This window comes from Centroberyx gerrardi, chromosome 24, assembly GCF_048128805.1.
Source record: "Centroberyx gerrardi isolate f3 chromosome 24, fCenGer3.hap1.cur.20231027, whole genome shotgun sequence".
Lineage (NCBI taxonomy): Eukaryota > Metazoa > Chordata > Actinopteri > Beryciformes > Berycidae > Centroberyx > Centroberyx gerrardi.
Window position 1 is genome coordinate 6,655,653 of NC_136020.1, and position 129,538 is coordinate 6,785,190.

The 129,538-nt window shown below is 44.9% G+C and overlaps 9 protein-coding genes across 12 annotated transcripts in view; 5 read left to right on the forward strand and 4 right to left on the reverse strand.

Annotated features, from left to right (window-relative positions):
• The window catches only part of ntn4 (netrin 4), a 19,590-nt gene extending 12,473 nt beyond the window's left edge, over window positions 1-7,117 (reverse strand). Inside the window, exons 1-3 of the mRNA XM_071920582.2 lie at window positions 6,738-7,117; window positions 4,742-5,286; window positions 1-76 (exon numbers count right to left, since the gene is read on the reverse strand). The exon at window positions 1-76 is cut by the window's left edge and continues 206 nt beyond it. Coding sequence (XP_071776683.1) covers window positions 1-76; window positions 4,742-5,286; window positions 6,738-6,786 — 670 coding nt within the window. The 5' untranslated portion in view covers window positions 6,787-7,117. The remainder of the gene's footprint in view (window positions 77-4,741; window positions 5,287-6,737) is intronic.
• Window positions 7,118-10,370: 3,253 nt separating this feature from the next.
• On the forward strand, window positions 10,371-13,017 carry snrpf (small nuclear ribonucleoprotein polypeptide F). Its single transcript, XM_071920619.2, has 4 exons — window positions 10,371-10,485; window positions 11,221-11,346; window positions 11,802-11,866; window positions 12,501-13,017. Exons 1-4 carry the CDS (start codon window positions 10,483-10,485, stop codon window positions 12,565-12,567), a joined length of 261 nt encoding a protein of 86 aa, XP_071776720.1. The 5' UTR covers window positions 10,371-10,482; the 3' UTR covers window positions 12,568-13,017.
• A 659-nt stretch (window positions 13,018-13,676) lies between these two features.
• amdhd1 (amidohydrolase domain containing 1) lies at window positions 13,677-17,376 on the forward strand. Its single transcript, XM_071920561.2, has 9 exons — window positions 13,677-13,813; window positions 13,985-14,091; window positions 14,187-14,251; window positions 14,349-14,626; window positions 15,400-15,625; window positions 15,778-15,902; window positions 15,985-16,078; window positions 16,294-16,454; window positions 17,122-17,376. Exons 1-9 carry the CDS (start codon window positions 13,677-13,679, stop codon window positions 17,225-17,227), a joined length of 1,299 nt encoding a protein of 432 aa, XP_071776662.2. The 3' UTR covers window positions 17,228-17,376.
• Window positions 17,377-18,012: 636 nt separating this feature from the next.
• LOC139928148 (tetraspanin-9) lies at window positions 18,013-22,793 on the reverse strand. Of its 2 annotated transcripts, none has more exons than XM_071920562.2 (9): window positions 22,592-22,793; window positions 21,340-21,381; window positions 20,709-20,788; window positions 20,379-20,570; window positions 19,792-19,866; window positions 19,593-19,694; window positions 19,374-19,505; window positions 18,661-18,744; window positions 18,013-18,582 (listed from the first exon to the last, which is right to left on the reverse strand). In XM_071920562.2, exons 3-9 carry the CDS (start codon window positions 20,769-20,771, stop codon window positions 18,511-18,513), a joined length of 720 nt encoding a protein of 239 aa, XP_071776663.1. In that variant the 5' UTR covers window positions 20,772-20,788; window positions 21,340-21,381; window positions 22,592-22,793; the 3' UTR covers window positions 18,013-18,510. The 2 variants fall into 2 exon arrangements, with proteins under 2 accessions (XP_071776663.1, XP_078138209.1); XM_078282083.1 differs by having other exon boundaries at window positions 21,340-21,380; window positions 22,587-22,793.
• A 1,309-nt stretch (window positions 22,794-24,102) lies between these two features.
• Window positions 24,103-40,023, reverse strand: elapor2b (endosome-lysosome associated apoptosis and autophagy regulator family member 2b). 3 transcript variants are annotated; one of them, XM_071920559.2, is made up of 22 exons: window positions 39,824-40,023; window positions 36,274-36,394; window positions 35,980-36,169; window positions 35,524-35,671; window positions 34,806-34,895; window positions 34,608-34,713; window positions 33,811-33,960; window positions 33,579-33,667; window positions 32,250-32,430; window positions 31,891-32,019; window positions 31,700-31,790; window positions 31,243-31,345; window positions 30,727-30,864; window positions 30,035-30,307; window positions 28,342-28,515; window positions 28,023-28,212; window positions 27,785-27,881; window positions 27,604-27,705; window positions 26,596-26,722; window positions 26,239-26,417; window positions 25,328-25,490; window positions 24,103-24,568 (listed from the first exon to the last, which is right to left on the reverse strand). In XM_071920559.2, the coding sequence occupies exons 1-22, from the start codon at window positions 39,926-39,928 to the stop codon at window positions 24,503-24,505; spliced, it is 3,012 nt and encodes a 1,003-aa protein (XP_071776660.1). In that variant the 5' UTR covers window positions 39,929-40,023; the 3' UTR covers window positions 24,103-24,502. The 3 variants fall into 3 exon arrangements, with proteins under 3 accessions (XP_071776660.1, XP_071776659.1, XP_071776661.1); XM_071920558.2 differs by having other exon boundaries at window positions 24,103-24,571; XM_071920560.2 differs by having other exon boundaries at window positions 24,103-24,571; window positions 36,274-36,390; window positions 39,824-39,841.
• Window positions 40,024-42,687: 2,664 nt separating this feature from the next.
• Window positions 42,688-46,469, forward strand: klhl42 (kelch-like family, member 42). The gene is made up of 3 exons (XM_071920617.2): window positions 42,688-43,855; window positions 43,962-44,155; window positions 45,197-46,469. Exons 1-3 carry the CDS (start codon window positions 43,092-43,094, stop codon window positions 45,643-45,645), a joined length of 1,407 nt encoding a protein of 468 aa, XP_071776718.1. The 5' UTR covers window positions 42,688-43,091; the 3' UTR covers window positions 45,646-46,469.
• Window positions 46,470-49,071: 2,602 nt separating this feature from the next.
• nrip2 (nuclear receptor interacting protein 2) lies at window positions 49,072-69,742 on the forward strand. The gene is made up of 6 exons (XM_071920618.2): window positions 49,072-49,776; window positions 60,094-60,408; window positions 64,495-64,577; window positions 65,123-65,229; window positions 66,592-66,644; window positions 67,947-69,742. The coding sequence occupies exons 1-6, from the start codon at window positions 49,621-49,623 to the stop codon at window positions 68,061-68,063; spliced, it is 831 nt and encodes a 276-aa protein (XP_071776719.2). The 5' UTR covers window positions 49,072-49,620; the 3' UTR covers window positions 68,064-69,742.
• Window positions 69,743-76,677: 6,935 nt separating this feature from the next.
• itfg2 (integrin alpha FG-GAP repeat containing 2) lies at window positions 76,678-83,974 on the reverse strand. Its single transcript, XM_071920620.2, has 12 exons — window positions 83,601-83,974; window positions 82,997-83,092; window positions 82,860-82,901; window positions 82,588-82,765; window positions 82,366-82,505; window positions 81,883-82,037; window positions 81,679-81,773; window positions 81,453-81,506; window positions 80,421-80,512; window positions 80,218-80,335; window positions 79,375-79,548; window positions 76,678-76,846 (listed from the first exon to the last, which is right to left on the reverse strand). Exons 1-12 carry the CDS (start codon window positions 83,694-83,696, stop codon window positions 76,761-76,763), a joined length of 1,326 nt encoding a protein of 441 aa, XP_071776721.1. The 5' UTR covers window positions 83,697-83,974; the 3' UTR covers window positions 76,678-76,760.
• Window positions 83,975-87,391: 3,417 nt separating this feature from the next.
• Window positions 87,392-89,165, forward strand: ascl1a (achaete-scute family bHLH transcription factor 1a). The gene is made up of 2 exons (XM_071920623.2): window positions 87,392-88,155; window positions 88,270-89,165. Exon 1 carries the CDS (start codon window positions 87,542-87,544, stop codon window positions 88,142-88,144), a length of 603 nt encoding a protein of 200 aa, XP_071776724.1. The 5' UTR covers window positions 87,392-87,541; the 3' UTR covers window positions 88,145-88,155; window positions 88,270-89,165.
• The last annotated feature ends 40,373 nt before the right edge of the window (window positions 89,166-129,538 follow it).

A 129,538-nucleotide genomic window follows, 5' to 3' on the forward strand; every position in this document is an offset into this window, starting at 1 on the left:
TCACCCTCAGCTGCTCCTGGGCCTCCACGCCGAACGGGTCCAGGGACTCCCACTGGGGGAGGGCGCGGTAGATCACCTGTCAGTCAGAGGGAGAGAGAGAGAGAGAGAGAGAGATTTGTGATCACATTTCATAACTCATCAGCTGTGCCGCTTGATTCACCTTCCCTAATGATATGTTTTTTTTCCAAAGAGCTCACAAGACACCCATATTCATGATTGATGTTGCTGTTTTATTGGGGCGCAGAACGTGAAAATAAGGCATGAATTCCTGCTGAATGGGTGAAGTTACAGCCTCCACTAAACTAACAATGGTAGGCTAAATTCAACTACATTCATTGGCAGTGATGCTGCTCTTGTCACTCCATCTATCATGTTTTATGGGGGGTTTGTTTGGCCAGTATTAGCCGCCTTACACCCCGCCCACCGGTGTCCGCGAGGGTACCAGACACCCTTAAAACGAGCGCGCCCTCCCTCTCTCCCTCCCTCCCTCTCTCTTTACCCTGGCTGGACTCTGGACATCCTTCAAATCGAAGATCCCTTTATATCCCTCCCCTTGCCACTGCCATCGCCATGGCTACCGCTGCCACTGGCAACCAACATACACCACTGCTGTTGTCAGGGCGAAAAAAGTTGGTTTCTGCCCCGACCCTCGCTGTGAAAGAAGTGTGTGTTTTCGCACTGTGTCTCTTCGCCAAAGTGTGTGCGATTGTAGGGAGTGTGCGTCACTGACTGGCTGTCATTGATATCATTGGGCGAGTGGTGTGTGTGTGTGAGTGAATGTGCATGTGTGTTTTTGGGGATGGGGTGGGGGGGGGTGTCGTGCAAGCCGAGCCCCCATGCTGCTCCCTCATTGGCTAGATGACCGGCCGGGAGTGTGATGGGAGGAGCACTATTAATTTCCCTGTTGTTGGAAAAGGTCACGGGGTCACGGCATTGTGGTCCGCAATTAAGAGAACACGACAAATAGGACGAGGGGGCGCCGGTCTGCGGGAGAGCACGGAGAGCAGGGCCAGACAAAGAGCGGGACGGAGATGCAGCTCCACATAACTCAGGCCCGGACAAAAGGCCTGCGACAGCCCGGCGACACCACAGCAACACCAGCGCACACAGACACACACCCACGCTGGCATGCACGCAAGCATACGCAGATACACACACACGCACAAACACACACCAACAAAAATTCCACAAGAGGCCTTCCTGGTGCTCGCACTACAGACTGATCTCTAATCGTTTTCCTGGTATGAGGAGGCATAATATTCATTAAATACGCTGATGACACCCATCTTTATGTTTCTTTGTCACCCGGAAACAGCGGTTCTCAATGCTGGGTTCAGGGACGCCCAAGGGTCCTTGAGGGGTTCCAGGCAGTCCCCAGCAAAATAAGGAATAATTTCATTTCATTATAATTTACTTCACTAGAAATGATCACAATTAGGGAATATTCTAATCTATGTTTCATTCTCACCGCTATTATCTGCTCACATAGAGTGCAGACAGTAAAACTATTGAAAATCTTCCCATATTGGAGTCCCAGGGCCAAAGTCTTATCAAATGCGAGTCTACGAGCTAATATATAACTAATTTAGGGGTGTGAGAATCCCTGCTCTATGGCGGATATTAATCCTTATTATCATTATGGATGTCCCACAACTTTATAGACAAACAGAGCACTAGTCTTGGAAGCAATGGCACATAAATAAGAGATTTTGTCTTATTTTTTCTAAACATGTTGCATGTTGCAGGCCAAAGAAGCCACATGTTATGTTCCTCTCTCAGAGCCGCGAGGCAGCGGGTTCAGCGTTGGGCATTTGTCCACCGTAATCTCTCTTCCTGTTTCGGGCTGAAAAATAATGTAAGTCTGGCTTTAACAGCCCTAATTCCATCAAAGCACTGTGGACTGTAATCTGGTAAACAGGCACAATGGGCATTGATGGAAGGAGAAAGAGAGAGAGGGAGAGAGAGAGAGAGAGAGAGAGAGAGAGAGGGAGAGAGGGGGGGGGGGTGTCTAGCCAACAGTACCAACATCCATCAGAGCAACAGCACTTCCTTCCCAGCAGACAGACGGAGAACCGACTGTATGTGTTTATCTGAAAGAGCATGGACGTGTGTGCATGCTTGAGGAACTGTGCAAAAGAGAAGTGTGTGTGTGTGTGTGTGTGTGTGTGTGTGAGAGCATGCAGGGCTCCTTGCCTTATTTATGAGGTCAGCTGGGCTGGAAGAATGCGAATGTTTGTTGTAGAGACTGACCTCCTTAGGGAAGGGAGCGAGGCAGACTGGCCTACACACCCACACACACACACATACACACACACACACACAGACACGCACTCTACCTTTTCCCCACATTACAGGTGAACACGCAAAGCTTTCAGCGCAAGAGATGACATGCTTTCATGTTTGCTGGAGAAAGACGAGAGGCAGAAAGCTGAGAAGACCTGCTCCCTGTAATCGCTCCGAGCTACGAAATCCCCCGCCACCCCCCCCCCCCACCCCCCTCTCCTCCCCTCCTCCTTCCCGCCATCCATCATGGCTCACGCTTATCTGATCGCGGAAGCTCAAACGCTCCACACACGCATGCAATCCAACATGCTTTGATACACTGAAAAAACACACACGAAACACACACACACATTCTCAATTCCACACATTCATGAGACACACATGCAGGCCGGTCCCACCCAAACTCAGTTTACCCAGCTTTTTATTAAACTTTATCGCCTTTTACAGCTGACATAAATCTTTATGAGGTGAATTCGCAGTGCACATCATTGTAAGTGCTATCAAACTGATCAAAGTTAGATATGGGGATAATTTATGATTTTAATACAGTATAATTTTGAAAATGTTATTGATTTTCATTTATATTGATGGTTGCTTGCGTCATGATGATCACCAATTATATGTCAGACTGTAGTTAACCTGTTTATTTGGCATTGCATCAGCGGTTTTATATCTTCATATCTTTTTTTATAGCTTTATATCTTATTCATATGTGACAACCCAATTTCCCTACAAGGATCATTAAAGTCTTATCTAATCCAATCCGATCTAATCTAATCCATATGCACCACACACACACACACACACACACACACTGTACAGTATATGACATGCCTCGCTGTCATCGCCTTGCGCGGGCCACAGACAGTTTAACTGTCAGCATTAAGGGCGACGTACAATCACAAGATAAATATACAGTAGCGAGGGGAACAAAGCGCGAGCGGCCGAGCGGCAGCAGCTGCACCGGGTCTGTCAGAGAGCTGCTTGACCTCTGTTGACTTCGGGGTCATCGGTTGAGGGGTCAGAGGTCAAAGGTCACGCTCCTAGCACAGGTGGCTGAGTGGAACGGAAGCCAACATGCAGAGCGCAGACGCAGAGAGAGTCAAAGATGAAAAACAAGCTGACATTTTCATACCTAAAGTGAGGAAATTATGTAAGAAATGCATAAAAAGCACCATCTTTCTCTCTGTCTCCGTCTCACACACGCAAAGGCACACAAACACACATGCACACACACATACCTGGGGTTTTCCCTGCATACTTGAGTCTTAGTAAAACACACACACACACCTGGAGTATAGAGTGAGGTTTGCGATGCAGAATCAGGCCATAAAATGCCGTCAGGGTGACTTGGAGGGAATCATAGCACCGTCAAGGAGAGCATAAAGTAAACACGCATTACACATGAGATCACTGCTGGGAGCGCGGAGCGGCGCTACGCTCGGCATGCGCCTCCACACACACATCTGCGCCGCAGCTCCCGACACACACTGCTTCAATTAAACATCAATGGGCTGCAGGAAGCCCTCTCGTGCTACAGTCAAAGTGCCCCTACACACACACACACATGCACACACACACACACACACACACACACATAGAGCAACCCCCACCTGGTTGCTCTCCGCTTCCATTCTGCTCAGTGTGTTTAGCGTGTTGCATGACTTTACAAAGCCAGAACAAGATTTGTTGCAATAAGAAGGGGGTGGGTGGGTGGGGGGGGTTGGGGTAATGTTACAGAAGGTCCACTTTAAATCATGTATTTAAGGCAAAGCATGAAGGCAAAGCATCTCCATCCTCCATCCTGTTTCAATGCAGATGTGTATCCTTCTATACTGACACTGAGCCTGGGTTTGTAAACTCATGCTGCCATGCCATGCACACACACACACACACACACACACACACACACACACACACACAGGCACTCCTTTCCACCTGGCATTAACATGCTTTCTGGGTGATCCCACTGTATTTGGATTGAGCAAAAACACGTCAAACCCAGATGTAAATGCAACCAATAGGGATTGTTGGTTAGATTGAAGATCAGATCACCCAAACCAGCTTTGGCTGCATTTGGCCACATTGAGTGTAAATGAAAATGCGTCTTCAGTCCACATATAACAACTATGCAAATGGAAATAAACTTAAGTGCATGGATCCAACCAGGAAGTGCATGCAGACAAACAGGTGGCAGGCAGCTCATTCTTGTCATAAATGGATTGTGAGGATGCTTTTGAATGGGGAACAAGTGAGACAAAGTGTTTATCAGTTTTAAAGGATGTAAATGAGAGGGAAAGAGAAATCTGATTTCAGTGTGTTCACCTGAGACTAACTTTAATGTCAGGTGTAAATGCAACCCAGCTACATCACACACACGGACACAGCCTAGACAGGAGACACATGTTAATGCCAGGTGGAAAGAAGGCCAGAAACACACACACCGCTCCCCCCTCACCTCTCCGCGGGTGCAGGGATAAGCCCCGGAGTATTTGGAGGTGCAGGAGGCTCCGTCCCGGCCCGCGCCCGCCTTCCCCTCCTCCAGGCCGAAGGCGGCGCTGCAGTTGGCGGCGTAGTACTGCAGCGTCCTCCACGACCGGCCGAAGTCCTGCGAGCGCTCCAGCGTCATGGCGGCGGGCCGGGGCGAGCGGAACACCACGATGAGGTGCGTGAAGTAGAACTGGGCCTCCAGGTCCAGCTGCACCGTCTCGGACTCCGCCCCCTCGGCCGACTGCCACCAGGTGTTGGGGTGGCGGAAGGACGAGTCGGCCATGGCGGCGGCCAGGTGGGCCAGCAGCGGCAGGGCGGCGTTGCACTTGCCGCACTTGGCGCCGCTGCAGGCCTGTGGGTCGGGGTGGGAGCAGTAGAGCTCGGTGCCGTTGTTGCCGCACACGGTCTGGGTGAGGATGCGGCGGCCCAGGGCCAGGTTGCCCATGCGGGGGTTACAGGCCCGGCTCTCACAGCGGGGGGCCACTCCGGCACGAAACACCTCCATAGACGGGCCTGCAGAGAGAGAGAGAGAGGGAGGGAGAGAGAGGGAGAGAGAGAGAGAGAGAGAAGTTTATACATGCACTGGGCAAGCAAATATGGGCTGAGGTGACATAACAGCTTTCTAAGAAAACAAGAAAGAAAGAGTGAAAGCATGGGTGTCAGTTGGGTTTGGCAAGGTGTGGCACCCTCCATGCCTTTGCTCAACTGAGGCCAAATCTGACCTGGAGTTCAAAGTTCTTGTACTTTTTTATCATTTTTTATCATTTCAAATTGCCAGAAATGTATTTGGAAGCGTATCTCAAAAAGGAACATTCTGAACCAATGTCCCCTTTAATCTGATAGTTTGGTGACCTATACCTCTAATAACCTACCACATTCACCACATAACAATACCTTGTCAGTAATCAGCCATCGCGCCATTATGTCCCCAGGAATTTAATCTCTTTATATGAGCAGGTTTGGACGTTTTGGTAGCAAATGATCCTATTGGGACTTTGCCCATAATGAACTGACACCTCTAAGTGTAACTAACAGTGCCAGAGAGAGAGAGAGAGAGATAGAGACAGAGAGAGAGAGAGCGTGTGAGTGAGGCGGGCGAGGGAGGGAGGACACGAGTGACTCAGTGTGTGTACACAAGTCAAGTGATTTACCTCGATCGGAAATGTTATGCAAAAGGGATAATAGAGGCATTGTGCACCTGCCCGCCACAGACCGCTGGGAGCGTGGACTCTGACACAGATAAAGTTTGGCAGCTCCGGGAGGATGAGCAGCTTGCAGACGCCTTTCCAGACGCTTTACAGCCCTCCAGGGCCGCACCGAGACCTTCTAACGGCCCAGATAGAGGGTTTATCAACTAAAACCAGGGGCTCCCGAACCTTTTCATCTCAGGAGGCCTCCAAAATAGACACATATTTGACCTAAGACCCCTGATTTGATGAGATTTTTCCCATCTGAGAATTTCTTTTTTTTGTTACATTTGAGTTCATGCAGAATTACATAACTGCCTATACTGCAGGTGGGGAGGTCACAGAGGGGAAGAGTGAAACCTCTCATAGTCCTTCCCATTAATTCTCATTGTTTTTCTATTTCTATTTCTTGTTTTTTTTTGTTGCTTTTTTTACAGCAAACCTGCATCCAAGTCAGTGGCAATGAACCACAATGAGGCTCAGACACATCGCCTATTGTTCTGATCCTCTTAGGGTTTAATATGGAACCGAACCTAATGATTGAGTTTATTATTCTAAGATCAACTTTTATTATAATATGCGTAGTCTCGCGTGTGTGGAACCCGAAGAGACAACGCTTTCAGCCAAACGAATGTACTTTTCTGCGCTGCTGCACTTGTCTCCGACATCGGGAACGCTACATTGTCGCAGCAGTGACAATAACTGTGACAATAGGATGTTTACGCATGATCGCGTGTGAGTTAATGGGGGGGGGGGGGGGGGGGGAACCCTACTAACCTGCATCTGACAGCACGGCCGTAGCGATCACAGCTAAAATCAAAAGCATGGTTCCTTATTGCGATGTCTAGTGATTCAGAGAAATGAATCGGAGTTTCTTCAATTGGATCCAGTAGATGCGAGAGCTCATCCGCGATGGCAAAGAAAGACAAGTGCGCAGGTTCCAATCCCGTGTGGACTTTCTCTTTCGCTCAAGCTGCGATCCAAAGGCAGTAACTCAATCCGTGGCGGGGAGGAAAGGGATCCCGCATAGTGTGCGATCTCACACAGCCACACACAAAAAAAACACCAACGACAACAATCCTGAGAAGTGAAGCTCTGTCCGGCTCGCCTCCGTCCGTCGGGACCTGCAGCCTGTTTTATTCCCCTGCAGTGGCTCTGCTTGCTTTGCCCCGCGGATCTATTTCTAAGGAGAGAGCAGAGGGAGAGAGGGAGAGAGAGAGAGAGAGTGACAGCGCTCCGCAGCTCCGCCTCTCCTCCGCATTTTTCTCTGACTTAAAGGAACATTCCAGTTCGTCCGGAGCTGGCATGGAGCTCGCAGCCTCGCTGCACCGAGCGGGGGGCTTCCCAACCTGGGGCCCGCGGACCTCTATGAGGCCGGTGTGGAGGGGTGTCAGGGGGTCCGCAGGAGAATGAGGCGTAGTTTGGCTTCATTGTCGTTTAATTCACTAGAAATGATGCCAGTAAGAGAAGCAAGGCTATAAGAAGTGATCAGAAATTTCACTCTCCACACCTACAGTAGAGACAAACCACAAAAATATTCCTAGTTGGGGGTCTCAGAGACAAAAACCTTTATCAGATTGAGGTTTGTGGTCTAAACCAAATCAATCCTCATCATGAAAAAGTTTGGGAATTCCTGCCACAGAGCGCTGGAGTCTGATGAAAAGCTGGTATGAAAAAGCTTTGTGTCCAACACAGGCTGTAAATGAGCGCCGGTATCCAAATTTTTGACTAATTGGCTTTGGATTGGAGCGGACAAAGTGAGTCTGGATGAGCTGCTGACGCACTTCAAATTACACAGTTTGGTCGCTTGGCTGAACCCGGCGCAGGTCATTGTTGACAACATTGTCGGTGTCCATACAAAAAGCGGTGAAATATGCAAGCCAATAAAGGGTTTTTAATTCCAGTTCTGCTTTCCACATGACCGTCTATGCCCAACAATGGCTGCCTAATAGCCCAGAAAAAGACTCGAGGGCAGCAGGATGGAGGGATTTATGACAGGAATATGAACTCAGCAGCACTTTTATGCTTTGCAACACACCGCAGCTTGTCACATTTGACTCAAAGAGTGATAGTGATGAGCCTCAGCAGCTTCTGTCTTAGTAGGAACAACACGGGCCTAAATGTCCAAAGACAACAATGTGAGCAGTGTGCCTCCCTGTGTTCAGTAATGGTACACAAACAGGGACAATAATAGGTGAAAACGTGATGCTGGAAATCTGCTCTCTTCTCTCCAGTCCACCACTCCCCTGCCTGTTTGTCTTAAGCTCCACTGGACTCAGCATGGCTTGGGCTTTTCTCTGTCTGCAGTGTATCAGACCGTGACCTGCTGACTGTGTATCTGACCCGCGTCCAGCAAGCACTGAGCGTACTGAAGCTGTCTGGTCCACTGTGTTGGAAAGAGGGATGTAGTGGAGGGTATACACTGCAAAAAAAAACGTCCGTCTTAACAAGTCAAATTAGTCTCATTTTCAGCCTTCAAGTCTTATTTTTGTGAAACCAGGAGAAAAATTCTGCCAATCAGGTGAGATAACTCACTTGTTTCAGGATTTTTCTAGAAATGAGTGTTGATATCTTGAAATAGGTCATAAAAAGGCAGATCAAATGACACTTGATTCTACAAAATTCTTGAAACAAGTTGATTTGCATTGGAAACAAGTGAAAGTTTTTCACTTATGTTAAGAAAATTGCAATTTTAGGACTCAATAATTGACTAAATATCTTGTTAAGATGGAGATTTTTTTCAGTGTAAACCCACTGAACCTCAGTTTACCCACCTTTTTATTTGTGGGAGTTTACCCACCTGTTTTTAGGCTGACATAAGTCTCCATGATGTAAAGTCATAGTAGATATCATGGTAAGTGGTATCAAATTGATGTAAGTTATATGAGGATATAGGGTTTTTAAGGGGAAAAGGGCATAAATTCATGCTTTTCTAGTTAATTTATGTTTCTACTGGTGGATATTTGCCTTATAACCTCAGACTGGAGGTCATAATTTATTTGTATTTACCACTACATCACTGGCTTTAGTCCCAGGTAGAGAGACTAGATTTCTCATTTAGGTCCCAGGCTGGGAGAAGTGAAAAACCCATTCACCTCTGACTGAGTCTTTGATTCATACTCCGTCCAACTGTGGACTTTCGCACACGGTCAGGGGTTGAGGAGTCTCGTGCTTCACACTTCCTGCGGCTCACCCTCTCCACAGGCCCAGTCGGCTTTAACTTGTGTCTGTCAGCTACACCGGGCAGCGCTCTAGACATCAAAGGGCCGCGTGGCATCGGACTGGAATGATCTGACTGGAACTGACCTCTGCAACCGGGCTGTCCTCCTCCCAACGATGATATCTAACTGTTTAGGCTGCAACACTTACAGAGAGACACACGTTCAAATGCATGTACACACACATACTTTGCACCCCCCCCCCCCCCCCCCCCCCCGCCCCCTGCCCCCATCTCAACACACTCCCACACACACATTGTCATCATGCCATAACTGACACGGTGACTGACTGACTGATTGGTTAATTACAAAGAGGGCGATTCAAAACAAGGCGAAGAAAAACAGGCTAAGTGATGTAAGGGCATCAGTATGTCAGACATGCATTAGAAGGCTCTAGTGCAATTTCAGAGGAATTTCTGCCAGAGCCCAGCCCCTCACTGCAGGAAGTTAGATGTTAGTTTTATTCAAAATATCAGGTTTGGACTTGTCAAATGTTTTAGTAGCAGTTGAATGCTTCAAGAGAGAAAAAATGAGCAAAATCTCCAGACGGTTGGTGCCTGGAGAGAAAGAGCTGCCCAGACAGAGAGCCAGAGCGACCCAGATATTACGGTCAATTCACTTTGTTTTTTTTTGCTCCTAAAACAGGTCATAGTTTTCAATTAATGTGACTATACGTTTAAATAATTATTTGGCAAGTTTCATGTTGAACTGCAGATAATGTATAGAAACATTAATTCATATGCCTAAATGGCCATGTCTGGAATGCAAGTCTGAAATGTTTCATGAAACAGCAAAATATTGTAGCAAACAGATTTGTGTAAGAAATAGGCCAATGTATACTTACCCTTAGGAAAAAGAACTATAGTAATTCCTATAAGATCTTTTTAGAAGAATGCTATAGTCCTTAAATAAACATAGTGATATAGGAGATAATGAATACCATAAAGTAGGATACAGTCAATATAAATTCACTATTGAGACATACTATAAGACACACAGACACACTATAAGACCTCATTTATTATTTTATTATAGGAATATTATGGTGTTTTTGCATAATATAATAGAATAGAATAGAATAAAAATTTTAAAACTTTTGTCGTTGCATGGTGGACCTCGGGCCGCTAGGTGGCAGTATGTAAAAACCTGAAGACTGCTCACTTCTATTTGGGTCAAAGTTTAAAGAGTTGCACTTCCTGCTCGGCGGCAAAGCGTGCTGGTTGTATCGGTGCAGACGTTATTGTGACGAAAATAGAGCAAACAACAAAATTATAAGTTTCTAGACAACATAAACTTTAGGAGAGATGGTGAGTACAAGTTGTACATGGTTTTTATCAACGCAAAAGATGTTTGGGGGAATTGTTTTTGTTATCAGCGCGCAATGATATTAGCGTTCTAGCTAGTTAGCATTAGCTACGTTAGCTGCTCATTCATAAGTTAGACTGAATGAGTGAGTCCGTTACACCTTCAGTGCTCACTTGATTTATACCAGCCGTGTTATGTGATATGTCAATGTATAACTTGTACTATGTCTTCTGTTATATTGATAAGTGATGTTCGACTGCCCTTAGCCTCGATACGTTCCCTTTTTCGTGTATGGAGAGAACGACACGCCACAACTCTATTCAAAAAATGTGTTCATCAGTTTATTGTGGCCTTGCTTATCAGCAAATGATACATACCTCGCAGAACATGAATTATACTGATTGCTAGGAGCCACTCTTCAATTCGGCATGCACCCAACCCATCAAGCAGCGCTTATTTCAATTAAATATCAACCTTTAGAAAGGCTTTGCCTGTTACCCCACAGTCGTCTTCCACCAAAATACACCTAACGTTACTGGACTGTAGCGAGCAGTGAGAACTCTAAAAGTTTAAACTTTTACTGAAATAAGAGCTGGCTGGTGAATTTACCAGTGGAACTAAACGATTCAGAAAATGTCTTAAATTATGTTCTCCATGGTATGCTATTGTTTGTTTAGGGGTAGTGATAAAGTGCATAAAGTAATACATATTTACTGCTTCATTCTCTCTCCCCATAGAGTTTACCTCTTAACCCAAAGCCGTTCCTGAACGGCCTGACAGGCAAGCCAGTGATGGTGAAGCTGAAGTGGGGGATGGAGTACAAGGGCTACCTGGTGTCTGTGGACGGCTACATGAACATGCAGGTGAGAGGGTCGAATCTCTTACTTTAGAGAGCATACCGTGGGCATGTTCCAGAACAAGTCATATTTACTAGCCCCGGTAAATCTTGAAAATAAAGACAAATAAAGACTCTGCTGCTCTACTGTGGCATTTTTGATCCTTTAATTTTTGATCCTACGAGCTGTTTAGTAGATCACTTGAATGCCTGTGAATCCTATTCAGAAAAGGTTTTGAGTTATATTACATATTGTCAATTTAAAAAGGCAGTCTTAGATGGAGTTTAGCTCTCCATATAGCTCTCTGTGTATTATCACTAGCTGTACATCTTAACTCAGTGTAAACTTGTGTATCCACCTTCACTCTTTGTTGGACCTCTCTGTTGCCAGCTGGGATTGAACCGTGCAAGCAAGCCCTCACTGTGGCCTTTTGACCTTTTATATTACCTATATTTACCTACATTTATTTTTCTCCCCGGCAGCTGGCGAACACAGAAGAGTATGTGGATGGAGCATTGGCAGGTCATCTTGGTGAAGTGCTTATCAGGTAATATAAGCTTTGATATAGATGATTGTTCTACTTGCTCCCAGCCTCCCACCACAGCCAGGACTGAAGAGTCGTTCCCCATCGGACAACACAGACTGAAAACCCATCTCTTCATACTTCCCCTCTTTCCAACCTTTCTCCACTGCTAAAAAATCTTTTCATCCTTATTCAATAAATAGTCCAGTATTTATTTTTATTTACTCTCATACAATCAGGTAGTCCAATTGAGATTTAACATCATTTTCATGAGAGACTTGGTAAAGAAAGCATCATCGTCACAAACATAAAAGTTGTGGACATAGCAACAATACAATCAAATTCTAATAAACGTAAGTGTGAAGACAAAATGTAATATATGGCTGCTCAAAAGCCAGTAATACAGTAGCACGTCAACAGTATTAGGGGCCAAGCCTAAACAAAGCATAGACAGGTTCTTTTTAAGTGCCTCAAGATCCCTAACTGCCTTAACTAACCGTTATTAATAATTAACTCCTGTCATTTTTCTAAGAGATCAGTGATGGAAGAAAGAGAGAATTTCATTTGTCTCATAGTGCCGCTCTGTTCTCCTGTTTCACACAGCCAGTACTCTAGTATTCTAGTATTGTGTACTAAAAGATCTGTTTAACGCCCACAGGTGCAATAACGTCCTGTATATCAGAGGAGTAGAAGAAGAGGAAGAGGACGGAGAAATGAGAGAGTGATGCTAATGAAGAGAGAAGACTCAGCCTGATGCTCTGTATGAGTGTGTTTGTACCTTTTTAGTTGGATTAATCTGTGTTTTTGTGTTTTCACCATGTGAAACAAATGGATGTTTGGGGTTAGGTTATTTTTCAAACTGTTTTGAAAATGAAATTCTCTTTTTTTTTGTACTGTATGTGAGACCAATATTATGTTATGACATTGTAATACAGACAATAAAAAAATATTGTACCGTTTCTTAAACCTGTCTGCTGTGGTATTATATTTACATGTGATGTCTAACAGTCAGATGTTGGCCCTATTAAGAAATAACTCTGTGGCATATTGATATGTGCAAATTCCTCTTTAATTATTTGATACAACTCAACCAAAGAAATGGACCCACTAGTGAAGTGGTTGTTTATATGTATTGCGCAATGTCAATAACGGAGTGTGTAAATTCCATGCTGAGAGGCAGCCTCTGTGTGATTTATTATGTCTGTCATGTGGAGGGACAGAAAACGGAAATGGAACAATACCCTCACCACTTCTTTGCTTTTCATCAATCCATGTGTTTGTGTATGTCTGCAGTTTGAATAAAATAGATGTTAGGTAAGAGTAGAATCACTTAAATTTGCAGGTAGTTTTGCATTTTTTTTTCGCAATGAGTCAAGAACATATTCAACATTTTGTTTGTGTTTTATACTCTTAATTCATTCATCAGAATTATGGGAAATCCAAATCAATAAGTTGTCTGGCTGTTAAACCAGCTAATGTTAACAGTGCCAGATCTTTGAATGAATATTGTTGGTGCCCATACCACATTTGAAACTTTCCTCACTGCTGAATAGTGCCAGCCCTTTTGTGTATGAGTGCAGCTGTTACATGCTTGTGCTTGTGTGGTTGGCCTCCAGACATGAGGAGGAGGAGGGAACTTAAAACACAAATGAGATTCAGCCAATGCATGCTTATGGCAACAGCTCTGCCTCTCTGTGTGCACTTTGAACTCTGCTCTCCTGCTCAAATATTTGCTTATCCCCAAACTGCTAATTCCACCACAGTCACTCTGAGGTAACACTGGTAGCGGCGACTCCAAGTTTGGCCTAACTTACTGCTTTGGATTAATCACAGAATGCCCGGCACTCACAGACTGTTGGTGAAGAATGCCAAGCAGGTGGTTCTTATCTGCAACGGAGGGGAAAAGTACCTGATGAAGAATGGCATGCAGAACCTTTGCGTAATTGAAAATGGCAGCATAGTAATTGGGAGGTAAGCTTTGTAAATTACAGCTTGACTCAAATTACAGTTAAGGGAAAGTTTTGTCACTACATATAGAGACTTTACACTCACATCCAAGTTTACAGTACACCATAAACATTAACAATCAGAAATATGGTACAGTAGGCTTACTCTCTGGTAATAAGTTATTTGTTCATGCAGTGATGGGCTGATTAAAGCCGTGGGGCCTGCAGACACCATCAAGGCCCAATATTCAGAAGCGTCTTTTGATAAAGTGATTGATGCAGCAGGGATGTGTGTCATACCTGGTGAGTATTTTCAATGTCTACATGCAAGTGGTATTAGTGAACTCTCCAAATCAGTAATGGACATGCTGAGTGTATGAAAAACCTTCTTGTTTTAGGGTTGGTTGATGCCCACACCCATCCAGTTTGGGCTGGTGACAGGGTGCATGAATTTGCCATGAAGGTAAATCACACCAACCAATATGCCTCCACTTTTTGACCTCGGCCCCACAGCTGCATCACCTGGACTCATTTGTGGTAATGCAATGTGTCTTCCGCAGCTGGCGGGTGCCACCTACATGGACGTGCACCGGGCCGGCGGAGGGATCCACTTCACGGTGGAGCACACCCGGGCGGCGCCGGCCTCCCAGCTGCTGGCCTCGCTGACCGGCAGGCTGGGCCGGATGCAGCGGGCCGGCACCACGCTGGTGGAGTGCAAGAGCGGCTACGGCCTGGAGCTGCAGACCGAGCTCAAGATGCTGGAGGTGATAGAGGCGGCCAGGAGCACCCTGCCCATCAACATCTCCTCCACATACTGCGGAGCCCACGCAGTGCCCAAGTACTGGACTCCACCGTTTACTGAAAATCCATCTACACTATAGCTTTGGCTCTGAAACTCTCATTAAATTATATTATTATATGGTTCATGTATGGATGACATTCAAGTCCGGTTCTTGAGGTCTCAGAGGAAAATGTAAATCATCACCTTCCCATCACAGTTTGTTAAAATACAGAATTTCCTGTCCAATTTCTCCATTGACTTCCTTAGTAAAAATGGACTGAAAAAACCCGCTTCTGCACTTTCTGAAACTGCTGAAATGACTGTATTTTCAATTACAGTCATTGGAAAGAGATGATTTCTATTTTCCTTTAAACCTCAAGAACTGGACTTGATTGGAGAGTCCAGGCTACACCCTAAAATCCCACTGAGTCCTGTTAAGACCTAGTGAAGCTTTATTAGCAAGAAAAACACATTTTTCAAAAATGTTTGAAAGGAAAACATTGTTCAGAACAGCTAAATACAATCTAAATATGACATCTGAATAACAGATGATAAGAAACATTGAGCAATATACTGTATATTGCTAGTGTGGCCCAAACAAAGCAAAGGGGTTGAATAGTTATGCAAAATATGTAGATTTCTCTGTTATTTTAATTTTATACTTCCATATACATTTCTATAAATTTGTTTTCCCTTTAATAGGATAGAGTGCTTTGCATAGAACATAAATGCATTTTGAAATAACTTAATAGCACAACAAAATGTGCAAATTGTTGAGGGGTCTGAATACAAGCAGAAAGTTGCTAGAAAAGTCTCTGTCTCTTATTCAGAGGTAAAACGGTTGCGGAGGCCACAGCGGACGTCCTGCAGGTTCAGCTGCCCCGGCTGAGAGAGCGGATGTCTGCTGGGACGCTGAGGGTGGACAACATCGACGTGTTCTGCGAGCAGGGGGTGTTCGACCTCGGCTCCACGCGCTCCATCCTGCAGGCCGGCAAGGACATGGGCCTCAACATCAACTTCCATGGAGATGAGCTCCATCCCATGAACTCTGCTCAGGTATCACTTACTTTTAATGTCACTACCACACACACAAAACAGGCTGTAAGTTGTGTCATTTTAATAGAACACGGTAGAGAAGAGATGCTGCAAGTGCAATAAAGTTGCTCACTTATTTTGTCAACTTGTGTGTGTGTGTGTGTGTGTGTTAGTTGGGGGCAGAGCTTGGAGCCTTGGCCATCAGTCACCTGGAGGAGGTCACAGATGAGGGCATCGCTGCCATGGCTAAGGCAAAAACCGCTGCTGTCCTTCTGCCAACTACAGCCTATATTCTGCGGTATTGTAACACACAGACACACACACACACATGCACACACACACACTTTATGGCTTAACTAATAACCGCTGTGTGTGTCCAGGCTGCCCCAGCCCCGGGCCAGGGACATGTTGGAAGCTGGAGTCATTGTTGCCCTGGGGAGCGACTTCAACCCTAACGCCTACTGCTGCTCCATGGTGAGTGCAACAGGAGGGGTGTGAAGTGTCAGGGACGGAGGAGGGCAAGGTGAGAGGGGGGGTGGAGGGGTGTTGTTATGATTTATGATGCGAGGGGGAGAGAGCAGTGAAAGCACTTGGTTAAAATGAGTAGTTTAGTTAGTGCTTAGACAAATACAGTCCCTATCTTCATGTCTTTCTCTCCTCTTCCCTCCCCATCCTCTGTCCCTCCTCAGCCGGTGGTCATGCACCTGGCCTGCGTCAACATGAGGATGTCCATGCCTGAGGCTTTGGCTGCGGCCACCATCAACGCAGCGTATGCCCTCGGGTGCTCCCACACGCACGGCTCCCTGGAGGCCAACAAACATGGAGACCTGCTGGTCCTCAACACCACACAGTAAATCGTCCGGGCAGAAAAAGAGCTCAGTGGCCAGATTTAAACATGCATATAAAAAAAATTATATTTTCTGTGCCATATATGTTCCTATGTATATAGTTGTGGACTCAGCCCTGTGGAACTTCAATGGTAGTTATTGAGGGAGAGGAGAGTGTTATTCATTCACTTCCAACACCCAGACAAATCTGATTAAGTACTGATTCATCACACTAAATCAATCACTGTGTCACTCAAGGCAGTTGAACAAGCAGCTAGTTTCAGGCACTTGGTTCCCCATAGACTCAGTGTTAGAGCTAGATCTGCTAACTGGGTCTATCCTATTGTTGCATTAGATCAAATTTATCTGGATGGGTCTGAAGCAATCAGGAAGCAATAGTGAATGGCACACCACCTGACATTTATTTGATGTTCTGATTGGCTGTTGTTTTGGCGTGAAGTGTTTGGAGCCCTCATCTGGATATTTAATGAAGTGCACTCAGTATAGTTTGACTGTCTTAACTTTTGTAAATCAGTACATTGGATAATCCTGTGTGTCCCAGGACCTTATTCTTACAAATGAGTGTGACACACCAGTAGTATTTATTTATTATTTGGTAACTGCATGCAGCATGTGTGTGTATGAAGTGTTACTGTGTGAAACAGACTTTTCCCCTGTGTTTTCCTGCAGATGGGAACACCTGATCTACCAGCTGGGAGGACACCAGGAGCTCATCCGCTATGTCGTCATCAAAGGCAATGTTGTCTATGACAATGACAAAACCATGGACTTCTAACCAGAGAAATGTAGCTTTCTATTGCCTGCTTCCAACTTCATGTGATAGTAAATATGCATTAACTTTAGATTAGTCAGTGTCTTTCCATTAACATTGATTAACAACTCAGAAGGACGTGTGTTCAGTCTGGTTCAGTCTTAGAGATGTAAAGTTAGTCTCATGAATCAATAATATGTTGCAGTATTAATGAATCCTCCAGTAACCAATGCTTTTTTTTTTATTAGATAAATATGTTCATATGTTGTTCTCACTTTCCACTCTTTATAAGTTGGTATATGTTTCTATGCTATGCTGTCTATGTGTGAGAATTTCCCTATGGGGTTCAATGAAGCATTGCATTAAATATATATACATTTATCATTTGTCTCTGTATTGGATCTCGACCATTCTCTACTCTAAACTCCTCTCTTCATCTGTTTGTCTCTCTCTGCCCTCTCCATGCTTCAATGACTCAGTAAAGCACATTACAAGTCAGCTCATCAGTTATTCAATGACTAGCAAGCAGAGGCATTTCATTATCACCTCAGAAATATCTCAAATGTTTGCCATCTCAGGGGATCAAAGAGTTTATTGATTCAACTGATCTGACCTGTGTTTCATTTTGCTTACTCTGCCTTTATCAGTGTAGGGCGCAGGGCCGGCGTTTGACAGCTGGGGTGAAAGCAGATAAACTACAGAGTAAAGATTGAAGGAGCAAAAGAAAGCAAAACTAACTGCTCAATCAGTCAATAATCACTTGTTAGGCCTCGGTGCTATCAGCTGAGACAAAACAATATCTTTACACATTCTCACATTTGAGAGAGGGTAATCTCTGCTTTTATTGAACATGTCTTAGTACACAATGCTTGTTGTAACTAAATGGATCCACACAATATATTATTACAAAGGCATGGCTTTTAACAACCGACTACCGTTCCCTTTATTCTTCTTCTCAGATGTCTTTTCTCTCTATTCTGAATGGCAGAGCCCAATCCTCAATTACCTTTTAAATAAAAACACTGGTTATAGTGTGATAAAATGGCTAGCCATAAGAAATACTAGTTCAAATACTATTCACAACAATACATGGGTGCATAGATGAGGAATGCGAGATAAAAGGCTGTTGTGGCATGCACTACAAGTATGTCTGTGGCTTATTTGTGCTATAAACATAAGGTGAAGGTTAACGCCAAGACGACAAAAGAAAAGTTGGGTTGTAGGATCTGGAGAGAAGGTGACGTAGTTTGTGTAATGGAGATGAAACGAAGCGGGCGAGTGTGTGTGAGAGAAAGAGATGAATCCCGTCAGGCTTCATACTTCTTCCCCGCCCGGTGGATCTGTTGGTAAAGCGTCATTGAGAAAGCCATACCAAGGAGCTGGAAGAACAAAGAGACACCGAGTTAAGAGAAATCCTCACAAGAGAATCTATAACTGTCACATGAACAGCTGCTTACCTGTATGACCAACACACACATAGCGATGGTTCCCAGTAGGTGTTTGTTGTCGTCCAGCCACTCCTCTACCTTCTCATAGCAACCCTGAAAACACACAGCAACAGCAACAATAATAAGGGAAGGAGAAGGAAGTGCACACTCCAGGTATTCAGTCAGAGGCCTAAGTATGAACATAGTGAGCCAACACCGGTCATAAAAAAGAGCTACGGGTGTTTAGAACAGCAAATATAAAAGCTTTCATGAACTGGGTATAGGTTGAATCACTGCTGTGTTATCAATCAGTGACAGAGAGTAGCAAAAGGCCAATTTCATCCCAAAAATGACAGTGAAGATGAAAAAAAACACAGCACTGAATGCATCTGTGCAACGTTGGACACGATTTCTGATTAGAAAAGTAATGCACTGAGAAAGCTACATTTTTAAGACCCTTGAAACTTGAAATATAAGACTTGAGTGCAACATTTAACCAAATTTAAGACCTTTCAAGGCCTTGAATTTAGATAATACAATTTAAAACATTAAGACTCTTTAAAGACCTGCTGACACCCTGTATTCACCCTTTCATATCACATAAGTCAACACCAAAAAAGACTAACTTTTGCCTGATGCCCCAATACGTTTTGATTGTATATGGTTTCTTCACACACACACACACACACACACACACACACACACACACACACACACACACACACACACACACACACACTGACCCGCGTCCAGAAGACATTGGAGGCGTTGCGTCCACAGCCCTGGTAAAGGTCCTGGCAGCAGCGGTCAGGAACCACCTTCTCCTGCAGGGCGGTGTGCCAGTCAGTGTGGCTCATCACCCCACAACACCGCCACTGGGCGAGGACACAGTCAGTTAGAATAACAATAAGAAACTTTATATATATCGTACTTGTCTAAAGGTGTTTGTGTGTGTCATATACCTCTGTCTGTATGGTGTTCCATGCGTTCCTCAGGCCGGCGTTGTCCTCTGTGTTGTACAGCACCAGCCCTTCTTTCAGGTCCCGCCTGGCGTTGTCGCTCACCTGAGCAGACAGAGGAGGATCATGGGATATGTAGGCACACTCATCTACGTCAAGCGCCTTCATAAATGAACGTGATTTTTTTCTGACACAGTCCTACCTTGTCTGTGTAGACGAAGAACAGGATGAGGAGAATGAGTTCGGCCAAGAGGATGATCAAGAGAACGATGAAAAACTGTGAATAAATGACAAGGAGGGAGAGAGCTGGATGATTTGGAGATATAGTAGGTTACTTATATTACTAGAATGCAAGATACACTAATGCTGCATTCGTGTCATATGGGCTTCCTACATATGGCATATATATATATATTCATTGCAAATAAAATGAACAAAATAAACAATTTTGTGACTACAACTCTTAAAATACTGTGGCAAGACACAACTACTTGCTGGATATTCCATTTGTTGTTGACAGTAGCATGTTTGGTTTGCTGTAAAACATGAACTCAAATGTATTAGTCACTGTATGTATGTGTGTTAAATGTGATGCAGGTGATATAGGAGCAACCAGAGTCTACAGAAAACTTCAGCGTATCAACAGCTTCAATCGATTTCAACACTTCCAAGTCGTTGATTTGAATGGTTAGAATTCCCACACAACCTGAATGCAGCATAAGTGAAGAATTCCCCACACTAAAACAAACACTACAGCGATGCATCATTGGGTTTTGTAAGTATACGCACACTCAACAGCAGGCACTTGTTCTCCTTGATGGCGCCCAGGCAACCCAGGAAACCCGTCACCATGACGACGGTGCCGAGGGTGATGATGAGGTTGGCGGCGGACAGCGACGGGAACGAGGGCGACAGGGTGGCAAAGCTGCCCTGGGACACCGACAGCCACACCCCGACACCCAGCAAACCACACCCACCCAGCTGAAACACACACAGGACACTCAGACATTTAACAATAACTAAATGCCTTGGCTGGTTTACTGATCTTAGTATACTGATTTACGGTGTAATGGAAGCTAACTTTTCTGACTGAGTGTGTGTGGAAGAGTGTTGAATTACCCAGAAGAGCAGGTTGAAGAGGAAGAGCATGTATTTAACACAGCAGATGCAGCCGCGAGCCATGGTTCAAATGAGAGGCACTGCAAGACAATTTAGTGATGTTGGTTGGTTGCATTTCCTCCAGATAACCATTAAAAGACAGTATTTACTAAGGATGAAGTCTGTTACATTGACTTTAATATGCATTTAGAATTAAGTAAATGAAGTGGTGACAATCCAAATGTACTGATGTGTAGTAAATAGTCAAATATCAGTCCTATACAGAGATGGAATTGAGACTAAAACCCACCAAAACTCAGTTGACCCAGCTTTTAATTTGCAGAGTTTATGCATCTTTTTAGGCTGACATACATCTTTATGACAAAATGCCATGGTATACATCATAGTAAGTCATATCAAACTGATGTAAGTTATATAAAGAAAGGGTCTTTTAGTGGGTTCTGATGTTTTGTTTATATATTAGTGGTTGTTTTCCTAGTCGTGGTCAAAAATAGAGGTCATAGTTTACCCTCCTTTTTATTTACCACTACATCACTGATCATATACTCAAGCAAATCTAATCTTTTTTTCTCCCTGGAAAATTAATTAGTCATACTGCATCCAAATCATTACAAGGAGGGGATAAACTTACCACTTCAACAAGCAGACGAACTGAGACAGTCAAGTGGTGTACCTGCGACACAAAGTGTAAACAAACTATTTTGATAATATGCAATGCTTTGTCTTTATTATTGTTATTGCGTCACATAATGTAACAAATCATATCAATCAACAGCTTGACTGTAAAGCCTTTTGCTCACAACTTTAAGGTGATATTTGACTCTTATTTAACTTGTGATGAACAGGGTAAAAGTGTTATCCAATCTTGCTTCTTTCAGTTATATTTAATAATATTATTTCTAAGATAAGGCCTTTTTCTGTCTTTTGCTGATCTGGAAGTCATATATGCATTCATTTCTTCTATATTAAATTACTATAACTCGCTTTATTCTCGTCTCAGTCAAAAAGCTCTGTCTTGCCTGCAGTTAATACAAAATGAATAAATTATAAAACCAGGACACAACAGACTGAGAGCATCACTCCACTTTTAGCCTCCTTACACTGGCTTCCAGTGCAGTTGAGAATTGATTTTAATAATCACTTTCAAAGCAATGCATGGTTTGGGAGCAGATTATATATTAGATCACCCTATGACCAAAAGCACAGCCATAGGTCTACAGACAAAGCTCTACTGACTATTCCTAAATCAAGACTAAAATCCAAAGGGGATCAACCTTTTGAGACTTTGAAACAGCCTGAAAACAACAGACTGGCTGACAGATTACTTATTTATGTCCCTTTTAAAAGGTATTTTTAAAAAACTTGTAGGCTATTTGATAGTTCTTAATATCAATTTGTGTAACTATTGTTTTATATTTGATATATTATTTTGCCATGTTGACCACAGGCTGTGAGAGACTATAAATCTATCAGTAAATAAGTGTTACCTACTATTTGAAATCTTAACTATCTTGTTTGATGTGCTAGTTTTCTATAAAGCCCTTGGTAACTTTCTTCTGAAAAGTATTTTACAAATGAAATGATTACTATTATATTGTTGTTGTGTAGAGTGGTGTCCTTTATCTCCACTGCATCTATTGCAGTGAAGTGGTCTCGACGTGACGTCATTGAACTCAACTTCAGTCTGTGGTTTTTAAAACTTTGATCCGAAAACTTACAAAAGCAGCACTAAATGCACTATTTTATACTTTCGCGATAACAAAATGCCTTTATATTTGTCTAAGAAACAACCAAATCACTTCACTGCTGCTCAGGCCGTGATTGTTTTCATTTTCATGCCGTCGGAAATGAGAGAAGGGGGAAAAAGAGGAATAGTTTCCTACCGTGGGCTACGAACTGGAGTTCATCATCCTTCTATCATCTCAAGTTTCTACCCCAGAAACTTCCACATGCCGAGTTGTGCCGCTTTCTCTAATATTGCTTTCTCCCGATATAAAAACATAAATCGGATGGTTGTAAACTCCTAAGTCGGCCAACTTTGAAGTTTCGTCGATGGCTGGTGAGGAGGAGGAGGAGATTTTCTTTGGAAAGGGCGGAAACTGGTGTGGAGGGGCGAGCTGGAGGCGGGACGGAGCGAGCGGAGGGACGGACCGTCTGGCTGGGAAACGTTGAATATGGCCGTTACAAAGTGGTTATAAGTCATTCCCCCTGTTAAGGTGATGTCCATTAAAACAATATGACTAACTGTTCTTCCTTTCCTCTGACATTCAGTCTTAATAAAAGCTGCACTGGTGATTTTCTTTCCCCCTACAGGACGTTAGGGTGAACAACACTGTCCTTGCACTGATAATGCTAACATTAGCGGTACTGTACTGCCTGGCAAAAGTTACACCTGTGTCCTTAACAGGCTCCATGCTGATATGATATTTATAATATACTAAATGCGTGACCACAACCATAGCGTTTTTTTTGGGTTTTTTTTTACATATCAGTCTGTTATTTGAGAGACTCTGCTGGCAAATAAAACAAAAATATTATTGTTGGTGTATAGACTTGTTGATATTAACACACAAAAATCGATTCAGATTAGTTTAACAATGTTAACAATTAGTGTTACAACATATTTAACACAGTTAATGTTATTAAAACATAAAAGCATATAGAACCATCAAACATTAGTGACATTCATAAACCATGACAGTAGTCATCGTCATGTCTGTTTCATTCCAGAATTAAATGGGTTAATTGTGTGTGACATTTTCAGAACAAACTGTTTCTAGCCTGACCCAAATGGGATTTTGACTTAGAAATAGCGGTTCAATATATTAAATATTTTCAGCAGGCCTACTATCATATTGAAGGCAGAATGTCATGTTGAAATAATAACAAACTGCTGTGACCTTTGTGCGAGTCAGTGACATCATACCAAGGTCCAAATCATTTTGGCTCACAAATATGACCAAAAATGGTGCTGTGAGCAACTTGGCAGAGGCTTTTCAAGCATTAAATGTTTTGGGCTGGGCAAACTACAACTGTTATGGGTCAAAAGGAATGTCTGCAGGAAACAGACTTGGGCTCAATGCAATTCAGTACAGTTGATCACCTGGATTCTTATTCACTCATCACTTTGTTAAAGTTTATTTAAAGTTGTGATAGTGACCTCTTGTGGCTGATCTGAGGCTGTTGTCAGGTTCATTGTACCATACTCCTTATTTGTGTTCTCTGCCTGTGTGCCTCGTCATGACACACTATCTACATGATTATGCAGTTTTGCGTCATGCCAATATTAGTCAAGAAGCTCTACCCATGTGGCTAACTGGCTCTCAGGTTGTTTCTACACCTGTTTCACATGCATCAGTACCCAGTAAGAACTCTAAACTTGCACACAAACATCCCAAAGCCAAGTAAGACTTTAATAAAGATTCATCATGACAACATTGATATAAATACATGACTCTGAACAGAAAATACCAAATGAAAATACAAAATATACAAAAAGAAAACGGTAAAAGCATGTATATCTCTTTCGGTTGCGGCCCTCGAGCATCCATGGCGTTGAAGCAGAAGTGTGTTCCCTGTGTATTCTAGGGTCAAGGGGTTGAAGCCGTTGTCCAGTGTTTTTTCTTTTGCCAGCGTCTTAGTGGCAGCCGCTCCCCCAGTGGAAACTGGAGTCGTAGTGGAGCCCCCCGCAACAAGGAGGAGGGGGGGGTCAAAAGACACACAAGGAGGTGCACAGTGACATCACTGACTGTTCCTCCTCTCCTTTACTCTGTCCTCTATCGGTTGGCTCCTCCTTATCCCCAGACCCATCGCTCCGACTGGGAGGACTTCAGCTGCACAGACTCACTGCTCTGTCCCTCCTGCTGAAACACATAAGTCATACAAATATGTTATTTAGCATATCTACTGTTATACTACCAGTATAAAAGATTAAATGACTTTCGGTTGGGGCCCTTCTTGTGTATTCTTGGGTCAAGTGATGGTGGTAGTAGCAACAGTTATGCCTGCATGCTGCTACTACTACTAATACTACTACTACTAGTCATAATAATTACATATTATTACACAGCTACCCACGTATACATGGGGCGACAGTAGCCTAGAGCAGTGGTTCTCAACTTTTTTGGCTTGTGACCCCTTAAAACGAAGCAAGGTCTGGTCGCGACCCCCGTCCCAAGTGTGCAGAGTTCAACCAAAGAATGATTTTCTCTTTTCAGGTTGTTTCATTTGATTCATCATCAGAGGCCTAGAGACTGAAAACTATTCAGTATTTCACAAGAAAAAAAGCAGAAGTAGAAATATGCTTTTTTCCTATCCCATAAATCATCTCGCGACCCCCCCAAAATCATCTCGCGAGTCCCTGGGGGTCCCGAAACCCGAGATTGAGAACCACTGGCCTAGAGGTTCGAGAAGCAGGCTTGTGACCAGAAGGTTGCCAGTTTGAACCCCCGGACCGCCTGGGAAAATGCGACAAGGAAAGTGAATTAGTAACGCTCTCTCCTCCCTCAAGGCACTGAACCCCCAACAATGTGTGTAACTATGTGAAAGTGAAGCAGGAGTATACACGCTCAGTCGACTTTTCCTGGATAAACAAAGGTTAAATTAAAAAGAATCCACACCTTGCTGGCGATGGCCCTGAGCTTGCCCAGCAGGGAGGGTTTCTGGGCGTAGACCACGTCGTCCTCAGGCTCCTCCCCCTCAGCCAGGGCGCAGCTGTCGGCGGCTGGAAGCTCACACTCCTTGTTGGCGGACATCACCAGACGAGAGTACTTATACTCCAGCCTGACCCAACACAACACACACACACCGCAGAGACAGCAGACACCGGCAGCATGAGTCACAGGATCAAAGTTACTAGCTGGCTCAAGTTTAGTGAGGCTTTTTCTGGCTTAGACAGTAGAGTTCAGCTGATATGGACTTTTGAAGGCTGATACTGATATTTTTGGATTGAAACTGCCGATAGCTGATATGTTGTGCAGATATTCAATATGTTTAAATTTGACCATTTTCATGCCAAAAAATGATCAGTTCTACAATAAATATGTAATCAAACACACTGCATCATATCATAGGTGGACAACTGACTGACTGGCCAATATCAGATTTTTAATATCTGCCAGATGTATTGGCAAACCAGTATACCATTCTAACCCAATAGACACTGTTACAGGTGGCCATATACAGTGAATATCAGAAGTCTACACATTTCAAATCTAGTTTTTATTGCCTTGAGGAAATAAAACCCATTAAATCAGACTTTCATTTGGATGTAGTAACCAACAAAATCAAAGTAAAAACAAAATTCTGACAATGTATTAAAAATACAAACTAAAACACCTTGATTGCTTGAGAGTCTTGATCTCCACTGTAAGAATGTCTTCTACTTGAAAGAAGCTGAGCCAAACTATTGCTGTCATAGACAAACAGTAAAGCCAGTAACGCCTCTACCTTAAAGATATAATTCGAGGTAATTGTAATGAGTAGGTTGGCAGATTGGTGGTAGTGTGTCTAACTGGTAGGAGCCACTGACCTCTTGTTTTTCTTCCAGAAATAGCAGGTGAGGGAGATGAGCAGCACGGCCATGAAGGCTCCGCCGCCGACCCCGACCTTCAGCCACAGAGCGATGGCCTCGCAGGGGGACGAGCGCCTGGCTGGCAGCGACGCGCCTTTGGTGCACAGCTTCGGCTCGTTCCACACATACAGAGTTTCCTGGAGAGAGAGGGAGAGAGAGAGAGAGAGAGAGAGAGAGAGAGAGGGGAGAGACAGAGAGAATGCTTGAGCTACATATTTTTTCTGTCCTTGTGAGAACGTTTGGCCCCCATAAAAATAGAATCTGAGTGGAAGAAAAGTGGTATAAGAGGTGTGTGTGTGTGTGTGTGTGTAGTACCTGGGCGCCTCCCTTGCATGCGCCCTCTATCTGGTGGTAGTCGCCCTCGGTGCAGCGTGGGCAGGCACTGGCGCTCTCCCACAGAAAGTGAAATGTGCATCCATCACAGGTTCCTGCAGGACAGGAGCTGCACACACACACGCACACACACACACGCACACACACACACATACACACACACACAGGAGATCAGGAAAACAAAAAGCAGAGAAAACAGGCAGGAACACAGTGATTTCATATGAGAAATATGAGTTGTATGTTTTCAATATGATCTGATAACAGACAGCAGACTTGCACATATGGTCCCTCTATCTGGAATTTTTGATAAGGTAAACAGCTAATAATGCACATATGCAAATCTGCATGTTCTGTAAGTATATTATGTACAGCTGTAAATTGGATATATTTGATTGGATATATTTGATTTGTATGACCTGTAGGTAACTGCACACATGTACGTATGATCTGATATTGTAGAAGGCTAACAATGCACATTTTGCACATCATGCATATATTCTCTAAATTCACATATTTGTTTCATATTCTCCTGTTTTCTCATTTGTTATATATATATATGGCATATATCACCATACTTTCATCTATTTCATATTGCATATATTCTCATATTTCTCACATTTTCATATCAAACATATTTTTCATATTTTTACTGTCGTTTTGCACAGCATGCATACATGCATAAAATATTTTCCATATTTTTTCATCCATATCCATTTTTTCTTAATATGTTCTTGTGTTGAAATTGTTGGTTATGGTATGTTTGCTCTATTCTTATTTAGACCCTTTATATTTTTAAAATGTGTTAATTAAGTCATTTTTGCTATATCCTATTCTTTGATGCTGCAATGACTCAAGTTCCCCATAGGGATCATTAAAATGTAATCTAGTCTAAAAAACCTGAAATACCTCCATAAACCACATCCATGAAAAAAATTACAACACAGTATAGCACTAGATGATTAGAAAAGACACACACACACACACACCTACCTGGGCACAGAGAGTTCTCCCAGTTCAGATTTCTCTGGGTTACAGCGAATGGAGATGACTGAACTCCGACCCTGATCGCACGAGGCCGTAGCCTGGGTTGACCTGAGAGAAACGGGGAACACAGTTAGGACTTAAACACTCTAAAAACACACACTCTGTCTCTGTCTCTGTCTCGCTGTACCTGTAGAAGAAGTTGATGTCTGGGACGTCCTTGGAGTTCTCCGGGAAAAGCTCCGGTTTAGCGTTCACCCCATCCAGGACGGTGTCTACTGTCACTCCTGATAGAGAGACAGAGACAGACGCACTAAAACCACCTTTTCTTTCTATAATTACTTTCTATAATTAATTTTTTAACATCTTTCGAAATGACAAAGGGGGCAGGGAAAAGCTATCATGATGAAAACTGTGTTGTTGTGTACCAAGGAAAGTGTCTGCGAGGCTGATGGACTGAGAGGAGAGGGCCGTCCTGAAACCCCGCCCATCTGCTGGGATGATGGTTGATTGGCAGATGAAGCTGTCCACTGAGTTGACAAACTGAGCCGAGTCGCTCTGGCTGTCCTTGCCGGACAGATCGGTGACGTTATCCATGCAGACGGCCGCCCTCTTGCCCTGCAGTCGACATGCAACAGTAGAAAAAGCTTCGATGATCATGTAAGTTAAGAGCAAAAGGAACAGGATTAGATCGAGAGACAGAAAAAGGATTAAGATTAATGTGTGTGTGTGTGTGACCTACAGTACCTCGTGGCCACACAGGCTGATGTTGAAGAGGTGCAGGTACTTGGTGCCCTTGGAGGTGAAGCTGGGCCCGATGGTGAGCGAGGCCACGCTGCTCAGACCGCTGAGGTCAAAGGTCAGCGTGCGGTTGTCCTCGGTGTGGGAGAAGGAGCAGTCGCTGTAGCAGCGGGAATGCTCCTGAGAGAGAACACAGCACATCAGAATCAATCTGTCACCCCAAAATACAACACAGCCCACTTTGGAGATTTACTACTGGAACATGGATCGTTCTGGTCCCCAGTTCTGATGATGAGTCACGTTGGAAGCCATTATGAAACACATTTGTCAAAGCATAGCTGTTCAAGAGCGACACTGCTATATTGCAAAATATTTAATTATTATTACTTAATTATCATTCTTTTTATTACAATGGTGTGTTACTGCTAATTTTTATAAAAGCAATAAACCTCTCGTGGCTTAGTGCTTAAAGAAAGCACAATGTGATGAGTGTGAGAGAGAGAAAGAGAGAAAGAGAGAGAGAGAGGGGGAAAAAATTGGGAAAACACCCCATAGAAGCCCTGCAGAGCTGAGCGAAAACATCCTCAGAGTTCACAGAAACACAGCCAGCGCTGCATGCAGGGCCGAACTGGGCCAAGACCCGCTCATATTACACATTCAGAAGTGTGAGCCATCACATTTTACAAATGTGATGGCTCACACCCCCCAAGAGCCTCCTCTTCCAGCTGGTCCTGAAGCTCCGTCCACAAACATCCAACAACCCCACAGGCCTAACTTCATCTGGCCTAAGCAGATCATCAATAATCAAAAAGGAAATTACCTCACTTAATGGAAAGAATCAAGCACATAATGTTTTTAGTGGAATTAAAACCCTCGGAGATAGACACTCTTCTCGATTGCCCTGGCAATACTCCCAAAACGATTTCCAAGATGGCAGTGTATAAAGAACTACTTGCTCATATGCTTTTTTTTTAAAACAGATGTGATAAAAAGAAAGAGTTTATTTCACTCCAGATAGGCTACAAAGGAAGTATGCTGAACTCTCTTTTCTTTGCTGGAGATGCAAAAAACAAAATGGTGCTTTCCTTCACATGTTTTGGACCTGTCCTTTATTGCTGTCTTCTTTCAACGTCCAGTCTGTTATTAATTGTTATTATATTATTTAAAAAAAAAAATACACTGATCTTCTTCCTCCCTCCCTATCCCAGTGGTCAAATGAACTGTCTACATTTGCTACAATAGAAAGTAACTTTTTTTTTTTCTGTATTTGGCAGCCTCACATAGGGAAAACTTAAAAAAAAAGTGCTGAAAGCCTTTTTTTCCTCCTCTTTCTCCCTCTTTTATGAGCCTGTTTTGTGTTTGTGGTATTATAATCTTTTGACTATCTCTGTTTGAAAACCCAAATGTAAATGCGTTTAATGATCTTCCCCAACCCACAAAAACATCTAGAAAATTCAGAAAAATGGTGAGAAAATTGCTGAGAAGATTCAGTGTGACATCAGCTGCAACATTTGTCAACTGCTGTCACACATACAAGGAAATAAGCTGAATGAAGCCCATTGTGCAGTATATAGTGTTCTGTTTACTGCTGTAACCTGACTAGGAGGAATGCTGATCAGCTTGTAACTGTCTGCTTTGTCCATGTATAGAGTCTTCATGCCAACTGAGAGGGAAAGACAGCCACAGCAGGACTCTCTACCTTGTTGCTCCTGCTCCCCGGCCCGCACGGCACACAGGCGTCCTGGCCGTAGGTGTGGCGCCCCGCCAGGTGCGTGTTGGCGGGACACTCTTGGCACCGGTTGGTGTCTCTGTCGATGTAGAAGCCGGCGGGGCAGGGGACGCAGGAGGAGCCGGCCTGCCGGGAACTCTGGGACACCAGGGCGCAGGCGCGGCACGCCGACGCCACGCCGTCCAGCACGTTGGTCACGCTGATGGAGTACAGCTTCACCATGTCGCCCACGTAGCGCCGCACCTACACACACACACACATAAACAGAGATATAAATGTTATATACTGTATATACTCATATTTTTCATTATTTTTTCATAGTCTCTGTATGTTCTACTGGTATTACTTTGCACACCCTCATAATGCTATAGTTCATTTTTTCATAATTTCATCCATATATTTCTACATAACATGTTACGTTGAAATTTTGATACCCTCCATTTGCTATATTCATATCTATATTCTATTTTCTTGTACTGTATCCTATTATTATTTACTGCTGCAACATCCCAATTTCCCCATGGGACTTGTTTCATCATATCTTATCTTGTGTTATATGACTATATCTAATGCACATTGTATGATTAAGGGGAATGAAGTGTGTGTGTGTGTGTGTGTGTGTGTGTGTGTGTGTGTGTGTGTGTGTGTGTGTGTCAACTCACGTCCACAGCTTGATTGGTCCTCTGGAAGGCCCAGGTATAAGAGACAGAGGCGTTCCTGGTCATGATGTGTGTGTAGGACTGTTTCTCCTTACTGCCCTCCCAGGACTCCACCACTGTGGTGCTTTTCCTGTTCACGTCCTGCAGGGGGCAACACAGTCAACAGGTCAGAGGGGAAAATATGGATTGGATTAGAGTACAGATTTAAAACCAAATAAGCAAGTAAAATGGATGTGCAGTTTATAAAATGCACTGAGGAGCCAGAAAATCAGAAAAATGCAAAGTGTCTCTATGTATAAAATGATGATGATGAAAAAGCTGATGATGAGGTTCACCTGGTAACAAAAGCACAAAAACAACAGAACAACAAAAGGACTTCAGCTGGACCTCAATGAGGATGGCGTAACTTATCTGGCTTTCTGGTGAAGTTAGTCATAACCTAATTACTACCTTCTGGCTCCAAATATTTACCCGGACGCACAGACACACACGCACACACAAGCACACACAAGCACACACCATCATGAAGTAGAGCTCACAGTCGGCAGAGCAGATGGTCTCGAAGACAAAGGTTATCCGGCCAAACTCACTACCGGTCATCCCTGAAAGAGAGGTTGGCACCCTGCACACACACACACACACACACACACACACACACACACACAGGCAGAGATTTAGTTTATACACTTTCAAAATAATCGCACACACACACACTCAGTGTATTCAAATATAAATACTCTTGCAGTGGATTTAGACAGGCACAAAATTAATTTTTTAAATTCTTTATGGCACAGATTGGATCTTTTCCTCATAGCCCAAAAGAACACACAGAAGTTCATTCGAAGTTCAGATTCTCTCTTCCTATGCAAATGCAACCTTAGATAGATAGATAATGAAAAGCTCACACAAGCACCCAGAATCCCCCACTGAGACTCCAAGAAAACACACACACACACACACACACACACACACTTACTTGAAACCGGGTACATGCAAGTTGAGGATGAGATAGTCGTTATCCGAACCGCCCGCTCCGCTGCGGATATGATCCCCTGCCACCTCCCATCCTGATCAACAACAGGCACACACACACACAGGCATTAAACACACAATTCACACACACACACACACACACACACACTTAGAAATTGGTCCAGTATTTCTCACCGTTCATGTCGTCACATTTGGAGTTGCCCACGTTGAAACAAGAAGTCTTCATGTTGGACGGCAGGACGTTCCACCATTTGTACTCATAACCCAACACTGGCTCTGTACCTGCAGGGCACTCTGCGCACGCTGGTATACACACACACACACACACACACACACACACACACACACACACGCAAACATTTCATTTAAATACCACAGTGACATAATTATTGGGTCAAACATTACTAGTGCTTGTGTTTCCTTGGATAAATAAAGGTTACAAAAAAAGGTTAGATGAGGTTCAGAAACGTATCCAGTCTGCCTCAGTGTGATAGTAAGTGTCAGAAGTGGAAGTGTGTGTGTGCAGGTTTTACCGGAGGTGCCGTCGGAGTGGGTTCCAGGCGGGCAGGGGAAGCAGGTGGAGTCGTTGGTGTTGTAGTAGCCGGGGTTGCAGGGGGGGCAGGGCTCCCTCTGTCCCGTCTGAGGCAGTTCCACCGCCCCGGTGACGTTCTCCACGCAGATCTTCGGCTCCACCCACCGGTACAGAACCTGCGTCTGTGACCGTCACAACCAGAGGTTACCAGGGGCGGAAAGAGAAAACAAGGTACTCAAGTAGAATTGCTCTTACTTTGCTGAAATTTAGTAGAAGAAGAAATAAAATTACTGGTGTAAAAATCCACTTAAGTAAAAGTAAAATGTAGCTAATTCAAAATGCATGCAGAATAAAAGTTACTGAGTTACTTAAAAATAACAGATTTTCCCATGCAAGGCAAAATGGACAAGATGACTCAAACAAGGTTCTTTTAATAATAACATATTCTTTGCAAAATAAAGTGCATACATGAAGTAAAGCATGAATCAGCAATAATATAGTGATGTGTTAGTGGTGGTTTCTGTAAAGATCATCCCTCTTTTCCAACATACTGTGTGTGTTTTACTGTGAGTGTTTTCAGACATGTGAGTCTAAACAGGCCCAGGTCATGGGTAGTTGATTTGGATCTGATGACATGCGCTGACTTTTGACCTTACATATTCACCGTTTCCTTCACTCATCACATGTATTGTCCAGTGTCTGATGCAGTGATTATGGAGCGCTGACGAAATTTGCGCAATGTAACAGATGCGATTTAAAATGTAGCAAAGTCAAAGCATACTTAAGTGAAAGTACAATTACTCGCTTCAAAAATAGTCCAAAAAGTACAAGTACACAAAAAACTTCTAAATTATAGTAACAAGAGTAATTGGAATTCATTGCATCCTGTGCCTTTCTGTTTGAGTAAGCGGAGGGAAGGGGTGATTTACAGTGGGTCTGAATGGAAATGGTATTAATTATTAAATGCTTCCGTCTTTGGTAAATAACTCAAAGGTATACACACTCTCAATATTTCTAGGTTTGAAGGCCTGAAATGAAAATGAAAATCCATGAAGTCAGACTTTTTTCACTTTCATTTGGATACTGTAACTGGGAAAATGGAGCTAAAAACAAAAGACTACCGATCTCTGACAATGTATTAAAAACTGAAAACTAAAACACCTCTGTTATGAAAAATGCCCACACCCAGAAGCACCTTTAGCTTCGATAACAACAGTAAGTCAGTTTGAATAGTGTGCAGCCTTTTGTATGTGAATAAGTAAGTAAGAGTAAAAAAAATAAGTAAAAAAGAGTGTGTGTGTGTGTGTGTGCATGAAATAGGGGGACTGACCTTCCCTTCGCTGTCGCAGGCCGTGTGGATCTGGAAGTAATCCTTCTCTGAGCATGCCGGTCTCTCCTTGCATTCTGCCCATCCCTCATCTGAGAGAGGAGGGGAACACAGGGCCAGTAAGTGTGTGTGTGTGTGTGTGTCAGTATTCCCCCTTTTGACTTTGAATGGAAATTTTTTGGTGTTACATGTTGGTAACATGGTGTTTTCGGGGGGAAAGCGCTGCTGTACGTACGTGAGTACTGGTTTTCGGGGCAGGCGGTGCAGGAGGACACTCCCTTCCTGGAGGAGGTGTTGCTGGGGCAGGGCTGGCAGGACGAGGAGCCGGGGGACGGGCTGAACCAGCCGGGCCGGCAGGGGAAACACTCCGACGTGTAGGCTACACCTGGACACACACACACACACACACACATAACAAGCACATACGGAGAAAACGTCATGTTAAGCCATATTTGAACTCGGTTAGTTTCAATGGGAGAAGATTTCTGTGATTTCCCTTAAATTACTGCTCACAGCATGGATGTCCAACATGTGCATGCTGCCACCTTGCATCATAACATGCATCTATCATCTTGCATCATAACATGCATCTATCATCTTGCATCATAACATGCATCTATCATCTTGCATCATAACATCATCAGGTTTTGATTTCAGAAGGGATTTTATTTATTTTACTCCTCCATTGTATGGTTCTCCAGCATGTGGTGTTGGTGGTTGATGCATTTGTACTGAGGTCAGAAATCTCCCGCACTACAGCCTCCCTGATTAGATTATGACAATCTTCCAGCCACCAAATCAGAACCCATTATTACATTAGGGAGATATCAGTTCAAACTGGATTATCAGAGTTTGCTGAACAACTGCACACAGACAAGACAGATTCATACTGGATTAAAATCACTGAGGATGTTAGTAATAACTACTTGAGACTACTTGAGGGCTTCAGACTCACTTTAGCAATGCAAAAGTCTGTGAGTGTCTTTGCGTGTGTGTGTGTGAGTGTGTGTATGTATATATTTCATGCTTTACCCTCTATCTGGATGTTCTTGAGCAGGACAGGTTTGACCATCTTCCCTCCCACCAGGATGCCGGTGGTTCTCCAGTACAGGATGTTCGTCCCGGACTTCAGACTCACCTGAGACACAGAACAACAGGCACACAGTGAGCCATACACATTCCGCATACCATCACACACACACACACACAGAGTCACACACTCTCCCTCACCGTGTGTGTGTCCCATTCTCCGTTGCTGGTGACTTTGATCCACTTCTGGTCGTCAGTCTGGGCCATTTCCTGGCACTGCTCATTCTGGACCTGAACACATGTTAATGTGGTAATTATTAGCTGCATAAAACCGATTGTTTTACCAAGCAACAGCCGCTGGTCTTCACTGATCCAGATTAAGCTTACAACACCTAATTTGCCATTGAACTAGGATATTGTTTTATGACGACTGATATGGATACTGATAGTTTTGGATTGAAGCTGCAGATAGTATATATATTGTATCTTTAAATTTTCATCCCCCAAAAATAACAAGTATTCAGTGTTTCCCACAGATTTTTTATTCTTGTCAGGGTGGAAAAGCCTCTGAAACAACATTTCAACCATCACGGGACACTAAAACTCTCCACTGAAACCCACACTGATGAAATTCATTTTAGCAGGGGTGAGGCAGGTTTCAATGCAGGTTTTTACAAACTGACACCACTGAAGCTGTTGAGTAAAACCCTCCCACACCACACTCGAATGATTTCTCTGAAACATAATACCAATAAAAACATATTGACTAGCTGTGGTCAGGAAGGAACCGCCATCATATCAGAGGTGGATGAAGAAAACTCCCATATCAGCTTGATATATTAGCAGACAAATACATCAGTCTAACCTTAACCTGAACTACAGTTGTGTATAGGCGTATATAGGCGATGACAGCACTTACATAGAACTCAAAGAAGATGTTGTTGTCTGGATACTGGTAGGTGAAGGAGACGGAGCCCTGCTTCTCCAGCCGAACAGCGTAGACCAGAGACACCGTACACTCGTCCCGGCTCGACTCCAGATACACACCCTGCGGCGTCCAGGATGAGCTGCAGCACACACAGAACACACAGGAGAGAACTTAGCAAAATAAGGGTCTGCACTCTGTTTCTGTTTGAGTTTTATGTTTTTATTCCATTTAGGGGAAATGTGCCTTCTGAGGAGAAAAGAAAACAAACACACAGATTCATGCAAATATGGAAAACGCAAATGTAATTTGTAATGTAAAATGTACTGATTTTTTTGTTTGTAACACTCAATATACTGTATTTGCATGTTTATTTTTTATCTCTGCATGTTCATCTGTAATGCAGGGGAAAGGTAGTGTGTGTGAGCATGTGTGTGTGTGTGTGTCCACCTGTTACAGGCCTGGCTGTCCTCTCCGGACGGCCCGGGGTCCATGTAGCTGGCCAGGCTGGTGAAGCCGGCGGGGATGGCGTCCCATTGGTCGAAACGGACGCCGCTCCCCAGCGAATAGGAGCCGGCCACACACGGCGTGCACTGCTGCGTGGACATCTCTAAAAACTCCCCCGCCGCACAGGAGAACGCTGCGAGACGGGGAGGGAAGAGGGTCAGATTTGCATGTAATTAGTGCACACACATGCATGAACACACACACACACCAACACACACACACTCTGGTAGCACTTACAGCAGTCTGTTCCTCTGGTTGGAGGTGGGAGGTCGGAGCAGGAGCCCTGACTGTGAGGGATGGCCACTCTCCAACGTGACCCTGTGCTGTCACACTCTGTGTATTTATAGTAGTAGTCTGTCTGCAGAACACACACACACACACACACACACAAAGATCAATATCACATCCAAAAATTCCTCTGTGTAGATGCACAAAAATGTTTTTATCTGTTGCATCACCCCTCCACCCCACCCTCCAGCTCCACCACTGCTCACACACACACACACACACACACACACACACATACCCAACACACACACATACACTCAAGTCTACCTGAAAAACCAGTTCATCCACAATACATTTTACATACAGTATTAGACACAGACGAGCATGGAGCTGAAGATGAAAACAAAAGTCGGTCGTGGAAACGGGAACGCGTGTGTATGTGTGTGTGTGTGTGTGAGGGAAGGGTTTGCAGGGTAAACATGGCGACCGACCCTGATCGCCACGGCAACCGGCCACTCCAGAAAATAACCTCAGGGAAACTAATGGTCCATTAAGAGCATGACGGCCGGCCATCTCCACAGCGTTCTGACCCCAACCCCCCTCCCTCCTCTTCAGCTGCCAGCACTATGCTGCTCATCACTCCAACTGACCGTCGCACAACCTGCTGCCATATTTATTTCACTATCATCTTTCATATCACAGCTTAAAATGCATTTTCATAGACTTACTTTAACATAAATGTAAAGGCTTTCTATCTTATTTTACTTTACATATTTAATATTCTCACCGTTTTTGAAATTTGTTTGCTAGTTTTATCTCCTCCCTATATATTTTTCTAATCTATTATATATATTTCTATTGAAGCACATTGAGTTTTTGAACACATTTTACTATTTCATAATATACTATAACCACAGTGGCATTTGGACATAGATTGCAGCTGCCCCACTTTACAGCTGCCATGACACTGAAGGACAATAGTTAATTCTGCATCAAATCAAACTCCTTGACTATGTGATGCCTGCAGAATAAAGGCAACGCGACTTCTTCGGTATACGATGTACATTTTAATGCAACTTCACTGGAGTCTGAAGCCTCGTTCTGGCGATTCTCCATGCATCTCCTCCCCCGAACCTGCTGCTCAGGCCATTACTGGCCCGGCAATCAGCAGAGAACACAGACAGTCGGCTGAAGCAGAGCAGAGGCGCATAAGTAGCAGCCAATTAAACTGGAACAATGCAAAAATGGCCTGCAATGTGTGTATGGGGAATTAGTCAGAGAGAGAGAGAGGGAGAGAGAGGGAGAGAGAGAGAGAGAGAGAGAGAGAGAGAGAGAGAGAGAGAGAGAGAGAGAGAGAGAGGGGAGAGAGCTGGCTTGCTGATGCAGTGTGTGTGTGTGTGTGTGTGTGTGAGTCTCCAGTAAAGATAAGCTTGAGGTCTTTTGTATAGCTAATCACCTCTCTCCAGCTATACCAACAAATATGGCCATTCATGCCATAGCCACATGTGCACACACACACACACACACACACACACACACACACACACACACACACACAACATTGGAACCCACTTCATTAACATGTAGCATGGCAACCTGTGCTGAGGTTCACCTGCTCCCTCTGCCTCTCTCTGTGTAAACGGACAAAGCGAGGGCTGATGCCTGTGCTAATATGTTGACAGTGGGGAAAAGGTGAGATTGATAAAAGGACGGAGGTTAATGTGTTTCGCTCGTCTCCCGGGTGACTCACACTGGTTGCCATGGAGACTGATGAGAGAAGGGGGACAGGGGATAAAAATTCAGCGCCACGGCAGCCCATCCTATGAGTCAGGAGACTGTAGGCAGAGTTGGGCTGTGGATTTTAGGACACCGAGGTTCGACCGATATGGGTTTTTGAAGGCAGATGCCGATACTTTTGGATTGAAGCTGCTGATAGCCGAAGAAATTTCATTTGACCATTTTCATGCCAAAAACCTCTGAAAAAATTCCCTACATTTCATGGATTCAGTTTTTACCCCAGAACTTGTCAGGGTGGAAAAGCCTCTGAAACAGCATTTAGACCATCATGGGACACTAAAACTCTCCACTGAAACTCAGACTAACAACATCCATAGGTGGGTTAGTGCCTTCTTAAAGCAGGGTGAGGCATACATCAGTCTTACCCCAGCAGACACACACCTAGAGCTGTGGAACTAAATACCTGTCCTGTCCTGCTGGTTAGGTGTAAAGTGTCAGCGTTTCAAACATTTCAGGAAGTGGATGTCTTCCAAATATGTAAAATTTTGGCATTGGTCGTCTTGTCTTATCCAGATCGTTAAAAAATGCTCTATCACTGCCAACTAAACAGCAATTTTTGCTTACATTTTGAACTGAAACTGAATTGCCTATATTACTCTTTCTTTATAAATTTACACTGTCCATCAACAGCCATGTATCCTAACAAACTGTCCTCGAGCAAAACACTAAACCTTGTAAGTTGCTCTGGATGAAACCATCATCTAAATGCTTAAATGGTAAAACTGATAAGTCTATTATTTTTGTGGGTGTTGTTGATTTAATATTGAACTGTGTAACTATCTACACTGTAAGAGATGACAGTGGTGACAGTGATGAGAACAGTTGCTCTTATACATCCCATAATAATCGGATAATTTCGTGTGAATGAAATGACAGTGAAATCAACCTATTCCTGATGTTACTGTGCGACTCCCTGGAAGCCCTTCAGGGGCCCCTGGAGGTCCCCGAACCCCCAGTTTGACAACCGTCGCTGTAAGACGATCATAGGCTACAGCCTGTGTGATGATGCAAGCTTGCTTTCGGGGTGATTCGAGGACTGGGTTATGTGGGATTCCCACAGCGGCGGCATCCCACGGCTGCATCCACAGTGAGCTGTTTTTATTCTCCGCGGGAGGGGGGGCCGGGAAGGGGGGGGGGGGGGGACAGGACAGGACAGGACAGCCCCCGCTCTCCCTCGCTTCCACCTCGACGGTAATCCTATAGCCCGACCGGCCCCGGCAGGAGGCTGCACATGAGGAGCGATGGAGGCCAAAGCAGCCAGCAGACGGGACGGGATGAGATCTCGTTATGGAGCCGTTGCTGTGCGATGTTTAGTCAACACGCCTCGCGTTTAAGCCGATCAAGAGCGCGGAGGGGATCGTGCAGACCATAGATCCAGACACTGCTGTACCAATATAACACATGCAGTGGCTTCAGACCACTTGTCCTAATAAGTGGCGTTTATTATGGATTATATAAGGCTATCACTGCATTCTTCATCGTGAGAAACACAGAATTGGCTTGTAACAGCCTCTTGCATCTAATATGGTGGTTTATTTGCATGCATGAGCATTTTATTGACTTGAGTGCTGCCATAAAATAGCAGGCGATAAAAAACAGTAATATTTGGATATGGGTAATAAACAGTGCTATTAGGACATTGATCCTGCAGTTAGGATATTAATAGTACTAATATAGTTTCAGGATGCTGCTAATATAAAGCAGCATTAGGATGTAGATGATAATAATAATAAACAGTGTGGTGTTAAGACAGCGCACTCACCTCATCGCACGGCCGCAGGTCTCTGTCGGCGGACGCGGATCGGTGAACGGTGATGAGGAATAAAACGCAGCGGGGGAACCAGGACCCGAGCAGCTGTTCCCGCATCCTCAGCTCGTGTCACAAGCAGCCGGCCGGAGCTCTCAGAGGGCAAAAGCATGTAAAGGCTGCGCGGTGAAGATTTGGTTATGGTGCACCTGTCATTGATGCGCCTCTCTCTCTCTCTCTCTCTCTCTTTCTCTCTCTCTCTCTCTCTCTCTCTCTCTCTCTCTCTCTCTCTCTCTCTCTCTCTCTCTCTCTCTCTCTCTCTCCTCTCTCTCCACCCACACCAGTGTCAAGCCACATAGAATTAAAGATGATATTTCCGGTCACGTTTTTCTAAATAAAACCCCTATTAATGAATATGTGTGGCAACATTTTACCAAAGTGAAAATGAAGAATACATAGCCGTCATTTGGGTAAGGTCGCACAATACAACCCAAGAAACACCATGAACCATAGTGAATATAGCTTATGTTTTTAGCATCTATTTCACAGCTATACTAGTCACTCTATTTTTACTTTACTTTTCCATACTTGCTTTTGATATGTTTTTGTTATGTACCTACAATCGAATACTAAGATTAGATTGATATGGATTTTTGAATCATAATATCAATGGTGATATTTTTGGAATGAGGCTGCTATCTGATATTTTGTGCCAATATTCAATATCTTACATAATCTTATATAATATCTAGAAAAAAGAATTAGCCTACTTAGCCTAAATAAATTTTTTTTTTCTAAAATTGACATTTTACGCTTTTATCTTATATATCTTATATAATCGTAGCTCGTAGGCCTATATAATATCTAGAAAATGTTGGATTACTTTTTCTACAATTGACAAATTCTACGCTTTTATTTCGAAGGCAAAATCGCCCTACTTCCTGCCTTACTCTGGTTCATTCTCGTTAGCTTCACTTAGCTCAGCGCTAAACCCTCAGACAGTGACGTCACCAGTCTGCTAACACACGTTATCTTGATTGACAGCTAGAGATGGACAACATGCCTGCTGGCACCTGAGCTTATTATAGACCTGTGCTGCTGGTGGAGTTTGGGCCTGAACATGCCGCTGAAAGAGACAGGCTCAGCTAAAGAGAAGAAGAGGTAAAAGAGCATCATGATGTGACAGCCCCCGAAATTTAGCATCACATTTAGCATCAGTACAAATGTAGAAAAATGTACAAGGGCGTTAATTCAGTAAACCCTAAGATATGGAACAAGTCCTTGCATCTCATATCATTTGCCACCAAAACTGCCAAATGATTAATGATTACTGACAAGCTATTATTATTAATTGTTTAGTTTGATACATTATTAGACATAGGTCACCAAGCTATCATCTTACAGGGAACATTGGTCCTGAATGCTCCCTTGTTTTTTTTTTTTCATAGATTTGACTTCCAAACAGATTTCTGGAGATTTTTTACTTGACCTTTATTCTCCATATACTAATAAAAACTACAAGATCAAATTCGGATTTGCTTAGCCTGAGTTATGCCAAGAAAACATTAGTCTACCAGCCTTGCCAATTATAACATAGCAGGAATAACAGCACTGCACAGCTGGACTCATAGTGGTTCCCAAACTGCGGTCCAGGGACCCACAAAGGTCCTTGGGGGGGTTTCACTGACTGAGTCCCCAGCAAAATGAGGATCAGTTAAATGTCACTATTATTTAATTAACTAGAACACAACATGAGGAGAGAATGCATTCTGCCACTGTTCTGATCAGAGCTTTCCCTCTCTCCAGTGTTATCTCTCCACATAGACAGACAATAATAGTCTCAGATGGGGGTCGCTGGGATGAAAACTTTCTCAAATGTGTGTCTGTGGTCTAAATCTAGGCTACTTGGAGGTCCTTGCTGTGAAAAAGTGGTAAGTCCTGGCCTGCAGTGCTGTGAACATCAGATTCAAAGCCTATTAACTATCCTAATTATTATGAAATCACATGCTTTGCCCTGTGGGTGAGAATATGTCAAAGAAGGTCTTTTAAAAGGACTGCAGCAACACAACACACAAACACACACACACACACACACACACACACACACACCACAGGCCAACTCATGTCAGCTATGTTGACAAAGGGCACTCTGTGTCCTTCAGGAACACAGATCAGTTATCTGGAACTGCATTTCCTCCATGAGTCATATTTCCATGGCGGCTGCAGGGGGAAGAATGCAGAAATGCTATATGAAACAACAAACTTCCCCCCGCTGCCTATAAATCTGCTGATTCACTTCATTCTCTGGTACCTCAGTGCAAAATAGATGAGGTGCCAGATCAGACCTGCAATCAAAGCAGGCCAACTGAGACACACTGTGGTAATTATGACTTGACATTTTCTATGTAAGCTATATGCTAGTAAACATAGCCTATTGTAAATCAACTTTGCTGCAGACTAAGTTTTTCATTTTTTGTTTGAAATGACATTTAAAGCAAGTGTAGGATTTAAAGCAGAACAAAATCTTAGGATAGCAATATCTCCCATTGGATAGCAGTGATGGATGATAATATTGATCAATATGTGTATCATCAACCTATTTCAGATCAAATTTCAAGTTGAAGACAATTTATATTAACTGCCCCGTGCAGATCTCTGTTGTGGCTTTCCCATTCTTTGGCTGTGACCAAAATAATGCATCATGATCTCTGAGATGGCTGCATATTACTAAAACTCAGACGAGGAGCTAGTCGTTTCTTTACCGGCAGATGGCAGCAGCGTGCAGGCGCGCTACAGAAATACTTTCACGAAGAAGAATAAAACCCGGAAATGACGCCTGTTCCAGAATCAAAACAGTTGAAATTTGACAGCTCGGCATCACCCTGCAAAAACACTTGCACACGGCTCCGAAAATGCAATGGAAAATGCAACAATCAGTGTCAGGAATAATCGCCTCTATTTAGCCGAGATCTTTAGATACTGGAATGACGTTGTGGCAGACCGTTGAGGAATGCTAACCAGAGAAAAAGGGGTTATTTGGTCAGTTTAGCTAGTGCTAGCTGCAGCAGCTCCTTTTCTAGCCAGCTAGCTTTCCCGGCTGAAGAAACTTCTTCCATGCTGATCTATGGGCTGAACATTACCATATATAGGCCGGCCACAGACCTCCCTCGCCGGTGAAATGTAAACTGACTGGCTCATAAGGTTGGAAGAGGGCGAGCAACAACAAATCGCTAGTCGTGTAAGCTAAGCGCAAAGCCCGAAAACAAACACTAGCACGCCAAACATGTCATCTGACCAAATTATTGCAATCATCATGGATGACAAAACGTACGAGGTGAACAAGAAGAAGCTGATTGAGAAAAGCGACTATTTCCGTGCGCTGTACAGCTCCGGAATGAGAGAGTCCACCGAGGACTCGGTGCAACTGCAGGGGCTCAGCGTCCCGGGCCTGGAGCTGGTCCTGGAGTTCATCAACACGTCCAAAGTTCAGGTGGTCAACGAGACACTGGAGGACTTGATCGAGACGGCCTCCTTCCTACAGGTGACCTCCATCCTCAAGCTGCTCACGTCGGAGATCCGGCAGGAGAACTGTGTGGAGCTGTACAGCCTCTCCGAAGTGTACGGGACTCACGACCTGCGCCACGCCTGCCTCAAATACATGACCTGCTACTATCACCCCATGCTGAGGCGGCAGGAGTTCGGCAGCCTGGCGTCGGCAGTGCGAGACCAGGTGAGGGAGATGCGCATGAAAGGCACCGCCACACTGGTTGCCATTGGAGACTTCACCTGTCTGTCCCTGGACGTGCCCGACCAGGACGAGCCCTGGTCCATGCTGAGGTATGGGGAGATGGAGCAGCGCTGGAAGCCGCTCGCCAACAACCTGCCTCAGGATATGATCAACGTCAGAGGGTACGGCTCGGCTGTCCTGGACAACTACTTGTTCATCGTCGGCGGCTACAGGATGACGAGTCAGGAGATCTCTGCTGCTCACTGCTACAACCCCTGCAGGAATGAGTGGAACCAGGTGGCTCCGCTCAACCAGAAGAGGTAAGACTGGACCTGCACACTTCCTCTCACAAGGCAATAGAGTCAGGTTAAAGAGCATCAGTGGGTGGCTGCTGTCATACTCCACTCACTGTGTCTCCTCCATCAGGTCCAACTTCAAGCTGCTGGCAGTACAAGGGAAGCTGTACGCAGTGGGAGGCCAGTGTCTGGGCACAGTGGAGTGTTACAGCCCGGAGCAAGACTGGTGGACCTGCGTCTCCTCCATGCCCGACCCGCTGGCCGAGTTCTCCGCCTGCGAATGCCAGGGCATGATCTACGTCATGGGCGGATACACTGCAAGAGGTTGGTATGGCTCAAATACCATCGAAATACTGTTTCTTTGTGACTAAAACTTTTTTAGCCTCTGAACCAAATGCACCTTTCATCATGGCATCCAAAGAGGACGGCCTGTGATGCATGTTTGATTTCATGCAGGGTGGAACTTCAACAAATCCTGTGTATATTTGTTATATCCCACATCTCTGAATATGTTTTATGTGTGTCTGTGTTTTTGTGTGTCTGTCCTCCAAGATATCTTTGCAACCGTTCAATACAGAGTCCTGAAACAAACAAACACAAATTGCTCAGTAGGACCGTGGGACAAAAATAAATTCATGACCTTTCCCCAGCTGTCCTGTAGAGGGCCTAACAGACACTGTAACGACATTGGCTATCACACAACTGGTCCTAACTCCACACGTTTGTCCAGTCATGATGAAGCATGATGGTGCATATTGAGTAGAGTTCTACTGAGTTCTGCTGAGTATGCTCTACTGCTGTTATTTTGCACACCCTGTGTACATGCTGTAATTCATACATTTGGATACTTTAGATTCTTGTATTTCTGCTTCATAAATTCTAGTGTTGTAGTTGTCTGTTGTGTCACGTTTAATACCTCCTATTTGCTGTATTTTTATTTAGGCTATATCTTATTTTTCTTTGCTGTATCCTGTTACTATTTGCTGCTACACTGACCCACTTTCTCCACAGGGAAGTTTCATTTTCTCATTTCTTAGATGTAAAGAACCTTGTTGACAAAGACCAAAAAACTGACCAATAGGGGATGCCACAAAACACAGAAATGTAGCATTTCCTAATCTTTTCAACTGATTTTCAACTGAGGAAATTTGATGCACATGCTGGTGGATAAAATATTGGTCAAGGTTTGTTTTTGATTGGTGCAGGTGTGTATGGCGTATAAAATGATCACGTATAACTTGATTTACAAGGGCTTCGGCATTGGTGGGTACACAAGATGTGTGGACGTTTGTGAAAAAGAATAAAGAATCCTCATCACTCTTGCCAGTTATTTTGTTTAACATCCGATTTTTCTGTGCCTGACAGACAGGAACACAAGCGTCCTCCGCTACTGCCCCACCTCGGACACCTGGACCGTGTTTCGCTCCTGTTCGGCGCACGTCCGCAAGCAGCAAATGCTCTCGGTGGAGGACACCATCTACCTGGTGGGCGGGTACACGCACGAGCTGGAGCCGGGCCGCCGGCGGGCCAGCCAGACGGAGGACATGCTGACGGTGCAGTCCTACAACGTCGCCACGGGGGAGTGGCTCCAGCTGAAGGAGAACACGTCCAAGTCGGGCCTGAACCTGACGTGCACGCTGCACAACGACGGCATCTACATCATGAGCCGCGACGTCAGCCTGCCTACCAGCCTGGAGCACCGCGTCTTCCTCAAGTACAACATCTTCTCCGATGCCTGGGAGGCCTTCAGACGCTTCCCCGCTCTGGGCCAGAACATGCTGCTCTGCTCCCTGTACCTCCCCAACGTGTTATGATCGGCGGGGCGGGGTGGGGGGGGGGGTTGGTGGGAAGGACATCAATGGACACTAATGGAGATAGTTGGAGCCCATATAGCGTCAATATAGCTCAAAGTGTGGCTTGTTTATTCTCACAGAGGTTGGGGCTCTGTGGTATTAATGGGGAGCAGTGGTATTAGTATCCGGTTGCCAGGTTGAAAGCCTTGTGACCACTGTGCCTAGAGAAACACACTACATTATATATACTGCTATGGATGCAACTAAAAAAACTACCAAGACAAGAATGACAGTGATGAACTGCTGGCCAGTAGAACCACAGCATCATAACAGCATGCTTTTCAAATCTATGGGTCACAATACATTCCTGATGTTTACACTGCAAATATGGCATCTGCAAACATGTTTATCCATAGTTCACTACAAACCTTAAGAGCTGTTGCAATTATCTCAGAAACAAAACATATTTCTTGTCAATAGCAGATAATAATGAAAAAATGGCTTTGGTTTTACACTGCCAGTTTTATGTGAATTAAGAAGTTGTTTATTGTGCGAAAGTGTCATTGGTTGAGATTTGAAATGACTCTGAGGGAGCTTGATGTGGACTTGCAAAGTCTTATTTTTCAAAGATATGCTAAGCAAAGCTTAAAACGCAATTCCATGAAATGGATAATGCACATGTGCCTTCTCCAACCACAGTTCAGAATTTTATACAAAAAATAAAAAAAGCACAAAATGCAAGACTGTGTTACATTGCCAGCAACTGACCAAAACTGCTGTATTTTTTTTCACCGCTAAAGTAGAATTTTCATTAAGGTACTTTTCAGTTCATTGATTAAATAATTGGGGTGAAATAATGAATTTCTGAAACCCTCGAAGTTTTGGGTAACTATTATAATGATGAAACTTACCGTTTTCTCTTTTATTTAATGGATTTCAGCTTCTCTCTGCATTACTTGTTTGTTTTGACATCTTGGAAATTTGAGTCATGACAATAAAGAAAATGTTCAGGGATCTATTGTTGCAATCCTGTTTTTTTTATTGGAAAACCGGATAACTAAAATGAAATAATCCAAACAATGAATAGCTCTCCTGATCTATTTGCTTGGTGCATGGGGTTATGAACCTTAACATAGTAGAAAATGTTTATTATTAATGTTAATCATGCTCTTCCTACACAAACCTACGCCTGTACATCCTGGTTGTTTGCTTTTTTGTGTCTCTGAGGTTCGTTCTCAAGGAGTCTTCGCGCAAGATGTCAACATCGACCGAGAACACGAGCTCTTCGTAACGTGTATAATCCGTGATGTTACATCTTCCCACAATATCCGCCTCATTGTCGGTCCACATGACCCGGGACATGGCCCTAGAGTATGCCTCTTCTCTATAGGTCACCGTGCTCCATTCCTTCCCGGGGAAGCTCGGTGTAAACGACCCATCGCAGACCAACCAGTCTGAGCTCTCCACATCGTGCTGAGGAGCCAGATGTGGGGGATCTCGCCCGGGCAGAACGTTGTAGTCGTCAGGCAGTCTATACACGCGCAGGCAGGACAGATGGAAGAGTTCAGGGCTGTAGGATTGCCCCGTGATCCTGTAGTAGAGGTCTGGGAGGCTGAGGGACGCACTCTGCAGGTTGTGAAAGGTCAGACATTTCTTCTCTGTGTTGGTAAGGCGCGCCGTCACCAGGTGTACGGGCAAATGCCGAGCCCTTTCCCCGTCTGTGGAACGAACAAAACAAGGAGTTCTACAATTGTGAATGGAAGCTCTTTAACTACTGTAGATCAGTGGTTCTCAAACTGGGGTCTGGGGACCTTTAGGGCCGCCTGCATGGTCCTAACCATGTTCTTTGACTCACCCATAGAGTTTACAGCTGGATGGGAGGTCTATCTTGCAAGGCCACCTTGAGGTGGTTCCAGGGAGACCCCAGCAAAATGAGGACTAGCTAGTTTAATTTCATTCCCATTTAAGTCACTACAAATTATCCCAATGAGAGAAAGTCTAAAAATGACTGTTCTAATCACGGGTTGCACCCAACATACAGTGCAGACACTTCAATTCCTCAAATCCACCCATCCCTGCAGTATGATCAGTATTTTCACATATTTACCAGGATGGTTGATACCAGCATCACATGTCCCATAAAATGACATCCTCAGTACATATCTCTCTGTGTATGGCCGACACGCATCCATGTCTGAAGGTGAGATGATCTCTGATTTGAATAAATACAAATTCAACATGTGGCAGAGCTGTTTATCGTGTCTCTATGGATACAAGTCATGTACATGTCATTCTAATTCCATCTACATCATGTTGGCATGTGACTTCAGTTGAATACTGATGACAATCCACAGCCTGACTCTTTTACTGGAGGAAGAAAAATAAGGAAAGCTAACCAGAGGGGGGCAGCACATGCCTATACAACATGAAACATTTCAAAAGAGTCATATTTTCCACTTCACCTTCATGAGGACTCCTTCATTAATGGAAACATTATATATTGGAAACAATGCTGTCCCTTCCAGCTGTTTCACTTGATATTACATCTATTCAGTGTTGATCAAGTATTTGTACATCAACCTAAAAAATATATTCTTGAAATGCCGGTCGATCACCAGAAATATGTGATGAGCATTATGTAATTACATGTCCCACGTAGGTTGTATCACAGTTATATAAATGCAGCTAGAGGATATGAAGGTAGACATTGTGTTTATTGGTGTCAGTGATAGTGGTGTGTGAAATTGTGTTCTTTAATTCATGGGGCTGCCCAGAGGGGAGGCAGAGGTAATCAATTCTAGCCATCAGAGGTGCAGATTGATCCTCTGTGTGGGGTCAAATCACACCGATCTCACACTCGTCCACAGCAGGGCCACCGAGGCCACTCAGTGCTCAAGGGACTAATCGGACAAACTGTATCGGGCTTAGGAACAACACACACGGTGACCGCCTGTGTGCTGCGACATCACTTTTAATGACAAGACTAGACTGATGTGGAGAATCTGTAGCGGATCCAATCCATTATAATGACATTCAATCTTTAACATGGGACTGATTGCCATTAATGAAGTGGTGATTTTTGCATCATGTTACCCTTCACTCAGTATGTATCCACAGAGTAATAGTGGAGTGCAAAGGGTTAATATAAAGACTGTGGTCTGACACTGTTTTCTGTTCCTTTGTGTTTCCTCTCCCTGCAGAGCATTCACTGAGAAAATGTGGGTGATGTGTACTGTCCTGAGGTGAGTGAGTGTGTGTGTGTTTGTTGATTGTGACGGAAAGAGGAAGGCTCAAGGGGAGAGTATACACTCTTCCTGAAAGCAGAGATGTGTGAGTGTGAGAGAGAGAGAGAGAGAGAGAGAGAGAGAGAGAGAGAGAGAGAGAGAGAGAGAGAGGAGATCCAAGGACAGACTGCACTGAGGGGAGGGGGAAACACACTCGCACGCACGCACGCACTCGCTGTCACACCCACCCTACTGTCTCACACAGCCCCGTAAGACTGATCCTGACATTCTGAGGGAGATGCAGACTACACCAGAGGAGCATCAGCATCCAGGACAGGATAATAGCCACTACCTGCACTAAGACAAATACATGCCAAGGACTACAGAGCCACAGACACGGCAAGCTCCGAGGGAAGGACAGCACCATTTCAGAAAGGGCACAACAAGGTGGAAGAGAAAACAATCTCTCATTTACAACAGGACAAGCAGGTTTATTCTGTTTCTTATGACCTAAAAGAGGAGCTGTACAGCAGACTGGGCTGAGCTACTATTGCTCCCTGCCTTCAACCCTTAAAACCTGCCCTTTTGGCTCTCTGTGCTGCGCTGCTGCTCAGCTCTTCCTCTCCGTACACGGACATCCTTCCCCGTCTCCTGCTGTGCTCCAGCCGCACCGTCTCAGTCCGCCGACAGCTCCCTAGTTGCCGCTGGGCTCGGCTCCGTGCTGCCTCCGTGCACAGCGGTGTGTAAGCTGCTTTCATCTGAGGCTGAGACCATGAGCGAGGCGAAGAAAGGTGAGCTAGCCATCCGGGACAAAGCCATCCTGCACCAGCAGAGGCGTCTGAAGCAGGCCACCCAGTTCACACACAAGGACTCAGCTGACCTTCTGCCCCTGGACGGGCTGAAGAGACTGGGCACATCCAAAGACTTGGTGAGTGGAAGCAAATGTCCTTGAAAATATACTGGTGTCTGCTTTGACTGAGTTCACTTAGAGCATTTTAATGAGCCCTTGCAGAAGTGAGTCCATAAAATGAGCCCAGTTGGACATTTGGCTGGAGAGGCTGTTATTGTGTGTTTGCTGTTATCTGTATTTGTTTTGTATGTATTTTTTGGGAGCTGCTGAGTGGTGAGTTTCGATTGTATGGTATCTGCAATGTGCAAGAACAAGTTGTGTGTCTTTGCTGTGTACCAGCCATGTGAGAAGTGATACAAAGGGACACTGGTGAGTGATCAAGGGAACCATCTTTAATTACCTCACTGTCACTTTGACAGCCTTTATTCTCCTTGTGGTTGTTAAAACAAGAAGGCTTGCATCTTGTGCTGTCAATTTGACACACCAGGAGCTATTTGAAGCAGTGTCAATGTCAGCAGACCCATTTTCTGTTACTACTGAAGCAGCGTGACTTGAGGAGCAGCCTTGAAAAGGAGATTCGTCACTGGAAAGATCATGAAAGATTCAGAGTCCTGGGCTCTGGGAGTGAATGTCTTGTCAAACCCTGTTACACTGTGCAGGGACTCTCAGACAGAGAGTGATGTCATTACAGTAAGATACGTACATTCAGGAACACACAGTCACGCAGACAGACAATACACACACACCTTAGGGTCAAGATGAAAGACAGACATTAAGTGGGACGTCTCCAACCTCTTCATGCTTGCTTCCATCTCAGTCTGCTTCAGCTCCTACACTAAACCTCTTATACACTGAGGACTCCCTGTAATAATTGTAACACTTTACTGCTCCGCCGTCTTCTCCTGACACAGTTCTGGTTCGAAGGCGGCCTCCCAGATTCCCCACAGCTCTCCAAGAACCTCAACAGCCACTCTGGCAGCGGGGGAGCAGTGGCAGCACCACACGCCCTGTGATTATCGCACTGTGTATTTATGTCTGCCGGATTCGAACACCAACATTTGCAGCTAGAAAAAAAACATTCAGCACCCCCCTTTCTTTGGCCGACTTGCATTTCTGTAATCTACTGGTGGAGATCTTCATGCTCTTTCCTCCCTCATTATATCCGTCCTCTGTGCTTCTGAGATGCTATCTGGTTCGCAACTGCAAGTGTGAGCATGATAGCTAGCTGTTATTTAAGGTGTGAGTGCTCAGGAACATTTCTGCATCCCAGCATTACTAGTACCCTAAGTGTATTCACACAGAACGAGGTGGTAGCATATGCAGCGTGAAGACCTGGAGGTAAACATAATCCCAGGCTTTGCATGGAAATTAATTGTTTCTTCCAAAATGCAAACACTTTTTAGCTCAGTGACGACAGCCACAGTCTCTTAGGGAACGGAAGTGAATACAATAATACTATAAACGTGAATACCATTGAAGATATAATGAAAAGCATCTCAGTCAAGATGAGATTCCCCAAAACTATTAGACGAAAGGAGCTTAATGTACAACTCATCCACTGGCAGCCTGTGGGCTGCCAGTGGATGCCAGTACCGTAAGAGGGCGAAACCCTCTTACGGTAATACCAATTATCTTCTCCTTCAAGAAAGAATGAAATTCATCCGAAACCCAATCTGTGGCGCATCAGTGTGCCACAGGGAGCGCAGCACGATTTGCATGGCATCTGTAACAAGTGATGTTCCATGTTATAAAAGCCTCGGGAACGGCGCTCCCCCTCCATGCCTGCATCTCTTCTACCATAACCACTCAGGCTTTGGAACAGACATGGCTGGACTAAATGGAAGGCAAGCAGGATGTGTTTGTGAGGTGCATGGCAGGCCAAACCTCGACAGGCAAACAACAGCCTGTCTGCCTCTGCTGGGGCGGTGATGTCATCTGGACAAGGCTGTCAGGTCTATTTGTTTCTCTGTAGGCCGACTGTCTACAAATAAGCTTCTATATTTTCATTCGCCGGCGTCTTTGCTTGTGTTTTTATCTGCATGAGTAATTCTCAAATTTCCTGACATTCACATTCACACATTCGGATCCTCGTAACGGCCTGCTCCCCACTACTCTTACCTAGAATTGATACAATTGTGTCATCTTACGTTTCAGTGACAGAGCCGTACATAGACCCTTTAGCCGTAACCTGTTCTCCCTCTTAATTTCTGCTATCTGGCCTGTCCTGCCCAGTGTGTAATTCAACAGTGGAGCCTGTTATATAAGAGTGAATTTGTTTTGCTGCTCTTTCGCCCGAGGTCCTCTCACTCTCAGCAGCATCACTCCGGCCATGTTGCGCTGCGGAGTGAGGGAGCAGTGAGCATGAAAAGGGCAAAAGCTACCGTTCGAGCGCGAGCGACGGAGGGGAAGGGAAGAGACGGCGGGAGACGGGGTCAAGGAGGACACGGGGACATTTTATATAACGCAGCTGGATATGTAGATGTCAGATGGAAGAGGAGTTAAAAGGAGAGGATGAGAGGGAAATGGAGTGTGTGTGTTGGGGGATGGAGGGGGAGGAGAGGGGGGGGCGACATGTGAGCCCAGTCACATTAACACCTGAGCTCAGCTTCGCCCGAGTTATTGTGTAACCGCACTGCTTTCTACTGTATGCACTCCACATTTGCTCCGCAGAGCTGCTGCAAAATAAACCGAGGCACTTTACCTCTCTCTGCCCATCTGTCTCCACACAGGGTTAGACCAATATATCAGGCTAATATTAGCCTTTAAAGTCACACTGAAATGAAAAATGACCTTTTCGTGTTTTTAGCTCATTGTAACTATAAATACCTATTTGACAATTTATGCCAAAACATGCCAAAACATTTATTTTCTTGTGCTTTTATAACAAAATCTCATTTTTACTTGGATGGAAAATCTTAAGTGGTGACTTCATTGTGTACCAGCAGGCATACATAAACATTAAAACCAATAAAAGCATCACAGATTTTTTAACAATCCTGCCCCTCCCATCACATTAAACCGCCCCAATATCCCGTTTCAACAGGAAATACATCACATTAAGGAAGTAAGATGCTCTCAAAATGCGGTTTCATTGTGAACCTGCCTAAGAAATTCATTTGTATGGGTTTCAGTGGAGAGTTTTAGTGCCACTTGATGGGCTAAATACTTTTTGAAAGCCTTTTCTGTCCTTACAAGAATAACATTATGGGAAAATACACAAATTCTTCTAATTTGATCAAAATGTTTGGCATGAAAATGGTCAAATTTAAAGATATGAAATATTGGTACCAATAATGGTATCAGCCTTCAAAAACCCATCGGTCTAACTTTAGTGCACATCCTTAACTCTCTGCTCCAAAGCCATCCCTAAGCCCTTATTCTTCCGTTTGCTCATCTCCCTCTCTTGCAGATGAGTGAGTCTGGAAACTGGTATGTGTGTGTGTGTGTGTGTGTGTGTGAGGGCCTGTCTAATTGGGAGTCTCCAGGTATTTGTAAGTGTGGTCAGAGCACCAGTGAGGGCTTGAATGTAAAACAACCTCCTTGCCTCAAGGAGGATAAGAAAGCCCAGTACCTTAGTACCTTAGTACTGGATTATTACTATTTACTATACTGTGTATCCAATTTGGGGAAAAAATATTAACTTAAGTCCATTATTTGATATTTCTAAAATATAGAGGACCCAGTGTGTTTGCTTTTGTCAAACAAGGACTTAAGAACTTGAGGTCTACCATCCTTTCAAAAAGTACTTGAATTCGTAAGAGCTTTTTACAAATGGTGTGTATGTCACTTTGGAACAGGTATTTCCATTCATATGCATTTCAGCTCACTCATCTAAGTCAATGGTTTCGTTTTCCAAAAAGCCACAGTAGCACTTCAAAGCGATGAGCAAATACGAAAAATGTCACTCAACGTGATTGTTGGACTGGTGGGATTACTCTCTGATTTCTCTCTGCGCCCTTCCCCTCCAAAACAAGCCGTGTTGAATTGATTCAGATACAGGCTTATTAATAGGTGGGCTGGGGAGGTAGCCTGAACCCCCCCGTCTCTCTCTTTGTCATCTGGTGAGGAGGGGCGGCAAAACACTCTCCCTCAGCTGCTCCAAGAGCTGTGGAGGAAGACAGGAGGCTAAAAATACCCGACAACAACAACGACAAAACAACCCCGACAACAGAGGAAGATGGCTCAAGGAGGAGGGGGAGGGTGCAGAGTTTTGAGAGAGGAAACAAGTGGGAGTTTAGGGAGAAACATATGGGCGTCCATTGGGAATGGCAAGGTGTGGCACATGCCATACCTTAGCCTAAGTGAGTCCAAATGTAATCAGATTTATGTTTATTTCTGAGCCACAAATCTTTCTAGCAATGGCATTGACTTGCTAGAACGTAAACAACAATTTAAAAATGTCATTACAAAGTGAAAATAATATAATTTGGATAGAGAGCTTGTGAAATTGTGATGGTCAAGCGTCTCATTTCTGATTACTACAGCAGAATAAAATATTGCTAATATCGCGATTCATTTTTCTGCCCCACGATACGTATCGTCACATTTTTGTATCGCAATATATTGAATTCCGATATATCGTCCCATCCCTAATATTTGGAAACAATACTAAAAAAAGAAGATGAAATAGTTTGGGGGCCACAACTGACGATTTATCACAATTGACCAAACGATAATATCTTTTCCGTCATCAGTTATTGCCCATACAAGCGCACTTCAAAGTTTTGGTGGCAGATGATGTCAGAGGCCCTGAACTTTGCAACACCTTAGGATTTAGTGAGGAGAGGGCAGACGGAGAGAGAGGAGGACCGAGGCAGGAAATGAGAAAGGAGAGGGAGGTGAGGGGAGCAGATGTGCGGCCGCTGCAGCCTCCTGGCCCGGCGTGACGGGAAGGCGGCCGCCGGGGGAGTGCCGTCAGAATGAGAAAGAGGGCATTAGGAGGCTCATGTGACCGGCTGGATGAGAGAGAGGAGCCTGTTGCAGTCAGATAATTAGTCCACATGGCAATTAGCCTCTAATCTCACCCAGAACGGGAGAGAAATAAAGAGAAAGCAACTGACAGAGAGAGAGAGAGGGAGAAGAGGAAGAGGAAGGCATGCTAGTGTCGCACACTGATACTTGTCTCTCCATTCCACTGGCAGGAGACCGGTTTGGACTGGAACACGCTGTCAGTGTTCAGGGGTCACCACAGGACTCGCATCAGCAAAATCAGCAGCAGCCTACGTATTAAAGGACACAAAGGAGCAAAGTGTGTGTGTGTATGTGTGTGTGTGTGTGTGAAACTACCAGCTTTATCTTGAATTCAGCACAGTTTGCCAAACCACAACACCCCATAAAAAGAGAACATTTCCTTTAACACGCTGTCAAAGAGCAACATGAAAACATACAAGCACGAATAAGTTTAATTATGGCAGTCAGGCAAACATTTCAACTTGGAATAAATAACTTGAAATAAGTAATAATCGTTGACCTGTTGCAGAATGGCCATAAATAACAAATGCTCTGGCTGATGCTGAGCTTTGGATAGAAACAAGAAAAGGAATGAGCCAATTTCTTTGAGAGAGAGACAGGAGGAAGACTGATGGTGTTGGTCTCTGTTAAGCGTGATGGATTAGTCAAGGTTTAATTTAACTGCCACAACATTATCCGTGATGCATCTTCTAATCAGGAGCAATAAACGTTCAAGGCGATATCGACCAAATTCGCTCTGCAGGCTGCGACAGATGAGGAAACAGACACCCCGGCTGCTTCACCAATAAAAAAAATGCATCGTCAAATGAAGCATGAAGCCAGGTTGCATAATGTATATCGACCAACTCATCCGCGAGGCCGCGGCGCCTGCTGCGTCTTCATTAGACACCATGATGGGAATCCTATGAGGAAGGCCGCGTGATGGGAGGCCGATTCAAAAATTCTCAACTTCAAGTATAGTCGATGGAATGAGGTGGGAAATTTGGAGGTGTTGAAATCTGAAGACGTGTTATCATCAGGGAAGAGACAAGACAAGTGCCGCATGACAAATTATTATGGGGCTCGTCTCCAGACTCGCAGCACTTCTCTCTATTAAAAAGCAGACAAGAGATGGAGCGCAGCCTGTACAGCTCCAGACTGGCAATTCACCCCTGAACTGTGAAAAGGGCCGAGGCACATGCGGCACTTCACCCTGCCGTGTGCGAGCAGCTTGTTGATGTGAACTGTGGATCTGCATGCTAACGTGATTTCCTCGCGATCTCACCCTGCTGTAGTGGCGGGGCAATGGAAACTCAGCAACAGATGCCCACCGTCATAGATGAGAGAGAGGGAGAGAGAGAAAGAGAGAGAGAGAGAGAGGAGATAGAGAGCACATTGTGTCCACTGGCTGTCAGATTCAATCTACTCGGTTTCCTTCCTTCCAGTCTGATGAGAGCAGCGACCAGGGAAAACATGGGCGGTGAAAATTTTAAAACCCTGTTAGCAGCTCTCAGAAAAAAAAGGAGCCTTCAATCAAACTCTCTGGCTCTTCTTCTCCGTCCCTCTCGCTCTCGTTTTCATGCTGCTCTCTCCCGAATCGCCCCTCATTTGATTATGCATGTCAACCTGTTAGAGCCTGACATGTTTTTCCCCTTCTTATCCCCTGCCTAGGGAATAAAAAACTCCGTATATAAAGTGGTGAGTTACCGGGCGAGTACACCTTCACCTGGCTTATTATCCCACTGTGTGCATTTCCTTTAACATGCTGCTTGTTATGCACTTGAAGAAGTGGATAACTGCTGTTTCTAATTTCTAATTTACTTTATGAGATAGGTGAATGCAGAACCTGAGGCGGTGGATTCTCAGCAGTCTACCAGGTGTTGCGTGGGCTAGTGGCTGGCTGAGGGTGAACTTGAGGTTAAACCTTTTCAATACGATCTCAATACGAAAATAGGAGGTACTGATGGCGGCCGGGGTGAGAGAGAGGTCAACTGATCCACCGCTTATTGTTAGAAGAGAGAGAGAAAGAGAGAGAAAGCTGGCAAGAGGAAGGGGCCGATGTCAAGATCACAACGATGGCAGCAGCAATTGAGTCCGGTCTAAAGTGGACCTGCTGATTGAATTTGATTAGTGCGGATGTCAAGCCGCTCATTGTGAAGGATCCTATTCTGGGAGAGCTCCTGCGGAGAGGAGAGCAGGGCAGAGGGGAGGAAGCCATCATCACTGCTTGTTTAGAATCCAGCTAAACACAGCTCAGCCACAGCTGGAGCGTGGAGAGGGAAGGGCCGAATCGCACTCCGTGACACAGGTGGTGATTACTAGTTTGAAGCGTTGTCCCAAAACCTTGTTTGTGCCAGTGTGGGCAGGTAGCCTCGTGGTCTGCTGGAGAGCAGCCAAATTAATAGACTATTTATTTATTTGTTTGTTTATTTAACAGGGACAATGCAATTTGATGCTGTTACACACGGACATGTGAAACATATGCAATGCATTTAGGGTTTCTAGCTAAAGCTAATTTGTAGCTAATATCGTGATACATTTTTCTGCCCCACGATACATATAGTCACATTTTTGCATTGCGATATATTGAATTTCGATATATCATCCCATTGCTATACTATACTACTAGAATCTATAATATAATACTATAAATTAGTACTGAGTCTTAAAACCTTATTTTTCTCAAAACGAGAAAAACAATCTGCCTATGGGGTGAGATAATTTCCCTTGTTTCTGATGTAAGTAAATGTTTTTCAAGAATTTCTTTGAATCAAGCCACAAGGCTACCTGACTATAGTGCAACACCAGGCTTCGAGACTGTGGTAGTGAAAACAAAAACCCACTATCAACACTATTTCTAGACAATTCCTAAATCAAGTGAAACTGCATTGAAAACAAAATGGAAATATCCCCCCCCCTTTCACTTGTTTCAAGAAAAAAATGTTTAAAACTGAAGATGAGACTAAATGACTTTTAATGTTAAGATTTTAATGTTAAGACTTTTTTGTTAAGATGAAATGTTTTAGCAGTTGGAGCGATGATAGAAAAGGAAGGTATATATACTGGAAAAAGAGGAGGATCAGAATAAAAGAGGCATCTAAAGTGACTCCTCTCTGACCTGTGGAGGTGTCAGACTGAGCTGCCGGTCCACAGGTGCAAGTCAGAAATGAAGTGTCACTGGAACATGACGACAGCTATCACAGCCGGCGAGGCCACAGAGACCCAGACATGTCCAGGCATGAGATGACACTATTACACCCATGCTAAGGTTACGGGGCCTTGGCCTCCGGGGCTTCTACACCTTTTCTTATTCATTTTCTCTATCCATCTGTCTCTCACTTGACGCTTGCCGGCCTCTGAAATTGTCCTTCATTCAAATTCTGAACAGGGATAGTTGGACAGCAGTTTCCAGAATTGCTCTGCAGACATTAATCAAACCAGGACAATGACAAAACAATGACCAGTAATGTGAAAACAATTAGGGAACAGAATAGCAGAGTGTCCATCTTTCTCATCCCATTGTGTCTGCCCTGCTGAATTCATCTTAATGGGGGTTACAGCCACACAATCACAGCTGCTGGATAGAGTTCCCTCGTGGATACAAGGTCAGGATTTGTAATTTAGCATTCCCCTTGTGATACAATAGAACTCTTTCATAACAGAACACTAGAATACAGTACTTTTTTAATACGCTGATACGAACATGTCATTGTTCATGTGTGGAAAAACAAATTGCTTGTCCAGACTGATTCACAGCGCCTGATTTATTCCTCTCTATTGACCCACCCACTAGTTGAAGATGCTTCACCTTCTCACATGAGGCTGTCCAATATGCATGGACATCTGATGGGGATCAAAGGGGGTTGTTTTTTTTTCAATAAACTGAAACCACTGTTCAGTATGACCAAGACTGAACTCTCCAGTCATTAGGAAAGGAGAGAAAGGTGGACTGGGGTGGACTGGGTGCAGATGTCCCGTGCTTTTTTGATGGAGCAATACAAAGCATGTGGAAAAAAGCATGTGGGTGTGGCACTTTTGTGGTAGGATAACCTGTCAGAGAGATTTTCACTGATGAGCGTTGTGCACCTAAAGAGGACTAAATAGGATTGTGCATATGCGTATGAAAATAGCGGCCTGTAATTATTAGTCCTGTGGAGGGAAGGAGTGCAGGGTGACACGGTCCCAGCAGAATGACAGCTAAGCTCAGGTCTTATCTGTGGTTGAATGTTGCGCACATCATGAGCCTATCCACACCACTATCTGCAGTATTAACATCAGTAGCTATTAGCATCCACTTTTCTCCCTCGCCCCAACCCACATACAGAAACTTAGAACCACCAGAACCACCAAATGGCTTGCTTATTTGCTACTTCATTTATTTTAACTTTTTTGTGCTTTCAAATATATTTAACTTTTTTAAATTAAAGTCTTCAGGCTGCCATTCCATGATTACTCATTTCACAAGGTAAAAACTGTCTACGGCAAAAACTAAAAACTATAATTTACCTTGGTATTTTTTGTTGCTTAAATATACTAAAACTACTGACTAATCAAAAAGAATCTTCAAATGACCCTTTCAATCGCAATATCTGATTTTTAGGTCACTGAAATTCCCCTATTCCTGACACTGTGTACTCTAAGTATAATGATTTATTAAGCTAATGAATAAGGGTGGATTACATCCTGTCGATTTTGGTGTTCAAAAAACCTGTGAAAGGAAATGCTTTGCGTTTTATTAATGCTGTTGACTCTGCTGGTGTTGGGTGGCCTGCTCACTTCAAAGCATGCGGGCCTCTTACAATACAGCTGTGACCGCCTGCAGCTCTACCCAGACCCTGTACTGGGGAACAGCAATGTGATTATGGAGGTGCAGGCAGCTCAAATATAATTTACTTCTGACATGGTCCAGAAGAAACACCTGACTTAGTTGTTGGCCATATGTTGTTTTGAAAAGGATGGAAATCTGGCCATGTTCAAGCAAACTGGAATACAGAGGCTGTTTCTTTGAGACAGAGAAAGGAGGTTTGAAACCTGTTTCTGTGTGACTAACCTAGAGAGAAAAGGCTTTGTACTGAGAGTGCACAATGTGGAAGTTCCCAAATCTAAAATTAGTCTAGAACTTAACCCTAATAGTAGGGTTAGAGCAATATATCAGTTTGTTGATATTGATATATCAGGCCAATACTGGCATTTTATTAATTCAGTCAGTCAGTGTCATCCACTTCCGATGTGATGGGTATGATGCAGTTTGATTGATACTTATTGTTTAATATTACACTGGTTGTCTATACAGGAAGACCATAAACTATAAAAGTTATTCTAATTCAACATTTTGATGGGAATCCAAACAAATGTCAGTATGTTTCGGCCTTCACAAACCAATATCAGTCAAACCCTACTTTACCCAGGAACTAAATGTTGCAATCTTGCGTCTCCCCGCTCCAGCAACCTCACAGCATCGTCCAGCGCCGCCTCCTGGAGGGCAACATCACGCGGCTGCGAGGGGAGGCCCGGGACCCCAGCGGCAGGGTGCGCTCCCCGCTGGCCGACAACAAGGACGGAGCCGCCGACGCCGAGGAGAGGAGCGAGAGCACGGCTGACGACTCCACGGAGGAGAGGGAGTCCCCGGAGGAAAGCGAAAGGAGCCTGCGGTCGGACGAGGAGGACGACAGCAGCGAGGCCGGGGCCAGACCGACCGTCGAGAAGAGCGAGGGCATGGGGAGCCCGACCCCCCTCGCCGCCCTGCTCATTCAGTGCAAGGTACTGTACTGCATGGACATTCAATGGCTTGGCACAGGGGCAGACCTAGTGATTTGGGGGCCCTAGGCAAAGGCAAGCATGGGGCCCCCTGAATCCCAACCCTCTTGCTTTTTAATCCATCCCTTCTATATATAAACTTGGGTAGCTTTGCTTATTTTATTTCTTTAACTTCTCTCTCAGCTACTGATGCAGTGGCAAGGAAAATGAGTTTAAAGTCAATTGGCAAAATCTCATTAGTTGTACAGCCCACTATAGCCTGACTGAGTAGGGGGGTGGCCATGACTCCAAATTATTTATTGTAACAAAAAGAGGGTTTTTCAATAAGTTCATTTCTTTTAAATCGATTAAAAATAAGTTTACATTAGTTCTATTCTTGTCTTGGCCCTCTGGCTGCTGGGGCCCAAGGCAGTCGCCTACCTTTGCCTAATGGTATGGCCGCCCCTGGCTTGGCACTTTCAACTGTTGTATAAAAACCCAAACAAGAGACGAAGAGAAGACAGACCCATTCTGCTCCCAGTGACTCATCACTTATTCTCTTCTCTTACAACACTTTCAAAACTCGTCAGGCCTTAATGGCTGTCTGGTAGGATCAAAACAAGATACGTCATGGTGACTGAAAGTGTTGAATCCAAGGAGGAAATATCCTTGGGCCAAGGATAGAGAAGGCAGGACGAGACAGATGTATCAACATCTTCTCTGGAACCATGGTGGATGTTGTAGAGTGGGACCATAGTCAACGTTAAAGAACCGCTTTACACGAGGCAACGGTGGCTTTAAAATCTATAAAAAATGAAAACAAGGAAAGATAGCATCATTCTGCTCCCAATGACTCATCGTTTAAGCGCTTTATTTACTCTGTTGTCTTCAACATCCCTCCATGACATGATAGCCAGGCAAAAAAGCACCTTTAGTAACAGACTAATTCAACCTGTGTAAAGGAGCGATACAGGAGATCATTCCTACCAGGTGCCATCAGACTCTACAATTCATCTGCCTTTGCCAGGCCTGGTGACATTAAACTGTCTGTGGACTAACTTTTATTATTTTTAACTTGTCAAGTATTTATATCTTTATTTATTCATTTAGTCACTTGTTTTTTAGCCATAATAGCCTCTTGCGTTCTTATCTGTTGTGTTTAATGTATTTTGTCATCTGTGTCTTGGCTGCTATGACGACTCAATTTCCCTTCTAGGATCAATAAAGTTTTCTATCTATCTATCTATCTATCTTACTAGACTTTTGAAACTCATTAGGCCTTAATGACTGTCTGATAGTGAAAGGTTTCATTTGAAGTGGTTCTCCCCACACACGCACTTCACACTCCGGTGACTAATAACAGAGTTCATACAAAATGCTCAAGCACTGACTCAGTCCTTCCCCCGACAGAATCATAATATCTAGCCGCCAGACGTAGGTTGCTACCTTGTATGTTTTTGGTGCTCAAAGTTGAACAACACAAAGTTCGTTCAAACAATGAAAGTCTGAAGGGTTGCACATTAAAATATAGAAATGCTCACATGCAAGTGTTGGTGTTGACTGGACTGGAGGTTAAAAAGTCAGACAACAACACAGATGCTCTGAAACATGCTACTTATTACTGTTATTTTCTGTTTACAGCTCGTCTCCAACACTGTTTGTGCAAATACATTCATTCTTTCAACCTTTACCTGTTATATCTAACCAAAGGATGAAGAAGTTGAAGAAATGTGTCTGATTTGGGGCTAAAACATCGTAGATTATGAACTTATCCAGGGGCTAAATACTTAATACATTGGCATTTTGGATTCTGATTGGGGAGAGTTGCAGCCATGCGTGACACCTAAAGACAGAGCTATTTATCATCCTGTGAAAGAAATCAATACAATGATCAAACAGCTCCTATTCTCTATGGCCAGCCTAGTGTTTGAAGTATGTAGCGCCGCTTGTGTGTGTAAATTAGTGGTCCGTTTAAGATTTTCCAGTGGATTCAGCGTTTTTCCTTATTATTCGCTGTGCTTTGCTCCATTTTTTCATCACCTTATTAAATGCAAAGTGCTCCTTAGTTACTCATTCCGGAGCTATTTTTAAACTTCAGGGAGAGAGGGGGATTTTTGCACCGCTGAGACTGAGACAAAGGAACAGGTTTGTGGGCCTGCTGATAAGCTTGTGTGCCTGTGGGGACAAAGGGGCTCAGCTCACCCCGTATAGAGCGTGTAGGATCAAAACAAGATATGCGGCTGAGTCACGGGGACCAAAAGTGTTTATTCCAAGGGAGAAAATATCCTTTGGTCAAGTGGATAAGCTATGATTCACGAAGAGACGGCATTAAGAGACAGATGTATCGACATGTTCTCTGGGACAGGGTGGGTGTTGTTGTTAGATGTTAAAGAATCCCTTAACAAAGGGCAACAGTGGACTTAAGTAGACATAAGTAAACTTTAAAGGGGCCTTACTGTAGGAATTCCCTGCATTTATACACATATATGATCAAATATGTTAATAGAAAATATTGCTAAAATTTGATTTTTCTTGCTTAAATTTTAAGTCATTGCATTTACAACAATCAAATCAGCCAATCGGCCAATCAGAGTCCAATATTTTGACTGTTCTGCCTGTGAGGACTTACTGTAAGTCTTCAAATTCAATAAATAAACTCATTCTTGTAATCAAACTACATATCTTTGCAAAACATCACCAAAAACATTATTCTTATGCGGAGCCAGAGTATAGTTTAAAAAAAAATCATGAAACTGAGTAATACAGGACCTTTAAGTAACGTTGCTGGAATGTGTTTACATTTGATGATGGAAAAATGTCACATTTCCACACACAGTGTGACACACAGTGTGACACACACTTGACAGTGTGGGGGTGGTGCCACCATATTGCTCATTTCACATCCATGCAGAGCCTCCATATGCAGTGAATACATTTTTCATCCTTCCAGTGGGTTGTATTTTTTCATGTGTTTTCCCACTTGTGTGGACGGCTGGCATGACATCTGCTAAGTTAATGCTGAATGAGTTGCCAGAGTGAGTAGAGAAGTACAACTTCATAAGAGGCCCATTACAGACAACAGTCACCATAAACCATTACAATCTGCTGCAATGTCTGCTTCCCCCCTTTCCTGTGAAACATGCCGCTGTGACATGAAGTGGCCCGCAGGCAGCAGAGCAACTGTGAGATGCAGAAGAGGAGAAATGTCATCAGAAATTAGGACAAGCTGCCTGTTAGCATGGCTGCTGTGAGAACATAGGCTGAGTGATGGGGAAAAAAAGGAAAAGCTGATGCACGATGTAATGTTGCAGTTGTGGATAGCAAACATAAAAGACTAAGTCCTTGCCTCAGCAGTACTGTGTGTTCTAACTTGGCCAGATGAATCATGTGCCTGACTATAATTCACACTGTGCTTGAGTATGGTTTAATCTTCAGTGTGGAGTTGTTTGGCTGACTGACCAGTTAATCATCACACATGGATGATTGGGTTAATATTTCATGCTCTAGTGATATATTCAAGATAAAACAAGTTCAGAGAGGACCTCAAGAATCAAGGTGCACTTCTCATATTGTGGAATCAGCACCTTAACGGAAAAGCCGTCAGCAATATGAGCTCAATAGATCAGCTAATAATCAAAAAACAACCTGTCACTGCGAGACTGAAGATTTTATGTGACATGTAATGGTGCACAGATTGACGTTGTTGGTTTGCCATTAGCTTCATCTTTAACTAAAGGACTGCTCAGCCAAGAGCCTGCATTATTTAACTGAAGAGTTGTGGTTTAACACTCCCTCGCTCCATCAGAGAATCAATACAGATCAAGTTACAAACACAAAATAACATTTGAAACTCTCACCAAGAGCTGGTTGGGAAATACTTCCTAATAGACTACTCCGACGTTTGTTATAGTTGTTCAAACCGCAATAAAGCTGTTGCAACTTATTTGTTCAAAAGAAAACAGATCAATGGTTTTCTTCTTACGGCTCCCCGGTGCTGCATTAATGTGCCGTTGTAACTGGTTGTTTCCTCGCATGTGGCTGTGCCAGGCTGAAGTGGAAAATCACATCGTGTTGTTTGTGACACTAAAATCCCCTCTGTTTTCCCTACAGTGCTGTGAGACTGAAGTCAAGGCATCCATCAACACTGGCAGCCAACACAACCACATCTCCACCTCCTGCTGCCGGAGGCTGGGGTGAGAAACACCTGTATTCTGCTGTGAACACACATATACACACACGCAGTACATGCATGCATACACGCTACCTAATGGAGGCTAAAAACAATATAACAGTAAAAGAGTGGGATAAAAGACATCACATGAAAGCAAGTCTATAGAAATAAGATGATACTGACTTCCAGCCAAAGCTCCTCAATTTGGTCATTATCTACTCACCCTCATGTCTTATTTGCCTATTTTTGGGTGAACCATTCCTTTAAAACCAATTCTAAACCAGGTAACCAGTGAATAGATGTCATTTGTCTTAGAAAATCCTCACTGCTGCATTTCCTACAAGCTAGAGACATGAATGAGACATTTGACTGATGCCAGAATAAAGGACAGATGCCATTCAGCACAAAATGCCATATAAGTAACCGCATTTCAGAGAGATAGCCTTGTGAAATGCTTGCAACAGCATGTTTTTTTCTGAACTATTAAGGCTATTATTGCATGTGTATGTGTATGTCTGTATCTGTGTGTGTGTGTGTGTGTGTGTGTGTGTGTGTGTGTATTATTAGATTGGTGCCTAGTCAGGACAGTTCACCATGTGGTCTGACCAGCTCAGTGACGGATCTGCAGCTGCAGCTGGGCAGACAGCGGGTCCAATGTTCAGCCTATGTCAAAGGTAAGAATATCAGAATACAATATAACAGTGCTGAGTGTTAGCAAAAAGAACACCATGTGAAATGCAAACAAAAGTGACGGTGGTTTCAATTTCTCAGTTAAAAACAAAAAACAGTCAGGTGCTTATGAATGGTGTTGATGATTTTCCAGTTGTGAAAATATCAGAACAGCAGCTCTAGTATAGAAAATACCAGTACATCGACGCTTTGTTCACCTGCTGCGTTATGTCTGCACAGATGCTCTAAAAGATGATTTGTGTTGGGTATGTGCTTGTCTATGTACTTAGCATTCAGACAGTACACCCAACCTTTTCCTATTAAAGCACCCAGGCAGAAACGACCATGAAATAAAAGAACAGCCAGATAGACAAGAATATATTAAAGTAATAATCCACGACATTTTCACATGAAGAAATGTCCATTTTGCTACTCTCTAACACAATAACACAATAGTGATTCAACCTATATCCAGTTCTTGAAAGCTTTTACATTTGCTGTTCTAAACACCCAGAGTCTGGTAGTACAGGGAGTGATGTGTTTTACGTTTCCGGTTTGATTTGAATAAATAGAAGAAGAACTGCATGAGCAGTGATAGCCACCATGACTGAACAGACAGAGAAAAGAGCGCCACCTACAGAAACTCAAACTGCATCAACAGAAAATCCAAGGAGACAGGTGTCACAGTACTGGACACAGTTTGATTGACAGGTGATCTCTGGGAAGTTCAGTGCAGAAACACTATAGCAATGAGTGCTTGTTGATGTTGCCATAATCAAATAAACAAGTATCTCATAGATTACCACTTTGACTTCTTAAAATGATAATCCCCAAGATTCTTGTTTTTCTTGATTTTGGCTTAACGATTATTGCTTTGGTGATTTGCACTCAATGTTGGGCCCAACATAAAAGTAATGAGATGATAGTAAAACCAACCAGTCCAAAAGAAAAAGAGCCACATCTGCTTCACTCCTCATCGTCCCTTCTCATCTTGGAGTGCTTTTCATCTTAAGAAGGCAATGCTGATGTTGACTCTAGTTTTGGCTCAGAGAACATCTTTCCTTTTTAGCATGCTTTCCTCTGAGCAATTCATCCGTTTCTTTTTCCTTTGAGTTTCTGTTGGAGAAGTTTCAGTTTCTGTAGGTGGCGCTCTTTTCTTTGTCTGTTCAGTGGCTGACTACCCAGTTCTTATTGTGTCCGCTGTTCCTGCCACCGGAAACATAAAATGCATCACATCCTGTGCAGAAGAGGATTTTTCCCGGGAAAGAGGGACTCCCTCATAGGTGTTTAGAGCAGCAAATATAATGCAGTTTGAAATTCAGTTTCTTTGTTTCCTATCTCTCTCCCTGCTCTTTTTTCTCCTTCAGAGGATGAAGTGTTTGAGCTGTGCCTGGGTCTCCAGACTCTGTTGGAACTCAAAGTAAGATCCTCATTAGCTTTGCAAATATATTGTGCCTTATCATGTGCTTTCGAATGTGTGCTTATCAAAGAACGAGCTCCCCCCAAATTTCCCTATTGAGTTCGAACTTGAAAAGTGGCTTCAAATAAGCAAAGACAGAGGTCAGATACAAAGAAGGATGTATCTGGTAACATCTCACAGAGATTAGGAGAAAGGCTGGGTATTGTTATTTTAGTGGTACGGCTGTGTGCTCTGCCCGCTGTGCAGGTGAAGCCTAGATAAGACAGAATGTAGGTCAGTTCAGCACCTCAGTGATGCGGGATTCTGAATCTGCACATTTCAAAAATACAATTCAAATTCACGAAAAAGCCTGTGTGACAAACTGAAGAAAGCGCTCTCTCTTTTCTGAGAGAAGAGAAAACACTAATAGGAGAAAGAAAGAAATCCAGGATTAGAGAAGTGCTGCATCTGGTTGACATCTTCCCAAAAATCTAATTAGAGTGGTACTTGAGGGTATGAGGGGAACATGATCTATAATTATGTAAAGCAGCCCTCGAGGACTTTGCAATATAAGACTCAATTTCCTTCCAAGCACCCCACTGCATCCAGTTGTCTCTGCAAAATTTCATCTCGTAATTCAGTTTGATCCGAGCCAAAAACTCTCCTAAGTCTTCTTGAAATGTTGCTTAAATGAGGGACTGCAAACTAACTCATTACTGCTCTTCCCTACTGGAGAACTCCTCAGAGACTCTATAGCCAGCAGCTATATGTAGAAGATTACATCTGTCAGCTTTTGGAACAGAAGCAAAATGTCTAGTTACTTGGCCGTTCAGCTGATATAATACTCAGTCTCGGTGGAGCTGGGTGTTTATACCCGGTGAAAAACAGACAAATAAGGACTCCAGTGAACCATGCAGAGATTGTGTCCACAAATGCTTTTGCACTCAGGCAAATATAATGTTGCACCAACAGCAGTTTGTGAAGTCTGTGTGGCAAAAAATGTTAGCTAGAGATAGCTGATTATTTGGTAGTAGCGGGAAGGGCAAGTACGATAAGCATTGTCTTTATGTGATGAACTTTAGAGCGATAGGGTCATCGATATCATTTTTAAACTCATGCAAAGAGCCATATTACTGAGGCAAACAGAATTGAGAAGCCATTACGGACATTAGGCTTCATGAAGTGGAATCTGGAGCCTGAGGGAGAAGGAAATTTCCTCCATTTTGATAAACGCAAAAATGAAGAACACAAGACCAGAGGGCCGAGCTAAGCGGGTGAAATTTGGTTATGCAGAGGAATAATTCGTTATGTGTCTCCACACAGTGCTGCTTGGACCTGAGCAGTCGGGTCCTGAAGCTGCAGGGCTGTGGCGAGGAGCTGCCCTTCCTGAAGCCGCCGTCCAACAGCCAGTGCCACCACGACACCAACGAGAACCTGTGAGCCCGACCCGAGGGGCGACGACCACGTCCTCGCACCCCCCCCACGCTCTCGACCGGCCGCGGCGACGCCGACGCCACGCGGCTCGTGTCTGGACTGTCCGATCACAGTGCCTCGCACTGCCAGAACGTGGAGTGTCCGCCGCCGCCGTTTACATCATTGTGTTTGTAGAATTAAGACATTCACCATGATTATCTCCCATATTAAATTAGCCTAGTTTACGGAGCGGATGGAAGCCAATTATAGGGAGAGCCCGATCTCTCTGAATCTGATCGTTCTTCATGATTATACTCGAACCAATTCTCCTGCTGAGCTGCAAGAATGCACCGATGTTCATTATCAAAAGGGAAAAACCGTGATTATCATTTGAAATGAACATAATATTTTGTGATTTGGCTGTACGAAATTATTGAGTAAATGACAAAACCTTTAATTGTAGTTCTACATCAGTTCAGCGTTGTGGTTAAGAATTGACATGACTTGCTGTTGCTCAGGAAGCCTTTTCAAGTATGTTTAAAGGAAATTGTGAAACGTTTTTTGAGGTCTTATATAACTCTGCGTCAATCAGGCCACCTTGTTAAGAGACAGCGTATGGACTAGCCACGTAAAGCCCCTTCTCTTCTCTCTTGCTCTTTTGATGCAGTTAATTTTCCAAACCAGGAGCACACTCCTGACTGTCACGTTGGCCTCGATTGAAATTAGTTCTCCTTAATTCCTTTCTAATGTTAAAATAGACTACAGGCCAGCCTAACACATTTGAGTCAGACTCAACAACAAAAATATCAAAACATTCCATCTGCATGACTTTGTAAAGTTCTGCTTTTGTATAAGTCTGCATGTTTGTGTAATTGTCTGATTGTGTCACGTTGAAAGTGTGTATGTCTGAAGGGACTGTGTGTGTGTGTGTGTGTGTCTGTGTGTGCTTGCGTGTGCTTGTGTGTGTGTGTTGGAGTCAAAGCGGGGCTTTTCTGCTTTGATATGGCTAGTGTTTCACATGGGAAAACGAGGAATAGGTCCTATCTCCACAACCAGTCCACCAAGCCCCGGTCAGAACAAGCTGCCAAAAGCCGACCCCAGCTGCCTTCCCTTGCCTCTTTCAGGAGTTTTTAATCGCTAGGCTGAGGCTGCATTCTGTGCCAAGGCCCTCCATGTTTGGTTAAGCATCTTTCTAGCTTCCTCTTTATTCAGAGGACCAGTCTTCTTTGTATATTTTCCCCTCTTGTGCCACCCTTTTGCTGATGTTATTCACTTTGACACGTCATGTTTGCTGATTTGGTCTTTTATGAAGCGCTGACACGGACTCAGTGGGCACTAGCCTGTTCCAAGAGAACGAAAAGAGCTATTATATCCTCCCCACTGCAGTGCCACCTGGCTCTCTTGTCTCTATGTGTTTTCATAGTGTGGAGAATCAAGGAATGCCTCAGATGTGCTTGCGAAAAAAGCCATCGCACTCTGCTTTAACAACACCTGGGCTGTGCCGTGCTTTTGACTGTGCTACAGTATCCATCTGACCTCTCTGCAGAGGTCGTCCACGCGTAGATTGGCAATGTTTTGTTCCTCTTTGATGTACTAGTGAACTTCCTACGCTGTGTGAGGGGAATCAATGTACGAAAGAAATTTATTTTTGGTGTTTTTCTTCTTCTGAAACAGTATTTTCTCTGCCTATTAAAAAAAATATGTATTCTGGCTAGCTCTGTTCATATGTGTTCGTCATTTCAATATTTATTGGCACAGCATGGAGGAGTGATGGTTCTATTTCGGCACCAGAGCGAGATTACGTGAAAGGGCAGCCGTTTAATATCTCAAACCGCTCGCTGTCTGACTAATGTGAATCCCCCGGCTGGCTGAGGAGGGAAGGTGGGAGGGTTTTTTGCGACAGAACTGCTGGAGCAGCCGCATCCTTGTTTTATCAGTCCACTTGTAGCCTCCCATTGATTCCCATGGCCTGGACTAGCAAAACACCCCCGTCTGTGCCCTTCAGTGGTACACTGCTATATAAAGACCCTCGTCATGTCAGCGCAGAGAAAGCAGATGTTCCCACAGCACCAGGGGACTTGGAGGTTGACCCTCTCTCCCCTCCCACTAATACTGTATGTAGCATTCACACAGACACACGCTTATACATATATACATGTCCTTCCCCTCTCCCTCCCCCCTGACATATAGCATTCACACACACACACAGTATTCCACAGCCCACCCACCTTAGAGGGGCACAGCTAATAAAATGTCTAACACAATCAGCACGTAGATGTCACAGCAAAATAAAACGTCCACTGCCATTATTTTTTTGTTCGGGGAAACATCTTCGTCATTCGTCGTGCGATTTCGTTCCCGGGTAGAGACGGCTGCTTTCTCGCAAAAATTGAAAACCTGTTTTCGTCTCATCAGAACTGTCAAGCGATGGCTTTTCTGTAATCAGGCTCCCTGTGACAGCTCCTTGGCCCAGTGAGCCTGGGAACTGCAGAGATAGAGCAGCGCAGGAACAGTAAATTACAACAAACCATGTTACAGAAAGGTCCCCCCCCCCATCTAACCCCCCCCACCCCCCTCCCCTCCCTCCTTTTGAGTCACTCTGCAGGCCACATCCTGTCGAGGCCCTAGCAGGTAACACCTCTGGTAGAAAAGTACCATTTGTCAGGTATTCTTACAGGAAACGCAATACAGTGGTACTTTCCTTTTGTATCGTCGTCTCGAGATGAGTGACTAACAGAATTCTTGCCTCAAAACCACAGACTGATCACTTACGACAACGCTGGTCATAAAATGAATACACTGGTGAAGGATATTTTGTCCTTTTGACCTTCAAACTGAGCTCAAGGTAGTAGTGAATGCTGGATTCTCTCAGCAGCAGCAGTAGCAGCACATCCTCCCATATGTACAGACTCTTCTCACTTAGAGGACACAGTTTTATCTCGATTGGAGAACGCAGCAGGGGGGGCACACTCATCTGCAGGAGGGAATGACTAATATAAATCTCCACCCACAGCACTAAATGCACATAGAGAGACATAATAATCTCCCTGAGCTTTCAGTACCCATGAGAAATGAGACTCTCTCTCAGGTTACACAGGCACCGCAGACCTGTGCTGCCTCGGTGCTTAGCCGGCCATGTAATTGTCTTTATGGATAATTATAGGTGGGAAAAGGTCAGATTGTAGGACCAGAACATGGGAAGGTCCTAATAGATACAATATACCAACTACTTCTAGCATGAGTTATAGTTACCGTAGATATAACTCTCTATGGCTCTAGGTATATCATGCAGCAATTTTTGGCACAGACGTTTCAGCCTAAGCCTTCATCAGTGTGCAACCAAATGAAATTAAATACTAAAACAAACAAAAAATACAGATAATTTCACTTGTTTCCGATGCAAATCAACTTGTTTCAATAATTTTCTTGAATCAAGTATCATTTTCTTAACACATGAAGTGATGTGCCTCCTTCTATTTACAACTGTTTTGGGAAATTAATGAAAGTGCATTTAAAACAAGTGGAATTATCTCAACCCATTAGCAGAATTTTAAACATAAAAATAATAAAGACAAGCTTTTAAGCCTGTACGTGAGACTAAATGACTTTGATGAAGATGTTTTTTGGACCTACTCAGTCGCACAGATTAGAGGCTGCGGTAGGCAGGTGCGAGATCAGATTTCCATTTCCTTGCAGGTAGACATGCTTTGTATTATGACTGACATGCTCCCTGTGCCTTTGCCACAGACCTTGGCTATAAACAGAGACCACTCCTCCAGCCCATTCCCTCCCTGTCTGGATGTCATCCCACAGAAGAGATGATTTGTTTTGCTCGTCACCAGAAATTGCTTTCTGTCTTTCGCTTCCTCCTCTCTTTGTATCTACAGCGTCTCCCCCCCTCTTTCTATCGCTCTCTCAATCTGGTGAAGAGATGATTCTGTCTTACGCACGCAGCCCCGCAGGCTCCGGTGGCGGGGTGGGAATGACCCGCCCGCCTTAACCCCAGCAACCGAGGGAGGGAACGCTGCGAGGGGAATATTGATCAGACCAGGTCCTCCAAGATGAAGCAGCTCCTACAGTATGTAGCATGCAAGACCAATGAGTGGGAGATCCTACAAGACACTGAAAACATCAAGGCTCCTGTCTGGAATGAATCACATTGTAACCAACATGCTAAGAGAGAAACATGTATCATCACATGTTTAGGGAATGGGGATATGAAAAGTACAGCAGACAGTAAAAAAAAGAGAATTTACTTCAAAAAGCAACCAATCCAGCTACAGTTTTACTAATTTCTATGTGGAAATGGTCATTTTCCCCTTGCTGTATAAAAGTCCTGTGACATAATGATGTTGTTATACATCTACTTTGTTGTTATGCATCTACTCATGAACTGCTACTCCCATTTTTTCCCTCCAAAAAAATCCCACGTGTAGAAAAATGTCTTGGGATTTATTAGATTATTCCTTTTCTATTCAGCTTTGCACCGGCAACCATGGATGCTCAAACTCAAAAGCAAGACACAGCTGGTTACAGAAAATGTATTCTATAAAAAAAGCACACACAAAAACTACTGTGTTTAACCAAGCAACACCACGGGTCAGACTGAAATCCTCCCTGCCTCTGCTGAGATAAAACTGGTGGCTATTAAAGTTGCCTCTTGTGTCGTTCATCCCGCATCTATCCCCCAATGGGGATGAGGGGATGATGAAACGGCGAGGTATTAAGCCCGACGCTGGCCAAATTCTGTGCTGTTAATCAGCGGTGTCAGTTCCCGGGAGTGGCTTTGAGCTGCTGAGATGGAGGCTGATGGAGCTGAGGCCCCCAGTGGAGGGGCTCGTGTCAGCTGTCACAGAGGCAAGCGAAAACCATGGAGAGATGGAACGTGATTACGGTGCGAAGATGAGCTCTTTCCTCATCCACAATAGTTCTGATACTGGGACGAGCGACCTCATCTAAAGCCCCAATCGATGTCCTTTCAAAGCCTGTGCATAATCATATTCACCTATTCAAGCCGGCTCAAACGCAGCCATCCCTGCCGTCTCTGATTCATTGTATTCAAGGTGTATGAAAGGTATAAATGAATGGTGGCTCTGCATGTGAATCAGCAGCCATCCAGGCCTACTTCAACACGGATCGTATAATAACTCACAATAGCTGTATGTGGGGTCTCAGAAACCATACTGAGCATCAGAATAGACGGTCACTTGTAAATCATACTGTTACTATGCACGATGGGAGATATTATGCATCCTCCAGTGCTAGCTAGCCAGCTAGCCGATGCACCTCAGACACTTATGTAGGTCTAACAAGTACAGATTTATGGAGATGATGTATAGCTCTTTCTGAATATGAGAAGAGGATTATAGGAGTTGTGTAATTGTGCGAAAATTTGCAGCTAAGGTGTGAAGATACCTCGTTAAAATTTCACAATATTATAACTTCTATGTTCTTATATTAATTAGACACTGCTTAATAAAAAGCAGAAGTGGTTTATAAAATGTAAGTTTTGTAAACCATGATGAAGTTTGATAGCAGGTAGCTTGTAGAGGGATGAAGTGTCTCACCCTTATCTGACTAACATTAATTAGCCCATAGGTGTGTCTATCTGTGCATACTAATCTAAGTGTGTAGGAAGCAGGAGCTCGGGTTGTTTGGCTGTGCAGTGTCATTTGTTCCTCCAGATGCAGAGGAGGAACAGTCTCCGGTCCGCTGAGCCGTGGGTGTTCTTACTTTCTCACACAAGCGGCGTCACGACAGATTGGCTGACCGCCAACAGTGGTATATATTTTAAGAACTGCCGGGGACTGCCATGACTACTGTGACCTGGCAGTGAAGGTTGCGGAGGGTGGGAGGATACACTGGATGCTCTGGGAGGGTGGCTGTCAGTTCATATTCCGCTCGACGAGGATTTTCTTCATTTTGAGCAGCTACTATTTCCTTCGGCAGATTAAGCCATCAAGACTTCAGATAAAGAAGTTTCCAAACCCTTTAATGTTGGATCAAGTCGTTATAATTCCTTCTCCATTCAATCCACTGACGCTTTTGCATAAAGCCTAAGCTTAAATTTATTTATATTCATAATGAAATCTTGTTAGTCACTTATGCAATTTCTGCACAGCTATTGGTGAGTCACAGTAGGTAGCTGGGCTATAGGTAATATTATGGTGCAATAAATGATGCACAGCAATGTGTTTTCCATCAAGAGGCTACAGGAAGAAAAATGTTACATAATACATGTTCATGTATTATGAATAGGATGCCAGGCAGGCATGCAGCAGCCATTGCTGGGAGAGCGTGGAGCAAGCAGCCTTAAGGGAGTGTGGCAGTAGCCTATGCTGTCAGGTTATATAGGCTGAGGTCCCTGTGATGGGTTTATTACTCAGGAAAATGTCTCATCACAGTGGTCATTAAAGCCATGCTATAGTAGTCTCAACCTTTTTGGCTCGCAACCCCCATATACAAAGCAATGCCTCCTTGCAAAGGAGTAAATGCCACTTTGACACCAAATGATGATTTTCTTTCCCCCTTTTCAGGCTAATTTACTCGATTCATTATTGGAAGAAGCCTAGATGCTGCCAGTGCTCATCACTTCAGAAGAAAGAAGAAAGATTTTATATAATATAGTTGTATTGAAATATAAACTTTAATATTTCATAAACTATCCCATGCCACTGTAGGGGGTCTTGACCCTATAGGATGAGAGCCACAGCTACATTAGTATGACACACATATACTGTATGCCCCTTCTAATAAAATATGCTCTGGTACCAGTGGCAAAACTCTTACTAACCCCTTAGAGGACTGATTACAGAAACACAGTAACCTTGCTACATGCATCCACACTGTATAACAACAAGCTCTCTCTAGAGGTAAGATCCCCATTGACCCAACTTCCAGAGGGCAATGTAGCTGGCGAAAAGGAAAATGTGGGCTTTGACTGGATAATTAGTACACTTATAAATACAATAAATGATGTGGCTAAAATAAATTTGAAACTATCCATACACACACATAGACACAGATGGTCAGTTGGACACTGGCAAGGCCATTATCCTTGTGTGGTCATTTCCCAGGGTCAGATGTCTGCTGGATCCATATCTGAGATGTGTTTTATGTCCAGCCTGCCTGCATGGGGAAAACACCGGGGCAAAAGTCACAGTCACACAGGATTCATCACTCTAAGCCTGGCAGGACTTTGCATACCGAGGGGTTGACATTTTCTCAGGGAAACTGATGGCTCCTTTAAACACTGGCGAGTCCAAACTAACAGACCTGGCTCTCACTCGCTAAGCCCATTCATAACAGATAGGATCCATAAGAACAACGGCACAACACATGGCCCGCTTGACCATTAATGGTCATGAACATGAATCGTGTGAGCTTAGTGCACAGGAATGCTCACCACTTATAAGGACAAACATGGCGGCCGGCCAGTGAATGTGTTGTTTTTGTGATGCAGCAGTAATTGCCATGAAAAACGAGGTGAAACGTTTACAAAGGAGAATGTCCACTTGTCAGAAACATAGTATTTCTGACTACTGCCAGATTAATATAGAATTATCCTAATGAATCATAACATGATGTAACATACACTGAATGTACAAAATATTAGTGATACCTAATCTTTCATGAAATACACGGAGGTAAACATCTAGATAAAAGCCTTTATTGCCTATTGATTTCGCTTATTAAATCTCTACCGCAATAAAATGGGCCCAGAAATTTAAGGTACATTGCCAATAGCTGTTTTCTAGCAGTGTTGATGTTTTAAGGTGGATTTTTCCTTTAAGCCTGATATAAACAAGCGGAGGCAAACAAAACAAGGCAAAACAAGCTCATCTGTCAGGCTCTGAACGCAGGGACACTGTCTGTCCTGCAGACAAAGCCTTCCCTTGGCACGTCTCTAAAGGGCAGAAACACAGGAGACATGAGAGGCTCTGGCCTACCGGGACACCTGAGCCTGCAGGCACACAAACACAGAGACCCACACACACACACACACACACACCTCATTTATATTACATGAGAAATAGAGAGGCGGTCTACGCAGGTGGTTATAGGATCCTCCCATTGGGAACAGTGGGTGATTCCCGCAATAGTTCCAGGCTAGCCATCCTGCAGACGCTCACACCCTGCAGGCGCTTCGCTGCGTGCGGCTGACAAACAGTACTACCGTCTTGGTGCCACGCAGGTCTCATTATGTAACAAACGCTGTATTATGTAATATGACTGGCACTCCATATCTTTCGGAGGATGCATTCGTAATAAACCAAGTGGCAGGGAAGAATCTGACAAATTTACCCGTGATCAAAAGAAAAGAAGGCACTGCTGTTTGTTCGTCGAGCTCTTTTCATCAGGCTGTCAGCGCCGTCTGACAGCAGCATTATGCCAAGCCCTCTATTGATCCTCCTCACGCAGAAATTCACATTCACAACAACCAGTGAAAATAGCAGGTTAAACAATATAACATTTCCTCAGCATTGTCTCTCCTGCTCTCTTTCAGCCTTGTTAAAAGCAACCCAGGCGGATAGAATACCAATGACAGCGACTGCCGGTAGAGCTGAGATTACAGCAGGTAGATGGCAGATTAGAAACCTGAACCTGACAGGTAACACAAATAACAAGGCCAACAACAGGAGAGACGGCGATTCAGTCTTTATTAACAGTGTATTATTTACATCGTTGACAGGCACGGGGAAACAGAGAACAAACAGCAATAAGTTAATGTGTGTCAGTGTGTTTCGGCTGTGCATCCTTGTAGAGTAAATCTGCCACCAATTCTCTCTGCGCTGCCGTGTCTTCAGCATCTGTGGGGAAAAAGCGCAAATGTGGCAATGACCTTTGACATGGGGCACTTAGTGTGTGAGCTGGCAAATCCTACTGAGGCTTCTCAACAAACAGCTGAAGCTTCTAATCTACGCTTAGTGGCTGAGTGGGAGCTAGAAAAAAAACAGATGAGTGCTAAATATATATATGACAAATTAGAAAAGAGATTGGGTAGGAGCTCCACTGCTCTCTTCCTTACCTGTGTCCATTTGGAGGGAGCATTAGCATTAGGGCTTAAAAAGTCTTCACAACACTGTCCGCTCTCTCCGACTACCTGGGTAAGCAATGCAAATTGCCTTTGCCGCGCAGTAATGGCATGCATAATTTAGCCTGTCCTCGATGAAAGTGCGTTAAAAAAGGGACATTTAATCAAAAGGAATTAAAAGAGGACATGGTGATTTGTGAACCTTACAATAAGCGTACAAATGGACAGCTGTAAAACAGTCTAATCCATATAGCACCCACCTAATTATCTTCTGTTTTGCAGTAAAAGCAGCGGTGTTGCTTGGCTGCTCACACGGTTTCCCAGGCTTGAGTGAAAAGGTCACCGCGAAAAACAAAACGTGTCGTCACACAGCGCTTCTTGCCTTGCAATACTTGGCTCCCTTATACTGTTCCTATGCTGTGCTGCCAGTGCCTCATTCTGTGATACCAACACCTCACTCTGTGATACCAACACCTCATTCTCTGCTGCCAGAAATCAGAAGCAACAATCACACAATCACGCAGAGAGCTGATTCATTTCCTTTCCCATTTTTACTTTTAGTGGTTGCCATTCGATGCATTTACAGACATTTTAGTGAAACTGCATATGCAATAAAATGTACCTGAAGCTATATTTTGCCTCATCGTTTTAGATGCTACTTTGGTTGTGTGAAGGATGGGCTGAGATTTGACTTGAATGCGGTTTGTGTGGAACCACTAAGACGCTGACAGCTAGTTTACAGTGTAAAACCCACGCCAGCAGGGTTATAGCCTCGCTATAAGCCGAAAATGGGTAACAGGGCAAAGCCAAACATCCCCTCCCCCACCCCCACCAGATCAGACACATTTTTTCACTATTATAACTGCTCAGTTCTCTCTTCTCTTCTGCCACCCTCCTCTCCGCCTCTCTCTTTCCTCGTCCCTGGGCTTCCACATCAGTGATATTCCACAGTGGGTTAGGTAACGAGCCCATGAAACCATAGTCACGAGAAACACAACAGGCCCAGGGGTTGAATTATTAACACAAGTGGCAGGACGCTACGCCGGGCCAGTGCTGGGGTTCAAAAATCAGCTGGAGCCTGCATTTTCGGCGCGGTTAGCTGTTGGCCCGCGATGCTCCGGCAAGTCCGGCTAATGTGTTTGTGTGTCCGCGGATTTAATTATTTCCCTCGCTAAATAGGTTTCCACCCTTTTCACAGTGCAGTCTGACATGAAGCGGTTGACTAGCTGGTCATCCATGCAGACCAAATAGCGCAGCTCCATTTGTAGTCTGGTCAGATTCAGGCACCGTCTCTCCTCTACTGGAGTATATTATATGCTGGATCTAAAATGGGCAAGTATCTGGTAAAGACATGCCGTATATAAAGGTACTGAGACACAGAGGCAGGGTTAATGTTCTACCAAAGGACATTAAGCTAACAGCATATTATTACCACTGTAGGCATGCATATTGATTAACCAAGTTATTGAGCTAGTAAAACATTGTGTTTTGTCAGGAGGATTTGTATTTGGAAAACCCTTAGACAGCAGAGACACAACCCTCCTAAGATAGAGAGGGTAAAGAAAGAGAGAGAGAGAGAGAGAGAGAGAGAGAGAGAGAGAGAGAGAGAGAGAGAGAGAGAGAGAGAGAGAGAGAGAAGAGAGAGAGACAGAGAGAGTTTGTGAGTGGTATACCAGGCTTCAGAAGACTGTGCTTGTGGATTACAGCCCCTCTAAAAATACTTCAATCTTTTCAGCCCTTTTTTTGACTAACAAGCTCCAGATTTACATACATTTGAATGGAGAGAGGACAGCAGTTTGTGTGAGGCCGTCTGAATGAGTTTCTCCTCTGAACTCTTCCTATACAGAGCGCTGTATGTGTGTGTGTGTGTGTGTGGTTAATTTGTTAAGGAGAGGACGGACAATAGAGCTTTGCCAGCAAGAAGGATCTCTTTAACAGTGAGGTCTAGTGGGGGGGGATAGTATTCCACTAGTATTCCAGTCAGGGTCTGAGTGTTATGACTAACTGGTTGGCAAATAATTTGAATGCAAACAGTGAGAGTTGGCCTCTAATCCGCTTACTACTTGCATTGCCAAACAAGATCAACAAACACCACACATGCCTGTGTGATTTTAAAAAGAGGAGGCTCTAATCTGAACAGAATCAGCCTTCTCATTACTGACTCTGAGGTGTTACCTGTATCGCATTAGCTTTCCTGAGTTTTTGGTTAAACGATTTTGTCTGGGACTAGGCTGGGATGATACACTGGAAATGATGTAAGAGCATAACTAGCTGCCTCGAGGTGTGTTGGTGTGGCGATCTCACCGACTCCCAGCTGCCTCAGCCGGCTCTTGAACTCGGGCCGCTCCTCCAGGACGCGCAGCAGGTTGGTGGGCTCCATGCGCTCCAGCTCCACCCTCCAGTAGACGTAGATCTTGTGGTTGAAGCTGACGTACACCAGGCAGGGGCTGTTCTTGCCCTCCTTGCAGGTGTACTGCCCTGCACCACAAAACCCACAATTCACATGGTTACAGTATGAACTATTCTTTGACTTGCAATTCAGCCACGTTGAAGTAATCTGATATATTAAAAGGTAATGTGTGGCATGCAGCGTTGTGATAGAACATGACATGTGCATCCCAATGAACACATCAGCAAACCCCTGTGGTGCCTGGGCTGCTAATGTGTGGCAGAGCCAGCCTCCACACAAACAACAGAGAAACCTATCTAATGTGCCTTAATGATCACACAGAGCGGGCGGAGCGGCCGACTGTTTCCACACGCGCTCCGTGGCTGCGAAGAAAATCAAACCCCAACAGGGTCTGAGGATGAAGTGAGGCGGATCAAACAGCCGCTCTTGTCGCTTTTTGTAATCCACTTATTACTGTGCGTGTCATATTAGCTCTCTCAAAGAAGATGGGGCTTGTTCAAACACTGAAGGAAAGATTTGAGAGGACAAAGACACAAAGAGTAAACAGGAGGGAGAGCGATGACTGGAGGAGACTGAAGCTCAATGTTGCCATCTACTGGTGTCATGAGCTGTGTGCATGTTTGGAATTCTAGACATGCACGGATTAATATCATCCAAAGTGTATGCAGGAGTGAAGCGTACAGGAGCAAATGACCTGACAAATAAGCTGATTTGGGGCCAAATACGAGGTCTCTCACCTGCACAGAAGGCGTTGACATTCTCATCGAACTGGAACCGCACCACCATGCGGTTGTGGTCGATGATGTAGGTTTGACCGTCCCAGGCACATGCTACCACCTCTTCTCGGCCGTCTCCCTGGAGGCAAACACACACGCATACATGAGGCTCAAACCTAATGAAACTTTCCCACTTTAATGGAGGCATAAATACATAAACTCACAGTGACGTCCAGCTTCTGCAGGGCAAAGAGCTGGTGATCCACCTGGACCGACCACAGCAGCTGCTCCGAACTGTCCATCAGCTTCAGGGTTCCTTCGACATGCAAAGAGATGTGGGAAATGATGGTGCTGAATACTCCAAACAACAAACATAAGTAAACCTACACACACTACTGCTGTGAGAAATAAAGAATAAATCAACAAATCCTCTGGCACTTTTTAAAAAGGACTTTGTGAAGAGCACGCTGTATCACAGATGTTGGCATTTAATGGCTCCTCCAACAGAAGGAATAATTTAAGCGCAAGGTTTCTGTGATGGAGCTGGGTCTGACATTTCATCGGGAAAGAGTAACAATGAGATGGCAGAAATCCATCAGAACAACCAATATGAGTTCAAGGAAAGGGCATGGGCAGAGCAGAATGAAATGAAATGAACCCTCAGTTCAGCCCCGTCTCTACACCAAGACCAAGACTTAGAAAATCAATGCTTCTCAGAGGAGTTCCCCACTGTAGTTTCCTTGCCAAATAATCACTGATTTTCCTGTCAAGGTTTTAAGAACATAGCTGAAATACAGCCGGTTTACATTTCTCTTACTGTTTCCTCCGCATTTCCATGCACTCTAACGCTACAGTAATTGCTAAAGGCACGTCAAGGTGTCTAGAAGAGAGTGATTATGAGTGTGACTGGCAGCTGTGAGTCTTCAGCGATGATAATCCCATTGGCTCCCCTCTTCTTTAAATATTGATGGACTCTCCAGCTGCTCTGAGAGCTGTTAGCCAGTATCAGCTCCCGGCAGGAAGGCACCTTACAGCGGCTAATGGCCGCCTTCACATGCTGTAGGATTTAGCATTCCACCTCTGGTGCTCATTACGCATTATTACCACTAATGTAGCAAGGGGATCACAAGTCGTAGAGCTCTCACTAACTTGCATTACATGTTATACAAATATGTAGCAATGTCAATTTAGATTAATCGTTACACATCCTCTTGTGTGAAGAGATCGTTTGAATGCGTTCAACATTTCTGACTCACCATCTAGAGTGCAGAGGGCAAACAGGCCACATTTAGAAGATTCATCTTTTGAGCCTATGGAGAAAAAGATATCATCAGTCAAAATGTATCAACAAAATCTTTGAGTCCAGATTATGGTTAGACCTTTATTTGTGTAATATAACATATGAGTTATTTATAAAAAGTGTGGTCAATTCTAATGGTAAACCAATCCACTAACTGGTACATGGTTCACATTGTTTGGTACCTCTGCTTATGCTGCCAATGAGATGAGTGGAGACGTTCTTGTTGTGTATCCGCCCGGTGGTCAGGTGGAGAATTACATCTCTGGAAGGCCCCTCACTGAGAGAAACATCACATCACATGATTAAAATAACAATCTTTTCTGACACTTTGAGGCCAAAGCACAGTTGCACTATGTGTAAAACGACTCTATCATGACGATGTGTACCTCCCAGGAGTGGCGGGGGCCTCTTCTGCAGATCCAGGGCCGGTGGAGCCCTGCTGTGTCCAGGAGCACAGCAGGATAGCGTAGCCGCAGCCTGGCTGGGACACCATCAGCTCTGGTAAACCCTCCGGACCTGGGTTCACGGACAGACTGTCCACCTGCACCGGGGACATCATCACACACTGGGGTTTGATTGTGTGGAATGAGTCAATAAGCTTGTGCGCATTGTGACTACCAAAGCCTTCATCAGGGTGATGTTGGTAATGTTATCCAGCATTTTCAACCTCCATCTATTTCTGCTGTGATTAAAGTGGATTCTGGTGTGTGTGAAACAGAATTATGCATCTGCTCACGACTCAAATTGATGTGGTACTGTAAGGTGCAAACGTACAGTATAACCCCCTCACAGCTGATGGCCAATGGTATCTAGCATCAATTACAGGGGATGCTAAGATGAACGTGTGTTGAACTGATAGCCAGCAGTACCTGTCCCTCCAGAAGCCATTTCTTGAGCAGGACCAGCTGTCCAGATCCCAGGTCTGAAGCCTCAGAGTTCTCCTCCCAGCGGAAAGCTCGCACCACACGGTCTGTGTATCCCACCACCAGCTCACTGCGGCCATCACCATCTGCAAGAATGCACACACTCAGCTAAAATCACCAGAACAATAAACTGGACCTACACATAATGTATAGTAATGATGAATTTACCAATATCACTAATGAGGATGACTTTGGTGTTGGCGGGAATGTGCTGAGTGAAGCAGGGCTTCTGGTCGTCGGAGAACAGGCCTTCATGCTGGCTGGATGAATCTGCCTTGCCTGCAGCGGCTGCTGTCAGGTCAAACAGGTGGAACCAACCCTCTGCACCCACAGCTACCACAAAGTTCTGACAAGCAGGAAAACACAGGAAATTAATATTCCAACAACACCAAGATATTCATAATATGTGTTAGTGTCTTATTAGGCTTTCATGAACTCACCCTCCCTTTGTTGCAGACGTCTCCAACTGCAACACAGGTCAGCTGGGACACCAAGACAAATTACAAATGAGTAAGGAAAACATATTCACTGTGTACAATCATCAACCTTTTTCCACTCCTCTGGCTACTGTACTGACCATGCCCACACATGTTCTTGTTATCCAGGGTTTGGAGTCATCATTCTTGTATATAAGCAGCTTTCCACTGGTGTCACCCACAATCAGCTCGTTCAGCTACAATGAGCGGAGACAGAAAGCACGTTTGAGAAGGGTTGGATAGTATTCTAGCTTACTAGAAATGCAGTACACGACAACAAGTAGGAAAGCAACTAGTTAGCCCCAATACGTGCCGTTATTTCTTGTATGGAGAGTCCGTGACGCCAAACTCCATTCACAAACCTCACAGTTTAACGTTGTCTTGCTGTTTCGCAGAGATGCATACCTGACAGAATGTATTTTGTCAACTTTTACCAATTATTAGGGTCTTCTGGCAATTTCGGCATATAGATAATCCACCAAACAGTGCTTTATTCTAAAAATATCTCAACTTTTATAATTGGTTCACGCAGCTCGCTACCGCTTGTAAATGTGTATTATGGGGAAGAAGATTGCGGGAATAACAGGGGAAACCACTTCTAACAGTTTAATTTTTTATTAAGTAGCCTAAGTGTTGCTTGGTCATGAGATAACGGCACATATCGTATTGTGAACACATCAACCCAAAAGCCAACAATTACCTTACCGAGTCATTGTCTGCATCTCCGAGGCAAATTGCATGAGGAAACAGAGTTCCTGTGAAATCCAGGCTGACACGCTGCACATAATTCAGGGACCGCATAGCTACTGAGATTTAAAACCGCTAAAGTTAGTCACCTATATATTTTGGTAACAGCTCCCATTAGCCACGGTTGTTGATAAGCTGATAGTTCTCCATGTCAGAGAAGATAAAGTTTGCTGAACTTGCGCAGCGCTGTCGTCACCTGCCAGGTTTCTAAAAGCTTCTTTGCTACATTACTTAAAAGTCCCAAATTTTATTTTCCAAACAGATAGACATTTGCTAAATGAGTTGGCCCTAAAGAAACAAGACTCGTCAGATTGTAGTGAACACGCTTCTTTTTCCTGGTAAACAAAAACACGTGACGTGAAAAGTACGGAAGCTCAGTCTAGACAATGTCTGTTTATCTTTTCGCATTATGAATTGCCTCTACAACAACGTAGTGTGGCTCATTTTGACTTGTTAGTGTACGAAGGCCAGATAGGCAATAACCTGTAGGTTAGGAGTACACTGTGGCTGTAAGTTAGGACAACTGAGCAACTGTCTGACGTTTCAGGTTTGATTGAGGCAATTATATGGTATCTCAAATCAGCGGGGAAATAGCGCCATCAAGTGGTAGCAAGGTGTAGGTGCAGACAAACGCACACAACTTTACTGTCAGCGCTGTGTCGCCGCTCTCCTCTAGAGGGCGATGTACTATCACAACTTTTCATTTCACTCAGGCTTATCCGGCAGGATAATAACAGGCAAGAGGGAATTGGTGGTTATCATGATGACTACTCCCTTTGCACTCTGATAGGCTTTATGTTTCTGGATGAAAACCACTCTCACGAAAAAACAAACAAAACAGTAATCCTTTAATATAATTATAACAGCCTACAAAACAAATATCACAGAAAGTCCCTATAGGAATATTACAGGAATATTATAGGAGATACAAATAACAAAGTGCGACAAGGTCACTGTAAACTGCACAGAGTACCACAGACACACTTTAAATCACGATGGGAATATAACAATATAGGGTAGGCCTATATGCTTTTCGCAGCCAGCTGTTCCAGTGTTCACTCTTTCAAACTTGGCCTAACCAGGCCAAGTTGCAACTTTAGACCCCTGACAGAGTTTGTGCTGAACCCTGGACGCTCCCCCTCCGTTTGTTTTTGTGATATCTTTTCAGTTATAATGATGCACAATTCCACTGCAATAAGTACAAACCAACACCTGATCTATAATTCGATGAGTACAACAAAATGTACTTTATTAGACACTTTCACTGATTCACCCAAATGTCTAATTCTCTTGATGTTGCCTTTCCCTTTGCTTTCCATTTAACTAACTTTTTGCCCAGATGTTTTTGAAAATTCTGTTAACTTGCAAGGGGAGCTGCGTTAAAATAGTCTTAGCCTAAACCTACGTCTTTTGATCATTTTCTGTCCATTGCCTTAGATAGTATAACGCACCTGCAGAAAATAAACAATAGCCACTCTGTAAGTAAACCAATTTATTTTTAATAGCTCACAAATTGGAAGATAATCCCTTACATCACACACGGGGATTATAACGGGTGCTTACGAGTTTTTTGTTTTTATTATCTCCCAGCGAACTCCATAAAAAAAAGAAAAAGAGAAAGAGAAAAAGATAGAAAGCGGTTGAATGGGAACTCGGGCGCCCAGATGTCATATTAATTATTACACTTAGCTATGACTGGAAACCCCCTCAAGTAAAGTGAGCGCCCTCCCTGCCTCTGGAAGAGCGCAGCAGAGAGAAAGTCTTTACAAAGCGCTAATTGGACTCTGGAAGCGCACTGACAGGGCATGGATAGGTTTCAGAAAGCCTGGCGATGGCAAAGGGCTGCAGGGGGAGGCTGAATAGAACCCACGCTTCTTTTCTAAACTCTCTTGCTGGGCTCCAAAAAAAGAAAAAAAAAAAGAAAAAAGGGGGGAGGAAAAGAAAAGAAAAAGTATTGGTGGGGGCTGGGGGGTTCCTCAATGCAAGCTTGATTTTGAATGCCGCTGCCAACGCAGAAAAATTGCACAGTTTATTACAACGACCCCTCCTGGACAACGCGCACGCGCCTACACACGCACGCGCACATATATATACATATATATGTAGAGAGAGAGAAAGAGAGAGAAATCCATTGCGCATGCACACACAAATCATTACACATCACACACACAGAAAGTACAAACACACACACACACACACACACACACACACACACACACACACACACACAGAGAGAGAGAGAGAGAGAGAGAGAGAGTAATTCATTGCGCAGCGTATTACGGGCTTGGTTTTGTTCCGAGTGAAAGACATGTTTTATTATGCTCACTTTTCAAAGAAACAATAATCGACGGGATACACCGCGCCGAGGCTACTGTAACCATATCGGGTGTATCAAATCATACACAAAGCCTCCTCCGAACGCTTCTTAGGGCCCCTCCGCGCATTTCAGCCCTCCGTTCCGCCTCTGCGATGCCGATGATCTGCTCTAATGAAAGTGGAAAATTCGCCCCTGCCGCACAATGGTCCCTCAAATGAGAAGCATTGAGACGCGTCTGTAGTGTTAACAATAAACTCGACTATATTTGAGACATCCAAGAGTAAACGCGGACCCTAATGCCTCAAGTAACTGAGTTTTATGAGAACTTATACTAATAAATCGGGATGGTTCGCTTTGCAGAGAGAGCTGTCTTTCAGCACCACACTTTGGTCCAGAAGACAAGCTGGGGAAATAATAATAATAATAATAAAGAAAAAAAAAACGATATTTAATTTCTCGTTTAAAATAATGAACGTCTCATTTTTCATTCCTTCCATTCGCCAAATAATACGCTATAGCCAAATTACCCACAGAATTGGATACTGTAATAGTGGAAGTTTTCTTTTCCAACGTAAAAACTCGTAAGTAATCCATCATCTGTTCTCTGAAATCTGTTACAGCAGAAACACTTTCATTTCTTTCAAATACAGTGAAAGCTACTCGGATGACGCGCCTTTGGTTTCACTTGTTGAATGGAGAGTTTTAAACTGAATGTGTGAACTCATTTCCTTTCATCGGCCACTCTCAATAACGTCAATTCAATAAAACCCCAAGTGGGTGAGAACTCCATACATGATACCACCATAACTTTATAACGTTTGTATAAATAGGGGACACAAAGTGAAGTGACTGATGACTGACAAGATATTATCATTTGGTCAATTATATACATTTTTAAGATATGGCTTCAAAATAGACTTTTGGCAGTTTTTCTTGGTCTTTGCTCTCCGTTATACCTAATGGTAAAAACTACATGAACATATTTGGACTGCTTACTTTGCCAAACCCAATTAAATCCCCTGCACTCTTTAAGTTGTGTTATTTTGAACACAAGCCTGGTTTGGGACAACACGAACTTGTGGTACTTTTCAACCCATTTGTTAATGTCAACACATATTGAATGTTGTTAACATAAGTAACTGTCCCAGACCGGGCACGCGGCTGTGTTGAAATCAACCGTCCTTTTTAGTGTGCCATACCTAATTGACGCCCATGATAGAAAAAAAGAAAAAAACTCACCAGTGACTGTTTGTTTAGTGCTTCAAGTGGCACGCGTCCGGCGCGCGCAACGCACCGGCACCGGCGCAGGAGCCCAAGGTGAACCCACGCGACAGGAGGGCGTGGCCAGCCCCCCATCCAAACGTATTGAAAAGCAGTAGTGGCTTTCCTCGAGGACTCAGTGCAGCTTTGAGGAGCGCGCGAGGCAGCAGCCCAGCGGACTGCCCCCATTGAAACGAGGCTGAAGTGCGCGTGAAGCGGCCACACCACGTGAACGGCACGAGCGGGACGCACCGCTAACCTAGGCTATACAACTCCTCCAGACTTGGTGATTCTCTATAAGTTTTTTTTTTTTTTCCTGGGAATGGACTTCACCGCAAAGATGGAAATTAATGTCAGCCAGCAGCAGCTGATGCCGCCCGCCTGTTTCTTTGCCGCCGCAGCGGCGCAGAGCATCCAGCTGAGCCCGTCCAGCAGCAGCCAGGGCAGCGGCAAGTCGGCGTCCAAGCAGCCCAAGAGGCAGCGCTCCTCCTCGCCGGAGCTGCTGCGGTGCAAGCGGCGGCTGAACTTTGCGGGCTTCGGCTACACTCTGCCGCAGCAGCAGCCGCACGCCGTGGCCCGGCGGAACGAGAGGGAGCGCAACCGGGTGAAGCTGGTCAACAACGGGTTCGCCACCCTGCGGGAGCACGTCCCCAACGGCGCCGCCAACAAGAAGATGAGCAAAGTGGAGACGCTGCGCTCGGCCGTGGAGTACATCCGCGCGCTGCAGCAGCTCCTGGACGAGCACGACGCGGTGAGCGCGGCGTTTCAGTCCGGCGTCCTGTCGCCCACCATCTCGCAGGGATACTCCGCTGACATGAACTCCATGGCAGGCTCTCCGGTGTCGTCCTACTCCTCCGACGAGGGCTCCTACGACCCCCTCAGTCCCGAGGAGCAGGAGCTGCTAGACTTCACCAACTGGTTCTGAGCATCTATATGGTAAGAAACACTATACTGCTGTCCAAGTCACCATCATACACTGTTATCCATCATTAAGGCTGAACAACTTGAACAGTGGCGTAACTCTTCTTTTTCTTCTTCTTCTTCTCACAGAAATATGGATCAACTCCATTTCTACTGTTATCGCGCGCTTGGGATGGTCCCGGGAGGAAGCTGGCTGTCCTCAAGAACAAGATGCACTGTATATGCGTTTTGGTCCGGTGTCCTCGCAGCCCGGGCCGCCCAGACAGACAGACAGACAGACAGACACGGCCTTGCATCCTGAAAACTTCGGGAAAATCAGGCCAGAGATCAGCGCCAAAGGACTAAGGAAGACGGGTCTCCTGACAGCGTGGGAATCCAAGCTTCCGTGCATTGCCCATGAAAAACAAACAAAAAACCCTAAAGTGAATTCATGCTCAACCGCAGCACATAAAAAAAAAAAACATTATTTAAAACGTTGCTCTTCAACTATGCTAAATCCAATCAAAGAACACCAACCCTTTGATAAACCTCTGAGACGTTTAATTCAGAAAAATGCTTCCAAGTCGCGGATTTATTCTATAAAATTCTATATCAAACGCTTTTTTTGAAATATATTAAGATATTTTTGTATGTAAGAGATTTATAGATGTTTTGTACACATCCTTTTGTATATATTTTGTCTATATATTGCTGAGTTGCTTCTATACCTCTTGCCTATTTAGACGTGTAGTCTATTATTCTCTGCAGCTGGCTATTCTGTTCATGAGGTTTCAAGAAGGGGTTTGACACTCCAGACTTTTATTCTAGCACCAATGTGTCTTATTTAATAGCAAAAAAACATGTTATTGTATCATGTCATGAAGTTCACAATGATCAAAAGTTATGCAGCTATTGTCCAAACAGAGCGCAATGGCGATGCATTGTCTCTTTATACTGCCAGCTCTATATTGTCTTCACATAAACAGATGTTGAAAAAAGAAGTCTTATAACCATATTTTCTACACTCTAGTCCAAGAATAAAATGATTTCCTAAGGATTTCTGTTCCATGTGTTATTTCTGTGTATAATAGAAGGATGGGAGGACACTTTGGGTCACATTTCGTAACATGGACACTATAAAGAGGGAATGAAAGATGTGATAACACCCATCAAGATACACACTGATGAGAATGCAGCGGGAGGGACATTAATAGAAAAAGAGGAAGACATTTCTGTAGTTTGGTTCAAAGGAAACAACTTTTACGCACAATCTGGCACATTTTACGCACGTTGCATGTTTCTTATTCCACCTTTGAAATTCAACAGTGTGGCTCATAAAGCCCAATTCACAGGTCCCTCACCAAAGCCCCCTTTGTCCTGCTCTTTTCTTTTTTTTTCTTCTTAATATTGGACAGTGCTTACAACAGAAGAAATCTGTTGTGCGCAAGCGCAAGAAGTAAAATCTCGTGGCACAAGTATAAGTTCAAGCTTTCTCAGTTTGTTCTAACATCCCTGCATAACATAAGACAATCGAAACAAACATCAGCAGTTATGAAATCAAATTTTTAAAGGTCAGGCACACAAAACACAGACAGCCGTGCTCATTCACACAAGCAGCGACGAAGGAATAAATGAAAAGGTAAACTATGACTTCCAGTCGGTGTCATCATAAAGCAAACAACCAATTTTTTTTAAAAATTATTTTCAGAAAAAGATCAATTTATTTTTTTCAAGTTAAAACTCCTCGTCCTCATATAACTGAAACTACATCAGTCTAGTAGTAATGTATACTTATTTAGCACATACAAATTGCAAACTGAGTTTATTGTAAACTGAGTTTAAATTCGTGCACACAAATAAACTGAGGCTGAAAGTTGGGAAAAACGTACTTAGTCTTACTTTTTCATCATACATTTTCATTGTAAATTCCGAGTTTAAGTGACACTTAAATAATAATAATAATAAAAAAAACTGTTGTACTGGTGAAAAGTCAAGCATCTTGGGTTCATTAAGAATGCCTTTTAAATTAAAAGATGGACGGAATATCAATGAGACGATTACAATTTGTCGATCAATAGATTCGGAGGTAGGGCTTGGCTTGTGTTTCTGCAAAACTAAGTTTGACAGGTAGGGCCGAGGCTGCAGCCGGACGCGTGTCTGGGTCTAATGAGTGAATGGGGCTTGTATGGTGGTCGAGTGGAGACACAGAGTTGAATTGGCTGATGGCGTGTGCCTCCTGACAGCAGCGTGAGACTCAACACACAACAATCCGCAGTTGGAAAGGGGGAAAAAAAACCCTGCATCTGGCTAAAGTTGAACCAGTGATGATTTGGCTGATCTTGTTTTTCCACTTTTTTCACGCAATGATAGAAGTAACTTTAACGTTAAGCATGAAGTCTGGCTATTTTTCACAGCTATATGTTGTGAATGGCTTTTAATTTGTGATATAGTTCCATCATGACCCCAGATTCTCAAATTAAATTGCAGAAAACCAAAGATGAAGCATTTGATTGATGGATGGAAACAAACAGCAAGACCTCATGAAGAGGGCTGTATGTTCAGGTTTTGCAGTGGTTCTCAAAGGAGGGTTCATGGACCCTCTGAGGTCCTTGCAGGGGTTTCAGGGGGGCCCTAGCAAAATGAGGAATACTTTAACTCCACTGTAATTCACTAGAAATGATCCCTATTAGAGAATGTATAAGAATGACAGCTCTAATCACAGGTTTCACTCTCACCACTATAGTCTCCTCATTAAAAATCTTCCTACTGGGGGTTCCTGGATGAAATCTTTTCAAATGGGTGTCTGTGGCCCAATGTGTTTATATTTAGCAGTCTGAGCCATGGAAATGCTGTAGAACCTCTGTGCTACATGATGCTATGGCACGGTGAAAATGACCATCAAAATGATGTATTTTCATATGAGAAGGGGCCACAAACTAAATCTTTCTTGGGCTTCCCAAACCTGATTTAGACAGTACTTCCCTATGTTTAATGATTGTTTGCCAATAGGTGTATTAAAGCCAGGTCTGTTATTGTTTGCACCACTGTTGGCATCTATGAGAGTTATTGTGAAGAAGTAGACCCATTTACTGATGCTCTGCAAGGCTACAAGTGATTCCTTGACATTGCGATAAACAAAATAGCCTTAAGTCTGTAGTTTGATTTATTTAGTTTTGATTTATTCAGTAAATTGCAATCTTGCAAGGCTAGTTGATTGTATTATTCTGAGATGCTTACTGAAACCTGCAGAAAACATAAAACTGACTTTATTCACTAACAGGTGTTGCTACAATAGACGCAAAATAAAGCAATCTATTTTATTCTATTTGTGTCTGAGTGGGCTATTCTGATGTAGAAGGCTATTGGCAGTCAAAGACTTTCAATGGGAAAGTACTGTTTGAACTAAGGCTGGATTTTGAGGCGGCCCAAGAGAGATTTTTGTTGGGGCTCCCTCTCACATGAAAACACGCCCATTTAGGGCTCATTCTCGCTGCATCACAGTATTACATAGCATACCATTCACTGTGGAGACAGCATGAGCATACAGCGCTCTTCATGGGTATCTGCAGTTCAATTTCTCAATTAGAGGCCATGACAAAACTATATCACAAATATATAGTTTGTTATGATGCACAATATGTAGCTGTGAAAAATGCCCCAAAATTTCATGTTTAAAATTATAATAGAAATCTTCATTCTCAAGACCTCCAAACCTGTTTGGATAATGTTCAGCTACTAATTTAGAGTTTGGGGGTGTGTTATATCTCACAGTTGCTGAAATAATTTCTTGAAAAGAGGGAAAAAGAAGATCAGGCAAATCATCTTTAAGGCCTTAAAAGGCACAAAAAATTGCCCAACCTGTTTAGCACCAGAATATATTGTACATCAACTGCCTCATTAGGCTCTTGGTTTATTCTAATTACTTGGCTGTGACATTCCCAACGAGGAAGACGATGCAGTTGAGAGAAGAAAAGGAAAAAAATAGGATAAGATAGGTGGGAGGGTCACTGATAACTATGTTCATCTGACAACCGAGCAAGTTCAAAGGAAAGATAAGATATCTTATCTTTCCTTTGAACTTGCTCGGTCTCGGTTCTTACCAACAATACCATGACACTGTACATGTACGTATACTGAGTAAATTTTAAAAACGGATTTAAAGTCAGGATGCAGCATGACAGTTTTCCCTTTGCCTACTGGGCTCTAAGTGATAGCATATGCTGCTTATAGGACAGGCTGCTCTGAACAATCCTGGGTTGCTGCCTGTCAGAGCCCATTATGCCGTCCTCTACTGCAGTCTGTCAAGCGTGCACAAACCGCAGGAGAGAATGGCCATATCTAATTGACAAAGCTGAGGCAAAACAATGGCACAAACTATATTAGTTGAATATCTTATTGTATCATTCATCTGCGTCTTGATGAAGTTGGATAAAACTGGGCAACGTCCAACGTCTCTGTCCAAAGACATAAGAAATACTGCTGCTACCTTAGTTCAAACATTGTTTTCTGCTCCAGTGTGATAAATGTGATCCAATGTGTCGGTGCATCAGCAAATCTACATGAACCCCACCCCCCAAAACAGTGTGTCAGATCAATTTTGGAAAGAAGTTTGAGAGTTTTTCCTCATACAATAGTTCTGCTGTGCCTTTGCAGCGCTGCTCAGTCGAACGTTTGAAGCTTCATTTACCGGATTGAAGCGGAAAGTCTTGGAAGATTTAAGTGCGCTTTGAGCTCAACCGTCAAACACAACATCCACAATGGCTGGAGTTGAGAATATTTCAGGACCATAGACAGCACTTCACAGCTCTATGAAATGTTCCACATGCCCAACAGTATCAACACATTAAATATTACATAAACTTTGCCTGTGAGGTGAATATTTACTACAATCCCTGATTCAATCTCTTCACTTTAAAATCACACCTTTTCCAGAAAGCCTATTGCCTTATTACTCAAGACTACAGTACTGGTAGTGTTAGTGGCAGTAAAGGTAATGCTGATAATCAAGCCAGATGGGGTAAACAGTGCAGTTAATGAGGTCCCAGGCTGCTGTAGTCGTCCAGAGGGTTGGCGATGACAGACTTGTGGATGAGCATGAAGAGCGGCAGGTAGGCCAGGAAGTCCAGCAGGTCCAGGGAGGGAATGTGCTGGAGCTCCAGTCTGACGGCCGCCTCCTGCTCCAGGTGGATTCCCCCGGCCTTCAGCTCCACCAGCAGCTGCTCCGCGCTGATGAAGCCCTGCTGGGCCACAGCGCCCCCTGGTTGCTCCTCCAGGAGGAACAGGAACAGTTGCTGCAGGGGGGGCAATCATCATATTAATAATAAATAAAAAGTATTTAGATTTAAAACAAGAAACACTGGCTCCAATACTTCTTGTCAGTTGTTTGTGTGTGTGTGTGTGCATGTGCGTGTGCAAGTATGAGTGTATGATTGTATGTGCTTCTGTGTGTGTGTGTGTGTGTGTGTGTGTGTTCCTTTCAGGGCGGCCTCAGGTTACTTCGGCCTGTTTCTAGTCTTGTTTGAGTGCACCTGTTTGCACAGTTAATGCATTCTAGGTAATAATTGTTGGGGGAGGGGGGGGGGGGGGGGGGGGGGATAATCCCTCTGGCAATTAGCCCATTTCTCCCCCCAACCTCTCCAGTTAACAACCCTATCCCTAACAGCTCTATAATTACAAAGCCTCCCCTACCTGGCCAGGGCTCAGTTTCCACACCCATGGCCACAGGCTTTCATGTTCCTCCTGCCTTTCAGTCGCTCAGTGCCTCCTTGTGTGAATGAGGGCTGGGGCTGGTTGTGAGCGGGCCAGCTGGTAGGCTAGTCCCGGTCCGTCTGAGATGAGCAGTGTGTCTCAGGCTGATTACAGGGCTGGGCGGAGTGGACGGCATGTTCACCGCTGGGCACTTTAATGAGATTAGGGCCGTGCTAATCTATGAAAAGGGAAAAGCACCCCTCTCTCTCTCTTTCTCTCTCTCTCTCTCTCTCTCTCTCTCTGGCTTGCTTCCTTCATTTCTATGCATGAGGACTGAGTGCCCCTCATAAAAAAAGCTAGCTTTACAAAGCATGCTTTGGAATTGCTCTTCAAAGTGTTTACCAGTATTTATTTCATTGTAATTATACCCGCAGAGCCATGAAAGAGAGAGAGGTAGTGTTTGTGGCGTAAAAATGTAGTTGATTTGATGCTGCATGGGGCTTATCGAGTGCAATTTATGAAAATTTGAAAAGCTTCAACAGTATGAACATGTTATGGTGACTTTAATTCTTTGCTGTATACATTAGCCTGCAATATCTTACAAAAATTTACTTTGACATTACCTTAGCTTTGAACAGCTTCACTTCTAGAGAGCGGAAGTCCATATTGCCGATTAGAGATCGCATAAACTCACTGTAACAAGAGCAAAATAGTACCATTAATACTGTACTACTGACCAAGGCCAGCAGGTCTAATCTGGCATATTGCAACACACAATAAATCATGTTACATGTAATTTCAGTGCAAAATCTGTTTGTGTTGGTAAATACAGAGGTCGGCCGCAGCAGACAGAGTTAGGTCAATGTGGGTGCTGTGGCGGGTGATTTTTGGCGGGTCTGTCCCGTGCGATGTTGTGTTTGGGGCGATGTGATGGTAAAGTGTTCTGAGCCCATTGTGGTTGCTCACAGTAGCCTAGCTGCCAAACAATGCGTGGGCACACGGGGACATCCCGCCACAGTAACGGATAAAACTGCTCTGGTTTGGGACGGTGTGGGGGTGCTGGGGCAGGGTGAGCAGGGTTAGCGGGGAGGTTTAGCGGAGGGAGAGCCAAAGGGAGGAGGAGTACAGGACTGGGGCACGCTCTGGTGCAATGTGACCGCTCGCTAACCAACAAAATCTAGGTCCGTTTGGATAATTAGAGGGAGACACAACCGATTGTGTCGGGACAGACCTCTCCTGTCCAGCGTGTGGCACAGCGACGGTCGTCCCTGCTCTAACGAGCGCCCAGTGTTAATGAGCCCCTCCTCGCGGCCCGCTGAATGGCCTGTTAGGCCGAAGAATGGCCGAGTGCTAGGCCATCGAGTGCAATACACGCCTGAGTGCTCCCAGTGCCGTGATTGGCCCTCGTCCTCCAACCGGGGTGCAGGCAGGGGCTTGACGGGGATGAAGCGAGACAGGGCAGCTAATGATCATTAATTGCACTTGGTTTGCAGCAAAAGAGTCCAAACGCTGCTGCGCTCAGGACACTGGCGTGATAATGGCTAGCGTAAACGAGGGACTAGGAGACCGGTGATGGACTGTGGGGAGGATAATAGCAGCCTAACCCATTTTCTTTTGTTGGCCCTCCTCTTGCACCCCGCTGTGGCCAAAGCAGCAGACTTCTCGCTTACGTAATGCCAAAAATTTTGGCGGTCTCCTCACTGGGGGGCCGGGGTACAGTGAGATGGGGGAGTTGGGACGCAAACATATCCTGACCCAGTTTGCCTTTAGTGACAGACGAAATTCAGAGTTGTTTTGGGGTATTTTTGAGCGGGCTGCGGTGTCACCACTCAGAATCTGGGGGAGGGAAGACACGCATGTCTGCATTGAAACTCTGGAGTGCAAAGGAGGAGGGACATGTTTGGTCGGACAGTGTATGTAGAGGGGAGCGGGTCTAGATTCTGCTGTCTAATGTTTCCTACAACACACTGAATAAGCGCTCCTTCACTCGCTGACTCATTCTGGCCAGTGCATTTCCAGGAACGTGGGGATTTACTGTTACTCTCATGCACACTTGCATACACGCATTTTTACAAACACACACACACGTTGAGGGATGAGAGTGAATAGCGGCGACAAAGCCGCAAATTATGAGCCTGTCTGGGACGGCTCCACTGATGTCCTGTTCGGGAATCCTGTTGGCTGCTGTATGGCAATGTGCTTCTTGGCAGATCATGTGACCTGCCCTAAGGGAATGCGGCGCTGTGTGAGGTGGACGGACTGGGAGCAGCACACAGGCACAATGCTATACAGGGACAGATGGGCTGAGTCAAGGGCCAACACACCACCGCACAGAGGGTGAGAGGGAGGCGGCAACAGGGACCCAGAGAGATGAGAGAGAGAGAGAGAGAGACAGAGAGAGAGTTAAAGTTGAATAGAGGGGTGTGCATGGTGGAGAGGGGGAAGGGTACAATTAGTGGGAGTATAATAGGAAAGAGGTAAATTGGAAGAAGAAAAAAATATATGCCGGTAAGGAGTGGCAGACCGTTTTTTTAGGATACACACACTGGTCAGATTTCAAAGCCTTGCTTGATCAGAAAGGCTAACTGCGTTCCTACTGTTGCAGCTCATTTCTATGCTAGGGATTACAGACAACAGGATTAGCTGGTACAGGTAACGGGATCAATGTAGTTCAGATGGGATGAGATGAGAGAAGGATGCTATTGTTTTCGGCGTGGTGTTATGAATCCGGATCTGCTGTCTTCTTATCATGTATTCGGATCACGAAAAGGAGACTGTTTTCTGAAATACGCTGGACATTCATTATCATTACCATGATTGCTTCTATACAGAGCAGACTTGGTCTTTCTCTGCTAGCGGGGCAGCCAGTCTACAGGCAGTGGAGATGAGGAGCCTCCTCTGCTACACAACACAATGGGCTGGCCGTAAATCAGAGGACCCATGACCCTGGCCCTGTCCCGGCTGAGAGGGAGCTCTCACTGTGGGTCGCGGGCTTTGGGAGCAGGCCCTGACCCCCCCCGGACCTCCGGGGTAGGCTTGGCTCCACACACTTCAGCCTGTAGGAAGTAATAAACCCCAGGGCAGGAGAAAGGCGCTGTGTGTGGGAATCTGCGGCATATGGGGTATAATGTAGCAAGACAAGCCAGACTTTAATCAGTGTGATGGTCTCCTGCCTGCCCAGGGATGACACACACACACACACACACACACACACAGCTTTAGCTCTGTCATGACAAATATGAGCTTTATGCATCATGGGATATATATGCGGGCACATATGTGTCTCTCTCTTTCTCTCACACACATGCACATGCAAACACACTGCTGAAATCACATGCAAACTTCTAACCTCTAAAATCATGTTACCTGCACTACCAGTCAAAAGTCTGGACACACCACATTTTTCTTTATTTTTACTATTTTTCACATTTTATAATAATAGTAAAGACATCAAAACTATGAAATAACACTAATGGAATTATGCAGTGACCAAAAAAGTGTTAAACAAATCCAAACTATCTTATATTTTGGATTCTTTAAAGTAGCCACCCTTTGCCTTGATGGAAAGGCAAAGGCTTTGGAAAGAAATTCATACATAGGATCAACTTCATTTATATTTGTCTAAGAAACAAATTTCAAGCATTTAAGCAGAAGCCTTTAGATCAAAATGGCTTTAAGAGAATGAAAAACACAGAACATTCAATCAGTTGTGTCCAAACTTTTGACTGGTAGTGTATCTCAACATTCAAGGGGAGGAGGATCAGAGAAAACCCCACACGACGCCGAAATCACTGGAACAAACTTGCGCACGCACTCTTATTCTTATTTATGGGAGGTCAGTGACACGTCTTCCGGCTTCATTGTGAAGTGAGGAGTTGGGCTAGTGTGCTGGTGACCCGGGCTACTTACTCCATGGTGGCTATTTTCTGTGCCAGGCTCGCAATCACAGCGAAGAGCCTCAGGTCTGTGAGCCCATCTGTCACCCTGAAATCCACCATCTCCAGGATCTGAGGAGAGATCAGATGATTAGCTATGGTTATGTGAGAGCTGTGTGTGTGTGTGTGTGTGTGTGTGTGTGTGTGTGTGTATACAGTATACCCTGTAGACGTAGATCTCTTCCTCATCAGACAGCAGTTCTGGAGGGATAATGGTTTTAAGAGCTAGTAGAACCTGGAGGCAGGAGATATAGCCATCTCCATTGCTGTCCACCTGCAAGGAAGATCATCATCATCATCATCATCATCATCATCATCATCCTCATGCTTGTGTGAGGGAGTACAACGAATGAGAGCGAGAGGGAGAGAGAGAGAATATCTAAAGCGAAGGGAACAGAAAGGGTTTTAAATCCCCTTTCACTTACTGCTTCAAAAGCTCTTTTGTACTCCGCCAGCTTCTCCTGACTGAAAATGCAATACTTTGCCAAGAAGTCGACTGCAAAGAGAAGAGAAGAAGAAGAAGGCAGAGGGTAAACACAAACCACCACAGTGACTCGAATCCATATGCACTCTGTAGTTTCACCGCAGGAAAGCCTCTGCGGTGTCCACAGCTCTGACTGCATACTAACACGATTTCAGTCTTCAGTGTGTTTGTTGTGCTGCTATGCATTAACATGGCATGCTGTACAGCACACAATGATGTTCGGCTTGAGTAACGATCTTAGGCTGCCTTGTGTGTGTGTGTGTGTGTGTGTGTGTGTAGGTGGTGTGGATTTTAACTGAGCGGGGTTTCTCTCTTCTGGTAGTGCTGGGGTCAGGGAGGGGGGACAATGCAGGGCATGCAGTTCACTGGGGTTTCCAGTTGGCCATGCTGTGGGGGGTGGGGGGGAGCGGCACTTGGCTGCTTGGTCTTTTTTTATTAAGACAGAGAGAGAGAGAGAGAGAGAGAGAGAGAGGAGAAGAGAGAGACGCTGGAGAAGTTCATATTGCTTTTTCAGGATAAAGATATTTACTGTGAGAGGATGCCTTTAGGTAAATGATTACAGCATGAATGTACCATAATACTTGCTAGGAGTAAGAAATTGGAAATACACCTGGACTGGTCAACAAGTAGAAAAGCAAGCACCAACAGCCCATTGCCTCTGATATCTAACCGCATCCATGAATATTTCAGTAAGCAAATTTGGGAGGGAGAGAGACCGGAGAAACAGGGGCAGAAAACGGGGGCTTTTTAAGCTGCTGCCACTTCAATTCAGGAGATGAGAATGAGTCTACTGAATAATGGATCTATTCATTGGGTGGGAGAAGAAAGAGAAGCAACAGAGTTGATATCAGTCTGGACTTAAACCCCTGGACCTCTGGGGCTTCTCCCCAATAGCAGGGGGCTGTTTCAATCTGCCATTTATCTGCTTAGGCCTAATCAAAACCAGGCCTTCCGTGGCCCCGTCCTTTCACATGCAAAATGTTACATTCGCATCTAGTCAACTTGACTTGTTAAAGCTTGATTGATCAAAAACCTGCGGGCCGGCTTCGCGCATCTGTTTGCAAATATCTGATGATGATGAGAGGGGCTGCGGCGAGATCTGGAGTCACACGGCCGCTCGGGCCTCGGACCGGCCGGGGATTTAGACCCCCGCTTCAAAAAGACACACACACACCCACGCATTCACACACTGACCGGATGAGTGCACTGATCAATCTACTAAAGTGACACGACAGCTTGTGTGACAGAGTGAATGGAGCCACCTTCTCTCTTTTAGCACAAGGCAGGCTGAAGTTGAGGTTCAGTAGTAGAGTCATGGCTGTTCCTCATGCTGCTGCTTCCTCACTGTGACTCTTACTGTCTTCTTCACCATAGACAGTCAATAATGTAATGTTTAATAAAAAGATGGGTAAACTATGACTTCTGGTTGGTGATCATCATGAAGCAAACAACCACCAAAAAGCAAAAATGATAAATATTTTCTGAAAAAGACCCTATCTTCATATAACTTACATCAATTTAATACTATTTCCTGGTGGGTAAACTCTATTCTGTAAATAAACAGATGAGTAAACTAAGTTTAAGTGGGTTTAACCTCTGCCACATCCATGACCATAGCCTTGCTTGTTCTCCCAGCGTCTCTGCACCGCTGCTCTCTGTCCTGCTGTCACACAAACACACACACACACACACACACACACACACACACACGCACACTGTGGGGCCTGCAGAGCGGTGCTGCTGGAGGAGATCGGGGGGTCTGCGGCAGAGGGGAGCGCTCCGTCAGGGAATCAGCTGGACAAAAGGTGCAGTGGAGTGAGAGATTGAGGGAGGAAGCGAAGGCGGGTGGAGGAGCAGGACAAAGCCGTGGCAGTAAAGCCTCCTGCCTGATAGCCTTATCTGATTCCACTCCAGCGCTTGATGGCTTTTTTTTCACCCTGCCTTTAAAGCACACAGGTTGTGCCTTTGGTGTGAAGCCTAGCAGAAAATGTTAATCAAGAGAGGGACTGTGTGGAGAAAGGCGAGAGAAAGGGGAGAGTCACTCTGTTGAGGCCATAATCTGTAATGAGACCGAAGCGATTCAGTAGCAATTGAGAGAGGAAGAATGGGGCCATGATGATGATGAGCAGGGAGGTTCACTCTTTCACTGGCGTTTGTTTTTCTGTTTTGTTCCTTTTCTGTGCGGAGTCACTGCTCATGCACCGGTCCGCAGACTGCAAACAGCCTTGGGTCACAACTCATTTAACACACACTTGGACATCACTTTCAGCGTCCGCAGCTGACAGATGAAAAACACGCTGACTGCTCGTCTGCCAACTACTGCTACTCATCTGTGTATGATTTATATTTTCTACTACGGTCATGAGAAAAAACCCAATAGGATTGAAAAAGAGAGACTGGTGATAAAATACATACATTTAGAATAAAACACACAGCAGACAATGTAGTTTACTAGTAGGTGATTGCACAACAAAGTCTTTCTATATCCCACTAGTCAAACAGTGTCAGAGCCGCATGCAATTTCTAAACACACACACACACACACACACACACACACACACACACACACACACAGGGGTCTATTGTATTTTTTTACATGTTCACTTGTTTGTTGCTCTTCTTCCCGCTTAATCCCAGACTTTTGTTTCTGCTCATCATTACATATATAAAGTGTCCCATAATTCCTCTAACAAAGGTCACATTCAGCAGCGGAGAGGAGGTGACCCCCTTTTTAATAGCAAGAGAATGTCAGAGTGCAACATGCCCCACATATACAGCCCGAAAATATGTGATTAAGAGCCTGAATTTAGAGCAACTGCATTCACATACAGAGATAAACACAGTTAGCAGAGCTCCAAACTGCACCAAGCTTGGTGTCAGCACAACCGGCCTATGAGAAATAGGTTTATGGGATGTTTCGGGTTTAAGTTCTTACGGCGAATGTGATGATCCTGTAAATCTATTGCCTCAATGGAATGAGACAAAGGCTGACCAAAGCCGTAAAAAATATGAAGTATGGTTCAGCATGGTGCGAGATAAGAAGGTGAGAGGCCTGAATGCAAAAGGAGGACCTATAAACCAGGCCAAGCGTATCATTTCACAATAGTATAGAATGAGGTATTGTGGGGTGTTTAGAAAAGGCCCACATCAAAGGTGAAGATCTAAATCTTATCTGATAAACCCCCTGGAATAGAACAGAACAGCAGGCAGTTGAACGCTGCAGGAAAAAACACTGGACTGCAGAAGGCCAGTAGGAGGTGCAGTAGAAGGAGGTGTGGAGGTTTCAGAGTGGAATACCAGTCAAAAGGCCCACAGTTACACATCATGTTTTACATGTGGTTTTAGATATTGTAAGAGTGAAAAAAACGTAAGTAAAAGTAATAACCGGTGATGTAGTGTTAAATAAAAAGGCGGTATCATCATCAGGCAAACAATCACCAATATAAAAAAATATAAATTATATTTGGAGTAAAGCATTCATCTATGTTTTTTTCCTTAAAAGACCCTATCCTCATATAACTTACATCAGTTTCATACTAGTTACTATAATGTATATTATAAATGTATATCATAAAGGTGCTAAATTAAACTCTATTCTGCAGATAAAAGTATAAGGATCTACATCCCTGGTAATAACTGTAAAACTGCATATAAGTTCAAAGTTCACATCCATAGGAATGGTGAGCACTATCAGTGTGTGTGGGTACACAAAAAATATTTTTCCTATGAATATGAAATTCCCGAAAGAATACTACTTTTTTAATGTTATTGTATGCCTGTTTTGACATATTCTAATATTTTATTTCTATGCATCAAAGATGTTTCAGTGATGCTTTATGTTGCTGGGAGCCTCAGGTAATTTAAAGAGCGGTAATATCAAAGCCCCACAATATTACAAATATAACTGAAGACATAGAAGGTATAATGCTGCTGTAATATAGGGAATACTGTACAACCATAGTAAAAATACTCTTTTTCAGTGCAGAATTTGGCAGCATGCACCGGCCTCTTTTGAGTGGGTACAATGTAAAGGAGGGCGGCCGAATTTGGCAGCATTCTCCTGCAGGCGCTGTTGTTGCTCCATGGACACACGACTCCTCCCCCTCACTTTCTCTACAAAGACGGGACGGGGACGGGGTGTGTGTGTGTGTATGTGTGTGTGTGTGTGGGGGGGTTGAGGGTTGATTCTCTGGTAGGAAAACAAACAAAGACACACGTAGTGGCCACACTCCCGTCTCTGGCTGCACGCCATCGACCTCGCCACAAACCACAAACTACGCGTACGTACACACACACACGCGCGCACCGAGTCGTAAACACACCCACGCCCCGTCACCTACCGCCGCAAAACACAGATCCACACTGATAAGCCCCCAAGAGGGCAAATCATCTGCTATACTGCTATAGCAGATCTCCAGAGATAACCTTACAAAGCAAAATCATCTGCTATTATTGCCCTGCCTCTCCTTGACATTGTGCCATTAATAAGGCCATTGTGGAGGGCCCTCTCTGTTTGGACACCGTATAATAGACTCTTTGACAGATTCACTTTGCGCTCTCTCTCTCTCTCTCCCTCCACCCCTCCTTCTTTCTCTCCCTTGAATACAGCGGGCATATTCCACGCTGCCGCTCATCAATAGGCTAGCTGTTTGTTTGCCCAGTCATTCTGGACTGATGGTAAATACACAGAGGTATTCCGGACCAAAGGCTGAGCAAACAGGGGTTACATAAAGGCACTGTACCCTAACGCGCACTAGGAACATCCTCCTGCACACACACATTCATACACACTCACACGCACCTAATGTCTCCCTCTCTCTTTTAAGTGACTGGTCTTTCTTGTTTATTCGGGATAGGCCTGTTTTTTTCCTTCTTCTTTTTGGCAGAAGTCATTCATCGAGTTGAAAACAACAGACACGAGCTAAGCCTGCTCTCCACCCACCGCTATAGGACAGTAATGTATGGTGGTGGAGCTGGTGGTGGGGGGTGGATGCTGTGTTGCATGCTGGGGGGCGGGGCTGAGGTGACGCTGGCCCCGAGGCCGCCAGGTGTTCCCTATCAACATTGACATTCATCAGAGACCTCGGCCCCCGAGAGTCCCAGACGCCACAGTCAGTCGCTGGTTAACAGGTAGCTGCTGCTCTGTGGTCACACAGTGGAGACCATGTCCTGACATCAGGCTCTACTTGGTTGCCCACCTGGGTCAGAAATTGGGGGCTTGGGGCAAAATTGAAAGATCAGAAAAGTTATGAAAAACAAGTTGGCAAAAGATGACCCCATTACTTAGGATGACCCTTTTTTGTATTTCACACTGTTCACATTTTTTTTTGGTAAGTTGCGAGATATTAATGCATGAATGCAACTACTGTCCCCCATGGGCCACCGTAGGTGATTCGTGGCAGCCCAGGGGGATTCTTTCCAGTGCAATCTGGAGGAGAAAAATGGAGTGATTTTTGATCAGAAAACAACTGAGCATGCAGCCTGAAGCGGTAGAATATTTTGGCAGAAGAAAATGCCGACCCCACACAAACCACTGCAGCAAAAACCCAATATCATAAAAAACTCAATGGAGAGTTGGAAGATGGACTAGCTGGGGACAGAGAGGGGGAAATGGCACCATGCTCTTCTGGAAGGCCTGCTGCCAGTTTCCAGCAGAGGGAAAGAAGTCAAATCTTAGTGGTACAAATTGAGTGTTTATTTACCAAACCATTCAGGTACTCAGCACATGGTAGTGTGCATTAACGGGGTAAGGTTGACACCGCTCATCTCCACATTATTACATCTGCTGTTTGTGCTTATGTACATATTCATATGCTCTTACAATCATCTGCTCCAAACCTGCGCAGGGAATGCTGACAGGGACAACCTGGAGGGTCACAGGGTTGAATGGATGGATTGGGTGGCAGAGTACAGGAAGTTATAGATGTGTGTATAGGGGGGGGGGGGGGTGGAATGAGGGGAAGAGGGTGCACACAGAGAGCAGTCTCTATTTTGGGAATCCTTTGGCAAGTGGTCAGTGTTGGATGAGAGGCGGACAATTATGACCAGTTAGGGCCTTTCAGAGCCTAATGAGGGGACACAGTTACAAGTGTCTGAGTGAGAGGCAGCGAACACACACACACACACGCACACACACACACACACATACACGCACACACGCACGCACGCACGCACGCATACAGACACGTGCACACACACTTTTGTGTACACACAAAGACACACGTGTGCGCGTGCACGGACACACACTCATATGCGCAAAAAACAAAAGAAGGGACGCTGGCTAACATTCAAGAGCGAAAAACGACAGATTGTACCAGGACAAATTTTATAAACACGGCACACACATAGCTAGCACACTCAGTGAATGTCTTTCTCTGCAAAACACACACACACACACACACACACACACACACACACACACATGCACACACACAGATACACACACATCCTTGTACTTCTATCCTTATGAGGACCTTCCATTGACATTCATTCCCTAACACCTAAACCTAAACCCTCACCACTACATGACAAACCCTTACCCCCCTTTAAACTAAACATAAATTAATCTTAATCCTAACCCTTATCCTATCCTAAACCTAATCCCAATTCTAATCTTAACTCTAAACCCAAGGCGTAACCTATAAACCAGCCTCCTGAAGAGTGAGGACCAGCCAAAATGACCTCACTTGGTAAAAATGTCCTCACACCCAAGGTCTAAAACTCAAATTGGTTTCCACAAGAATACAAGAACACACACACACACACACACACACACACACACGGCCACACATACCACAACCCAACCCTGCAACTCCACAAAAGCTTTCCACTGGTAATAACCTTGCTGCAGTATAGTGCGGCCAGCTGCGGGGTTCTTCATCTTGCTTGATTACTGGCTGAACAAACCTGTCCAATCAGTCCCATTCAGAGGTGCCAGTATTCACAGGAGAATTCCGACCCGGCCGACCCCTCTAGAGGGTCGGCCCCTCAGCCTTGACCCGAGGTGTGGATGCTTATTGTCGGACCCGCCAGCCCCGGCGCTCTCACAATGGCTTGGATGCCAGAAATTAGACACTTGAGGGAAACTGAAGAACTCCTGGCTATACTCCTGTTTGCAAAGAAGGCAATTCTAAAAAAAAAATCAAGTGCTGTAATTGAGGGGGAAATTTTAGAGTCGAGAGGATGAGTGTTGGTAAATGCGTAGGGGTGTTTGTGTTTTTACCACATGATCTATTGTGTGACTTGTAGGGCAAAGCAATGTGTTGGCAGGCAGTGATAGATTTTACTCTCTAAACACTGCTAGGCTGGAGAACCCCTCGTTCTCATTCATTCACAGTTAATGTTAAAACAAAACACTGGCCATTTTTGACCCTATTTTCCCATATTTTTCCATCATACCAATCAATTCAGACCAAAATGTCCTTGATTATTTCACTATAGGGCTAATTAGGTCTTGTTTGCCTTGTGCACGCGACTCTACAATATAGTCCTAATGGGCCAATGGACACTCCAAACATTCAAACACTCAAGAAAATCGACCTCAAAAGCACCCAAACCATGTCTTTTCGACATATTGATTGCTTGCTATGTAATGAGACATGTTGGTCAAAAGATGTCAATGAAAATTATTAAGTCATGCCTTTCTCCTACAGTTTGGTTGCTACCTAGCCATTGCTTTCACACTTCCTTGTTTACTCTCTGTCGACCGGCAGTGGCTGCCTGTCTACATGCACCGCTGTGTAAAGTAATAAATTAAACATATATATATATGTATCATTACAGAGTGAGTGTCAATATGTCGAAAAAAGACATGGTTTAGGTGCTTTTGCGGTCGATTTTCTTGAGTGTAGCAGGCAAGCAAGACATAAGCAGCTCTATAGTGAAGCAACTGCTGAGATTTTGGTCAGAATCGATCCGAATGATGGAAAATAATGGGAAAATAAGGTGGGGAAAAAATGGCTATGCTTTTACGCATGGAATAAGCCCATAATGAACTCACAGTCCTCAAAGTTGGAGCGGCCCTGGTTATGGCTGGGCTGACGGGGCGCGCTGTCCTGCAGTTTGGAAAGCATGTCCAGCACCTTTGTTTTCCTCTCCTCCATCCTGCCTCCCTCCTCTTTAATTTTGCACTCCAGTCTCCCAGGCCTCCTCCCTCCAGCTGAGGACCCGCCTCGTTTCCTCCATCCTGGATAATTGGACTCCTCCTTGGCGGGGCCCCCTTCATCTGGGCTGGAGGCTGGAGCAGAGAGATACAGAGACTTGGCTGATATGAAGCAACTACAGTCTTACCATATCACATGTATTTATTATAACCATATCACATTTATGCTTGGTTCGGGGGTTAATTTTGATCCAAATACAAACACTATATTCAACACAGTCTGGAGAAACCCACATACAACAACAAAAAAATCACATCTGCATCAATGGCTGTCTGCATGAAACTAGCCACTTAAAAAAAGTAATAAAACCCATTTCGGTTTCTTTAATAAACATTAATTCTCATCACATTGTTCACCTAAATGCCACAGTCACATCTCCCTTCAGTCTTTTCAGAGTCTCACTAAGAAGGGGACGCTCTCCCTGAAACTTAAACAGCCGTCCATTTTGTCAGTGACCAGCCAATTAAGAGTCCCATTATCTCTGAATGAAAAGTCCACATAATGCACTTCTTGGTGTGGCAGTGCAGAGACAAAGAGCACCATCAATGAAGGCTTGAGCTTTAGGAAGGCTTGGATTGTCTTGTGCTACAGTTTCCATTAGAGCTTTGGACTCTATTCTCCGTGCTACTTTTGCAAACATGAGTGTTACTTGTGTTAGTGCGTGGACGATAATTCAAACGCGATGCATTTGGAGATGGTTCTATTCATTGAGAAGAGAAAGCTTGACCAGTGGAGTGATGAGGTGCAGATCCATCAAGCATCAGAAACATGGTGGGATGTATTCATTTATCCTGCCAGTGTACAGAGGTCAGCAGCCCAGATTGATGGAGCCATGTCTCATTTGACAGGCCGTCTTCCACCACACTGCACACAATCACGTTCCTCCGCCAGCGTCCATGTCCTACTGCATTCTCAATGTCACTAAATCCCTCCTGGGGAGCAACATATTCATCTTTAGAGCACAGAATTCATCATTCTGAGATGTTTTTTCATATGCAACATAAACCGTATGTCTAGGAGATCTACACTGACATCATGATGAATATGATTATGAACAATGTGAAGAACATTTAAAAAAAAACAGTGGCATAAAATGAAACCAAAAACCTTTCTTCTAAAAACAGCATACATAACAAAAGCGTATGAATCCAAACAGACCGTTTCTAATGTAGAATCTTTGAAGCCGGGTGAAAGGATGTCTGAAATTATTCAGGATTTGGTTCCTTCCTTTTGAAACCCTGCTATCCTAACCTCCAACATGGCCTAATCCGTGAATGCACGGCAGTGATTACTGGTCAGTTCAAGCTTGAAACAAGAGCCCATCTAAAACACACAGAGCAGGTTACCATACCAACCGCAGCATCTGAACACAGCAGATAGCTGGATTTGGCTGTGAGCGGCCAAGTCAAATCCCCTCGCTGATCTCGAAAAGGCCACCGAAGACAATAAACACACACACACACACACACACACACACACACACCACCCACCCTTCGTCCAGCTCTCCCCTGAACCCAAAAACACACACGCTGCCTGCCCTTTACGTTCCCCCTCCAGAACAGTCCAACATCCAGCGCACCAGGGAAAGGCAAGAAGGTCGGACTTGTATCTCTTTCTTTGTATGTTTGAGAAAGGGATGAGCATCAGTGAGACAATCGGTGTGCCGCGGCTATTCACTGATGCCACCCAGAGCCTCCACTCCTCTATCTCCTGGAAGAATGGCAGAATAGGGAGGGGTGGAGTAAAAAGGAAAATCCTTGCCAAATTATTATTCATGGGGAGGGGATTTTCCTTTCAGGCTTCCTTTATTGAAGCCTTTCCCAACATGTCACCCTCTCTATCAGCCCTGACAAGTGCCAATCAAAGGGCCTGAGTCCAGGTTTGTGGGGGGGGGGGGGGGGGGGGGGGGCAACGTGGAGAAACGCTGGAGGATTTCAGAGACAATAGCCAATGAGCCTACAGCGGCGGTGGTTTAGAGACAATGGTGACACAGCTACACTGTCAGTGTGTGGTCCTTGGGGGGGAAACGATCCCTGCTTGGTACACGACTAATCTCTGCTCCACCATCTCTGTCTTTCTGAGGCCTAATCTGTCCCGCAGCTTCCTCAGCTTTCCGGAACAATCCACCAGGGTCAGTTCAGATTAGTGCTCTTTGTGGCCCCGCGGATCGCTACATTCATTCGGACGCTAACGTCTTCAGTAACAGCTGAATGCTAAACACCGGGGTGAAAACACAGAGTGACCGGGGAGAGGCGAAACAGCCACGAAACAATTATGAGGGGGATTATTCTACCTATGAATTCCTGATGAGAGAAATGGACAAAGGCCTTATCGTGAATCTCACTGGGGACCGGGCCGGCCGGAGATCAGGAAAATCTTACTGCAGCAGATTTCTGGCTTCGGTTAAAGTGATCTTAGAATCACTCAAGCGTTGGCGATTGATTCAAACACAGGTGGACAATTCATTGATGTGGAATCAGCCAAATCCTTTTTCACTGAATAAACTAAAATAGACCAATATACATATATACTTTCAGCCAGTCTTCACCATCTGAAATGTAAATCAAACCAGCATTTTTGATTGTGTTAACAGTTAATGAACTCTTATGCAAATGCTGTCACACCGCTATTTTCTCAGCAGTATTCCATATATTGAGTCATAACAGGGTCATTCCACCAATTACTTAGGGGCCCTATTGAGAGGCTGAACTGCTTGCACCTCCATGGTAACCAAATCTCACCTATCCACACAAAGCCATGCCACACACTGGGCCTCTGTCAGAGGCTGCGTGACCTCAGGCCTGACCTCTCACCGCCCCGCCGATGACCCCCTCCCAGAGCCTGACCGTGCCTTTGGCCTCCACCGAGTCAAAGCACACAAGCCATCCACCAAGAATCCCTGGGTGACATCTTTTTTTTACGTGTCGGGTTTGTCTTCCCATAGCAAAGTAAAACAGGGGCCGGTCTCGGTTTTGAATGTTTAGGGATGCCTGGAACAAAAAAGCTGCATTTTATAGCTGGTGGACATTCCGCCCACTGCAGCCAATGACAATGGACGGACATTGTATAAACTTAACAAGCTAATAAATGAAGGCATTCTCTCTGAAATGCCACTCCGTAAATGACCGTATACCGCTCATTCCCAGCTGCAGGGATCTGAGGTGTGTGGTGACTTCTTTTGGACTCCTACCCATTTAAAATACACAGCACATCATGTAACATACAGGACAGTAGTTAAACACTTTGGAAAGCTCCTGGTAACAAGCGAAACCTGTCATCCCCCATGCATGATGCAGGCACCCCTTAGGCCAAGATGCATCATCCCTCTAAGTTTAATCAAAATTGGACTGGTGATGTCGCAGATAGGGATTTTCAAAGTTTTACATTTTGGCCTTTAATTGTAATGTTCCCTTCAGGCCAGAAACGCAAAAACACAGGCGGTAAAATTCATGATCCCTCCAAGTATCTTCAAAATTGGACCAGTGGTGTCTTTGACAATATGTTTGAGTTTAAATTAATGCACCCCCCTTTGGCCGATCAGGGTATTTTTTCAACACAAGATGCGTCATCTCTCCAAGTTTTGTCAAGATCAGATCTGTGGTATCTGATTTCACATTTGACAGACACATTGAACACAGCCCCATCCACAGTCCCGCTCCCAATTTCACTGCATCAGAAACACCATAAGCAAACATGAAGTGATCAGATGATCAAGCCCAGCTGCCTTGATGCTCTGACATCAGACACAGAGGATCAGGGTGCCATGTCACTGTGCCCTTGCTCTAAACGGCTCGCTGCGGCGCGGCCCTCAGACGCGGCTTATCAATCTCAGATATGACGGGTGCATTTGTAACGGTGCGTTCCCGCAGCAGCGCAACATGGACCATTAGCCTTACGGCGCGATGACTGATACTGGACAAGCGAGGAAGAAAGAAAACACGATGACAGACTGACAGATGTGGTCGAATGAAAGTGGAGGGGGGGTGGGGGGGGGGTGGGGGGCAGAGTATTAGCTCAAGGGTGGCTCTCCATTTCCACGTGGTGAAAGCACTCCTGAGTCCTGACCTTTTTCCTTTCCTGTACCTGCCTCTGAACCATCACTCATGAATGTACACAAGCCGGCCACACAGGTGAAGGTGATACTGCTAGCCAGCTGGCCCGAGCAAGGATTAGCGGGCTTAAGTGTACCGGAGGCAGGGGAACGCCAAACACGGCGCTGACAGTGAGGAGACAATGGCTCCTAATAAACCAGAGCTGACAGGGACTGAGTGGGCTTTTACCGACTCGGGCTCTAATGCTGAAGACGGGCTCTTGTATTGATTAAGTATTGTTGTTATAGGCTCTTCAGACGGGGCTTCGGTTTTAACAGAGAGGCAGTACGCCATAGCAGCACACACACAAGCGTAATATGAAGAAAAGGGATATTTAAGAATCATATTCTGGGGATGAGGTGGGCAGATATGAGGGATAGAGTACTGTGATTGGACTTGCAGGGAGAATCAGTGGATCTGAACATGATGTCTGATGGGCTCGGGTCGATGATCCATGATGACGGTGATCCAGAGCCTCCTTCAGAGTGTTCCTGCAGGGAAACAAAAACAACAAAACTTTCAATAAGAGTGTGACCACAAAGCCATACATACCACCAGTTTCTCCACATTAGTAACCCATGCCCTAACGGTGCGAGGACACTTGGTTCGGCGAGGTGCATTATGGAAATGGTCGTATGAATCATGCTCTGAGCACTCCAGCTCCTCATTGTGGTTAGACATAATTGCAGGGGGCTTATGAGGCTCATTCAGCTTTTCAGGGGCGCTCTCTCCTCCGTCATAAAGGGGAGATTAATAGTAGATCACGTGGAGCACCTGCATCCATTCCACAGCAGCCCAGCGTGCACAAGCCCCGTTTACCCCCTGACCCCTCACCCCTCAACCCCGTCTGCTCCCGGCAGTGGCGCATCCTCCAAAAGAATCCCCCCGCGCCGAGCGTTTAGCCGAGCACACCCCCCTGCGACGGAGCAATGAGCTGGCGTAAAAGCCTGCCTCTGTGGCTCTGTGGTCTTTCAGCCTGTACAGTCGGCCTCTCCCTCCTGCAGCCCGTGACTGATTAACCACACACCTGCTGCATGCCGCGCGCCCTCTGTTATATTGTGTCTCAATTATCAACAACACTTTGGCTCGTCTTACTGGAATGACAGTTATAAATGCATGCCAGACAGTTCAAGTTTGTAAATGGGGGTCTTTGTCTGCAAGGGAGAGTAAGTGTGCCAGGTTCGGGGTTATTGTCTGATAGGAGCTGATTCTCGAGGTCTGTGTTTGCTCAGTGTGCGTCGCCGCGACAAGGTGCGATCCTGCTTTTGGAGGTTAAATCTGATAGATGAACAGAGGAGGGGGGTAGAGAGTGAGAAGCCACTCACCGGTTCGTCTCCTTGGACTTTCCCTGCGGAGTCACACCTTTCAGAGTCGCTGCCAGCTGTGAGGGGCCTCGAGACACCTGACAAAAACACACAGGACACAGCATCAGCCTGAGCAGAGAGGAAACGAGCGTGTGTGTGTGCAGTTGTGGTGTGCATGCAGTTGTGCTGCAGGTGCGTGCGTGCACACACATGCACATGCAAAGTCTTAGCCTACGGCATACGCTTACATGCGCTCGTCTTTTGTGCTTGAGTGTGTGCACAGATAAGAGTAATGCAGTGTATTAGTCACAATTATGGCTCTTAATCTCTGAGCAAATACTGCCAGAAATGGAGCTACAAAACCCTGGAGCACCTGTCTACCAGAAGCGTGCCAGGTGCAAACATTGTTCTGGAGACACAGAGAGAGGAAAGACGAGCTTCCAGCAAAGTCTTCAACACACAGGCTGATGTTCTGTTGTTATAAATACTGGTAACAGCCTGAGCAATAATGTCTCTGCAAAATAACTTCAAAATCTCCAAGGATATCACATTTCTCTCTGTCACAGCTAAGCTTAATCAAATAGACTGGTACTGTTAAACTTCTATAGTGTTTAGCAAACACTCTGAGATTTTATCAGACTCGGCACGGGGCCAAACGAGCTTTCTGTGCACACTCTCTCACTCCCTTATCCATTGTTATGTATGCCTTGCTCAGTTGTAAGTGTCTCTAGCTATCTTAGACGGACTTTCCCGGTTAATGATCCACTCCAGCGGTTTGATCTTTATTAATATGACATATCCTGATATCCCTATAAACCTTTCCACAGAGGAGAAATGAGCCGCCACACCTTTATGGCATAGCAGTTAAGAGCCCGCAGCAGCATGCCTGGGAGCAGATGAGAGGCGGTGTCATAGCCCATTAAAAGAAAGCCGCTTGATGCCATAAAGGCATCACTTACTCTCAAGGCCGACCATGGGCTAAGAAACACACCTACAAATGCCATGTTTTTTCCCCCCCCGTCTAGTCATGTGTGTTCTCTCCGCACACACACATACACACACAGACACACCTGTCTCACTCCTCCCTGTTATTAAAGTGACGGTTTTTGCTTATCAAACGATCTCATTCAAACTGTCAGAAAGGTTTGTCAAAGGTTTACACTCCGTAAACTGAGATTACTTGTCAGTCAGACGATGTACTGACAAAGATGCTCGTAAGCGATGGTGGTTTCAGTCAGTCAGCGTTGTGCCATCACAAATAAATCACAGGCTGTTTGTGCATGTTCAGATTTCAAACAGCCTGGTGAAGAATTCCACATTGACCGTGTGTTCGTTCTCTATTTGTTGAGTGAACAAACACACTGGCAAAAGTTTCAATGGTTAGAATGGGAAATGCTGATAAAGGCCTGGTGCTGAAAGGTGTTTCTTTTCTTTTCTTTTCTGCTGCTCTGCTTTAAAGTCCTGAAGCTTTTTTTTGGGAGTGTGAGCTTCCCCGTTTGGCCCCGTTTCCAGCTGGCTTCTTGCATCCGGATTGGGACTGAATGTTTTAGCTGGATTAAGCCTACATTTGCATTAAGATGCGTCTCTGGATTTCTCTTTCGCAAAACACAGATTCCCAGACTCTCGTAATGTTTATGTTCTTTCACTTGTTCCCCATCCACAATTATCCTGACAGTCCATTCTTAACAAGTACTGTATAATTGGCCTGCCATCTGTTTGATTTGCATGCGCTTCCTGGCTGGATCTGTGTGCAGAAGTTTATTTATGTTTACGTAGTCATTACATGTTTTATGGAGATGCATTGCATTTACACATAGAGTAAAAATGCATAAATTCCAGGTGAAAATGCACTCAAGACACAGTGATTGAATCTTCAATGCATCTTGGGTGCTTTTACATCTGTTCGTTGTCGAGCGTCTCATTCTCTTGCTCTACCTGCTGAAGTCCATCCTGGATCGTATTGCATCCTGTGAGTGGGCCAGTCCAGCGCTGAGGGGCTCAGGAGCGTCTCAGGCTCTGGTCGGTTCAGGAGGAGCAGCTGGACACGAGACAGCGAGCCCAGATTCCCCGAGTCACAGCCCACTGTGAGCGCCGCCAGGCCAGGAGACAGATCTGCAGGAAAGACACCATGCAACACATAGATATAAATCTATCACATCCTGTGGCACTGCACCACACAGCAAATAATGATATACTACAACAAGGAAGGATGTGAGTGGTTGGGTGTTAGCATGGGTGAATCAAAAGGAGATCTGCACAGATCCGCAACAGGTCTGCAATGTAACTGTGAAAAATATCCTAACCTAAACTAAATAGTCATTTCATGTCAAATTCAGCCTTAAAATTGTATTTTTCTTAAAAAAGGGAAATGTTCTGCCAGTGGGGGTGAGATGATTCCACTTGTTTCCAATGCAGCTTCAGTTTTTTCAGGAATGCCAATACCTTGGAAAAAGGCAGAGTAAAGGCAAAGGCAAACATGATGATTTGCATTGGAAACAAGTGAAATTATCTTGGCAGATTTTTTTTATAAGAAAACAAGAACCTTTAATGATCCCCGTGGGGAAACTGAGTCATTGTAGCAGCAAAAAGTAATAGGATATAGGAAAGAAAAATAAAATACTAGAGAATGTGCTCAGTAGAGCACACACCTCCGCCATGTCTGACAACACCCCACAAGGAAGTTATGCACCTTTTGGTGATATGCCACACCCACCACCACGCACCCTTTTGGCCAATCGACATGAAAAGTTAATCAGTTCTTCCTTGGCCCATAACCAAACTTCATACCAAGTTTTGTGCAAATCCGTGCCCAACTTTTGAGATATCCTGCTAACAGACTGACGGACAAACACACAGACGGAGGTAATAAATAAGAATAGAGCAAATGGGGGATATTTAAACACAAGGCAACAGTTTCAAACCTGCAACATGTTAAGCAGAAATGTATGAATAAAACGTATGCAACAATTATGAATTATAGTATTATTAGTGTGCAAAATGACATCATACTAAGATAAAAAAAAACAGACTGAAAAATATGGACAACATGAAAATATACCAAGAATCTGAAATATATTCTGTATGAAGAAAGTGAAAAATTATAAAAATGTCAAGATACATGGCAATATAACAAATGAGAAGACTATGGGAATGCAAAGAAAACAAACGTGAATTTACAGAACACATGATGTATAAAATGAGCTTTGTGTTCACATTAGCAGGTCTACAGAAGGTCATGCATATATACAGAAAGTGTCTAGACTCGTCTAAACTATTCACCTTATCAAATATATTCAGTTTACAGATGTAGACAACATGCCTTCACTTGTTAAAAGAAAAATAAGTTTTAAGACTCAATAGTGGATTCAGTGACTTGTTGAGAGACATTTTTTGCAGTGTGGATCTTGAAGTTTTTTAAGGTACCTCTCTCTCTATCCACACAAACATAACACAAACCCCCCTCAACCCCAACCCACCCCAACCCCCCACCCCTTCACCCCCCCCCCCACCCCACCCCCCCCTCCACCCCACCCCCCCCTCCCAGGCTCCAAAGTTCTCATCGTCACACCCAATTAAAAGCGGATCAGTGACAGTGTGGGCTTGGTGCCCATGCAAATCCCCGGCCCACGCTGGCGGGGTGTGGAGCTGCCGTTCCTCTTGGAGGGGGATTTCACACAACACGCTCCGCTGCAGGTACCCCTCAGCCCTCTGTCCCAGCATCCCAGAACCCCCCCCCACCCCCACCTCTCTCTCCATCTCATTACATTAGAATAGCTTTCTTAGACAGAAAGTTTTCAGTGCTTCCTTCAGAACCGATTGCATTATGGACAGTGTGCCCAGTCCGCTTCCACACACACACACACACACACACACACACACGCTCTGCTGTGATGCAAGGGGAAAGTACTTTCAGTTGGAAAGGCACACTCGTGTGGGTGTCAATGGGTGTGTTCCTGTTTGGTAAAGTAATCCCCTCAGGTGAGAAAAAGGGAACTGTTGCCTTGGCTGATTAATTAAGGAGTCGTTGAGAGGAAGTCCCTGGGATAACTGGGAGTGTAACATAATGTGGCGGGACACACTTTCTGTTAGCCGGGGCATTAGTCAGGTCATTAGCCAAAAGTAGCCAGAAGACTGAGAGACACTTAGCAAACACAGTCGCAGATAACAAATGACTAATCTTGTGATTAAGGTGTTGGCCGCACTAGTTACCACCCACCTGGGGTCACAGAGAAGAGGACACACACACTTCTATGTCTACTGTAATGTAAATGTTAAAGCTGTGCTACAACTTTGCACACTGGCAGCTCCAAATGGCAGCGATAGGTAATGGTTTAAAAAGGTGAACTTCAATATAGAGAAATGACGCAACGTGATGTCAGAAAAATGCATTATCAGCTTAAATCACAATGATTTAGGCTGATGAGACAGGTGTAGTTTTACATAGAAATCTTGCTTAGTGCAGCTTTAAATAAGCAGTCAGCTGTAAATTGTGTTACACGTCAATCTGTGATAAAAATCAGGACAGGACATTAGCTTGCATTGGTTTGAGCCCTGAGTTGATTTTATCACGCTGTGGCTGTAGCTGCTGTGGCAGCAGACGCCCTGATCCTTCCACATCCTCAGGGCAAAGGTCACCGGGGTCAGACGGAGGTTCGGGTCAAGCAAGCAGGTTAAACACCTTGTCGGGGATTAGGGGGGCTAAAGGAGGCGGAGGAAGTCTTCATTGGCTAATGTCTCTCTCCGCAGCTCACTGAACCACCTCCGGGACACACACACACACACACACACACACACACACACACATACAGAGACATGCATTTACACATACTAACTTAGACAGGCACACGCACACACACACACACACACACACACACACACACACACACACTCACACACACTGCATTTACTCTGCCTTTGTTGGCCAATATGGGCTGATACAAAGAGCTGACACAGTGAGTGCTCAGATAAGCTCATCCCAGTCCATAACAAGACACAAGTCACAGAGGAAGGAGAGCATGTCTAATTGAGACATTACTGGAGCCACACAGAGATGGAAACAACAACAAACAAACACAAAAACATGAAGCAGGACACAATGCTGGCTGTTAAGACTTTCAATCACATAATTGTAGGCTTTTGTCCATTTGTCACAACATACTCCACCCAGTGCAACCCACAAACATGGGAGCTGGAACAAAATCAGTGGCTGATTTTCCAAACCTTGATATCATATAATCCATTGGAGGCCGAGCACATCTAAAAATGAAGGTTTTATTATGTCTGTGGTGTTTCATATTGTGTGGTGGATGTGTGTGTGTGTGTGTGTGTGTGTGTGTACCTGTATCAGGTGAGGGGCAGCCTGTTGAGTTGAGCGGCAGGTCGAGGGACAGACAGGAGGATGAGTGAGGGGCGATGGCCTCCAGCTCATCAAATACATGGGACTGGTTGCAGCTGAGCTCCGAGTAGCGTGATGCTGCTGTGCCACTGGCCCCTGCAACAGCAAAGAGCCGGTATAGTGTGTTATAATGAAAATGATGATGATGATGATGATGATGATGGGGATGATGATAATGATAATGATGAAGATTAGGTGAAACTTTAAGGATCCACATGTGAAAAGTTGACTGTTGCAGGAGCAAATAATAGGATACAGCAAAGAAAAAAAATAGACTATGAATATGAACAAATGGGGGTATTATATGACTGGAAAAAAAGAAAATATATTGATAAGAAAATGAAGGAGAAGAAGAAGAAGAAGAAGAAGAAGAAGAAGAAGAAGAAGAAGAAGAAGAAGGAGAGCAAGAATAATAATAAATATTTAGCATCTGCATTTAAAAAAATAATATATTTAATTTGTACTATTCTATTCTGTGGATCTGCAGTTTGTACAATGTCTCAGTGTTTTAGGTAGATGCCAGGGATAGAAGTTTAGACTGATAAGTAATGTAGTGTAAATAAACAATAAATACTGCAGGAGAATAAGTCCTGTAGAAGCAGACGGCCAAGGGAACGGGCCTGGAAGGCACTTTCTGATGCAGCTTTATCAGACTGTAAATCTTGGCTGGATGTCCATGTAATGGGCTCATTCAAAGCCAGTCCCTTCTAGGTTATATACACATACACACACACGCACACGCGCACACACACACACTCTGACAAGCTGATGACTCCAAACACAAACACACTCCCAGGACCTCCAGGAGTGCAGCCCCCCCAGGTGAAGTACGAAGGTCTGAGTGAGCCAGCAGGGCCCCGGGGCCACAGGAGCCTCGTCTCATCTCACCTTCAATAAACACACGGCAGCAACTCTGCCCTTAAGCCCTAATTACCACATAGCTCATTCAAAGGAATGGCAAAAACTGTCAAGCTAATCACTAATTACTTATCTCCCCTCAAACCATCAAAACAAAACTGTTTTACTCTGCCTTGCTCAGAAATCAGAGGATTAGCGAGTGAAACAGTTTCACTGGGTGTGTGTTTTGTCGTAGTCACGAAAGAGGATGGGCTTTTCTCACATTAGAAATGCAGAGCAGCTCGCCACAGACAAAAGGATAATATATACACAGGCTCTAAAAGGAAAAGACAAACTCAGCTCCTTCATGTCTGCCCACATGCACAAGTATAAAAGTACACATGAAAGCACCCTCACACAATCAAGCATGCGCACACACACACACCACACACACACACACACACACACACACACACACACACACACACATACACACACACCATTGCACCATTGTGCACTTCAGCGCCTCGGCTCTCTACTCAGAGAGACAATGGAGGGACTTGACTTGACACTTCAAAGCATATTGCTGCTGTCAAGTCAGCTGTCATTCTCAGCCGAGGAGGGCTTCTGAGTCAGGGTGAGTTTTTTCGGGGAGGTTAAGGGGCGGTGGTGGGGGGGTCACTGGGGTCTGATACGACGGAGTCAGAGGCGCACAAGGCGCCCTCTGTCCCCCTGCGCCGGCCACAGTGCCGGGCTCAAAGACCCCGAGTGGAGAGGCCAGGCCGGGCCAAGCACAATAGCCAGTGCCCCGCTCCATTGTCAAGGACAGTTACACTCTGGAGATGTTGCTCAAAACAGGTCACCTCGGGGTCACCTTCTGGATTGTTGGGGCTCCGGCGTGGGGATATGAGAGAGCCGCGCTGGGGGTCGCAGAGAGGGGGTCCATCTGAAAGGGCTAAGGGGGGAAAGGGGACGCCTATTGGCCTGTGCACCCATATATAGGACACAGGGTCAAAAACTTGCCTAATTCCCTGTCATAGATTTCACAAATTAATCTATGGGGACCGATTTAGTAAGAGAATACTTCTTTGAACACGACCACCTCTCTCGACAAAGGGAGAAATTTCCAAAGCTTTATGCGCTGTCCAGTGGCCACATTGAGCTGGAATTGCTCACTCACAAAATCTGCCTCCATCTGCGGCGAAATAAATGAACCAGTGACACTTGCTCTGTTTTCTGCTGTGAAGAGAACAGCGTGCTCCGCTACAGCATGGGCCCCCCTACAGAACAGTACCACACAGAGAACAGTCGATGTCTCTGATAGAAAAAAGAAAATCCCTACACAATTTCCACATTGTTTGCTTTCTTTCATAAAGTTCCCGGAGGAGTCAGATGTCAGTGGCCCCGTCCTTTATCCCCATTCGGAACGGTAAATTAGCGGCTGCAGAAAGCCGCGGAGGTATTCTATTGTGGCGGCCGTCCTCACTGTTCTGCCGTCAGCGAGCGGTGGTCAGTGTGGATTTATGACCATCGGCTACACGTCTCCCTCTCAGAGCCGGGAGAATAGGGAAGGCATGGGGGAGCCGGGGCTGAGAGGCACGGCACACAAGGTAGGGACCCCAACTTCTATTGTGGGGGCCTCATGCCTTTGAACAGAGAATCAAACGGTACCAGCTCTTCATCAAAAGCCCTCCTTTCTATTGCTGATTTAGAGGAAAAAGAAAAGCTTTCTGCGTTATTTATTATGGGGTTAGGGGGGCGGCAAAACAGGCTGACAGCAGTGCATTCACAATGTGTCGGTGGGGGCAGGAGCATCTAAGCGCCTCGCTATGGAAGCAGGCTTTGATTTCTCTATGTCTGCCTCGGGCTCTTTGTGTGCGGGTGGATGTCCAGCCATGTTGTGGACAATCAGGCCCTAAGAATGCGGGCAGGGAAGCGGGGCAGGAGTGCAGCGGCGGGCGGGGAGGAGGCTGTGAACGGCCCATATGGGGCCGGCAGAGCTCATTTCTCACCTCTGACAGGGGAGATGGGAGGCAGGACGGGCCAGCGGTGGGACGACCATTCCTGTCGCCACGCCGAGGGAGACAGGGTCAGCTTCGCTCCTGACCCGGAGCGGGGAGTGGTCCTCTGCGGACTGGGGCAGGACGACCAGGTGGCAGAGGGGGAAGCCAGGGCAACGAGGCCACGATCTGGGTCCAAGGACGGGTCTAGACCAGGATCTACGGATGCATCCTGGTGGAGATCCTCGGTTGTTTTTGTGTGTTTGCAACTGCTCAGAGGTAGAACTGTGGACTGAGGATGGATGACTGATCTCGGGTCAGGTGTGAGGGGTTTGGCCTGGCCGGGGAGGGGCTGGCAGAGTGGTGGGACGGTGTCTGAGGATTGGTGAGTGATGGATCCTGGTGGCGAGTGAGAAGACAGAACTGACAGCATCACCGAGGAAGGCCGGAGCTGGGAGAGACAAGTGCTGCTGTCTGAGTCCGTCTCCCTCATATCTGCTGCAGAAAGAGACAAGAAAATTATAGGGTAGCTCTAACATGCCATTCCCTACTGAAATGATATGATCAATAATGTAATAATAAAGTATAAAACCCACAGTTCCAGCCCTCAGTTCTGAATGGCTGAGTCACGTTTGAAGCCCATGTGAAATATCCGATAAACAGACACCTTTGACCACATAACTGGGAGTTTAAATATTAATGTAGTAAAACTTCCACTCATACTGGTACTTTTGAGTTGCTTAACAACCATGTTGTTTAGCTACTGATCAAGTTTTTTTTGGGGAGGAAAAATATGTATTTATTATTGATAATAAATTATTTCTTGAACATTTGTGTTCTTTTTTATTACAATGGTGTGTGATTTTATAACTACTAAGGGCCATTTTTAGACATATGGTCTAATGAAGAATTTTGATCATTCACATAAATTACTTATTTCAATCTGAAATACATATCAGAAAGGCTATGGGTAATTCCACTGTCACAGTAAAGGCTTTACCAGACAGGACACTGCTCCTGCCACTGGCCAGGTCAGTGCTCCGGCTGAACTGGCTGGAGGGCGGGCGGCTGAAGTCAGAGAGAGAGCCCTCTGAGATCCTGGAGGCTGGCGACACTGAGCGCTGTGGTTCATCCGGCCCAAGACGCTGCTCCCCATCAGGCTCTGGATCGCTGCTGCTGGACACCAAAGCAACCTGTCGTTCCCTCTTCCTCTGCTGAACTTCATCCTTTTCCTCTGGAGCAGGGTGAGGGCAGGAGGGAGATGCTGCGGCAAGGTTCGGTTTGGATTGTTGTCTTCCGGAGTCAAGGTTTGGGGCGTTGAGAGGGGGCGGTGCCGGGTGGACGGTGGAGCCAGCAGCGGCCCTGGAGGGGGGAGGAGGGACTGGAATGTGGGGAACAACAACAGCAGCGCGCCTCCCTCTGACGAAGCCCTTGTTCTGCATGCCACTCTTAGAGTCTGGGTGAGGGTTAAGAGGGAAATATTATTCAATTAAGATAACACCAAAACATTTCTTAAAAGATCCAATACTGAATTTGAAAATGGATTATGCTCAACCAGTCTAAGGCAAGATATATCAAGAACCAGAGCCAGATTTCAGTGCTGGATCCAGAGCTTAACAATAGCCATTGTTTAGTTCACAAAGAACACTTCTGAATGGTTAACACGGGGTGAGTCATCTTTAAAAGGTATTCATCATCATTTACAGCTTGGGATGCACTGGCAAAACCTGCTCGTGACATTTTCGTTCCCAGTTTCCCGAGTCCTGGAGCAAACACTTGTTTCCCTGCTGAGTGGGTTGGCCTTCTGACAAAGGCAGAGAGAAATCACCCCGCTGGACCAGCTGCCCAATTCCCAACTCCATATTCACAATGGTAATCAGCCTTGGAGGCAGCAGGGGAATACATGCACAAAGTCTGTCTTACAGACTGGAGATGGTTGAATATCATGTCAATTACAGACTTTCTAAAAAAAAAACATACTTTTGGCAACAAGTGCCAGTAGAATGCCATCTTGGGTTTTTTATATGCACACAGAGAAATGTGCACTGAAAAGGCCCACACAAGGTGCATAGTCAAACTCATTTCTAAAACACTTGTGGCTCCTCTCTATCCATCCCTCTCTCCTCCTACCAAACTCTCCCTCTCTCTCTCCTCTGCTCAAACTGGCCCTTCCTTCTTCTCAACATTTCCTTTCATCACTCTAAGATTCTCCTCCACAAACATCAACTCCAACCAACACCGCCCATTTCCTTGTTGCCCTCTCCATTCTTCCTCTTTGCCTTTGCACACTCCTTCTTTTCTTGTGTGTGTGTGTGCGTGTGTGTATGTGTATGTGTGTGTGTGTGGGGGGGTCAGACAATCTGCTCTTGTTTCCTCGGGGGTCCGCCGCAGAGAGGAGTCAGCACAGGGGATAAAGAGAACACATTGGAGAGCACATTTCTGCACTGCGCCTCTCACAATGCCCTGCCATTCCCATCTGTTACACACACAGAGCGTACGCGTGCGTTCGCGCGTGTGTGTGCGTGCGTGTGCTGGGTGGGAGGGGGTGTGGGGGGTGTGTGTGTGTGTGTGTGTCTACTGATGTGCATATGAATGACATGTGTCAGAGCGCAAGGCTACACACACCGCTCCGTGTACAGCACAGCACGTTTCCTCAGGGAGCGGGGTTAGGGATGATTGTTGAGGAAGCCGACCACCATATGGCAGAATAATTAGTATTAGACCCCGGTGCTGAGAAATGCCCCCCCTCCTCTACGTCCCCCCCCCCCCCCCCCCACACACACACACACACAGCCCAGCACCCCTGCTCACGCTGAAAGCAACGCCCTGCCGTGTGGCTGAGGCGAGCGCTGGGAAAAATGCCTTCACATCAGACGGCCGGGCTCTGAAAGGAGCGGCAGGTCTCCCGGCCCGGGCCTTTCACTCCCACCGGAGGACCACCAGGAGGGCGGCGCTGTGGGCACTTCCTCGCCAGAGAGAGGACGAGAGGCAAGATTTGCACTTAACCAAACACGGCCGCAGAGAGAGAGATTAAGAGCTAACGAAGGGCTTGGTGGCCTCCAAATCCACCGCGCCGAGAAAGGGAGAAAGGGAAAACAATCCATAATAAGCAGAGCTGCGGAGTCAAAGGAGTCAGAGCCCTCCTCCTGATGTTGCGGCTGGAGTCTGCGATGTTGTGAAAGCACCAGGTGTTTTCTCATTTTTTTTGTCAGCCTCACCTTCAAGCATTTGGGTCTTTGGGGCAGTAAGGGCTTGGATTCTGTGGGTCTGAGGCTGCGGTTTGGACTTGGTGCTCAGGACACGAGGGGGTCTGAGGTCTTCGGGACAGGCCTTCATGTGAGACAAGAAACGTGGACACAACAAGGGACGCTGATTTACATTGGCATGGGCCTGCAAGAGAAGAAAAAAAACCTTTCTGTGTTATAAGATAAAGTTGAACACATCAGCTATTTTCAATATTTTTCACATGTGAAGGCATTTCCTTCTTTCATATACACTACTGGGGTTGTATTTTCTTCAGTTAGGAATGAGTGTGTATTGTTTTCACATGTAATCCTCCCATTTAACCGTGCATTCTGTGCCGACATTTGTTATTGCACCAGAAATATAAAAAACATGTCCATTCATACATCAGTATAGAAATTACCATCCTTTAAAACTGCCTATACAACTGACCATGCAACCATGCTACCACCAGCAAATGAATAGCCTGAATAAGACAGCCTCCTGCATGTAGAGAGAATTCAAATGATGCATGGTAACACCACTGCCCCCTTGTGTTGCCAAAACAGACCGCACATCTCTTTCACAGTACAAACACTAACTCCAGCTTTGTTTCCCAGTGTGCACTCCTCTCATTAAACCCTCCGCCCGCCTCCTCCCAGATGGAGACAAGGCGGAAAATTATCTCAAGGATGATAAAACCCTTTAGAGTACACTGACGGGACACGGCCCTATTCTGTGCGGAGATAAAAGCAGGCGGGACGGTCAATATTGAAAATGTGGTGGGAAGGCTGCCTGCAACGCGCCGACCAGTGAAAACTAGCCAGCCCACAGCCTCAGTGCCAGTGAGTCATTCAGTCCCTCTCTGGCCTTTAGAGAACAAACAATTGTAATAAATGGCCCTGTGATCCACACACACACAGACGCAGGGCTTTTATTTGTCTTGGGTTTAGGCTGCATCTGAGACACCGAAACAAAGTTCAGCTCCTCACTGTGCTCCTTTTAACGCAGAATAAAGACAAACACACGCGCGCACACACACACACATGCACAGATACCACATCTGTGTGCCCGTGAATACTGTGATGAACCAGAAGACCTTCAGACAGAGAGAGAAAGAGAGAGAGAAAGGAGGAGGGAGGTGGGGTCGCTGTCTGTGACTCACACAGGGAGGATCAGCTTTTAAATCCCTACGCCATCTCCACTGATTCCCTTTTCTCAGATCTAAAGGCTTTAAAGATTTGCATTCTTGTGATGTAAAGAGGGAGAAGTGAGGTAGAAACGGGGGGGGGACAAGAGCCGGCGATGTGCCTTTCTCCTCCCCGGGCCCTCCGCGCTCCTCTTCCTCCCCTTCGGCCTCCTCATTACCTGTCACTCAGGCCCGTCAAAAGGCTGATGGGGGGCTTTGTGAGGCTAGACGAGGTTGGTGTCGCCGAACTCGCAACTTTCTGCAGCACAGGTCTAGGCACGCCCGTTACCGCAGGTCTGTGCCATTACAACCCACGCAAAGCCCCTTTTAATGCACGCATACACGCAACCACACACATATACCTAATGCTGGCAAAGCTCTTTGACTTTTTTGACTGAACTCAATGGTCTAAACACGGAACTTTCACATGCACACCTGTATATAGCTCTATACTGATGAGGGTCACTTGCTATTGGCCACAGAGAACAAATACTTCCCATACTGACACACACCTTTTCTCAATAAATTACCTTGGCCTTTAATGTAACAGAAGGCAGTGTTGGGCTTGTTACTCAAAAACAAGTAATTCATTATTCTTTACTCCTTTCCAAAGTAATGTTATCACTTTGCTTACTATTTCCGTTCTATTACATTTCTGTTACATGGCCAAAATGGGTGATTACATCCTCTCTCACCTATAAAAATCTGGATAACTTTCCTCTCACCTGTGTGCCTCTGTGAATTATCAGCCAGAGAAAGTCAACTTTTCTGCTACTTCTCATCTAGCCTGAGAGGACGATTACTAATTATGCTGAAAACAAATTATGGAATGGAGGTGGGATATAGTTTTGGAATAATTCAACTCTAATATTTAGATGGGGTGACGACAAAAGTAACACATTTTAACTGGTACCTGTAATATTATCACTGAAATGGAAATAGTTCTTTGTTACACATTACTGGGAAAAGTGATAACTTTACTATAACCCAACACTGAGAGTAAGTAATACTGTAGTTGTAGTTGTTGTAGACACCCAGAGGGGTGGTGGGCTCCTTTGGGCCCCTGCAGGCCCCCAGGAAACAGGCTGACCTCCTGGCGTCAGGCAGCCCACACGCCGTCCTGACACAGCCAGAACTGGCTAATGTCATTACAGGCCTGTTTGTGGTCAACAGCTCCCTGATTGAGATGTACAAGTAGCGCTGCTAGATGAATGTAGGAAGTCTATTAGTTAGTCAGAGTCCCAGATGGCCTGCAGAGGACAGACCGGCGTGTGCTCCTTCACCCCCCCTCACCTCTAAACACACTCTGATACACACACATACACACACATGCAAGCATACATAAGCTATGCGCTACGAAGCAGTGCTACAGACACAAATTGGCGCATGCACTCACACACACATACACAGACATACACACACGGGCACGCACATGCACGCACACACTTAATGACACTGCCTCTGAGTGAACCCTCTGACAGGCGGACGACTCCGAGCAAAGACAGAAGTGTGTCTATGTCTCTGTGTCTGCAGGAACAGAGAATTCTTCACAGAGCTGATGCACAAGAAAGCCAGGCTTAGGCCCTAACAAGGTTAAACCCATGAAAAAGAGCGACTTTTTAAATCATGGAGATTTGTGTTTCTGCGGGGCGTAATTAGCTTTGCTGTGGTGGAAGAGGGGGGCGGATGAAGGGTCGGGATGCTGGCGAAGGGGCCGGCGAGGGGGGGGGGGGTTGGGGGGGGGGATGACAGTGGGGCGCATTGTGGAGTCCAGCGGATTCAGGGGAGTAAATCTGATTATCAGCTCGTGTCAGAAGCCAGGCTCAGATGCAGCTTAGCATTCAGAGCAACTTTCTACTTTCGATGGTTAGACAATGACCCTGCTTTTCAGGCCCCGCAACCCCAGAGGGCCCGCCAACTCTTCCCCCGTAGCCCCCTCATCCCTCACCAACACAACACAACACAGCAAAGCACAAGATAACACCACGCCATATGATACGGCATTACACGACACATCGCAGAGCAAGATGACGCTTCACAGTAAAGGAAAATGGGAGCACTGGCAAATTATGCTCAATGCTGTTTCTACTGTATATAGTCAAGTGTTTTCTGATTTGGAATCAATGAATAGTGTAAAGACTGAAGGGACTAACTGAATATATGAGTCCGCCACTGAAACCATAAAACCTGGGGTGAACTCTTTGTGTAAACAACCCCGTATATTAAGATTTAAATGGGACCTCTTGAGCCCCACAGCCTTGTTTGGGCACCTGTACAGGGTTTGTGTCCCTGTGCATTCTGAACCAGGACTGTCCCATTGGAGCTCGTGTCCTGGGTGACAGCGGTTTAAGCCCTGAAGCCTATATAAAGCAGACCACTGGGTCAACAGCCTCTCATCTACTGGCAGTCTGTTTGGACAGGGACACCCCGGTTGTAAAAGTTTCAATGTCACTGCATGACGGGAGCAGTTTGCCTGGTGATTTATTGGGTATTTCAGGAGGAGGAATGAAAAGGTGGAGAATGGCAGAGGGGTGATGCCAGGCTGATGAACTTGGTGAATGCAAAAGTGCTGAAGGCAGTTGAAGATGTAAATGAGGCTGTAAGGACCAGCGAGCGTCTTTGTCCGCCGACTTCACTTGTTTGTTTAACCAGAGGCCAAGACAGGAAGCCAGCCCACACAACTCTGCTGTCCCCATGGCAACCCCACTGTTAATTGTGGCACATCCACTCCCAGACTCTTTTGAGCAGAGGGGAGAGGTGGGGACTTGTGAGTGTTAGAGACAGAAAGAGAGGGAGAAAACGAAGAGGAGTGTGTGCGTGCTTGTGTGTGTGTGTGTGTGTGTGTGTGTGTGTCTTTCTTGTTGCTTGTTTTTGGTATGTTGAAACCAAGAGCCTCACTGAACAAACTTACAAAGCAAGAATGTCCCATCAGTGAGTATGTCATACAATATGCAGTGGCCCTCAACACATCTCAGATGGTTTGCTATACACTCAAAAGCATCATTCAGTGGCCCTACGTTCGTGCTATGAAGTTCAAATAGTATTTGAGCACTCACAGTGTAGTGGCAGAGTCCTCGGTCCCACAGGATGGCTTTGCTGACAAAAGACACATAAACGGGTCCCTGCAAAGGACAGAAAACAGACAGATCTAAACACACTCACATGTTGGCTCAGCTACAGTATACAGCTGCTCCTTAACCTGTTGACAGACAGAGGGCACAGTCACATGCTCAAATATAAACACAAACACATCAAAACTAGATGGAGTAATCCTGATGGAGAGAATTCAGAGACTGCTACCTCGACCCATCTGAGAACAATGACAGGCGCCCAGCAAGGCAAATATAAAGCCACAGAGTGAGAGGGCTCTCCAGTGCATCAAAAACCCTTCTGTCTTGATTATTGAGCTACTGTGAAACACCTCCAGTAGTTTGAGCTACTGCAGAGGCTGAGGACTCAATGATGGAGTCCGCTCTCCCACACAGCCACTCGCCTCCATCTGTTCAGTTAACCCCTTTACAAAACTCCTGTTCCCCTCGGCTCTGTGTGACTCTTTACTCTGCATCCCTTTTAACACGCAGGTTCTTTCGGGGACAGTATGGTGGCCCTATGGCCAGGGTGCATCGGTCTGACCCACGGAGCAGGGGGCGCCGTGTTAACTCATCAATCACCGGAGACACACACACATCACCGGCCAATGCCCGGCGGTCAGCGCGGCGGCTCATCCATCTCTCTTTGCCGCTCCTGGCAGCTCCCAGAAGCCCTGAGTCAGCTCCGGGGTTGGCCCACTCCAGGGAGGGAGAGAGCGGATCCTCCCAGGACTCACCCTTCATTCATGGGCTGTAACCCCAGAGCGGAGTGGGTGACAAGGGGGCAAGAGGGGCTCACAGGGCGGGAGGACAATGGAGCTTGTCGTGTGTATGTGTGTGTGTGTGTGGGGGTACTACTGTTTCCCTTTTCCTTTGGAGTGCACTGGTGTGGAGCTCTCGCTCTCTCTCTCTGCCAGCTTGTGCCAGACTCTCAAACCCCTTCAGTGGCGCTATAAGAGGCTAGAGGGCAGCGTCAGGTCCGGCCATCTCATCGCCAGGGGCCACACTGCCTTTGTGTATAGACTTCGCTTGGGCCATACCTGCTCTACTCAACAAAGCACATTACATATGATTATGGACATTACGCCCGACATTATTAGTCCACTCATTATCAAAATACCCCCGTAAGCCCTCCAGCCTTAATAGAAGCCTTAATTGCAGCCGAGTAATTAACCAAGGGGGAATAACGACCAATTTCCCTGTGAATCACGGGTGCTTGGGGCCCAATGACCTTGTTGTCACTAATTACACATTGACTGTGAAATCAAGTACATTTTCAGACAGTGGAGGTGAAGTGGCTGGGGGTTGGGGCATTCTATGACAACCATGTGGAAACATTAAGTGAATAGAAAGGGAAAATACAGGGGAGGAGAGAGAGCCAAACTGAAGGGAAAAAAGGAGAAAAACTGTCAAAAATACAAATATAAAAGCTAAATATGCTGACTGAGCTGAGAAGAGGCTGGCAGCACATCTATCTATGGGTTGAGGGAAACACAGAATCTTAGTATGCAGAATGCTCAACCAAGGCATATCAAAAGAATCAAAAGGATAATCAACATATTCATTTTATGAAGCCAGGACAAAAACAAAACTAGTGTCTTATGGGGCTAAAACAAAAGACGCATTCATCAATGCCCTCGTCCTGCCTTTGATGTCATCATTTGACCCATCATCACAAACACAACACATAATCCCATAGAGGGTTTGTCTAAAGTGATTGCCGTTCCCCTTTTCCTTGTTCAATTCAGATGATGAGATTAGGGAGATTCCTGGCAGATGGGATTTCCACTGTGCATGTGTCAAGGGCACGCATCCCTCCTCTCCACGCAGCCCCACCTCAAGGTGCTTCCGGTCAGAGGGGAGGACGTTATTGAGCGTGGCGCGGCGTGGGCTGGCAGGGCTCAAGAGAACAGGAAGTGCAGAGCTGCAGCCTAGCAAGCGAGCAGGGGAAATATGGTCAAATATGGTCAATCTTATCAATAATGAGTAGGTGGAACAGGCAAGATCAAATTACCAATTTAGA

Bases quoted from the DNA above. Each gene is read 5' to 3' on its own strand.
- snrpf (XM_071920619.2), top strand. The intron at 11,347-11,801 runs GTGAGAGGGTCG...TCTCCCCGGCAG, and splicing joins ACGGCTACATGAACATGCAG to CTGGCGAACACAGAAGAGTA. The intron at 11,867-12,500 runs GTAATATAAGCT...TAACGCCCACAG, and splicing joins CTTGGTGAAGTGCTTATCAG to GTGCAATAACGTCCTGTATA.
- amdhd1 (XM_071920561.2), top strand. From the start codon at position 13,677: ATGCCCGGCACTCACAGACTGTTGGTGAAGAATGCCAAGCAGGTGGTT. The intron at 14,092-14,186 runs GTGAGTATTTTC...TTCTTGTTTTAG, and splicing joins AGGGATGTGTGTCATACCTG to GGTTGGTTGATGCCCACACC. The intron at 16,079-16,293 runs GTGAGTGCAACA...GTCCCTCCTCAG, and splicing joins ACGCCTACTGCTGCTCCATG to CCGGTGGTCATGCACCTGGC.
- LOC139928148 (XM_071920562.2), bottom strand. From the start codon at position 20,771: ATGGCTCGCGGCTGCATCTGCTGTGTTAAATACATGCTCTTCCTCTTC. The intron at 19,695-19,791 runs GTAGGACTGTGT...CTGTCTGCTCAG, and splicing joins TCTTCGTCTACACAGACAAG to GTGAGCGACAACGCCAGGCG. The intron at 19,506-19,592 runs GTATATGACACA...GTCCTCGCCCAG, and splicing joins GGAACACCATACAGACAGAG to TGGCGGTGTTGTGGGGTGAT.
- elapor2b (XM_071920558.2), bottom strand. From the start codon at position 39,928: ATGCGGGAACAGCTGCTCGGGTCCTGGTTCCCCCGCTGCGTTTTATTC. The intron at 28,516-30,034 runs GTAGAGAGTCCT...GTTCTCTCTCAG, and splicing joins CGGGGAGCAGGAGCAACAAG to GAGCATTCCCGCTGCTACAG. The intron at 24,572-25,327 runs GTGTGGATTCTT...TATGTGTTTCAG, and splicing joins TCAGGGCCATCGCCAGCAAG to CAGGAGGGACAGAGCAGTGA.
- klhl42 (XM_071920617.2), top strand. From the start codon at position 43,092: ATGTCATCTGACCAAATTATTGCAATCATCATGGATGACAAAACGTAC. The intron at 43,856-43,961 runs GTAAGACTGGAC...CTCCTCCATCAG, and splicing joins GCTCCGCTCAACCAGAAGAG to GTCCAACTTCAAGCTGCTGG. The intron at 44,156-45,196 runs GTTGGTATGGCT...TGTGCCTGACAG, and splicing joins GGGCGGATACACTGCAAGAG to ACAGGAACACAAGCGTCCTC.
- nrip2 (XM_071920618.2), top strand. From the start codon at position 49,621: ATGAGCGAGGCGAAGAAAGGTGAGCTAGCCATCCGGGACAAAGCCATC. The intron at 49,777-60,093 runs GTGAGTGGAAGC...TCCCCGCTCCAG, and splicing joins TGGGCACATCCAAAGACTTG to CAACCTCACAGCATCGTCCA. The intron at 65,230-66,591 runs GTAAGAATATCA...TTTCTCCTTCAG, and splicing joins ATGTTCAGCCTATGTCAAAG to AGGATGAAGTGTTTGAGCTG.
- itfg2 (XM_071920620.2), bottom strand. From the start codon at position 83,696: ATGCGGTCCCTGAATTATGTGCAGCGTGTCAGCCTGGATTTCACAGGA. The intron at 80,513-81,452 runs GTGAGTCAGAAA...TGCATGTCGAAG, and splicing joins TGCCCTCTGCACTCTAGATG to GAACCCTGAAGCTGATGGAC. The intron at 79,549-80,217 runs GTGAGAGACCTC...TTTGTGGTGCAG, and splicing joins TGTCAACGCCTTCTGTGCAG to GGCAGTACACCTGCAAGGAG.
- ascl1a (XM_071920623.2), top strand. From the start codon at position 87,542: ATGGACTTCACCGCAAAGATGGAAATTAATGTCAGCCAGCAGCAGCTG.